The sequence below is a fragment of the Podarcis raffonei genome, chromosome 10 (genome assembly GCF_027172205.1).
Source record: "Podarcis raffonei isolate rPodRaf1 chromosome 10, rPodRaf1.pri, whole genome shotgun sequence".
NCBI lineage: Eukaryota > Metazoa > Chordata > Lepidosauria > Squamata > Lacertidae > Podarcis > Podarcis raffonei.
In genome coordinates, this window is record NC_070611.1 from 64,813,951 (window position 1) to 64,958,129 (window position 144,179).

The window sequence follows — 144,179 nt, forward strand, 5'->3', positions numbered from 1 at the left end:
GGAAAGGGTGACTGCCGTCGTATTGAATGAACATGACAGACTTGCTGCACTGGAAGAAAAGGACAGGGGGAGGGAGGAACGGAGTTCTAATTCCCCCGCAGATGAAGCTACTGGAGAGAAAGCTCTAGCTTTGAACGCTGTCCGATGTTACAATTGTGGACAGGCTGGGCATCTTCAGCGGAACTGCAAGAAGCCACGTCAGCCTAAAGGAGCGAAGGGCCGCTCAGCAAAGCCTGAGGCGTCAGGCAAAGGTCACACCAAGACTTCGGTGAAACCTGGAAAAGCTTTGATGGCGACAGGAACCACGCCAGACGTTGGGAACTCGTTTGTTATTGACACGGGAGCTACAGTTCATATGTCCCCACACAGAGGGCTCTTTTCATCGTTTAAGAAGCAAAGCTTCGCTGTGAAACAGGCCAACGGTCAGGAGCTGGAAGCGGCCGGCGTGGGGACTGTCTATCTTAAGAGTCTGGACTTGACAATAAACAATGTTTACTTGGTTCCTGAATTGAAGTTCAATCTGCTGAGTGTTTCGCAGATTGCAAAGAGAGGACTGAAACTGTCCTACGATGCTGAGAGCTGCAAGATCTACAAAGATGGAGAGTTATTTCTTTCAGCCAGGGAGAAGGATGGACTTTATTTGTTGACTTTTGCACACAGTGATTACATGGAATGTAATTCATCTGTGTCTAACCTAGTTTCTCTTGCAGGTGTGAGCAAGAAGAAGACCGGAGTCAACAGAGCATTTCAGCGGGTCTATGCTGATGTGATTGGTCCTCTAGAACCATCTAGAGGCAATGCAAGATATTATCTTGTGTGTGTGGATCATTTCTCTAACTATGTCTGGGTTTATACGTTGAGAAAGCCACAGGAAGCCTTGGAGAGGTTTCAGGAGTTTTGTGACAAAGTTAAGAGTATGCATGATGCTAACATTGATTGTCTATTCACAGATGAGAAGCAGATTTTTCTTTTACAGGATTTCCAAAGGTTCCTGCAGAAGAAGGGGATCAGACACAAGATTGCTGTTTCAGCGGAAGCGTGGAACAGGGGTGTCTGTGTACGGGTGAACAGAGAATTGCAAAAGGGGATGGAAGCGCAATTGCTTAGTTCACATCTGCCACATGAGTACTGGGCCGAGTCTCTAATGTCGTTCTGTTATACGAAAATGAGAAAGGTTTCAAAAGAGTTGGGAAGTTCTCCTTTTGAGAAACTGTTCCACAGAAAACCTTCTGTTGCCCATTTCAAGGTTTTCGGGTCTCATGTGAGAACAGAAGCTCCAGGTGGAGTAAAGAATGCCAGAGGCATTTTTGTGGAGTATGAAAAGGGTCTCTACAGAGTAATTTTGTCTGAATCTGGTCAGGTGATTCTCACAAAATTTCTAGAGAGTGCTCCTGAACAGGAGAGAGTGATAGTACACACATTTCCCACTGAGGACGATTCAGATGATGATGATTTCACTGATTTCAGCTGTACAGAAAGTGATGACACTGATAGCTCGGAGAGCTCAGTTGTCACAGTCATTGAGAGGAAGTCTCACACAGACTTCCGGGTTGGCGCCATTGTTTAATGGCGGATTCCCTCCGAGCTCCGGAGGGAATCGGCTCCGTAGCGTCTGGGTCTGGCCGCTGCGGCGAAGCGGGGACCCTTAAAATCACAGGCGCGGATGCCTGTGAACACAGAGACTCGGCGGGCACCATTTGCGCCCCCCCAATCCGCGACGGAGCCTTTCTAAAGGCTTCGGAACGGAGGCAGGGTGAGGCGTGGTGCTGAGAGTACTCCCTCGTCTACGGAGTGAAGCCGCAAGCCATTGACAGAGAGCGCCAACTTCTTCCAAGACCGATTGGACTCTAAAATATAAACCCGTGAGTAATACGGAGATTGGAACCTTAAAAATCTTTAATTTTGGATTTGGAACGAGCGGGAAGGGGCTAAAAAGGAAGTTCACCCCCCCTCTTTGTAAACAATTTAAAGCAAAGGACTGGGCAGCTAAGGTCGAGAGAATCTGTTTTTTGTTTTTTAATGAAAGATCCTGACTTCACGGTTTTGACACTATAAGAAGATTTACTGGAGGATAAAAAGAATCTTGGGAGCTGAAATTTCACCCCCCCCCCGAGACCCGGGAACGTCCTATGAGAAAGCCTGTTGCATTGAAGATTTTGACAGCTGTCAAGTGAGCTGCTAGTCAGCTAGTTGTCAGCTGGAAGGAGAGAACATTGTTTCTGCTGTTTTTGCTGGTTTACTTGGTATAACTTGTTGAAAATAAGGAGGGCTGATACAAAATAACTGGACTTTTGGTTTTGAGCTGAAGGGAACATTAAGGAACTAAAATCCCCCTAGAGGGGTAATAGGGACATTACATCACAAAAATGGCTGGAGTATGTAAAATCCAAGCAGAATTGGACAGAGCACTCGTTCTCTTGGGAAACTTGCAAGATGAGTACAATGTTTTGTCTACAAAGGTATCACTACTACACTGGACAGTAAACAACAGTTTTGAGCCTGATGGGGACTTGAAACAGGAAGCCCATTCAACTGAACAAATAAATGAAACTGAAAGTGTAGATACGATGGAGCAATATGTTGTTTTTGAGGAAAATGAAGGAGGAGCAGGAGATTTGCAGGAGTCAAAGGAGAGTTACAATATGAGGCCTGACATGATGATAAAAAAGGACAATAAAAACTGGATGTGGAAAGCCTGGTCTGAATGGGAGTCTGGAAAATGGAGAGATCCCTTTTGGAGGAGATCTGAAGACCTGAGGATTACAAATTTGTTGGTGAAAGCTGGAGCTTTGGGGACATCTGGATCTGGGGGAAATTTGAAACAAGAGTTGGAGCACCCCATAGGCTTTGCCTTTGAGTATGGAGGACTGGCTGGAAGCAACATGGATTCTGTTGGGCCGGAGCCCCTCCGAGACTTGGGGTTTAACATCAAGGACTATCAAAGAGACCGGCAGAAAGGAACTGAGAGAGATATAGGGGCCTCGGATGTGAGATCTCCAGGCTAAATAAATAACATAAAGACTGATGGATATTGGTTGGGGACTGGAACCGGGAAAAGGGTGGGTGGAGGTTGGGAATCCAAAGGGTACATAAGGATAATTTGCTTTTTATATTTTTTGTTAGTGGTAAGGAAATTGGGTAAATCGTGGAAGGGAAATTTTGGTCGACTTTAGGAAAGAGGTTTAGGAATGATTAATGAGGTATAAGTGTTGATGTGTAATTTTAATAAGGTAAAATTGGTTTCTTTTCTTTTTAAATTAATTGAAAATAAGGCTGTTAAAAATAAATTGAAGAAATGGAAAAAAGAAGTAAAGTAAAGCAATAGTATGTTAGAACAAATGTTTAAGCTAAGGTAAAGAAATAAGTTAAGGACTTGCTGAACTGACAATTTAAATTGGAATACAGGAGGGGGAGGTGTGGGGAAGTCTGAGAAATAAGGTTAAGAATAATAAGTATTAGAAACTTTATGTGTTTTTTTCTATTCTTTTTTTTTTGTTTAGTTTTGAATATTATGGATTTTTGTGTTTCTTGTTTTGTTTATTTTTTGTTTTTGTTTGTTCTGTGTTATTTGAAAATGCTAATAAATATTTAAAAAAAAAAAAAGAGAGGAAGTCTCACACAATGGATAGGCCTTCACAACTGAAGGATGAACCACTGTTTACCATTGGAACTAGTTCTCCAAAGAGTCCTGAGACTGGACCAGTAAGCAGAGAGGATCAGCACCTCATACGTAGGTCTGAGAGAGTTACAAAGGGTCAACCACCCAAGAGGTACTCAAAAGAGTTTGCTAACTTAGCTGTTGCATGTGTTGCTGTTGTAAACAACCGAGGACAGGTTGGAGCTGTGTCTAAGTCAGAGACAAAGACACAACAGAGAGTTGCTAGCCAAGGTAATGCAGATGCACTCATTCCTTGGAAACCAGACAACCAGAGAGGTACACTGGGGAAACCAGTGGCGGGGAGTTCCAAGGGTGGAACTGAAACAACAGGGGAGTGTTATGTGTATAACAACTGTTTGTTTTCTTCTCTGGATCATGCTTTGCTTGCTGCAACACGCATTGATTCTTTTGGGGGAGGATGTTACGAAAAAGGAGCAATGCAGAAGCAAGCACCAGGTGGCTGGAATGGTAAACAGGATGTGGGTGTTATTGGATTGTACCGTGGGAACCAGGGACAGTCTATTCACTGCTCTGAGCGCCGGATGTTAGCTCAGAGTGACACATGACCCTGTACTGGAAGTACATGGGTGGAGTTTATTCTCTCTCTGCAGTTGGGAATCAGAGTGTGCAGACATGTTTCTCTGTACTGCTGAAAGACAGAAATAAAGACATGTAAATATATTTCTGTCTGTCTCATTCCCCCCCTGGAGATGGGAGGGGGAGGAGTGGTGTGTTCTTTTCACGTTTGAAAAGGATCGCCGAAGAGACCTCCTTTGATCTTGCCGGCAGACGCTGGCAGGGGAGGTAAACAAGGATTCAAGCCGGGCACCTGGAGGGTGGCCAAATTCCTAAGAGCTGGAGGCTCTGCTCGCTTGAATTACGACAAATGATGCTTCCCGAGCCACACCTTGAGTGCTTTTTCCAGGCTGGACAGTGTTCTTGAATTTACCTGGTGTTTTCTGGAGAATAGAGGGTAAGAGGGTGTGTGTGTGTGTGTATAGAAACTAGCCTACTGCACCAAGGTAACACTTCCATCACATACATTCATTTGCACTTTAACGCCGCCCAGCGCTGGCATGCAACCCGCGGAAGGTCGCAGAGACGGGAATGTGGCCCTCGCTCTGAAGCGCCACCAGCAACCCTTCCTTTGTAGAAGGAGCAGGCATCTGATCCACCAGAAGGCTGCTAGGGTTCTCCAGCAGCGCTTTCACCTCGGCCAATATTTCCAGCTGCCCCGTTTCTCCTCTCAACCCCCCAAATCCTCAAGAAGGCGCGATCTTCTCGCCACACCTCCTCCTCGACGTTTCTTTATTGTTAGACATCAACTCGGCCTCCCCCCTGACCGCTTTATCTTTGGAAAACAATAGAAGCTTTTGATATCATGAACTCCATCCCCACCCCCTTAGAAATCCCCGTTTTCTTTCTTTAGGAATAATACCCATCGCTTCGCCTCTTTTCTTTTTCCTCTGCTGGCTGCTCCAAATCTTTCATTTTTACATTTTTTGCCTGCGGCAGAAAGCTCGAGAGCAACAAAAGAGAAAAGCGGAGAGACGAAGTGGCCAAGCCCACCCCTCTCCTGTTCCCTTTCTATGTGGGTGGGTGGGTGTGATTTGTGGGTGAATGCGCACGGGAAAGGAGATCATTCTTATTTTGGCTAGGGCGCGCTTGTGGCGCGCAGGAACCCGGCAGAGCCTCCGCGCGTCGTAGCCAGACGCCGCCACCGCCGCCACACCCCCTTCTGTCCCCCTCCCCCTTTTCCTTACGCCGCTTTCCAGCCTCGAGGATCCCAACCCCTCCCCTCTCTCCCCTCCCCTCCCCAGACTCGCAGCCGACAAGGAGAGGACCGGGCGGGTTGCCGCTCCGTCGGGGCGTCGCTGCGCTTTGCACAGCTTTTTGCAAAGCGAGCCGGGCAGCACATGCGAGCTGCGCTCTGCTTTCTCTCTCTCTCTCTCTCTCGGATCTCCCTCCCTCTTTAGAAATCGCGGAGGGAGGCGGCGGAGGCTTTGCAAGGCCGGACGAGCCATGGGGGGCCCCGTGGGCTTGCCCTCCCTCCCTCCTCCTTGCAGCCCCCACCCCTTTCCCCGGCGTCTTTAAGCAGCAGCGGCAGAAGGAGGAGGAGAAGGAACGGCGCGCCTGGGCGCATCGGCGAGGAAGAGGAACGCGCTGCTGCTGCTGCTGTTTTCGGCGGCGGCGCCCTGGCCATGGGGCGCTTCTTCGCCCCCGGAGGATGAGGTGGTGGTCGGGACTGCGGCTCCTGCGGCGCCGGGAGCTGCCCGCTGGCTCCCGATGAGCGACTGGAAGGCGGGGAAACGGCATCGGAGGATGGCGGCGGGTCTCCTGGCGTGCAAAGGCCCCCGCACCCGGCTGCCGGTGGGCGCCAGCGCCCTGGGCTTCTTTGTCCTCTGCTGGCTGTACATCTTCCCTGTCTACCGGCTGCCGGACGAGAAGGAGGTCGTGCAGGGAGTCCTGCTGCAGCAAGGCAGAGCCTGGCGGAGGAACCGCAGCGCCGTGGCCGGATTCAGGTGAGTGAGTGCCAGCCGGGCACCCCTGGCGGGCTGCGCAGCTGGGCACCCCAAGGGCACGCGGGGACACCCAGCAGCAGGGAAGGGCGCGCTTGCCTCTCCTTCGCAGGAGGCCGTGGCTAGTCCTCGGGATGAATCCTGCCTCCGCTTCATCACACTCCTTTATTGATAAGAAGAAATTAAAAACTTGATGAAGCATAGGACATTTCCCCCTGCAGAGCTTCCCTTCCAGCTTCCCTCCTGGATTCAGTAGATACTGATTTCCAAACAGGCAAGGGTGCGTCAATTTTTGGATAGGGTGGCTTTATTTTTACATCGCCATTATTGGAGACCCTCTTCCCCCCAAAACAGTAACCCCGAGCTAATTCGTCGGCATAAGAAGCGAAGTCAAGTTGTGACACTGCAGCTTTGCAGAACAAACTCCCGCAGGATGGCAGCCTGAGCGGATGGAAATGATGGGCTTATCTGTATCAGAGCGAGAGATAAAGCATGTGACCTTTTATAAATACTCTCCAGGCTGCAATCCTGGGCTGTGTGCGGGAGAGGTAGTTTTCAAGGCATTGAAAAGGACATGCCGGACAAGTTTGCTCCTTTGCTCCGGAAGCCTTGTGGAAGGATGCCGCTGGCTGCTAGAATGCTGTTATTTACAAAGCAAAGATATTAAAGCCATAAAGAGCAGAATGTGCTGCCATGCTGTCAATCAAAGGGTGCTGCAAGGGTGCCAGGAAGGCCACCTTGGCGGCACAGCACCCTTTGATTACACATCAGAGCAGCTGGAGAAGACAGGCCGAAATGTTTTGCAATCCCTCTCTTTTGTTTGCTGCTGTCATCTTCCTGTATTGCCCTTGTGCTAAGTCTGAATAATGGAGATACAAAGAGTACTATTGGAGATTTTGTTTTTTGCTGGGGGGTGCGTGGGTGGGCGCAAGAGGAAGGGAAAGCTGGTTGCAAGAATTTCCGATGTATTCTGTCTGGCCTACAAATTGTGTGGCCGGTTTCCGCCCGCCACGTGCTGCCTTCGCAAGCTGAATGCAAAGATTATTGCTGCCCTGTCCTTTATTTCCCTGACCTCTGGTTCATATTTATTGAATGCACGAACCCTGGACTCCCGAGTCGTAGTGCAACACTTGATAACGGCTATACCGCACTGGAGCTCGGATACGCCTTCTTCGATACACCTCCCTTCTTTTGTTCTCTCTCTCCCCCTCCTTTCTTGTCTGTGCCACTGTCTCTACATGTACATTTTCTTACTGGGGACCCACCTCTGAAGTTTGCCACATTCAGTACTGGCAAAACTGCAGGGATTATGTCCCTGTCTGCTGCCCCGGTTGTGTGAAAGTGGCAGAGAATTGCTGGGGAAGGGGGAGGTTGAAGTGTAATGGTCTTGCTTGGGTTGTGGGCAGAGCGTTTGGCCAGGGGACAGATGGGGTTTTGGAGTTTCACAATGCTGCCCTCCTTCACCTTTTTCAGTAATTCATAATATATACGTTGTTGGATTTATCACCCAGCCACCCCCACAACTCATGGTCCGTATAAACAATAGCACGTTGTCTATATCGAAATACATTTATCCCTATAAATGTATAGGGTGGCGCTGTAGTCTAAACCACTGAGCCTCTTGGGCTTGCTAATCGGAAGGTCGGAGGTTCGAATTCCTGCAACAGAGTGAGCTCCCGTTGCTCTGTCCCAGCTCCTCCCAACCTAGCAGTTCGAAAGCACGCTAGTGCAAGTAGATAAATAGGTACCACCGTGGCAGGAAGGTAGACGGCGTTTTTGCACGCTCTGGTTTCCGTCACGGTGTCCCGTTGCACCAGAAGTGGTTTAGTCCTGCTGTCCACATGACCTGGAAAGCTGTCTGTGGACAAACACCGGCTCCCTCGGCCTGAAAGCGAGATGAGCGCCGCAACCCCATAGTCGCCTTTGACTGGGCTTAAACCATCCAGGGGTCCTTTACCTTTTTACATTTATCCCTATGTCTAAATACATATCTGCATATATCATCCCATTTCTAATTCATTTATACCTATACCTATATCTTTTTTGATAATTATGGTTTTTTTATTATTATTATAAGTAATAAAAGTGCATTCAATGTCTCTCTTAACATCTCCCTTTACACTCCCTCCTGCTTCTCTCCACATCATTCACTCCCTCCTCCACAGAGAGTAGCCCTTCTCCCCCCGCAGCCCGGAGGAAATGACAGTCCTGAGCTGATTCAAGTCTACTTTGTTTTCCTTTCATTTCTGTTTCCTCTGCAATTCCCCTCCTCCAGATGTTTCTGGAAGATCTCTCTCCCCTGCTCCACATGCCTCCAACCCAACCTCAATACATCAGATTTATGATTTTTAATCTCCTGTGTTCAGACCTCACCTCTGCCACAGATTCTTCCTATTCAGCCTTTGGCCGTGCAGGATCACTCTATAAAAAGGGCACAAGAACAGCAGTGCAAACTATAAAGCAAATGTGCACAACTTATAAAGCAGGCAAAAAGGTAAAGGTAAAGGGACCCCTGACCATTAGGTCCAGTTGTGACCGACTCTGGGGTTGCAGTGCTCATCTTGCCAGCATGACTAAGCTGCTTCTGGCGAACCAGAGCAGTGCATAGAAATGCCGTTTACCTTCCCGCTGGAGTGGTACCTATTGATCTACTTGCACTTTGACATACTTTCGAACTGCTAGGTTGGCAGGAGCAGGGACCTAGCAACGGGAGCTCACCCTGCCGCAGGGATTCGAACCACCGACCTTCTGATCGGCAAGTCCAAGGCTCTGTGGTTTAACCCACCGCGCCACCCGCATCCCTATAAAGCAAGTACGTTGCATTAATTAGGAACGGACCCTCACCCCATGTGTTTTCAATTAAAGTGAAAGCCTGTCACAATCCGTTGAATAGAGGCACCAGGATTCCTGGCCCATCTTTGCCACAGAGTCATTCTGCTGCCTGAGGCGAGTCACATTCTCATTCCCACTCTCATCCTCAGTTCTCTTACCTGTAAAATGGGAGCAATAGAGAACACCATAGGATTCTTATGGGGTGGGCCCATTTCAAAACAACAACAAAGCAATGAAGTGCTTTGCAAGCAGTGTTTTACAAGAACATTCCATGTTCACACCCTGTAGTCCATCTGCAAGGCAGGCCCCCAAACATTCCCATTTTACAGATGAAAAACTGAGGCCGGCATAAAAATGTGTCTTGCCAGAGGTTGCGCAATTAGACAGCTGGGAAAGCTGAACCCTCTCCATGTGAATAAGAATGACTACATTGGCTGCGGCAGTATCTTTGTCAGAGTCACTGGGAAGAAAATCAACAATTTAGGGCTGAGCAAAACAGGCCCAAAGAACAGATCCAACTCTTTTTTTTCAAGGCCCTTGGAATTGGCTAAGCAAAACCATGAGCTCCTGATCAGTTCAAGGTTTGCCTTTCCCCCTTTTTAATTTAGAAAAACTCCTGGAGAAATGGGGAGATGCTTAATGTCAGTCATGGGGAAAGGCTGGAGGGGAGGACTGGGAAAAACATGTTCCCTGCTTGACGCACCGACCAGCGTGCTCTTGGAGCATGGCCAGCCAGCACCTGTCTCCCTGCTCCATGGAAACCTTGGCTTGGATGAATGTCCATGCAGTCTGCATCGCGTGGCCTGCCCTTTGCCGTTTACTCTATTGCTCGGAGCCGAGTCAAGGTTCCCTCCCTCCCTCCTGGGCCACCAGCCAATCCCACAGAGATGGGACGAGAGGATAGGCGAACCCTCACCCAGACCAAACTCTTTCATCTAAGGGTCAGAGAGCTGTGCTGAGAAATGGGCACAAACTGCCCCAAAGTCCAGGTTTCACACACGCACGATATTGTTAATACTGGAGGTCAAGGGATCACCGTTGGAGATGAGCGCAGATCCTAGTGCTGGGGCTTTATCGCCTCTCTCTGCTGGGACACACTTGGAGTCCGAAGGGTTTTCGTGGTCAAACCACGGCTGAGGAATGGATCCAGTACCAAGATACGTTAGGCATGGAGCTGGTCGTTGCTGGTGGTATTTGCACTCCTGCCTGACTACAAAGGCAAAAGGGTTGACACCCCCCCCCCCCCCGTAGCAGAAGGGTTTCACGCAAAACGGTCCTGGTTCAACCCACATCATCTCCTGGCAGGGCTGGGAAAGACTCTCTGGAGGGCTGCTGCCAGCCTGGGTAGACAGTACTGTGCTAGATGGACTAATGGTTTGACTTTATATAAAGCAACTTCCTATTTTCCTATGAGATAGACTGCTCGTGGCTATGGAGGGCCCATTTAGCTATCACTGCTAAAAACCACCGAGACTCTCTGTGAATGTGTTCAGTCGTTTTAAAAAAGCTAGTAAACTAGAATCTTCGGTAAAGAATTAATAAAATATTTCAATTTATTACCATGTATTCGTACTCTGAGCTAGTAAACTAGAGTCTTTAAAAAAAATCTTTTTTTTATTATGTACTCCAAGCTAGTAAACTAGAATCTTTTTAAAAATAATTAATAAAATCTTTTAATTTTTTTATTGTGTACTTATACTCCAAGCTAGTTAACTAGGATCCTTTAAAAAGAATTAATAAAACCTTTTAATTTTTTTTATTACGCACTCATACTCCAGGCTAGTAAACATGAATCTTTTTTAAAAAGAATTAATAAAATCTTTTAATTTTTCATTGCATACTTGCACTCCGTCTTTTCGCAAGCCCACTCTTCAGAGGGTATGTGATGCTGCTGCAAAGCTTTCCATAGGCAACTGTTGGACTCATTGGGACTTTGGGCTGATTCAGCAGGGCTCTTGGTATCTTCTTTTGCAATATTGGTACCAAATTTACACCTTAAATATACATGGAGAATTCACTTAAGCAACAGCACTAAGATCCTACTGACTTGAACAAACTCAAGCTTCCATCTATATGTGGCACAGAAGTTTCGCCTATATAAATCTGGCACTGTGTTAAACAGACTCAGGGTTTTTACCAAGGGCCTGCCGGCGATCAGTTTTACACTGTTATTCGCAAAAGGGACCGCACTAGTTTTTCGCCGGCTTTCTGTTGGAACATTGATATGTTCTGGTTTAAAACAATGGGAATAAGTGACCTGTTAAGATGAGACTTCTCAGACCAGAATCACAGCTTAGATTAACTTTGCAGTGTCTTGTAGTAGTGAATTCTGTATCTCAAGAGCGTTCAAAGAGACCTGCTGGATCAAAGCAGTCTCCCATCTCGCCCATCAGCCTATTCTCACAGTGGCTAGCTAGATGTTCCAGCCCACAAATTATAAATTGGTACCTTGGGAGTTTTTTAGGGGTCTTTATGTTTTCTTCCTGAAACCTTTTGCAACTCAGGTTTATTGGATAGTCCCTAAGACGTAGTTTTATGTGAGGGAGAGAGGCCTTCCACCTTCTGCATTCTCTCCATGATGACGCATTCCTCACCTGTCACATCCAATTTATGGAAAAACCTGGAGGTTTTCCAGAACCGCGACCATTTCTATTTGGACAGGCATTTTCTGTTAAGGAGAGAAAAACAGCTCAATGGAAGAACTTATGCCCTGCATGCAGAAGGCCCCAGGTGTCTCCAGGTAGGGTTGAGGAAAGCTATCTGAGACCCCAGAGAGTCAGTGATAGTTGGAGTAGATCAGAGGTATATATATGGACGTGGGTGGCACTGTGGGTTAAACCACAGAGCCTAGGACTTGCCAATCAGAAGGTCGGTGGTTCGAATCCCCGCAACGGGATGAGCTCCCGTTGCTCGGTCCCTGCTCCTGCCAACCTGGCAGTTTGAAAGCACATCAAAGTGCAAGTAGATAAATATCTCTGGCGAGAAGGTAAACGGCATTTCCATGCGCTGCTCTGGTTCGCCAGAAGCGGCTTAGTCATACTGGCCACATGACCCGGAAGCTATACGTCGGCCTATAGAGCGAGATGAGCGCCGCAACCCCAGAGTCAGTCACGACTGGACCTAATGGTCAGGGGTCCCTTTACACACACACACACACCTCTCATATCATTTTCAACAATTATTAAACATACTTTTATATCTTATACAGATTTTTTTTTTACTTCCATCAACCACATCTGAAAATTTTCCAATCTTTTCACTTAATTTACATTTTTTACTTTCACTGTTACATTTAAATATCATAACTAATGTCTCTCTTCTTTGCAATATTTCATATATTTCTCCTTACGAAACCTTGTAGTCCTACTCGCGTAATTTGTTGATTACAGTTGCTCTTCAAATAGTTCGTATATTTCTTCCAATCTTCTGTAAATCTCTGGTCCCACAGGTTTTGAATCCTTCCTGTCATTTTATCCAAGATCAGAGGTTTTCAATCTTTTTGAGTCCACGGCTCCCTTGACCAACTACATTCTTTCTGCGGCACCCCTGTGGGGCTCATTAGCCCAGTTAGGTCACACCTTGCCTGCAGAGCCGGCAGCCCCTCACCCTTTTTCGAACACCCTCCTCTTGTGGAGTGTTCCCCCAGCCTCCTCCCCTCTTCCTTCCCATTGGGAGTCCTCCAGGCAGCTGCTGCTGCCCCCCCGGTCTCTGAATTGCCTCCCCTGCCCCAAAGAGAGGTGTCCACAGGGGCCTGGGAAGCACTCCCTGGCCAGCCCCAGAGGACCATTCGCCTGAGGAGCTTATAGCAAGGGCTGCGGCAACAAGCAGCTGTGCAAGCCTCTGGGAGGTAGAGACATGAGAGGGCATCAGAGGAGGGAGCGAAGGGAAGAGAGGTAGAGACCAGGGTCACTCACGGCACCCCTGACCATCATTCAAGGCACCCAAGGGTGCCACCGCACACTGGTTGAAAACCACCGGAGTAGACAGTACTGAACTAGATGACCAGGGATTTAAATCTATGGCACTTGATCTTTGGCATGTTTTAATTATTGCATTGTTTTCCACTTGACCGTACAATTTGTCATTCGTACGCATGCAGAAAGGTGAGATTCCTAAGGGCTGTTTGCACTGAACGCCTCTTGGATGTGGGTACCAGTTTCTTGTAGGAACTTATGCATGTCCTATGTGCTTGCAAGAACACATGATGGACACGCACAGAACTGAGGAGTGGCTACCTCTTATATGCAGGTTGAGTCTGTCACAAAGGATGATGATTTATTAAACTTATTAGTTGCTTGTCACCCGAAGGTCTCCAAGCAACTTACAGTAAAAAAAATATACAATAGAGTACAATACAATACATAATACCATACATAATACCATAGTTCACCCTCCACAAAGCTACAATTCCCAGCACCCATTGCAAACTACAGTTCTGAGAATTCTCTTTATCTCTTTCTAACTTTTCTTTTTCACCTCTCCTCAACTGCCTTTTCTTCACACTCCTCCTTTAACAGAGAGAGAAAAGGATAATCTCCATAATTCTTCTTTTTGAAACTCTACTTTTAGAAAACATTAAGGGTTTCATCCAAGAAACAATGTATTTATATATAATCTTGGCTTCCAAACATTCAAGTCACAACTTGCTATAATGCATAAGATGTTATGATTATATGTTATGGCCATAATCACACCATATACTTAAAAGGGCTATGATACCATAAAAGCACATTGTATCACACATAGTATCACAAAAGTGCTTTAAATGTATGGTGCAACACACGGCCTGTGTTGGTGTGTTTTCTATGGCACCCTGTACTTTTGTTTCCAAATTCCCTCAGTCAGATCCCTCTGAACTCCTTCAAACCAGCCTCTGCCAACTGCGCACTTTATAGATGTTGCTCACATCTCACATTCGCCAGTGTTCAAAACTAGCCAGGCGTGTTTTGCTACTGGCACAGGTCCAGTTGCGATTACGTGGAGATTTCTGGCCACCAGCTTGGCAACCACAGTTTACAAACCTCTGACTTAGTCCATAGTTAATAGCATGTCCAATTCCCTTGTGTGTGTGTTTCTCCTTCTTGCGTACTGGGACGAGAGAATTGTTGTAAGAGCAAGCTACAGTCAAGCAATGTAGTTGAGATCATAGAATTGTAGGGTTGGAAAAGGACCCCAACCACCCTGGCAAATAGACATTCCATTGTTGGGACTGTAACGTATGATTAAGGTGCCATTTGGAGTCTAGCTTATATATCTCAGTTTCTAACACTGCCTTTAAACCATGCTTTAAACTTGCACAGTGGAGGGTGTTGGAGGATGGAAGGGGGGCTGAATGGTGAAAATTAAGTTCAAACTCACCCTCTTCTGAATGTGTTTGTTGTCATCGCCTTGGTTCTTTCTGATCTCCTCTCATTGGCTATGCTAAAGTTTTCTTTTGGGGAGACAATGTATGGGGCTGGGGGAACTTGTGGCCCTCCAGATTCTGGGGCTACAACTCCCACTAGCCCCAGGAAGCATGGCCAATGGTCAGGGTTGATGGGAGTTGTAGTCCAGCAACACTTGGAGTTTCCACACCCTGCATTCCCAAAGAATGACTGAGTCATCCCTTGTTGGCATCTGTCTGTCTCGAGAGACAGTGGAGTATGCCTCTGGGGGTGAAGTCAAACCATAGAATCATAGAATTGTAGAGTTGGAAGGGACCCTGAGGTCATCTAGGCAGGTGTGCTGGGCCCAGGGGTTAACCCGAGCAATGCGGTCCAGGTCCGGTCCCGAATCCAAGGCTTCCACGAGGAGTCAGTCCAACAGGGCCAAGGCAGTAAACCAGGCTAGGTCAGGCACAGGGTCTCAGGCAGGTTCTAGCAAACAGCAATGTTGCTCCTGCAACCTGGGGCGGGGTCCGACAGCCTTTTATCTCTGTCGGGGTAACGGCTGGTCCTGATCCCCTGGTGATTCACCTCCCTGTCTCGCCCAAAGGCAAGCACTCCTCCTGTGAGTACTCAGGTCTCTCCTTCTCTCCGTCCTTAGTCTCTCCAGCTCGGGAGACGTCGGTGGGTTACTAGACCCAGGGGCCACCTCAGCTTCTCCTGACCCAACTGGTAGTGGAGCAGCTGTGAGTGATGGCCCAGCTGAAGGCAACGAGGTCATCCCCGCATCTGGAGCCAGGGCAGGCTCAGGACCCTGACTTGGCCCAGCTGGTGCTTGTTGCAGGGGAACCTGTGCAGACTGGGACTCTTCAGGATCAGGCCCCAGACTTGGTTCAGATGATGCCTGAGGCAAGGGATCCGGTGCGGACTGAGACTCCTCTGGTTCCGAGTCCGAGCTCGAGTCCCAGGCCATCACAGCAGGAATCTCAGCTAAAGCATTCTTGACAGATAGCCCTCCAACCTCTGCTTAAAAACCTCAAAAGGAGAGCCCACCACCTCCTGAGGGAGACCATTCCACTGTCAAATAACCCTAACTGTCAGAAAGTTCTTCCTGATGTTGCGTTGGAATCTCCTTCCTTGTAACTTGAAGCCATTGGTTTGAGTGCTACCCTCCGAGCTGGAGAAAGCAAGCTTGATCCACCTTCCATGTGACAGCTGTGCCACATGATTCCTGTGTCTTAACCGCAGCTTCAGCTGCAAAGACCAGCTGATAACATGGATCTCTGTGCCCAGAAACTGGTGTTACCCAAACCGCTGTTGAAAGCCCAGCTAAAGAGTTAGCAACCCTGCCGTGACTGCTAGCATTTTGCAGTTACTGAGCACCCAACGGGCACCGGTCTTTGCTGTGCAGTGGGGTTGGCGGGAGAGATGTATGGCTGATTTGCCACTGTCCAGTTGCTGAATAACAACAACAGCAAAAACTTGCCCTTCCAAATGGCAATACAGTCATACCTCTTGTTACGTTTGCTTCGGGTTAAATCTTTTCAGGTTTTGTCCCGCGGTGATCCGGAAGTACCAGAAAGGGTTACTTCTGGGTTTTGCCGCTCGTGCATGTGCAGAAGCAGCGAATCGCGACCTGTGCACATGCAGACGTGGGTTGCTTTCTGCTCATGTTGCAAATGGGGCTCCGAAATGGATCCCGTTCGCAACCCAAGGTACCACTGTAATGCAGTAACATTGGGGAAGCATTGCTGAGAAGCTATTAAAGCAGAATGACGTGTTGTCAGTTCAGTACAAACCCACCACTAATGTGGTATTACTGCGTTGGTGACATGCTGAAGATGACATCTGCCAGGAAACTCCAATCTGGAGGGGTCCAGAGTTCCCCACCATCCCAGCGTCCCAGCTCTTCAAGGAGATTTAGCAGAAAAGAAAATTAGCAACCCTTGTGAGAAATAGTTTTCGACAGGAAGCCTTCAAACCTGTCTTGTCAAAGTGATGCTCTGTAATAGGGAGGAGATGCAAAGCCAAACTTTCAGACTCAGGGTGTTTGTGTTTGTGTGTGTAGATTTTAACCCATTCCTTCCCAGGTTGTGCTCCTGGGGAAATTCCTTTGAAGCCGGGTGTTTGCATGAAAAGAAATCCCCATTTCTTCCCAAAGCAAATGCCAGCTTCAGAGAACAGGATCTTTGTGAAGAACACAGCGGGAAAGTAAAGAGTTAAATCCTTCCCTGCTTTTCCCCCTCACCCCCATCCACACCTTCTGCATTTTTTCAGGCCCCTTGAGGCTGCATTAAAAAAAAAATACTTGCACATTTAAGGCAAAGATTCAATATCTAGATTGGCCCATGAGCTGCATCAATTGAATAGGAAGCAAACCTCTGCTCCAGAACAAGGAGCAAAATTGCCAGCCTCTGATGAGGTGTAAAAAGGCAGGCTCTGGTTAGCCTGCTTTAAAAGGAGACCTTGCACATTTCGATTCCTGTGCTTGAAAATTTAAGAAAAAATATGCCCGTCCAAGATAAGTAAGGGAAGCTTCCTGAAAATGTTTTCCAGCTCTGAGTGTCTCAGCCGTTTCGACTGGGCCTGCAAACAGTAATGAAAAGCTTATTTTTCCAATCTGCTTTGCTCAGGGTGCTTGCAAAATTGCACCCGTTCTGATTTCCTTCCTCGGGGCCTATGGAAGATTGCTTTATTTGTGGATTTTTAAACCAAAGCATGCGGCACCATCAGCTAAAACCACCCCATAGTCTTAGCCACTGAAAGACAGACTTAAATCATCTGTGAAAGCAGATGTATGGGAGCCATCGTTGCTACGCCCCATGCCAAGATGTGGCAGTAAGGTCCCAGGAAACATTGTGGTGGAGCATCAGAGTGTTGTAAACAAAAATTGCCCTTTTCCCTTATAGAGTCCTTACATAGTTTCCCTATTGGTAGGAGAGAATAACAGAGGCCAACCAGAGAATATTGAGAAGCAAATCAGCTAGTAAGCATGATCTTTACTGATCTGTTGCAACAGGGTGTTCCCCCACACGCAGGAGAGAGGAGGGACCCAGAAAAATGGCGTGCAAGGCCTTATAAAGACTTTTGAAATTGCCAGGTCAAGACCAGGGACGCGGGTGGCGCTGTGGGTAAAACCTCAGCGCCTAGGACTTGCCGATCGCATGGTCGGCGGTTCGAATCCCCGCAGCGGGGTGCGCTCCCGTCGTTCGGTCCCAGCGCCTGCCAACCTAGCAGTTCGAAAGCACCTCCGGGTGCAAGTAGATAAATAGGGACCGCTTACCAGCGGGAAGGTAAACGGCGTTCCGTGTGCTGCGCTGGCTTGCCAGATGCAGCTTTGTCACGCTGGCCACGTGACCCGGAAGTGTCTCCAGACAGCGCTGGCTCCCGGCCTATAGAGTGAGATGAGCGCACAACCCTAGAGTCTGGCAAGACTGGCCCGTACGGGCAGGGGTACCTTTACCTTTACCTAGATCAAGACCACCCCCAGAAACATCATACATACATCACAGAAGGGGTGTAACCTAAGACCACCCCTCAGATACATCACACCTACATCACAGAAAAGATGGTCTAAACAGAAATTTGAATGTTGTTTTTTCTCCTGTCCTTGTTTATCTCCTGTCTGGCAGGTTACTTGATTGGATTGCCTGGGGAGCCTGGCCAGTCTTTTGTAATGATAAATACTTAGTTCCTGGGCCAGGTCACAGGCTCACAACCCTATTCAAACACAGACATACCCTTAAGACGGGATTTGAGAAGGAAAAGACAATGGGAGGTTTCCCACTTTGACCTTGCAGAGAAAACATTGGCTCAGTTTAGGAATCAAAATGGTTCCAGGTTGGTCTTCCTGTGCTGATCTATGTACGTGCGGTTATGAACATTACCATATATCTAAGACCATAAAATTCCTATCACAAGAATGAGGCCAAACGTGCCAGGGACCACATCTAGGAATGCCAGGAGCCATGCCATGCTCTGAATGCTGCCCCTGGCAAGTTTGGGAAGGGGAGCAGAGGGCTCTTCATACCTCCTGCAGCAGAGCTTGCTGAACCTGGGCTCTGGGGTGCAGTAATGATCCATAGAAGCTTAGAATTGTAGAGTTGGAAGGGACCCCCAAGGAAGTCCAGTGTTTCCCAAGCGTGGGTCTCCAGCTGTTTTTGGACTACAACTCTCATCATCACTTGCTAGCAGTACCGCTGGTCCAGCGATAATGGGAACTGAAAGGGTCATGGGATTGCAGTTGCAAAGGCTCCTGGGATTGCTAGATGTTTTCCCACTCTCTTGTGAGCTATGTCACAAACAGATGTGCAAATATGGAGAACTGAACATAAGCTTGGAAAAATGAGAAATAGAAATACAGTGGTACCTCAGGTTACAGACGCTTCAGGTTACAGACTCCGCTAACCCAGAAATAGCACCTCGGGTTAAGAACTTTGCTTCAGGATGAGAACAGAAATCGTGCGGCGGTGGCAGCAGGAGGCCCCATTAGCTAAAGTGGTACCTCAGGTTAAGAACATTTTCAGGTTAAGAACGGACCTCTGGAACGAATTAAGTTCTTAACCCGAGCTACCACTGTAAGCAGATTGGTCCATTGCTATCTGTGGCTGTTCTGACCTGGTCCAGCTGTGCCTTGGCGCATCTCCATCTCCAAAAGGGAGGCGCATGTGAGGGAGCCCACATGCCTGCAGTAGTCATACAGATGTCTCTCTCATGCATCCTCTGCAGCGTAATGGCTAGACGTCTGAGTGTCCAGCTCCAGCCTTGCTTCAGACGCCATCTCCTTCACAAACGGCCTTCGAGAAGCAAGTTTCGCCTTCTGCCTCCCCACCCCAGAACTGCCTCTCTGTTTATTAAAGGCAAGGGCTTTGCAAGTAAAGGGGCAATTCAGCTCCGAAAGAAATTATACACTGGCGCTTTCTCATAATGCCTAATTCTCGTGGGAGAGTGGCATGTGAAACGAGAGCCAGGCATATAATATCTATATTATGAAGAAGCAGACCAAAATAAAGAGGCCTTTGTATGGATGCTGGGAGAACCCAACCAATTAATTGCCATTTTGTGGAGAGCTGACCAGAAGCTATCCAGATTCTTGGAGCGGAAAGCTTTCATCTGTCTGTGTTTCTTTCTTTCTGCCTCTATTCCTTCCTCCCTTCCTCCCTTCCCAAGGTGCAGTTTAAGGGGGTTTTAAATTTTAAAACTTGTCTCTTTTGGGGAGCTATGGGCCCGTCTAGAATTCGGAGACTGCTGTGGGCTCCCATCCCCTTTCAGCAGACAGAAAGAAAGAGAGTGTACACACACACACACACACACACACACACACACACACACACACTTTGCTTTTCTGTTTGGTGCAGCAGAATTAAAACAGATCCTCTGGAATTTGCATTACTTTACATAGAGTCTCCCCCAAAGCCACCATCAAATGAAAGCTGGCATTGGTAGTTGGTGTTAAATAGTGGGAAAGATGGACAAAGGACCCAGCTCAGTTAGATTCACAGCTCTTTATTACAGCAGTTAGAACTGCTCCTGGAGTCAGACACACTGCAGCCTAGCTGGCTGCTTTATAGAATACTAAGTAACTTGTAACAGTAAGGTAAAGGGACCACTGACCTTCTGATCGGCAAGGTTTAACCCACAGCGCCACCCGCGTCCCAACTTGTAGCAGTAACAACTCCCAACTATCTAACCAATCAGTGAGCGACAGTTCTCAATCCTTCATTTGCATACTGGTGGCCCTGAGTGAGAACTGCAGCTAATCTTAATACATAACAGTTGGCACAATTGGTTTTTTTTAAAAAAAAATCACAAATCTGGTGCTTTCCCACACAATGAGAACATTGAACCAGTGTGGTGTAGTGGTTAGAATTTCAGACTAGGACCTTGGAGACCAGGGTTCAAATCCCTGCCATGGAGCTCACTAGGTGACCTTGGGCCACTCGCTACCTCTCAGCCTAACCTACCTCACAGGATTGTTGTGGGGGATTAAACGAGGAGGGGGAATCTTGTACACTACCATGAGCTCCTTAAAGCATACTCTCCAACATTTCTCCAATGAAAATAGGGACAGCCTATTTAATAATAATAATAATAATAATAATAATAATAATAATAATATACCCCACCTATCTGACTGGGTTGCGCCAGGCACTCTGGCTTCCAACATGTATAAAAACATAATAAAATGTTAAACATAAAAAACTTCCCCATACAAGGGATGTCTTCAGATGTCTTCAAAGGGTTGCATAGTTACTTATTTCCATAGCTCTGAGGTCTCATAACTCCATACCCTCCAACATTTCTCCGATGAAAAGAAGGGCATCCTAAGGAAAAGCGGGACATTCTGGGATCAAATCAGAAACCAGGGCAGCTTCTGTAAATCCAGGAATGTCCCTGGAAAATAAGGACGTTCGGAAGGTCTGTTGGAGTAAAGGCAGGATGTAAATGAAATAAGTAATAATATTGATCCAAGGCTCGGATCTATGAGCTAAATATTGACTATGGAGAACTTTGGGCTCGGCTTTGTTCCTAAGGTAGCTCCTTCTCCCTCCCCAAGGCTTTTATGAGGCTGCTGAAGAAGAGCTGTCTTGCCCTGAGACTGCTAGAGAGATCAAATAACCTCATTGCCTGAGGAGAGAGGGTGAGGGCATCAATTTAAGCTGTCTGTCAGCCTGAGATGTGGATGGAAAGCAGCTCCTGCGAACAAAAACCAAGTCTAAATATATGCAACTCCAGTGTTTTTTTATCTTGTATTGCTTTGGGTCCCTTCCCCTTAACCTGGCCGCTCCTTCAAAGCAGATTTATTGTAACTGTTGAGTGGATTTCTCTTTAACTTTTATATGTTGATATTATTATTTTGTACTATTCTAATAATTGTTGAATGTTACTTTATTTGATGTAGGTTGCTTATTTTAAAGTTTTGTTTTATTATCACGTTTTTGTATTGCATTAGATTGTTATAAGACGTACATTTTTTGTTTCTTCGGCTTCTCAGGTATTGTAAGGTAGAAAGGCGGTGTACAAATAAAAAATTAAGGTGATGATGAAAAAGAGGAAAAGAAAAAGGAACAAGAGGGGAAAGTCTGATTCTTTCAGCTATATATAGAAAATTATTCAAAGTGTCCACTCCAGCATAACACCCAACACTTCCAATATTTTCTCAAACCCAGATGATCACAAGTTCATTTTCTTTTTCATGCAAAAAGGCCATAAGTGGTTTCCAATTTTTAGTAAATAGTGGCAGTGATTATTCTCTCATTAAACATGTCAACTTCACCATCTCATCTCAGTTCTCATAGAGCGGGGGTCAGCAAACTTTTTCAGCAGGGGGCCAGTCCTTTGTCCTGCAGACCTTGTGGGGGGCCAGACTATATTTTGAGAGAAAAAATGAACGAATTCCTATGCCCCACAAATAACCCAGAGATGCATTTTAAATAAAAGCACACATTTTACCCATGTAAAAACACCAGGCAGGCCCCACAAATAACCCAGAGATGCATTTTAAATAAAAGGGCACATTCTACTCATGTAAAAACATGCTGATTCCTGGACCGTCTGTGAGCCGGATTTAGAAGGCGATTGGGCTGGATGTGGCCCCCGGGCCTCAGTTTGCCTGCCCATGTCGTAGAGCATGCTTAGGGCTGGCCTTAGATCAACCCTGACCCTGACCTGAGTGTTGTCACTGGCACACCACCCCCTTGTCCGTCCGCTTAGGTTTTGAATACCATATTCTTGTGGGTTGCAATTGCACCCATTTCGCAGCTTTGATGCACAAGTCACAGAATTCCTTCTGAGGTCACCTAGCTCCCCTGCATTCTGCACAATGCAGGATGCAACTACCATGCTTTTCTGTGTATAAGACTAGGTTTTTCTACTCGAAAAGAATGTTCAAAAGGGGGGGGTAGTCTTATACACGGGTAGTGCAAATGGGGAACTATGCACTTGTCGGTGGCAATTGGTAGGGAAAATGGTGTCTGCTTCAAGGGTTGTTGTGGATTGACTGCTGCAGTGGCAATTGGGCGGGCTGGTGGCGGCTTGCTGGCAGATGCTTGGTTGCTTCTTTGACGTTTTTGATTTGTAGCGTTTGTTAGTCGAGTGAGTGATTTTCGGCATCCGCCCCTCCCCCCCAAGTACCTCAGTAACTCTGGGCATTTCCCCTAAAAAAAATCTCAGCAACTCTGGGCCACCTCCCCCCATTTCCTTAAATTCTAGTCTCCCAAAATAGGGGGCATGTTATACATGGAAAAATATGGCACATCCTCCCTGGAAGATGGCCGTCATAACCTCTGCTTAAATGTGCCAAGAGCAGCACCTAGACCAGGCTTCCTCAACCTCGGCCCTCAAGATGTTTTTTGAGACTACAGTTCCCATCATTCCTGACCACTGGTCCTGCTAGCTAGGGATCATGGGAGTTGTAGGCCAAAAACATCTGGAGGGCCGAGGTTGAGGAAGCCTGACCTAGAACTAAGCCTAGTGAGTATCCCTTGGGAACAGAAATAAGAAGGAAAGAGTTTGTTGTGCAGCAAAGTGGCGCTAAATTTACATGAGAAATCGAACTACAGTGGTACCTCGGGTTAAGAACTTAATTTGTTCTGGAGGTTCGTTCTTAAGCTGAAATTGTTCTTAACATGAGGTACCACTTTAGCTAATGGTGCCTCGTGCTGCGCCACTGGAGCATGATTTCTGTTCTCATCCTGAAGCAAAGTTCTTAACCTGAGGTAATATTTCTGGGTTAGCGGAGTCTGTAACCTGAAGCATCTGCAACCCGAGGTACCACTGTACTTGTTTCTGCCTTTGAGTAGATCGTTTAGTAGGCAGGCCCTGACAAGTGCTCACCGAGCTGCTATTGCCTCATTCCCCAAGTAGGGCTGGACAGTATATCGATATATCATCTAAAAGTCCATATCATGATACTGGTTTCATAATTTTTGACCTGGCAATATATTGCGCATCATGATACATGTGTGTGTACTATGCAAACATCACAGTGTGGGTCAAAACCGTGAAGCCAGCCAGTGCCTCTAAGATAGCTCCATCCTTATTTCAGACATGGTGATACAGTGGTACCTCGGGTTAAGAACTTAATTCGTTCTGGAGGTCTGTTCTTAACGTGAAACTGTTCTTAACCTGAGGTACCACTTTAGCTAATGGGGTCTCCCGCTTCCGCCGCGCGATTTCTGTTCTCATCCTGAAGCAAAGTTCCTTTTTTTAAAAAAATATTTTTTTATTAGGAATTTCAAAATAACAGTTTATCAAAAATGCATCATCCTCATTTCCCCCCTCCCCACTGAAGCAAAGTTCTTAACCCAAGGTACTATTTCTAGGTTAGCGGAGTCTGTAACCTGAAGCATCTGTAAGCTGAAGCGTCTATAACCTGAGGTACCACTGTGCATCAGTATATCGTGATGTTTGGTAGTCACTTGCTGAAGATCTTAGCCCCGTTGTATATTTCCGTGCGCTTGCAAACCAAATGCAAGTTCTGGCGCAGGATGTTGGCATCAGTGCACCCTCCACAGTTTGACTTTCTTTGGAAGCCAGTCCATTTTTAAAGCAGTTCTCCCTACAGAATATTAAGCCTTCTTCTCTTTCTCTCTCTCTCTCTCCTTCACACACACACACAGAGTGTTATGCAAGCAGATTTTGACTGCAGGCTTTGCTAAACATAGAGCATCCAGCAGACATCCTCTTTCAGAACTTGCTGTAACAATGTCAGTGGCAAGTGTCTCATAGAGAGAGAGAGAGAGAGGTTTTTCTGCATTCCCATCCGTAAGTTTCACTTTGGACTGATGCAGTCGCTGACAGTTACATAACAGAGACCTTTCCCGCAATGCATTTCAAGGTAAACTTGCGGCCGCACTGCAGATCACTTGGAAAGCTCAGAGCCGGTGCTGTTTTGATTCCCCAAGGACTGTCTTTTTTTGGGTTGTTTCCTCCTGCTCCTCCAGACCAGTAGTTTTGAGGGAAGATATTTGAGCAAACAAAATGTTTCTAAAGGCCAAATTGCAGAAGATATATTAGATTAGTTCAAGGAATTAACCTCAATTCTTTTTATTGCCCGTTCCTTTCAAAGATCTAAGACAGGGGTCAGCAACCTTTTTCAGCCGTGGGCCGGTGCACCGTCCCTCAAACCTTGTGGGGGGCCAGACTATATTTTGAAAAAAATATATGAATGAATTCCTATGCCCCACAAATAACCCAGAGATGCATTTGAAATAAAAGGACACATTCTACTCATGTAAAAACACGCTGATTCCTGGACCATCTGTGGGCCGGACTGAGAAGGCGATTGGGCCGGATCCGGCCCCCGGGCCTTAGGTTGCCTACCCCTGAACTAAGAAGAAGAAGAAGAGTTTGGATTTGATATCCCGCTTTATCACTACCCGAAAGAGTCTCAAAGCAGCTAACATTCTCCTTTCCCTTCCTCCCCCACAACAAAGACTCTGTGAGGTGAGTGGGGCTGAGAGACTTGAAAGAAGTGTGACTAGCCCAAGGTCACCCAGCAGCTGCATGTGGAGGAGTGGGGAATCGAACCCGGTTCACCAGATTGCGAGTCCACTGCTCTTAACCACTACACCACACTGGCTCCCACCAACTAAGATACCCTGCTGATTTGATATCAGGCAGGATCCTTCACTGTCCCCTTTTTGGCAGTCTGCTAAATACATCATTACTTAGGCAAACCTGCCCAGATATCTTAAATATTGCTGTGTGTTTTAATCTGTGTTTAGTTTATTGCTGATCTTAATGTTTTGAATCTTCACAACTTTTGTTTTTAGGTGTTTTACTGATAGTTGTATTGTTTTATTCTTTTGGGAAACTGCTTTGGGGTTCTTACAATCAAGCAGCGTATAAACTTTGTGAAATAGTAAACAAAATTCCCAGAGTTCACCGGAAAGAGAGATTAGTTGTTAAACCACTCTGGGAGTTGTTGCTCTGGGAGGAAAACAGGGGCCTCCTATTTCAGCGTGGTGAAAACTGTAGTGGTTAGAGTGTTGGATGCAGGAGTAGTAAAGGTAAAGGGACCCCTGACCATTAGGTCCAGTCGTGACCAACTCTGGGGTTGTGGCGCTCATCTCGCTTTATTGGCCGAGGAAGCCGGCGTACAGCTTCTGGGTCATGTGGCCAGCATGACTAAGCTGCTTCTGGCGAACCAGAGCAGCGCAGGGAAACGCCGTTTACCTTCCCGCCAGAGTGGTACCTATTTATCTACTGGCACTTTGACGTGCTTTCGAACTGCTAGGTGGGCAGGAGCTGGGACCGAGCAATGGGAGCTCACCCTGTCGCGGGGATTCAAACCGCCGACCTTCTGATCAGCAAGCCCTAGGCTCTGTGGTTTAACCCACAGTGCCACCCGTGTCCCAGGACGCAGGAGACCAGGGTTCAAATTCCCACTTGGCCATGCAGCTCACTAGGTGACCAGGTGCTGCCCCTCCACCCAACCTACCTCACAAGGTTGTTGTGGGGATTTGATGGGGAGGGAGAGAACCACGTATGCCACCCTGAGCAACTTGGAGAAAATGTGGGATAACAAATGCAATAAGTAAATAATAAAGAATAAATAAAGCACCCTGAACAAACTACAGTTCCCAGGATTCTTTGGGAGAGGGCTTGACTGTTAATGTGGTATCATAGTGCTTTAAGTGTAATGTGTGGATGTGGCCTAACTCTGGTTTTGTCCCATCCACCTTAGAGCGTAAGACTCTTAATCTCAGGTTCATGAGTTCGAGCCCCACATTGGGCAAAAAACAATAATCCTGCATTGCATGGGGTTGGACTAAATGACCCTCGTGGTCCCTTCCAACTCTACAATTCTGTGATTCTAGGACAGCACTGGGATGGAGGAAGAAGATGAGGAAGCTGACAGGAAGCCCCGCCCCCAGACTGGTTGTAAGAAGGGCAGGCAGGTGGGGGCTGGTTGAGGGCTTAACTGAGGTTGGTGGAACAGCTGCTCCATTCATCCTCATGGACCAACTATCACGGTGCAGATCCTTTGGTGGACTCGCATTGCATTCCTGTCTTCTTTTACCTGTCGAGAACCCTGAAGCTGGTGTAGATTTCTGGATCTCACCCCCCTCCCGAGAAATGTATTTCAAAACAGAGGCCATGATTCTCTGATTCTAACACAAGCCTCTTTTTTTTTTGCCCTGCTCCCAATGTTTATCCCCCTAAAACTGCGTGCCTGTGTGTTATAGATGAGCAGTTTGCATTCTGCTTGAAGTATTGATGATAATAATATTCTGCAGCAGACTGTTTCATAATCAAGAGTCGTGCCCAGGGTTTTCGTTTGCAAAAGCCGCTGTGTGGACTTGCTCTTCTATAGAGTTTTTGCTCTATAGGATGCACCGGACCATAGGACGCACCTTGTTTTAGAGGGGGAGAACAAGAAAAAAAAAATCTCCCCCTCTCTGCTCAGCGCCCCTTCAGTGAAGCGGCAGGAGAAATGGAGCCCCTTCCATTTCTCCTCCCGCTTGGCTGAAGGGGTGCTGCACAACTCTCCCTCTCTGCTAAAGCCAGGAGAGTCTTGCTCTCCCGGCTTCAGCAAAAGGAACCCGAAGCCTGCGGAGCACAGTGGGAACTCGCGCTGCGCTCTGAAGGCTTCAGGCGGCTAACCCTGAAGTCTGGAGAGCGAGAGGGGTAGGTGTGCACCGACCCCTCTCGTTCTCCAGCCTTCAGCAAAAGCAACGCAAAGCCTCCGGAGCACGGAGGGAGCGCTCCCTCTGCGCTTCGGGGGCTTCGCATTGCTATCACGGAAGCCAAGGAGCCTGCATTCGCTCCATAGGACGCACACACATTTCCCCTTAATTTTTGGAGGGGGAAAAGTGCGTCCTATAGAGCGAAAAATACGGTAGATGCAGAAGTTTTGAGCAAATCTTGCTGTTAGGAATCTCTGGCTCCAGTCTGCCTACCTAACCATACATTTAAAGCACATTCCCACCAACACTGAGAACCCTGGAAACTGCCTTTTATGGCGAACGGCACTGCAGTTCCCAGCACCCACAACAAACTGCAACTCCCAAGATTCTTTTGGGGGAGGTGGAAGTGTGCTTTAAATGCACAGCACATACAAAACTTGAGTGTCATCAGTCCAACACTGTGCACTGCTCTCCCATCAGAAGTTTGGCATGCTGTCTCGCTATTGGCTATCAGGCATATCTTGAAGATGTTTTTACGCCTGTAGTCCTGTGCAGCTGTTTAAACATTATAAGGATTGTTTTGCGCTGCCTTTATGGTGTCTTACGCATACTGCCTCCGATATTTCGTGTGAGGTGCTGGGCATTTCAAAAACTGGGTTTTCCTACCATTTCACTGCATCCCGAGAGGTGAAGTGAGGACATGAGCACTTGCTCGTGAGGAGTGTCGCCAAGAAGAATTGGCTTAGGGGTGATCAGTCTTAGCAGCTGCATTGTGTGAGTCATTGTGTGAGCGAATGACACAGGGTGTGAGGGTGTGGTTCATCCAGTTGGTCATCTGCATTGTGCTTGTGGGAGGGGGCATACAGTTCCCAACTTGCTAGATTGGTGCTATCCCCATCCAAACATATCATAAAGGTAAAGGGACCCCTGACCATTAGGTCCAGTCTGTAGGAATCAAGCCTAGACAGAGGAATTGGCCACTCTCCAGGCACCCGGCTTGAGTTCCTTGTTGACCTCCCTGTCTGCGACTCCCGGCAAGATCAGGCGAGATCTCAATCGGCGATCCTCCTCTAACGTGAGAAGAACACACCACTCCTCCCCTCCATCCCCAGGGAGGGGAGAGAGACAGACAGAAACGTATCTACATGCCTTTATTTCTGTCTTTCCAGCAGTACAGAGAAACGTGTCTGCACTCTCTTAACACCAACAGCAGAGAGAGAATAACTCCTCCCATGTACTTCCAGTACAGGTCAGGTGACACTCTGAGCTAACATCCGGTGCTCAGTACAGTGAATAGACTGTTCCTTTGTTCCCACGGAACAGTCCCAAACATCAACATCCTGTTTGGCTTTCCAGCCATCTGGAGCTCGCTGCTGCATTGCTCCTTTTTCGTAACACAGTCATGGCCGACTCTAGGGTTGCGGCGCTCATCTCGCTTTATTGGCCGAGGGAGCCGGCGTACAGCTTCCAGGTCATGTGGCCAGCATGACTAAGCCGCTTCTGGCGAACCAGAGCAGTGCACGGAAACGCCGTTAACCTTCCCGCTGGAGCGGTACCTATTTATCTACTTGCACTTTGACGTGCTTTTGAACTGCTAGGTTGGCAGGAGCAGGGACTGAGCAACAGGAGCTCACCCCGTCATGGGGATTCGAACCGCCAGCCTTCTGATTGGCAAGCCCTAGGCTCTGTAGTTTAACCCACAGTGCCACCCGCATCCCTAAACATACCATAGAATTGAGGAGTTGGAAAAGACCCCCAGGGGCATCTAGTTGCTCAGGGTGGCATACGTGGTTCTCTCCCTCCTCATCTAATCCACACAACAACCTTGTGAGGTAGGCCTCGGTCCAGTATACCTGAAGGAGTGTCTCTACCCCCATCGTTCAGCCTGGACACTGAGGTGCAGTGTCGAGGGCCTTCTGGCGGTTCCCTCGCTGCGAGAGGCCAAGTTACAGGGAACCAGGCAGAGGGCCTTCTCGGTAGTGGCACCTGCCCTCTGAAACGCCCTCCCACCAGATGTCAAAGAGAAAAACAACTACCAGACTTTTAGAAGACATGCGAAGGCAGCCCTGTTTAGGGAAGCTTTTAATGTTTAATAGGTTATTGTATTTTAATATTCTGTTGGAAGCCGCCCAGATGGGCGAGGTATAAATATATCATCATCATCATTATAGTCCAACCCCCTGTGATGCAGGAATCTCAACCAAAGCATCTATGGCAGGTGAAACCAACCTTGGCTTAGAAATCTCCAAAGAAGGAGAGTCTACAACCTCCCAAGGGAGATTGTTCCACTATCACAGCTCTTCCTGGTGTTTAGTTGGAATCTTTTATAACTTGAAGCCATTGGTTCGAGTCCTACCTCTCAGGAACAGGAGAAAACAATCTTGCTCCACTTTCCATGTGACAGCCCTTTAGATCTTTGACAATGGCTATCATATGAACATAGTGGCAGGGAACGCGATGGTTTGTTCTTTAAAAACTCCAGAACCTTATCAATGTTTTCAGCTGAGAGAAAACAGTGAAGCAGGTAAAGACAATTGACCACCCTGATGTCCCTTTAGATGTTTTGGATTTCAGTTCCCAGTGGCTGATGGGAGTTGTAGTCCAAAACCTCTGGAGGGCACCAGGCTAATAGGAGCTGCTGTGATATAACACCCAATGAATCCATATGCATCTCTGGGCAGAACCGAGTCACAAATCAGCGCTGACCATAGAGGGCGAGAAAAGCAAGCGAGAAGGGAGATAATACATGAAAGCACATCTAAGACTGCCAGAGAATCTGTTTTCCAGATGGGGAAATGTCAGGTGCAAAGAGAAAACGATGGTGTTGACAATTGGAGTGGTTCTCCTGCATTTTAACCCTGTGAATCTGCCAAGGCAACTTGTAAATTATTTTAACACCCAACACTTTAGACATGCGCTCCGTATGACTTGGGAACCCTGTTGGTTTCCGCGCTGAGCTCTTGCACATGTTTCCAGGCGCATAAGTACCGCTGCAGATCACTCTGGTCAAGGTGACTGGAAACCATTAAAGAATAGCTCGTTGTTGTCACGTGATCCTGAATCTGCATCCTGCAAGAAATTAATGAGGTGACCCCTAAACACCCAATCACTTAAGTGGGGAATGCATGGTGCTATCAGCAAAATCCTAGCTTCATGAAAATTAAAAGTCAGAGCGGCCAAAGAATAGAAGGAGAAACATCTCATTAATTACGACTTGCTGATTCGCACTTATAGAGCTGCAGTTCCCTCTCGGATAGATGCTGCTGTCTGCTCCCCTTCAGAAAATCGTAAATCTGTCATAACCAATCAAATATAGGTGCTCAGCTGTGATTGCAGAGCTTTCAACATTTCCCCAAAGCCATAGCTGCACTGCATCAAGAAGGTCCACCTCAAGTCCTATGATGTCACTGTGCTTGGAATCCGGTGTGTGGTTCTGTTTGAGACGAGACGCGTGTGGTTAGGGGTAGGCAACCCAGTACCCTCAAGATGTTGCAGGACTCCAGCTCCCATCAGCCTCAACCACTATGACCTAGTGGTCAGGAATGATGGGAGATGTAGTCCTGCAAAATATCTGGAGGGTACCAGGTTATTCCTCCCTGCATTAGATGCATAGCCAAACATTGGGCTTTGGTTTTATTCAATTTATTTATAATATATTTACAATATAATATATTGTCTTCTGGGTTTCTGGGGGTTTTCCTGTTGTTACTCTGTCTCTCACAGCTATAATAAACCTACCATTAAAATTATGGACTGGTCATTTCTTTGTCAGAGGGCAAATGGGCAAATTTAGCAGGGGATGAAATACTTTTCCCCCTCACTATACATAAACAGCTAAAAATTGGGGTTTTGGTTTTATTCAATTCATTTACAATAAATTTATATACATAGCTAAGTGTTGGAATTTTATTAAAGCATTTGCAAAAAGTGAACTTAACCTAGTACCAGTACTTAACTAGTAAAGGTAAAAAAAAAAAAAGGTAAAGAACCCCTGGATGGTTAAGTCCAGGCAAAGGAGACTATGGGGTTGTGGCGCTCATCTTGCTTTCTGGCCGAGGGAGCCGGCGTTTGTCCACAGACAGCTTTCTGGGTCATGTGGCCAGCATGACTAAACCGTTGTGGGTGCAACAGAACACTGTGACAGAAGCCAGATCGCATGGAAATGCCGTTTACCTTCCCACCACAGTGGTACCTGTGTATCTACTTGCACTGGTGTGCTTTCGAACTGCTAGGTTGGCAGGAGATGGGACAGAGCAATGGGAGCTCACCCCGTTGCAGGGATTCGAACTGCCAGCCTTCTGATCAGCAAGCCCAAAAGGCTCAGTGGTTCAAGGGCTCCTAACAACAAACAAACCAAGAACAAACCTTGGTTACAACCCATGGTTTGTCTGAAGTGAGACAACCCATCAGCTTGAGTTTGGGCAGAACACTAAGCTAATCCATTGCTTAGCTCTGGCTAGTGCAGCAGGAAGACGACAACCAGGGGAAGAGTGAAATAGATTTGATTTTCACTCCATACATTCCTCTTCTCTCGTTCACGCTTAGCCATGCTTTGGATTACCATTTTATGAGAAACAGCTCAATAGATCACTGTATCCAGATGTATATAAGGGCTTTTATTCTGCATTACATACTGCTCTACAATAACTATTTTGAGCGAAGGTACAGGTTAATATAATTTTGTACTGATGCCTTCGTTTTGAATTTAGCAGCATGGCACAAATCGCCACTGCTGTGTTAACCGGCAGGGTTTTGTTGGGGGTTTTAAAATCTCCAGGTGCTTTAAAAGAGATCCATTTATCTATATTTTTTCTGTCTCAGTACTAGGAAGTTGAGAACCAAGAATAGAAAGTGGGGTGGGGGGAATTATTTGTTGCATGATGAAGAAGTAATTCCATTATCTGCAGGAGGGCTGTTTCAAAGGGCAGGCTTTGTGACAAAGAGACGTATGGGAAGAACTGCAGGGAAGAGGGCAGGACAAAGGGCTTGTGTGGCAGTAGCAGCAGATGGCAGGAACTGGGAAAGTTCAGCAGCCAGCGGGCATCTCTGCAAGCTGGCTTTGGGGTTCCCGGCAGGTTACCATCAGGGCAGGTTTTAGACCAGAATAGAATCAAGCGGAAATGTCCTCTTGGGTTTTGTAAGTGGATGCAAGCACCTCCTGCCATATAGAACACTGTCGATTACAGTGGTACCTCAGGTTACAGATGCTTCAGGTTACATTCGCTTCAGGTTACAGACTCTGCTAACCCAGAAATAGTACCTCGGGTTAAGAACTTTGCTTCAGGATGAGAACAGAAATCGTGCTCCTGCGGCGCAGCAGCAGCAGGAGGCCCCATTAGCTAAAGTGGTGCTTCAGGTTAAGAACAGTTTCACGTTAAGAATGGGCCTCCGGAACGAATTAAGTACTTAACCCGAGGTACCACTGTATATACCAGGCACCAGGATCCTCAGAATACTCTCCTCTCCCTGTCGCAGCTGATGAGCAGGATATTTTTTTCTCTCTTCCCCAGGTGTTGGGAACCTTTGGTCCTCTGGGTGTTGCTGAGCTACAACTCCCACCTGCTTCAGCAAGCAGGGGCCATGGCCAGGGATGATGGGAGTTGTAGTTCAGAAGGGTCTGCACACCTGCTTTTCACCAAAAGGTTTTTTTTTGGGGGGAGTAGATTGCGGAGGGATGTGCCTCGAAACTGCATACCTGCTCCTTCAGAGGAACTGTAACCACACCCAGAGCAGGACACCCCCCGTCCATCTGGTTTAGGAAGCCGCCCATCTAATAGTTCCCTAGTCTTATCCAGATTGAACTTCAGATATTCTGGTGTCTGTAACCAGCAGCAGGCTAGTAAATGACAGTCTTGTGGCGGTCATATTATGAGTAAAGTTGGCAGGCATTTGAAACATGTTAGTGGATTGTACTGATTTATTTTTGTATAGATCCCGCGGCCCTCTGTTTGCTGGTGAACCAAAACACCCATCCTTTTTGCCCTGTGGCCATGTTGACTGTTCGCTGAGGGCCTGTAGTTCAGTCTTAGAGCACTGGCTTTGCAGGCCCTGGGTTCAAATCCTAGCATATCTTGGTTGGGCTCTCATCAATTGGTCTCCTTCAGTTGTCTTTTTTCTCTACTCAACTTTCTCCGTTAGGAAACTACTGAAAGACTGCTGTGACCCTGGGCGCTTCTTTGCCATGACTAAAGAGAACTCTCCGGTGGGGAAGAACCTGTGGTATGACGGGGAATTTCTGTACTCCTTCACCATCGACAACGAAACCTTCTCCCTTTTCCCAAAGGTCAGTGACCCTCTTGTTTATTTTGTTGTTTGCATTTATTCATTTCTTCTGGAACACCTTTGCTGATACGAAAAGACCCAGATGCTGAACAAACTACAATCCCCGGGATTCTGCAGGTGTAGCAGCGCCACAAACAGCAACAGACAGTGTGGTGCAGTGGTTAGAGTGTCAGGCTAAGGCCTGGGAGACCAGGGTTCGAATCACCACTCGGCCTTGAAGCTCACTGGGTGGCCTTGGGCCAGGCATCGCCTCTCAGCCTAACCCGCCTTGCAGGGTTTCTTGTGGGAATTAAATGAGGGGGCTAGAACCACATATACCACCTTGAGCTGCTTGGAGAACCATAAAATTGTAGAGTTGGAAGGGACCCTGAGGGCCACACAGGGTTGCCATATGTCCTCTTTTTCCAGGACATGTCCTCCTTTTCATATCTGGTTGCCATATGTCCTCTTTTCCCTGCTACATGTCCTCTTTTCAGGATTAAAACTTCTGTCGGGGTAGATTTTTAAAATTTGGCAAAATTTCTGGGGGGTTTTGTTTCCAGTAACCCAAGAAAATTTTTCTGGCGCGTTAGACTCTGATCTAAGATACCCGGCTAAGCTAGTCTGCATCAGAGAATCAGAGCAGCATCTTAAACTAGCTACATACTATATAAATCCCTTCGGTTGTGGCTGAACTAAAAGGACACTGGCTCAGCTACAAGATTTTGGAGAAGGAGTCTGGGAGGGCAAGAGTTAACATCCCCCTGTCCTTAAGGAGAGCCCAGTATGTACGTGTTAGGTTAAGGTAAAGGGACCCCTGACCATTAGGTCCAGTCATGACCAACTCTGGGGTTGCTGCGCTCATCTTGATTTACTGGCTGAGGGAGCTGGCATACAGTTTATGGGTCATGTGGCCAGCATGACTAAGCCGCTTCTGGAGAACCAGAGCAGCACACAGAAACGCCATTTACCTTCCCGCCGGAGTGGTACCCATTCATCTACTTGCACTTCATGCTTTCGAACTGCTAGGTTGGCAGGAGCAGGGACCAAGCAACGGGAGCTCACCCCTTGGCAGGGATTCGAACCGCCAACCTGATCAGCAAGCCCTAGGCTCTGTGGTTTAACCCACAGCGCCATCCACATCCCTATGTACATGTTAAAAACAGTTTAATAAATTGTTCTGTGCACACTTATGTTCACAAAGATGTGAACATGAGTCCAAATACTTAGATGTGGCAAGTGAGGGAGCAATATGTATTATTATTATTATTATTATTATTATTATTATTATTTTATTTTGAAAGTAAGGAACATTGCTATCAATATGTCACAGCTTCTATAGCCTATGTATAGTAGGGGCATTTGAAATGATAGTCTTCCTAGCGAACCGTAGTTAAAAGTAGGAGTTGGCAAATGTGTCCTCTTTTTTGCTTTTCAAAATATGCCAACACTATTTAGTCCAACCCTCTGCACTGTTGCCCCTGAATAGGTTTCAACCAACCACCAACCTTCTGGTTAACAGCCGTACGCACTGACCCATTGGAAAGGTGGGATATTCATACAATAAAACAGAACAAATGAATATGCTTTAAATATATGGTGCAGATGTAGCATGTTGCTTTTTAATTATTATTTTTAACAAGGAAATGAAAAAAGAAAATTGGAGAATAAATACACTCAAGCACACTAATAATAATAATAATAACATTAGACCACCAACAGTTCAATTTGCAGGCACAATGACCATCAACACACAGCAGACGTGGCCTGTGGAATAATATCACTAAAAGCTCCTTCGGGTCGAAAAAATTGGGGGGCTTTCGCTGCTGCTGTTGTTTTCTCCATTTAACAGCAATTGTTCTAGAACGTTCCTTGTGCAGACTTTGAGTGGCCCCTTCCCTGCTCTGCATCCTTTGCCTCTATATGTGTTAGTTATGAAAAAGGAAAGTCCTCCTTCATGTGGTGCACAGTTAAACTGTGGAACTCGCCGCTGATGGCTTTAAAAGAGGGTTAGACATCTAATGTGGTAGATGTTGAAAAATGATGTGGAAATAAACAAGTAGAATATGGGATTTAAATGGTTTGATATAATTTTTTTTGGAAGAAAATAAGAGTTTTTAGGTAAAGAGGAATGATATTAAGATTAGATTAGAATATGCAGAACGAGAAAATATTAGAAAGAACCGGAAGGGGAAGTTGAGGGAAGTCTATGGGTGGGGGGAAAAGGGATGTACAGTGGACGCTTGGGTTGCAAATGGGATCTGTGCAGGATGCATGTTCGCAACCTGCGTCTGCGCACGCGCGGGTTGCGATTCGGCGCTTCTGCGCAAAGCACGATTTAGCGCTTCTGTGTATGCACGGCCGCCGAAACCCAGAAGTAACCTGTTCTAGTACTTCCGGGTTTCGGCGGTCCGCAACCCGAAAAAACGCAACCTGAAGCGTCTGTAACCCGAGGTATGACTGTATGCTTATTTTCTTATGTGATTTGTGTGAATGGATTATGCTGATTAAATTGTAAAATTGAATTTAAAAAAATCTTTTTGAAAAAGAGGGTTAGACAAATTTGTGGGAAAGGGCTCTTGGTGGCCAAGCTGTGGTGACACAGTTGGACGCAGCCATGTTTCTGAACACCACTTGCTGGAATCTCACTTGCTGGTTTCCCACGGGTACCTGGTTGGCTACTGTTGAGATTCAGGAAGACCTTTTTGACAGCAAGAGCTGCTCAACAGTGGAATGGACTCCCTCAGAAGTTGATGGACTCTCCTTCATTGGAGGTTTCTAAGCAGAGGTTGGGTGGCCATCTGTCATGGATGCTGTAGCTGAGATTCCTGCATTGCCTGGGGTTGGACTAAATGATCCTTCGGTCCCTTCTAGCTCTACAGTCTGTGAGTCTATCACTGGCTGGGCCATTGGCCTGATCTGTCAGGTTCTATTTAATGTCCTTCCCAATGAAGGAAAAAACTGAATAATATTATAATTTTGGAATATCTAACTGTGAAGATACACAGAATGAAAGGGTTTAAGGTCAGTGAGAAAGAGGAGGATTGGTTTGAGAAGATATTGAATTATTTGGGTAGGTTTGAACAATTTGGGGCAATTAAAATGTTAAAAGTTAAATAAACCTTGTGGATGGAGGAGTGGTAACGTATATAAAATTGTACATATGGTTGATTTGAATATGTTATTATTGATTATGTATACCCAATGTATCAGCCGCCTGGGGGGGTTTCGCTGTTTGTGTTTGGTTGTTGGTAAAAAAATAAAAATCTAAATAAATTTAATGTTCTTCAAGCAGCGGCATCAATAAAATTTATACGCCGCTTGGTTGTAGAAAACCTCAAAGCGGTTGACAAAAAGGCGAGGCAATCAAAATCAAAATTTGCAGCCCTGCTTTAAAACATACAAAAGTCAAAATACTAAAAACAGATTAAAATTGCCTTAACAAAGGAAAGCTCTTTTAATTTCCGTTTGTTCTTCAGTTGGGGCAAAACAATGGGGACGTGCAGGCAAACCACACACATTTTATTCTGAATTAAGCCCCGAGTATGAAGAGTGAGGCTGGCTCTCAAATAAATTGCACGTAGGAGTGCAGCCCTGAGGCTTAGTCATGGCCTTTGTCATTCTCATTTTGTGACATCTCACGTTCAGCCACCGCCATTGTTACGTCTGCCTTCGGTTTAATGAATGAAGCTTGCAGTGTTGCAGATGCCTAAGGGAGAAGAGACGTGTCGAAACCCAAACAATCATTGCCAGGACTGTATTTTGATTCTTCTCCCTCACGCCCCCTCCAAAGGCTGCTGGCTAGCACCTGCAGACAAAGACATCTTTTATCAATGCACACATAAAGTGGCGCTATTGAGATTGATAGAGAGCCAGCGTGCCATACGGATCAGTGTCGGACTAGGACTTTGGAGAGAGCAGGGTTCACATCCTCACTTGGCCCCTTTGCTGGGTGACCTTGGGCCAGTCCCTCCCTCTCAGCCTGGCCTACTTCACAAGGTTGTTGTGGGGGTTGAAGGAAGAAGTAGGGAGGAACCATGTACACCATCTTGAGCCACCTTGGAGAAAAAGAAGCTGGGGTATAAATTCAGCAATAAATAGATGAATAAAAATATTGACACCAGGCAGGAGCCTCTACTGTATTCTTTTTGGCACTTGCTAAAAACATTTTTGCTTAGACAACCTTATCCAGATACCGCGAACTCTTTTCTCCCCCCCAAATAATTTTTATTAATTTTTTCCAAATATCTTAAACACAATACAGCTTAACAATATTGTTGTTGTTGTTTAGTTGTTTAGTCGTGTCCGACTCTTCGTGACCCCATGGACCAGAGCACGCCAGGCACTCCTGTCTTCCACTGCCTCCCGCAGCTTGGTCGAACTCATGCTGGTAGCTTCGAGAACACTGTCCAACCATCTCGTCCTCTGTTGTCCCCTTCTCCTTGTGCCCTCCATCTTTCCCAACATCAGGATCTTTTCCAGGGAGTCTTTTCTTCTCATGAGGTGGCCAAAGTATTGGAGCCTCAGCTTCACGATCTGTCCTTCCAGTGAGCACTCAGGGCTGATTTCCTTCAGAATGGATCGGTTTGATCTTCTTGCAGTCCATGGGACTCTCAAGAGTCTCCTCCAGCACCATAATTCAAAAGCATTAATTCTTCGGCCATCAGCCTTCTTTATGGTCCAGCTCTCACTTCCATACATCACTACTGGTAAAACCATAGCTTTAACTATATGGACCTTTGTTGGCAAGGTGATGTCTCTGCTTTTTAAGATGCTGTCTAGGTTTGTCATTATTCTCCTTTAAATCTATATCTTATCCTAATTAACTTCCCTCCACCCCTCTTCTGGCTTCTCTACATTGCTCTTGCTTAAGTGTGATTACTATATATACATTCTATAAGTGTCTATAATTCCTTAATAATTTTTTGTATTATACTTTAGACATACATTCCTTATCATAATACTTGCTAAAAACATTTTTGCTTAGACAACCTTACCCAGATACCTCGAACTCTGATATGCTTTCAGCCTGTTACTCATTTTATCTTTACCTTTTGAATGTTTAATTTTTTTTTAACCAAAAATTGTTATTGTTTCATTCTGGATAGCTCAGCTGGTTAGAGTGTGGTGCTGACAATGCCAAGGTTGCAGGTTCGATTCCCGTAAGGGACAGCTGCATATTTCTGCTTTGCCAGGGGGTTTGGACTAGATGATCCCCAGGTTCCCTTGCAATTCTATGATTCTATGGGAACTGTAGCCCCCTCTCCTATCTGACTTGGGGTGGAGACATTGCATTCTATTTGCATGCTGCTTGGAGGTTTTTTTGGTTTTACAGTTGAATTCTCTCTCTATATAAAATGAAATGCATAAATGAAAAAGAAACAGTGGGAACAGTATTAACAAATGTCGGCATAATTATGAACAAGACACATTTTAGGTTGCTGCTTTCTGTAACTGCTTTGGGGGAAGCACTGGGAGTGTGGACACTGTACATCTTCAGTTCCCAAGGCGCTGCAACTTTTGCCATCTTCAAGGGAGTGTTCAGATGGGGTGGAGGGAGAGGCTTGGGCAAAGAGCTCTGGGTGAATCTTTCTCTCCTCTAATTTCACCCTGAGGCAGAAAGGAGTGCAGATTCCCACATCATACTTTCCATTTGTCAGTTTCACTGCTCTCTTTCCCCCGTAACTTTTCCGTGACCTGTGCCTTCTGCTCCAGACCGCCCCCCCACCTCAGCGAAATTAAGGCAATTTTAATCTGTTCTAGTATTTTGACTTTTGTACGTTTCAAAGCAGGGTTGCAAATTTCCTTCAATTTTATTGCCTCTCCTTTTTGTCAACCGCTTGGAGGTTTTCTCCAACCAAGCAGCGTATAAATTTTATTGATGCTGCTGATTGAAGAACATTAGTTGTTCTTGTGTAGGGTTTCATTCTGAGCCTTTACCCACCCCCCAAAGATGTCCTGCAAGGCAGCAGAGATTTTGGATCAATTTTCCTTCTCCTAGATGAGCTCTCTTCCCAGGTGAACGAGCCCCATCTGCCGCTCACTTCCCTCTGCAGCACGTGCAGAAGCCCCAGTCTTGACCATTGGATCCACTATTTTGTCTAATCCTGTTGGATGCCCTCACCTGGTTTACCTGGCTAGTTGAAGCTGATTCCCAGGGTGTGGCTGCTGTCACATCCTGACACCCCCTAGAAGCCACAGATGAGAGTTGAGGGCAGGTTGGGGCCCAGATGGGACAAACTACCCTAGAAAGAGCATGATTTGTCTCCCACCAGTGGTACTACCCCCCCAAACACCCCATATGTAATCAGTTAAGTATTGTTTGAGGACTGAAAGCTATGGCAGCATCAAGGCTTGGTTTCTGTTCTGGTTGTGTGGCGGATAAGCAGCCAGGGGCAATTAGAAATTCAGGTTTCCAGCTTGAATGATTACCGTATATACTCGAGTATAAGCTGACTTTCTCAGCACATTTTTAAGCCCCCCTCGGCTTATACTCGAGTTAGGCGGTTGGGCTGCTTGTTCTTCCTCCGCCTCTGATGCCACCACCTGGTTTGTGGTGTGGTGAACCGGCTTATACTTGAGTCAATAAGTTTTCCCAGTTTCTTTGTGCTAAAATTAGGTGCCTCGGCTTATATTTCAGTCGGCTTATACTCGAGTATATACGGTATATGACATATGAGTATTCTGCAAAATTCAGATATTTCGCCTTACAGAGGGGGGCAAGATGGGGGGGGGGACTGACCTCAGAACTATTCCAATATCTTTTTCTGTCTCTGTGGAATGCCCTAATGTTTTTATCGGATAAAACCACCCTTGATCCGAAAGGCCTTGGAAAGTTTGTTGGCTCTGAATTCGTAACTTGAATTACTACGTTTTCTGTAGCTCCCTTATCATTTTTCAAAACATAAAATAATGTGGATTAAGGACTCTGAAGAATGGCACCTATTACTGCCACCTTCCCAGCAATAAGCGGAGAATTTGGGGGAAGATAAACACTCCTTTCAGCAAGTCTTCAAAAGTTTTGCAACTTCTTCTAAAAACAAGTCCTGCTTTGAAATGCTCAGAGGATGTGGCGAGGCTGCAGAAGGGGCTGTTGCTCTGCTGATTTAATCAGAGCAGTATTTCTTCAGCAGATAAATAATTTTTCTTCACCACCAGCTCGAGGCAGTGATGCATTCAGAGTTTGCTATTCTCCTACTTTTAAAGGACTGATTTATACCCAACTAGCAGCCTTGTATCCAAGGTTGCTTGGGAATTCTGAGAAAGAAAGAAAGAGAAAGAAAGAAAAGAAAAGAAACAGAAGAAGATTCAGTCCACCATCTTGATTCAAATTAGCACCTAAATGTATCTAGAATTAAAATAGTATCTTGAGATTATCTTGAATTTATGGTAGATAGATAGATAGATAGATAGACAGACAGACAGACAGACAGACACACACACACACACACACACACACACTCCATTTCTGTGATTGTAGTAACATTGAATAAGCAGATTGATGAAGTTAAATAATGGCATTCTGAAAACGTACAATAAATATGACCATTTTGCTTAAAATATATCAAAGCCTTATTGAACATTTGGAAGGCAAAAACTCCTTGGGGGGAAATTGGGTAATAGGGAGCTATATTTTTTCTAAATCTATCACTCTCCTGTTCTTTTCGCTCTTTAGCAAAAAATGTATTTATCTTCCATATTCCCAGTACTAAAATTTTCCATTTGTGGACAAACAACAGTTTTGCTGTTGCTGCTGTAATACAGGTGTCAGGGAACTGCCATCAAAGGAGCAGGAGGTGAAAGGGCTCACAGAGGCTGAGAGAGAGTATTCAGCGGAGGAGGGAACCAGCAGGGGGAGAGGTGGAGTTCCAAGGGAAAGTTGAGTCGGAGGGAGGGCTCAGAGACACTTCCAGCGAAAATAGTGGGGAGGTTTCAGGACCTCCCATAGGGACACCTACTCCTCGCCGGAAACTGTCACGCCGAGAGTCCAGAAGACGCGTTTCCGTTAAGGAGCTTTTATGCTGGAAGAAGTTCCGTAAACGCCCACTGTCCGATTCTACGAGCGACTGATGGAGCCATGCTTAAGGAGCTCCGTCACAGACAGAGGTTTGTGGACTTAGCCAAACTCTGAGGGACTAGGATTTTACGCACAAGCAGCTCACCATCCCATCACAGCAATCGGACAGTCCCTGAAAGCAGCTTGTGCAGAGAGGCATCATGAGCAACCCAGCCGGAGCCGGGGGAGCAGGAGGAGCTGGAGAGGGTCCAAGCCTGGAAGAAAGGTACAGGGTGTTGGAGGTCCAGCTAGTGCTGCAAACGGCGAGGCTAGAGGAAAGGAGGGCGCAGGATGCAGAAAAGGCAAAAGGCGCTACACTAGCAAGAAAGATGCCAGGATTGGTGCAGAAGTTTGGGGGGGACCCCAGGAACTATCAAGCCTTTAGGACAGAGATGCAGTATGCTCTAGAGCTGCAGTTTGACGACTTTCCCGACGAGGCATCGCGAGTGGCGTTTGTGGTGGGCCATCTCGAAGGGGGGGCGAGAGACTGGGTTAGACCCCTGATGGCAGGGAATAGTGAAATGCTGAAGGACACGAGGAAGTTTTTCCGCGCCATGGATTTGATGTTTTCCAGCGAGATTGAGCAGGGACTGGTGCGCAGACAATTGATGGCTTGTAAACAGGGGAGCCGATCGGTTCGGGAGTACTGGACTGAGTTTACAATGCTGATACATAAATTGGGATGGGACCTATCGGCGGAACCCATTCAAATGCTTTTTGAAGAGGGGCTTTCTTCGGCGGTGAAAGACGAACTTTCCCGGGCGCCCAGGGCGGAGTCTATGGACCAGCTGACCAAATCAGCGCTGACCATTGGAGCGCGCCAGGAGGCAAGAGCCTTGGAGAAGCGGGAAGGGAAAGGAGAGCGTTGGAGGGATTTCCGCATTCCAGAGATTCCGGAGCCAAATTTCCCGCCAGGAGAGCCGATGGAAATTGGAACAGCGCGCGCGCGCGCAGTTTCAAATCCCAGTGAAGGGCGGAAGAAGGAGGGGAAGGGCACCAAGAAATGTTATCTCTGCCAGCAGCCAGGTCACTTTGCCAGAGTCTGCCCGCAAAGAAAGGAATGGCAAGGGATGGCGGGAGCTGTTGGGGGGAAGGAGGAGGGAGTCCAGGAGCCAGTAAAAGCCAACGCCTGGCTGCCACCATCAGGGCACAGCAGCCAGGCCAAGGAGCAGTAAAAGTGCCCACTCCGGAACCTCCAAGACCAGCCCTAGTAATAGAGGTGTTGCTAGAGCTGGCAAACGGATACCCACTAAAGACAAAGGCGCTGTTGGACTCAGGCAGCTCCTGTAATTTTATGAGTAAGGAGTTTGCAGCTGAACACCAGATACAGATACTCCCTTTAAGCAACCCCCTGCAGGTGACCACGATCGATGGGAGGGAGCTGTTGGGAGGAGAAGTTAGCCTACAGACCGTCCCAATGGTTATGAGGGTGGCCAGGCACACCGAAAGGATAGCGTTCAATGTGGCCACCCTGGGAGGGGCTCCCGTTATTTTGGGAATGAGCTGGCTAGCGTTGCATGATCCGCTAGTGGGCTGGCATCAGAGAGTGGTCTCCTTTGGGTCAGCACATTGCCTGGAACACTGCAGAGAGGGAAAGGTGCCGGAAGGGGCAAAAGCCTTTCTAGCAGGGACGGAAGTGGCGGACAAAGGGAAGGTGCCCAAACAATACGCTGACCTGAGCAAGGTCTTCAGCGAAAGGGAAGCAGATAAACTACCACCGCATAGAGCCTTTGACTGCCAAATTAACCTGGTCCCTGGAGCCCAGCTCCCCGTGGGCAAGCTGTACGCCATGTCAGACAGGGAAATGCAGGAGTTAAGGGAGTTTATTGATAAAAACCTGAAGAGAGGTTTCATCAGAGAGTCCAGAGCGGTGGGGGGGAGCCCAGTGTTTTTTGTGGACAAAAAAAACACGGATAAACCGAGACTTGTAGTGGACTTTAGAGCCCTAAATGCAGTGTCAGAACCAGTGGCTTTCCCCATGCCCAGAATTGATGACATTTTGACCAGGGTGAGGAAGGGAAAGATATTCACTAAACTGGACCTGAGGGGGGCATACAACCTGATACGGATAAGGAAGGGGGATGAATGGAAAACCACCATGTTCACCCCTTTGGGGGCTTTTGAATATCTCGTTATGCCATTCGGATTACAAGGAGGCTCAGCATGTTTTCAATCGTTCATGAACCACGTCCTGGGACCTCTGCTCTACAAGAATTGCGTGGCCTTCCTCGATGACGTGTTGATATATTCAGAGAATGAGGAGCAGCATGTAAAGGATGTCAGGGAAGTGCTGAGCCAACTGCAAGCAAACCAGCTGTGGGTGAAATTGGAGAAGTGTCAGTTTCACACCAAGGAGGTGGAATTCCTGGGGTACCGCTTATCAGACAAGGGATTAGCCATGGATCCAGGCAAGGTCCAGGCGGTGCTGGAATGGAAGACACCGAAAACGAAAAAGGATGTGCAAAGGTTCTTAGGGTTTGGGAACTTTTACCGTAAGTTCATCAAGAACTTTGCCCACTTAACGGCTCCCATCACGGACTGTCTCAGCAGCAAGAAGAAATTTGTTTGGACGGCGGAGGCGGAGCAAGCATTTGAGGAATTGAAAAGGGCATTCGCTTCGGAAGAACAGCTCCTGCATGTGGATTTACAAAAACCAATGAGGGTGGAAACTGATGCCTCAGACCGGGCGGTGGGGGCGGTGCTGCTTCAGCCGGGGAAGAATAAGTCGGAGTGGAGACCGTGCGCCTTCTTTTCGCGTAAGCTGAACAAATCCGAGAGGAACTACACCGTATATGACCGAGAACTACTCGCCATTCACGAAGCGTTCCGGAGATGGAGACATTTACTAATTGGCGCACAGCATAAGGTGCAAGTGTGTACGGACCACAAGAATTTGGAGTATTGGAGAACGGCACGAGTGCTTAACCAACGACAAGTGAGGTGGGCCCAGGAGTTCTCCAAATTCCATTTTGAAATTTGCTATGTGCCAGGTCCAGAAAACATCAGAGCGGACGCTCTCTCACGCAAACCTGAATATTTGGAGGGGGAGGGAGCGCCTGAAGAGAGACATATCATCCCAGAGGACCGCTGGGTGTGTGGGGCGGCCTGGGTGGGGCAAAGGGAACTGGTAGAGGGAACGGTAAATGATGAGTACGCCCAGAATAAGCTCAGAGGTTTAAGGAGAGAGGGAGAAGACCCCGGAGGTTTTGAAGAAAGAAACGGGGCATTGTATTACAAAGGGGCACTATATATACCCGAAGGGGAATTGAGGGGGAGAGTACTCAAACAGCTGCACGACAACCCCACAGCGGGGCATTTTGTGCAACACAAGACCATGTGGTTGGTGACCAGGGAGTTTTGGTGGCCCAAGGTGAGGGAGGATGTACGGGAGTATGTAAGAGGGTGTGACCAATGCCAGAGAGCCAAAGGAGAAAGGCGGGCGCCAGCGGGGTTATTAGAACCGTTACCCACACCAGAACGACCGTGGGAGGCGGTATCGATAGATTTTATGACTGATCTGCCTAAATCCCAGGGGAAAACCGCCATACTAGTCGTAGTAGACCTGTTAACTAAGATGGGTCACTTTGTAGCTTGCTCACATGCAGTCACGGCGGAAGAGACAGCGAAATTGTTTGTAGAACATATTTTTAGGCTGCATGGCGCCCCCTTGAGGGTGATCTCCGACAGAGGGAAACAGTTCACGTCCAGGTTCTGGAGGAAACTTATGAGCTTGTTGCACGTAGAGGTCAACTTTTCGACTGCCAGGCACCCTGAAACCAATGGGCAGGCGGAGAGAGCAAACGGTATCCTCCAACAATACCTGAGGTGTTATGTTAATGACAGAGAGAACGATTGGGTCGAAAAGTTGGCGCTAGCGGAATTTGCCTACAATAATGCGGAGAATGTGTCCACCGGGATGAGCCCCTTTTTGGCTAATTATGGGTGCCACCCCAGGGCGTTTCCAGGGGGAGGAGGGGAGAGATGGAGTGTCCCGGCCGCCGAACATTTTGTAGAAGAAATGGAAGCGATCCATCGTCAACTCCAACTCAACTTAGAAAGGGCCAAAGAAGAATATAAGAGGCAGGCAGACAAGAGCAGAAGGGAAGGTGAAACCATTAGGGTGGGGAGTCAGGTCTGGCTGTCAACCCAAGGGTTGCCGTTCAAGGGGGGTTGCAAGAAATTGAGACCCAAAAGATTGGGACCATTTGAGGTCATCCAACAGGTCAACCCAGTGGCTTTCAGACTCCGGTTACCGAACCACATGAAACTGCACCCAGTATTCCACAGGTCATTACTGTCACCATATAGGGGGGAAGGTGAAGGTGTATCCACACGGGGGCCAGTCTTAGAAGAAAGGGAAAGCAGCAACCATGTGGCGGAGATCATCGACTCCAGGTGGAAGGGTAATCAGGTGGAGTATTTGGTCGCGTGGGAAGGGGAACCGGAGTCGGAAAACACCTGGGTGACGGCAGAGGAGGTCAGTGACGAGATCTTGATCGAAACGTTCCACCAAAGGTTCCCCAGGAAACCTCAGCCAGTAGCGAGGTTCCGGAGGGAGTACTTTGGCACCACCGACGATGAGGAGGAACTGGAAGGATTCAGGGAATCGGAGTTGGAAGAAGGAACAGACTCCGATGAGGAGGAGTACTTGGAAACCGGAAACAGCAACCGGTGGAGGGAAGTGTTCGAAACTTCGGAAGATGAGGGAGGTTCTTTCAGGGGTTTTGCTCCCTCGCCTCCCGCAGAGGAGGGGAGGGAAGGGGGTGAAGGGGGCCCTGGAGGGGAGGTGGATGTCAGGGAACTGCCATCGAAGGAGCAGGAGGTGAAAGGGCTCACAGAGGCTGAGAGAGAGTATTCAGCGGAGGAGGGAACCAGCAGGGGGAGAGGTGGAGTTCCAAGGGAAAGTGAGTCGGAGGGAGGGCTCAGAGACACTTCCAGCGAAAATAGTGGGGAGGTTTCAGGACCTCCCATAGGGACACCTACTCCTCGCCGGAAACTGTCACGCCGAGAGTCCAGAAGACGCGTTTCCGTTAAGGAGCTTTTATGCTGGAAGAAGTTCCGTAAACGCCCACTGTCCGATTCTACGAGCGACTGATGGAGCCATGCTTAAGGAGCTCCGTCACAGACAGAGGTTTGTGGACTTAGCCAAACTCTGAGGGACTAGGATTTTACGCACAAGCAGCTCACCATCCCATCACAACAGGAAATGTGTTCTATTGTCCCAGATGAGCAGCTGTTCAGAAGTTTTCACAGCTAACTTTGCTGCAGAAAAGGAAAACGATGCAGTAAGAATTGCTAGCCAGTGGCCCATCTAGTCCAGAAACCTGTTCTCACAATGGCCTGCCAGATGCCTGTGAGAAACCCCAAGCAGGACCCCGGCACAAGAGCAATCTCTCCTCTCGCGGTTTCCAGCAACTGGTACTTAGAAGCATAATGCCTCACATAGTGGAGGAATCACAGAATTGTAGAGTTGGAAAGGACCTCAAGGGTCATCTAGTCCAACCCCTTGCAATGCAGGAATCTCGTGTGTGTATGTGTATGTGTAAATTTTCCATTTAATATCATATATTCACATCATCATCATCCACTATACCGCCCTGGCTCTTAGAGCCTATCAACTTCCTTCCTTCCCTCCTGTCTCTCTCTCCCCCCACCCCTAATAATATTTATTGGATTTCATATAAACACAATACATACTATAAAATCAATAAAACAAAAGTAAGAAAAAGGAAAAAAACAAAAAAGGTACAACAAACAATAACCAAAGATACAACCACAACTACATATACAATAAAAAATAATTAATTAGTTAAACTTCCAACTTCATAAACATATTACTTGACTTCCTCTAATCTCTTCCGTCTGAATTTCCTTGTAACTGAATGTAGCAGTTTTCCAATATCATTATTCAAAAAACAATATTCCAAGCCTTCCCTCCCGTCTCATGGCTTTCAAAATTAACCTTTATACGTTTTCCGATTCTAATTGCACTCGTTACAGAATGACTCAAAATTTAAATAAACATAGAAAGATAGAAAATTTCTCATTACAAGTCATCAGACAACCCTGCTAGTGATGTTAATTGCTCACAATGAACTTTCAGATATCGCATAAATTCACTCCAGTCCTTTTGGAATACTTGATCGTGCTGGTTTTGGGTTTTTCCTGTCAGCTTCGCCAGTTCTGCAAAGTCCATCATCTTCATCTGCCACTCTTCTTTTGTTGGTATGCAAAGTCCGTCATCTTCAGTAGTTCTTCCTGATGTTTAGTCGGGATCGCCTTTCTTGCAGCTTGAAGCCATTGGTTTGAGTCCTGCCCTACGGAGCAGGAGAAAACAAGCTTGTTTCCTCTTGAACATACAGTGGTACCTCAGGTTAAGTACTTAATTCGTTCTGGAGGTCTGTTCTTAACGTGAAACTGTTCTTAACCTGAAGCACCACTTTAGCTAATGGGGCCTCCCACTGCAGCCACACAATTTCTGTTCTCATCCTGAAGCAAAGTTCTTAACCCAAGGTAGTATTTCTGAGGTAATATTTCTAGCTGAGTCTGTAACCTGAAGCGTATGTAATCTGAAGCGTCTGTAACTCAAGGTACCACTGTATAGTCATCATGGCTAGTAGCCATTGATAGCCCCATCTTCCATGAATTTGTCTAATCTTCTTTTAAAGCCATCCGAGTTGGTGGCCATCCATCAGTGCCTCTTGTGGAAGTGAGTTCCATAGTTGAACTACACTCTAGGGGAGAAGAAGTCTTTTTTTTGTCTGCCTTTCATCATTGTTTCCTTTCTGAACATTACTCCCCAGATTTTTTTGGGGGGGTCACGTGGGACATAATCCCAAGAGGCGAACTGTGTCCTGGGAAATACTGTACAGTGGTACCTCGGGTTACAGACACTTCAGGTTACAGATGCTTCAGGTTACAGACTCCGCTAACCCAGAAATAGTGCCTCGGGTTAAGAACTTTACCTCAGGATGAGAACAGAAATTGCGCCGCAGCGGCAGCAGGAGCCCCCATTAGCTAAAGTGGTACCTCAGATTAAGAACAGTTTCAGGTTAAGAACGGACTTCCAGAACGAATTAAGTTCTTAACCCAAGGTACCACTGTAATGGGAACAGAGGATTTAAAGAAGGGGAACAAGAGACTATAAAGCTTTCCCCCAGAAAATAAATGCCCAAACAGAGGGAAGTTATATTGAAGCTTGACAAGCAATCTCACAGCCAACAAGATAACACTCCAGCTGTTACTCACATCTTAGAATTGCCAGGGTGCTGCTTGTTCTAAAGTTCTGCCCATTGCAGCCCATATCTAAAAAGAGGGAGGCCTTCCGGTGAAACTGACCACTGGAAGATTCAGGGCAGATAAGAGAGAGTGCTTATACACATACAGTGGTACCTCGGGTTATAGACGCTTCAGGTTACAGACACTTCAGGTTACAGACTCCGCTAACCCAGAAATAGTACCTCGGGTTAAGAACTTTGCTTCAGGATGAGAACAGAAATCAGGCTCCGGCGGCGCAGCAGTAGCAGGAGGCCCCATTAGCAAAAGTGGTGTGTCAGGTTAAGAACAGTTTCAGGTTAAGAATGGACCTCCGGAACGAATTAAGTACTTAAACCGAGGTACCACTGTAGTTAAACTATGGAATCTGGATTTCAGGGAGGAGAAGGCTATCAATTTCTACTAGCTATGATGGCTGTTCTCTGCCTCTGCAGTTGGAGGCAACAGTGCTTCTCTTTTCGGGGAACCGCAGGAAGGGAGAACGCTCCTGTGCTCGAATCCTGCTTACTGGTTTCCAAAAGGCATCTGCCTGGCCACTGGGAAAACAGGATGCTGGACTAGTTGGGCTGTTGACCTGATCTAGCCGGCTCTTCCTGTGTTCTTACCCATCAGTGCTTCCACTGTTAAAAGACAGTTTTCTTCTGTCACAAGCGCAGATGAAGGAAGCCGTTTGACCCCCTTGAGCAAAGCTGGCCCTTTCCAGGCAGATTCCTGCCTCCTCCCCTTTCTCGGTTGAAGCCTCGTCACCCTTTGGTGGCATTTGGAAAGGTCAGCTGTCTGTTTTAAGTGTTTGCCTAACAGAAATAAATGCCACTTTGCAAGAGCATTGTTGCAGGGGAGGTTTGTCAGCGCATGTCCTCGAACGCAGCAGGGCCAAATGGGTTTATTGATGTCAGGTTCCGCTCTGAGTGATGGGTGTCACTCATGCCGTTGTAGCCTTGAGGCTAGACTACTGCTAATGCTGCACGTGGGGCTGCCCTTAGCGGCTCTTCGGCTTCGGAAAGTTCATTGTAAGGAGTAACTAGTTCATGTTCAGACACTGGTGGCGCTGTGGGGTAAACCACAGAGCCTAGGACTTGCCGATCAGAAGGTCAGCGGTTCAAATCCCCACGACGGGGTGAGCTTCTGTTGCTCGGTCCCAGCTCCTGCCAACCTAGCAGTTCGAAAGCATGAGGTGCAAGTAGATAAATAGGAACCGCTCTGGCGGGAAGGTAAACGGCGCTGCTCTGGTTTGCCAGAAGCGGCTTAGTCATGCTAGCCACATGACCCGGAAGCTGTACGCCGGCTCCCTTGGCCAATAAAGCAAGATGAGCGCTACAACCCCAGAGTCGGTCACGACTGGACCTAATGGTCAGGGGTCCCTTTACCTTAGTTCATGTTCAAGATGAACGAAAAGGAATTACAGTGGTACCTCCGGTTACAGACGCTTCAGGTTACAGATGCTTCAGGTTACAGACTCAGCTAACCCAGAAATAGTACCTCGGGTTAAGAACTTTGCTTCAGGATGAGAAAAGAAATCGCGCGTCGGTGGCAGGGTGAGAGGCCCCATTAGCTAAAGTGGTACCTCAGATTAAGAATGGTTTCAGGTTAAGAACGGAACTCCAGAACGAATTAAGTTCTTAACCTGAGGTACCACTGTACTGTCGTACCTTGGCTCCCAAATGCCTTGGGAGTCAGAATGCTCTAGCTCTCGAACGATCGAAAACCAGAAGTGAGTGTTCCAGTTTTCGAATCTTCTTTTGGAAGCCAAATGTCCGATGGAGCTTCCGCGGCTTCTGATTGGCTGCAGGAGCCGCACTTTGGTTTCCGAACTTCTCGGAAGTTGGACGGACTTCTGCGACAGATTCCGTTCGACTTCCTAGGTATGACTGTAATTGCAATTCGTAACGACTCCTATGGGAAATGGTTATTGGGGGAGGGTTAGTTTAGAGAAAAGACAAGTGATAGGGGACGTGATTCAGGTAGAATCCTGAATCTTCTGCTTCCTTGGATACCCCCACTAATGCTATATAGAGCACCAGGCCTCTACATGTGCTAGCATCCCAACTCCCATCAGCCCCAGTCAGCCTGGTCACTGCTCAAGGATGATGGGAGTTGTAGTCCAACCACATCTGGAGGACCACAGGTTCCTCCACCCCCAGGTTCCCCAAAACCATGAGCAAGTAGAGCAGCCTTGGCCAGCCTGATGTCCTCCAACATCTGGAGCAAATCAAGACGAATGCTCAATGAAGATTGGGCACAGTCAAACCTATGCATAATCTTTCTGTGAGCAAAGTAGGACAAATCAGTTACAAATATTTAGGGGCTTCCTGAAAGGGTTCTTGGGGAAAAAATCCGACTGAAAAACAGGGCTAGAAAATAAAAACATAAATAGGTGTACAAAGCAAAGAGCTTGGAGCAAATCCCAGCTTCTCAAGGAGTGCCATCTGCATGGTGTATTTTATTTGCACTCAGTTTTGTTCTTGCATTCACACTTTGGGTTTAGGTGTGCGTGTAAAAATAGAGTGTGTGAAGTGGTCCCAGGAGACACAGGTAAAATGGCTGTTAATCTAGCAACTATCCAGCATTTTCTCAGAGTTCAGGGATAGATAAAAATCTAGGATGGCACTGGAAAATCCAACAGACCTTTTTTTTCTTCTTCTTCTCGTGGGCCTCATTTCAGGGGATTTGGTAACCAGCCTTGGGAAGAATCACAAAAAAAAAATGAAATAGATAAATAACCTCATCGGTTGCAGCATTTGTGCTTTTGTTGCTAATACCACCAGGATCTTCAGCAAGATCAAAATCCAATTTTCGATGCTGTTACAAACCTCTCCTTGCAAATCTCCAGGGCTAATTAAAAAGCACTTGCAAGATTCCCACTGGCTGAATAATATTTTTTTTTTTTTAAAAAAGTCTTTTCAACCTCCTTGAAAACTGAGTCCTTTGACAACAACTAAAGTGAAGCGGTTGAATTAAATATGATTTAATTACGATCTTATGGGATTTTTCAAAAGGATTCCCCCCCCCCCCAATTTTTGCTGTATGATCCATCACTGAATGTTTGCTTATTTGATTGATTAAGTAACTGGATTGATATACCGCTTAATCAAAACCTCTAAGCAAGCAGTTTACGCAATAAACATAGACATAGTAAAGGTAAATGTAAAGGTACCCCTGCCCGTACGGGCCAGTCTTGCCAGACTCTAGGGTTGTGCGCTCATCTCACTCTAGAGGCCGGGCGCCAGCGCTGTCCGCAGACACTTCCGGGTCACGTGGCCAGCATGACGAAGCTGCTCTGGCGAACCGGCACCAGAGCAGCACACAGAACGCCGTTTACCTTCCCGCTATAAAGCGGTACCTATTTATCTACTTGCACTTAAGGGTGCTTTTGTTTTATGTTTTTTAAATAATTTTTTATTAAGATTTTACAAAACAAAAGATTCATCATTTCAAAATGTATCGTTTCCATGAATAAGATTCATATAAAAAGCAAAAACAGTATAAAAACAAAAATATATAGCAGAAAATAAAAAAGAAATAGAAAAAAGAAAAGAAAAATGAAAAACCCTTTTTCTTAAATTTCCAAAGTTCCATACCCCTCTGTCTTGACCTCCTCACATCCCCCTTTTTTGTGTTCCTCTTTATTCCAATCCAATTCAGCAAGTTCAAAACCTTATTTAAACCGTACTTAATTTTACATTCTTCTAATTATTATGTCCTTCTTTTTTTTTTTTTATCCATATCTCCTCTTATATACTATGACATAATAATGTTCTGTTCATAACCCCCTATCCTTTTTAACATTCTTCTTTTAAATTACCTTTAACCAAGTCACACAAACCCTGTTACCTTCACTTCCCGCATCATATTAACACTCCAAGATTTTACAATATTTCTGTAGATAGTCCTTAAACTTTTTCCAGTCCTGTTCAATCAAGTCTTCTCCCTGATCGCGGATTCTGCCAGTCATTTCAGCCATCTCCATGTAGTCGATCACTTGCGTCTGCCATTCCTCCACGGTGGGTAAATCTTGTGTCTTCCAGTACTTGGCGAGAAGTATTCTTGCTGCTGTTGTTGCATACATAAAAAATGTTCTATCTTTCTTTGGCACCCATTGGCCAACTATGCCCAAAAGAAAGGCCTCTGGTTTCTTAGGAAAGGTACTTTTGAATACCTTCTTGAGTTCATTATATATCATCTCCCAGTAAGCCTTGACCCTTGGGCATGTCCACCAAAGGTGAAAGAATGTTCCCTCAGCTTCTTTACATTTCCAACACTTGTTGTCAGGCAGGTGATAAATTTTTGCAAGCTTGACTGGGGTCATGTACCACCTATAAATCATTTTCATAATATTCTCCTTTAAGGCAATGCATGCCGTAAATTTCATACCGGTGGTCCACAACTGCTCCCAGTCAGCAAACATAATGTTATGACCTAAATCCTGCGCCCATTTAATCATTGCTGATTTAACCGTTTCATCCTGCGTGTTCCATTTCAACAGCAAGTTATACATTTTTGACAAAATCTTAGTTTTTGGTTCTAACAGTTCTGTTTCCAATTTTGATTTCTCCACCTGGAAGCCAATTTTTTTGTCCATATTATGGGCCTCTCTTATTTGATAATAATGAAGCCAATCTCGCACTTTGTCTTTTAATTTTTCAACACTTAAGGGTGCTTTTGAACTGCTAGGTGGGCAGGAACTGGGACCGAACGACGGGAGCTCACCCCGCCGCAGGGATTCGAACCGCCGACCATGCGATCGGCAAGTCCTAGGCGCTGAGGTTTTACCCACAGCGCCACCCGCGTCCCTCTAAACATAGACATAAAAAATACCAATAAAAGCAGATGTTCAAAACAAATGGAATAATTTTTTAAAAAAGAAAAGCATTCTAAAATAACACTCATGGCAAAGTTATGTATCCGGATAGGCTTGTCTAACCAAAATTAATTTTCATGTCCTAGCTTTATCCTGGAAGAAAAGAAAAGTGGATATGTACAGTGGTTATGGATTTAATTCGTTCTGGGGGTCCATGCGTACCAAAAAAAATCCGTAACCAGAGGCACCACTTTTGCACATGCGTGCGGCGCGATAGAGCACTTCTGTGCACGCACGCATGGCGAAACCCAGAATAATACATGTTGTGTGTGCCGGCGTGGTTGCTCGAGAGCGAACAGGCAAGACCCCCATTGATCTTTTCAAAGGCTTTGTTATCGGTGCAAAAACATTCACAGTGCAGAACGTCTCAATTCCATGTCTTGCTCAGTCACTAACAGAATCTGGGAGTGGGCGGTCCTTAAACTTTCCCCAGCAGAGTAGTTTCTTGACCCCCAGCCGACGCCTCCCCTCTCTGCGCGTAAACTGACTGCGCAGAGAGGGCGTGGGCAAAGGGGGACCTGCCTCCCCCCCCGCTTTGCTCATGCTTGGTGCTGTGGGTCTCCCTTGCATCCTCCGAGCCCTGCATCCCTTCCCCACTGGAGACGTGGCTTCCCTCCTCCACAGAGGAAGTGCTGCTTCTCACGATCTCTGGAGGCTCCCTGTAACCCAACTGCCCTTCCACCTCTCGCCTCTGAGCTGATGGCAGTTCCCTGACAATACACTTCCGGGTTTGCCGTGTTCGTAACTTGAAAGTTATGTATCCAGAGTTGTACGTAACCAGAGGGTCCACTGTACTATGTAAATTGGGAGTGATGGTAATTTGACTGCACCTCCATTGGAAATTGCTTTTGAAGATATGTCTTCACACCATCAGTTAGTTCCATGTGCTCTGTGTTTGGGGTTTGTTCTCGGCTTTCCTCCCAGCATGCCTCTTTCCATTCCGTCCACATACACCCCCCCACTGCTGTCTAGCATGGTGTGAGATGGATTGCACATTATCTCGCTCTTGGGGAAGGCTGTTCTGTCTCTGCTTCTTTCCATCACTGATTTGCAACAGACACCCGCTTTGACCTAGCAGTAGCAAGTGGCAAAGTGATTAGCAGCGAGGTCTATATACCGTATAATTTTCGGCTCAGGGGGCCCAAATCCAGCTTTCAGGTTGCTTCACTGCTGTGACGTGATATTCCTGCTCTCCCAAGTGTGTGCATGTGTGTGAGAGAGAGAGAGACAGAGAGGCTGAAATATTGGTACAGTGGTACCTTGGTTTTTGAACGTCTCAGAAGTTGAACATTTCGGTTTCTGAACACTGAAAACCTGGAAGGAACTGCTTTGGTTTTCAAACGCGCCTCGGAAGTTGAACAGGAAACGTGGCTTCTGTTTTGAGTTTTCTGGAAGTAAATGCTTTGGTTTTCGACCGTTTTGGGAGTCGAATGGTCTTCCAGAATGGATTGCGTTTGAAAACCGAGGTACCACTGTACCTTGGAAGAAGAAATCGTGACTTTCATTCCCTTTATATGAAACTCTTTGATGCTTTCAAGGGATTCATTGTAGTGGATAAATGAACGGAAACCAGCAAAAAGTTGCCCCTTTTGTCTCGAATGCACAGAAGCGTCGAACCTGAATTTATGCACAGCAGCTCAGCAGTAGAGCATTGCTTGCAGAAAGTCATAAATCCAATCTCCAAATGCCTGGAACCCTGAAGAACTGCTGTCAGCCAGTGTGGACAGTATTCAGATGGATGGCACAATGGCCTGACTCAGTGCAAGGCAGATTCCTATGTCCCTGATGTGGTGAAAATGATCCTAGACCAGGCATAGGTAAACTCCGACCCTCCAGATGTTTGGGACTACAATTCCCATCATCCCTGACCACCGGTCCTGTTAGTTAGGGATGATGGGAATTGTAGTCCCAAACATCTGGAGGGCTGGAGTTTGCCTATGCCTGTCCTAGACAGAACTACTTTGGCCTGTGGGGTGGGTGGCATGTTTCAGTACTCCCCCCCCCATAACAAAATTAACATTAAAAAAAAATAACCCAGCATCTTGCATTCATGTGTTTGGAGCACCATGGTGTGGAAGATTGGAGTACATAGTTTGGGTACCAGGATCTATAGCAGAGAACCTTTGAGTTGGGAAAGAGTTAAGCCCTCCCCAGTAGCTTCCCTGTTGCAAATTATGCCACTCCCCTTCTTCTTCTTCTTCTTCTTCTGCTGCTGCTGCCACCAATACTACTATTTATGAGTAGAATTGCCTGCTGGGAGTTTTTGATTGCATGCATTTGTGTGCACTGTGTGGTTAAACCCTAAGGAAGAAAGGTAGCTTAGCTGTCCTTGACACTATTTCTGTGGGGAAGTCTGAGGCCAAGGAGAGGATGTGGCAAACGCAACCCTCTCCGCTCGCCTGGGCCTTGCTGTAGTTTTCAGCACAGATGGCTTTAAGAGCGTAATAAAAGACTGCTGGGTCAAGCAAAGGACCCATCTAGTCCTCTTCTCAGAGTGGCCTCCCAGATGCCTGTGGAAAACCTGCAAGTAGGAGCCAAACACAAGAGCCCTCTCTCCGTCTGTGGTTTCCAGAAAATAGTGTTCAGAAGCATTGCTGCCTCCAAGGCTAACAGCCGTCGTCAAATTTATAGAGGTGCCAAATGGCTCCTTAAACCTGGGCTACAGTCGCCAAACCAGAATGTCTAGTCGCCATTTTTGGGCCAAACAGCTCGAAAGTCAATCTGGCTTTTAGGTTCCCGAAATTCATCACGATTGTGCAGATAAAACATCTTGGATAGATTTCTTTTTTCTTTTTTCAACATCTTCTTTTTTATATATACACATTTTTATTGATTTTTTAACATATCCATTCCAACAGTCATACAACATAATTCATGGGACTGAAACTGCCTTGGTCGCACTGGTTGATGATCTCCGGCGGGCTAGGGACAAAGGTGAGAGCTGTTTCCTAGTTCTGCTGGATCTCTCAGCGGCGTTTGATACCATTGACCATAACATCCTTCTGGACCGTCTTCAGGGGCTGGGAGCTGGAGGCACTGTCATACAGTGGTTCCGCTCCTCCTCCTGGGCCGTGTTCAGAAAGTGGTGGTGGGGGATGAGTGTTCAGACCCCTGGGCTCTCACTTGTGGGGTGCCTCAGGGTTCTGTCCTCTCCCCCATGCTTTTCAACATTTACATGCAGCCGCTGGGAGAGATCATCAGGAGGTTTGGGCTGGGTGTTCATCAGTATGCGGATGATACCCAGCTCTACCTCTCTTTTAAATCAGAACCAGTGAGGGCGGTGAAGGTCCTGTGTGAGTGTCTGGAGGCAGTTGGAGGATGGATGGCGGCTAACAGATTGAGGTTGAATCCTGACAAGACAGAAGTACTGTTTTTGGGGGACAGGAGGCGGGCAGGTGTGGAGGATTCCCTGGTCCTGAATGGGGTAACTGTGCCCCTGAAGGACCAGGTGTGCAGCCTGGGAGTCATTTTGGACTCACAGCTGTCCATGGAGGCACAGGTCAAATCTGTATCCAGGGCAGCTGTTTACCAGCTCCATCTGGTACGTAGGCTGAGACCCTATCTGCCTGCAGACTGTCTCACCAGAGTGGTACATGCTCTGGTTATCTCCCGCTTGGATTACTGCAATGCGCTCTATGTGGGGCTACCTTTGAAGGTGACCCGGAAACTACAACTAATCCAGAATGCAGCAGCTAGACTGGTGACTGGGAGCGGCCGCCGAGACCATATAACACCGGTCTTGAAAGACCTACATTGGCTCCCAGTACGTTTCCGAGCACAATTCAAAGTGTTGTTGCTGACCTTTAAAGCCCTAAACGGCCTCGGTCCAGTATATCTGAAGGAGCGTCTCCTCCCCCATCGTTCTGCCCGGACACTGAGGTCCAGCTCCGAGGGCCTTCTGGCGGTTCCCTCACTGCGAGAGGCCAAGTTACAGGGAACCAGGCAGAGGGCCTTCTCGGTAGTGGCGCCCGCCCTGTGGAACGCCCTCCCATCAGATGTCAAAGCGATAAACATCTACCTGACATTCAGAAGACATCTGAAGGCAGCCCTGTTCAGGGAAGTTTCTAATATGTGACATTTTAGTGTATCTTTCATCTTTGTTGGAAGCCGCTCAGAGTGGCTGGGGAAACCCAGCCAGATGGGCGGGGTACAAATAATAAATTATTATTATTGTTATTATTATTATTATTATTATTATTATTATTAATGTTTAACAGACCACTGTATTTTAATACTCTGTTGGAATCCGCCCAGAGTGGCTGGGGAAACCCAGCCAGATGGGCGGGGTATAAATAATAACTTCTATTCTGTTCTGTTCTATTCTATTCTATTCTTACTGTCAGAAAGTTCTTCCTGATGTTTAGTTGGAATCTCCTTCCTTGTAACTTGAATGAATACATTGGATCGAGTCCTATCCTCCAGAGCAGGAGAAAGCAAGCTTGCCCCATCTTCCATTGATAGCCATGTCTTCCATGAATTTGTCTGATCCTCTTTTCCAGCCTTCGAGACTAGATGGCTATTGGCCTGCTCTTATTCAAAACTACAGTGATATCTCTGGTTGTGAACGCGATCCATTCCGGAGGCCCGTTTGCAACATGAAAAGAGTGCAACCCGCAGCGGCGCGTCTGCGCATACACAGGTTGCGATTCGCCGATTCTGCGCATGCGTGTGATGTCAGTTTGCACTTCTGCGCATGCGCAAGCAGCGAAACCCGGAAGTAACCCTTCCCAGTACTTCCGGGTCGCCACGGGAAGTAACCTGAAAGAACGTAACATGAAGCGGACGTAACATGAGGTGTGACTGTACGCTTCAGGTTACATACGCTTCAGGTTACAGACTCCGCTAACCCAGAAATAGTACCTCGGGTTAAGAACTTTGCTTCAGGATGAGAACAGAAATCATGGGGCGGTGGCAGTGGGAGGCCCCATTAGCTAAAGTGGTGCTTCCGGTTAAGAACAGTTTCATGTTAAGATCGGACCTCCAAAACGAATTAAGTACGTAACCAGAGGTACCAATGTATTTCCATAACTCTGTGTGTTTTCAAAACACTCTCCATTTTGCTAGCACATATCGCTGGCTTCCAAAGCATGAGCATTGCGCTTTTAAGGTAGTCTTTAGAGTCTTCAGTCAGTCTTTAGAGACTCTTGTGTCTGTGCCTCACAACCACTTTCCTCCCGAAATGCAAACGCTTTGCTGGATTTAACATGGGCTAAGAAGGATGGTAGCTGAGGAATCCTGTGTATGGTGAATGAAACTTCATGCTAATGTATGAAACATTTTAATTTTAAAATGCTTCAAAGTTGAATGGTGTCCCTTTGTACCACTGATCTAGAAAGAAAGAAAACACCGTTTTTAAAGGTTGCAAACTGTGTGTCTGGTCTGACTCAGAGGTTGAGCAAGCCCTAAAAGATTTGGTTGTTTTTTTCCTGGGGCTGCAGTCACACAGAAGAGATAACATTTAATCAGATGTATCCCTGGATGCCGCTGAAAAATGTGTCGCTGTATTAATTGGCGCCAGGAAACAATGAGTGTATCCAGGGGTCTTTACAGCTTGCAGTGATCTCATGCAGCCTCATCCAGTCGCTGGTTTATTCACATAATGAAGTCAGCCTTCACAGTACTAAACCTCCAGACCTTGTCCCTGTCCCTCTTCTCCTCTGGCGTCCTTACTTTGTGGATCTGCCCAAGGTGGAGCGAGTGAAAGATCAGTCTTAATAATTACAGGCGGGAACTGCAACCATGTGTTGCAGTAGAGTCTCATCCTCGTAATAACAAGTGCTCCTGTTTAGGGCTGCAGCCAGCCAGCCAGGCCCTGTTGCAGAAGATTCCACCCTGCTTCCCAGTTTTTCTTGTCCAGTTGTCATTTCACATCCCATAGCTATTGAGCATTCTTAGTCCCCTCTGGGCTTCTGCCCCCACCTCCGTTTTTTGTTTGTTGAGCAGGGGAGCTCCCCTGCTGATCTGCTTGATCTTTCAGGTAATTGGACCCCAAGGCATTTAGGGCCTTTTATGCTATACAGGAAGGGATGGGTGGTGCTGTGGTCTAAACCACAGAACCTTGGGTTTGCTGATCAGAAGGTTGGTGGTTCAAATCCCCACGATGGGGTGAGCTCCCGTTGCTCGGTCCCTGCTCCTGCCCACCTAGCAGTTTGAAAGCACATCAAAGTGCAAGTAGATAAATAGGTACCACTCCGGCGGGAAGGTAAATAGCATTTCTGTGCGCTGCTCTGGTTTCCCAGAAGCGGCTTAGTCATGCTGGCCACATGACCCGGAAGCTGTACGCCGGCTCCCTCGGCAGGTAAAGCGAGATGAGTGCCGCAACCCCAGAGTCGTCCGTGACTGGACCTAATGGTCAGGGGTCCCTTTACCTTACTGTTACAAGTTATTTAGTATTCTATAAAGCAGCCAGCTAGGCTGCAGTTTGTCTGACTCCAGGAGCAGTTCCAACTGCTGTAATAAAGAGCTGTGAATCTAACAGAGCTGTGTCCTTTGTCCATCTTTCCCACTATTTAACACCAACTACCAATACTCTGGCCACCTCATGAGAAGCGAAGACTCCCTGGAAAAGACCCTGATGTTGGGAAAGATAAGAGGGCACAAGGAGAAGGGGACAACAGAGGACGAGATGGCTGGACAGTGTTCTCTAAGCTACCAGCATGAGTTTGACCAAACTGCGGGAGGCAGTGGAAGACAGGAGTGCCTGGCGTGCTCTGGTCCAGGGGGTCACGAAGAGTTGGACACGACTAAACGACTAAACAGCAACAACACCAATGTCAGCTTTCATTTGATGGTGGTTTTGGGGGAGATTCTATTCCCAACCACTCTGGGCGGCTTCCAACAAAACACTAAAATACAATAACCTATTAAACATTCAAAGCTTCCCTAAGCATGTCCAATTGACACGTGATTACTGACATGCGGGATCTGGAACAGGGTGAAACAGGTAAAATTGGGGTGGGGTGGGGTGGAAAGCGCTTACATGTGCTCTGCCAACATGCACTGGATTCAGGCATGGAACTAATACTTTGAATAGTGCCTAGTAGCTCACAGGCAACCCCTTTTTCTTTGCTACTCCTTTAGAAAGAACCCACCAGAGATCTGGTCAAAGATCAGCCTCCATCACCAAATTGTAGAATTTAGAGTTGGAAGGGACTATGAGGATCATTGCATTTGCAGTGGATTTTTAAGCTGTCCCATAATGGGGATCGAACCTGCAACCTTGGCGTTATCAGCACCACGCTGTAAGCAACGGAGCTATTCAAGACATGAATGACTAGCTGTGCCCTAAAAGTGCAGAGAGAATGTTGGGGCTCTGACTCTCATTCCCTCTGTTAGCAATGTCCAGTCCGAGGCTGATTGCAGATCGTTGCATAGACGAAAAGTCACCATCTACAGTCATACCTTGGGTTGAATGTGCTTCGGGATGAGCGCATTTGAGTTGCGCTCCGCGGCAACCCGGAAGTAACAGAGCACGTTACTTCTGGGTTTTGCCGCTTGCGCATGCGCAGACTCTCAAAAGGACGTCACACACATGCGCAGAAGCGACAAAAAGCGACGCGCATGTGCGCAGGCGTGCCATCGCTGGTTACGTCTGCTTCTAGATGCGAACGGGGCTCCGGAACGGATCCCGTTCGCATCTAGAGGTACCACTGTACATACAAAAGGAGGAGGAGCCCTAAGGTTGTGGAAGTGCAAAAAGCTTTAAGGAGGGAAACTGAACCGAACCAGAATAGCCCAAAGAGGACTAAAGGTTGCTCAGTGGTTAAGGAGTTCTGAGTTGGTGACAGAATGGAGAACTGGTGGGAAGGGGTGTGGAATGGAGTAGCCTGGAAATGGGCACCTTGAACCCTTAGCAGGAGCCACCCTACACTGTGACATTCCATTGCAAGTCCCAACTGCATGATAAATAGCCATTCATAACTTGCGCATGGAGCACCTGCAGATTTGTGGCTTTTCCAAGATATCTTCCGCTTTGCTCTCATAGTGTCAAGAAGCCCTCACCTTAGCCACCACTTCCTAAGATGTGTTACTGATGCGAAAAAAGAAAAGGAAAAATTCCACTCCCTCGAGCAGTTTCAGGATAAACATTGGAAAAACTATACATGGCAGAAAGAGCCCTTTTGGGCATTTAGCGGCAGCACATTTCTGGCCCGAAAGCTCATTTTTTAAAAATAAAAAATTGTCCAGTAGCACCTTATAGACAAACTAAGTTTGTTCTGGTATAAGCTTTCGTGTGCATGCACATTTCTTCAGATACACTCAGCTCATTTTTATAGAATTTTGGGAGTGCAGGAAAGCAGAATGGAATCCATTATTCTCTTGCTGTTGTAAAGCACCACTCCAACATCTTTTTGATTAGTCAGAGCCTGTAAGGTTTTATGGCCAACACCAGACACGTCTTTAATACAAAACGCCTTTTCCAAAGCATCCTTCTGATTTAAGGCTACGTCTTTTTGTGAATCACACAACAATAAACTGTGGAAGAGTACCTAAGATCTTGAGGTTTAACAAATGGTTTTATGAGTGCAGATAGAAAGCCTCTTTTTGTATCACTACTATCCAAGCGAGCTTCCTGTTCAAGGTTTGACACTTTCCATATTATTCTGGTGCTGCGGCCTGACATGTTCGTGTAAGCGAGGCAGACCACTTCATCAAAACTCATCATATTTCCAAGGCCATCTCTAGATCTGACGCCTTCTGTTGCATTATACACGGCCAGTGCTTCATTTGTGTTCCACTAGCTAAAAGGCTGTCATTATGATGCACAGGTTATTTTAAGAGGCAGATTGGACATACAAAGGTGCCTTGGTTCTCAAACTTAATCCGTTCCAGAACCAAAGCATTCCAAAACCAAGGCGTGCTTTCCCATAGAAAGTAATGCAAAATGGATTAATCTGTTCTAGATTTTTAAAAACAACCCCTAAAACAGCAATTTAACATGAATTTTACTATCTAACGAGACCATTGATCCATAAAATGAAAGCAGTGATCAATGTACTGTACTATAAAATAAATAAGACAGTATTGTAGATGATAAAAATTAAAATTAATTTTTTTTCTTACCTACACTGATAGTTGTTCTTTTGATGGAGGGCTTTTATCCATTTCCGCAGTAACACCATCAATAAGTCAATCAATCAATCAGTAGCTGAACTGGGTTCCATACAGTCACAAAAACAAATCAACCGAAAAAGCCTCAAAAACAAAAACGCAAAATAAATAGCAACAACAAAAGCGCCAAACTTAATCCGTTCTGGAAGTCCATTTGACCAAAATGTTGGAAAACCAAGGCGCAGCTTCTGATTGGTGCAGGTGCCCCGGAAACAATAGCCAACAGCTGCATCGGACGTTTGGCTTCCAAAAAATGTTCGAAAACCAGAACACTTACTTCCAGGTTTTCGGCGTTTGAGAACCAAGGTACCACTGTATAGCAGCAATATCTTGGTTTACTGGGACCAGTTGGTTTACTGGTGGTGACCTTTAAAGCTTTAACTGTTTGGCGGTCCAGGGTATTGAGAAATTAAGATGTCAAGGCTGCCTGCTTGCACATCTAAAGTACAACTGCATGCATTGTATATTATCACTGTCCAATGGGATGAAGTGTGCTATGTTGGGGAGACATGATTAAGGCTTCTCGCAAAAACCAGCAATTGAGTTCCCCTGGGACCATCTTTTATGTGAGCAAAGAGGAAGGGTTTGGAGTCACCAACCTCATCCAAGGAAATTCTTCAAAGGGAGATCCTGATCTGATAGTTACTGATTTATCCAGCGTGCTTTTAAGAAAGATGAAAAATACGTGGAGGTTTAAAAGGAGAAGCTCCCTCTTTCTCAGATTTTGAGTCCCAGGTGAAATATCAGGGGTAGATCACACGCTTTTGCATGCGGAAGGCCCTCGGTTCCCTACCTGATGTCAACTGGTTAAAAGAACAGGTGATGCAAAATAACCTCCTTTGCCTGAGACCCCAAAGAACCACAGTCAAAGTAGACAACACTGAGGTGAGCTAACCTACTATAAGGCATCTTGGAGTGCAGCATTGTTGAATGAGGACTTACCGATAAATTTGATCCACTTTATTCAGGCCTGAATCAAGACCAGAGGTCAGCAAACCTTTTCAGCAGGGGGCCGGTCCGCTGTCCCTCAGACCTTGTGGGGGGCCAGATTCATACCTGTCAACTTTTCCCTTTTCTTGCGAGGAATCCTATTCGGAATAAGGGAATTTCCCTTTAAAAAAGGGAAAAGTTGACTGCTATGGCCAGACTGTACAGTGGTACCTCTGGTTACGTACTTAATTCGTTCCAGAAGTCCGTTCTTAACCTGAAACGGTTCTTAACCTGAAGCTAATGGGGCCTGCTGCGCCGCTGCCACACAATTTCTGTTCTCATCCTGAAGCAAAGTTCTTAACCTGAGGTACTATTTCTGGGTTAGCGGAGTCTGTAACCTGAGGCGTATGTAACCTGAAGCGTAGGTAACCCGAGGTACCACTGTATTTTGAAAAAAAATATGAACAAATTCCTATGCCCCACAAATAACCCAGAGATGCATTTTAAATAAAAGCACACATTCTACTCATGTAAAAACATGCTGATTCCCGGACCGTCTGCGGGCCGGATTGAGAAGGTGATTGGGCCGGATCCGGCCCCTGGGCCTTAGTTTGCCTACCCATGATCAAGACAGTGGCTTTTTGGAGCAACCATAGAATCATAGAATTTGTAGAGTTGGAAGGAAGCACGAGGGTGATCTTGTCTAGCCCCTGCAATGCAGGAATCTTTTGCCCAACATGAGGCTCAAACCCACGACCCTGAGATTTTGAGTCTCATGCTGCACTGACTGAGCTAGTTTAGGGGTAGAGTTTTGTATGCGGAAAATCCCAGGGTTTTTAGGTGCTGGGGTGGGATAAGACCTTGTAGATAATATGGCAGGGGTGGATAATATGGCAGCCCCAGGTCCCATTCTCTTATGGTGAGCTTTTCGAGGGCCAGGGACCAGTGGCGATTGAGTCCAGATTCAGACTTTTACCTTTTGTTCAACAGGCTGTATTCCAGCCAGGCAGAAGTCGTGGTTTTAGCACGCACACACAAACACCCCTTTACCTTCCATTCAAGTAACCAAAAATGGTTAAATGGGACATTTCATAGAATTGTGGAGCTGGAAGGCCCATGAGGGTCATCTAGTCCAACCCCTGCAATATAGGAATCTTTTGCCCAAAGTGGGACTCGAACGCAAGACCCTGATTTTAAACGTCTCATGCTCTACCGACTGAGCTATCCAGTTTCAGCCATGCAAAAGCACTTTGATGGTATACAGAACAGCCAACTAGGAGTATATCTTGGGAAGAAGTGGTGTGGTCTTGGGAGGATAATGAGGGCCGGATAGTGAGGTCTGGAGGGCCACAAGCAACTCCCAGACCTGGGACTGCCCACCCCTGCTAAATAGACTCATGTCCTGGTTTAGCAGAAGACAGTTCCCTAGATTTGAGCCTGCACTCCTATAACTCTGCTAACAATAACATTCCATCTTTACTAAGGCACCCTATAACAATTACACTGCAGACATAATTATATTATGTTGATCATTTGCCAGGCTAGAAAGGATGATTTGTATGCTCAGGCCCCTGCATGGTGTTTCTTAGAAAGCAGCTTGCTGAAGAACCCAGGAGATATTTACATTCCTGGGCGCCAGGATTAATATCCAACTGCCTGAGGCACCGAAGCGCTTCAAATTTTGTTCAGCCTTGATTATAATAGTATAAATATTGTTTATATTTTTCATTCAATATTGTCGGTCTCTGTGGGAAATTGGCATAATTAACAACGGAGAATTGCTGCCGCGTAATAGGTATGAGCTTGAACTGAGGAATCTTCGACTCTCACCATAAGAGTCACAAACGCTCCTTTTTGCCCTCTCAGTTCCTTCTGCTGCAAATTCTTCTGCAGATTCCGACTAAACATCAGGAAGAACTTTCTGGTGGTAGGAGGTGTTTGACGCCCACGAGATGTAGTGGAATCTCCTTCCTTGGAGGTTCTCAAGCAGAAGTTGGATGGACAGCCATCTGTCATGTATGTTCTAGTCGAGATTCCTGCATTGCAGAAGGCTAGACTAGACCCTCAAGGTTCCTTCCAACTCTATGATTCTATGAGCTGCAGTCAAAACCACAATTATATAAGCAGAGAGACCATAATTTATGACTTTGTGAGGCAGTTCCCTGGTCAATCCTCTGAGTATTTCTCCTTGAGAGGTCTAATAAGTCCAATACCGAAGAGGTGGCAATGTATTCAAATGTAAAATCTCTTAGATCTGCTATGATGGTTAGCTCTTGTCCCGTTTGTTCCTCTGATTATATGTGATGTGTGTTTTTTCTGCCATAAAAAGTTGGAAACCTTCCCTTCTGCGACGGATAGCAAAACTGCAGTGGCAGGAAACTCATGTTCTTCCAGATGTTGTTGCCCTCTAAACTCTCCTCCGCCCTGGCCAACGTGGAGCATGGATAGGGCCCGATGGGAGTTGTAGTCCTACAATATCTGGAGGACTCCGCTTTTGGCTCCTAGCCTTGGCCTAACCTCTCCCTAAAACCCCTTCCTGCTTAGCTGGTCTGCACCTGAAGCTCCTGTGTGAAGTCGTCCATAAAAACGGGCCTTGTTTTCTGTTGCCAGGCAACGCCATTCCAGCTGCCATTGAAGAAATGCTCTGTGGTAGGAAATGGTGGGATTCTGAAGAACAGCGGCTGCGGCAGACAGATAGACCAAGCGGACTTTGTCATGCGGTAAGACAGTGGCCCCGCTGTGGCATGGCGTCCCTGCTCCCTCCATCCCCCTCGTTCGCACCCACAACCATCCAACGACATGGGTTTTTCCTTTTTCTTTGTGTTTAATTAACCGTAGACGGTCTCTCTTTCTCCCTCGGAGTGATTTATAGGGGTGGGGAAGAGCCATGGCAGATAGGGCTTTCCCCTCCCTTAACAATGCAGGCGCCTGTCACTCTTCAGAGGCATCAGGGGAAGATAGCTGAGTGAAGGTGCTTTAATCAAACGGAAAACTAAGAGAGATGGAAGAGCCTCAGGTCCCTTCTGGCTTCCTTGTACGGAAGAACTTTGGACTCTGTTTTCTCAGAAAGAGAAGAGTCTCAAGGCTCCATTTGCACCATGCATTGAAAGCTCCATGATACCACTTGAAACACTTGCGCACACCATGCATGGATCCTGGGAACTGTAATTTGTACAGCCTGCTGAGAGTGCTTAAAGGTAAAGGGACCCCTGACCATTAGGTCCAGTCGTGACCGACTCTGGGGTTGTGGCACTCATCTCGCTTTATTGGCCAAGGGAGCCGGCGTACAGCTTCCGGGTCATGTGGCCAGCATGACTAAGCCGCTTCTGGTGAACCAGAGCAGCCCATGGAAACGCCGTTTACCTTCCCTTCAGAGTGGTACCTATTTATCTACTTGCACTTTGATGTGCTTTCGAACTGCTAGGTTGGCAGGAGCTGGGACTGAACAACAGGAGCTCACCCCGTCGCGGGGATTCGAACTGCCGACCTTCTGATCGGTAAGCCCTAGACTCTGTGGTTTAACCCACAGTGCCACCCGCGTCCCATCACTGAGAGTGCTTTGGCGACCCCTATCCCCTTCACAGAGCTACAGCTCCGTGAGGTTAGAATTGTAGAGTTGGGACCATCTAGTCCAGCAAGGGATCTTTTCCCCAAGGTGAGGCTCAAACCCACATCCCTGAGATTAAGAGTCTCATGCTCTACCAAGTGGTCCTGCTAGCTAGGGATGATGGGAGTTGTAGTCCAGCAATAGATGGAGACCCACGTTTGGGAAAACCTGGTGTAGACAATGCTGCGTTAGATGAATCAGTAGTCAGACTTGGCATAAGTTCCTGGTGTCCCAAGGCTTTTACTATTTCTTTTTTGAAATACACTCCTAGGATAAAATCTGATAAAGATAATAAAAATTAAATGGAAAAGACTGAAGCTAAGGGGCATAGCATCTCCTTCCCATGTAGCAGGCCTCAGGTTCGTTCTTATGATGGCATCTCAAAATAGGGCTGGGAGACACCCCTGTCAGAAACCCCAGAGCGCTGCTACCAGTCAGTGTAGACAACAATGAGTTGAATGGACCAGTGGTCTGAACGCCATGAGGCCATTGCCTATGTAACCTGACCTCCCAGTTGCCAACTCAGGGGCAAAAACAACGGCGAAATCCGTGGCATGAGGAACTGTGAACAGGCCTTTGGTGGATGCCGTCAGGGGTCTTGGGAGTTCCTGCTCCGGCCTTGTTTTCAAAATGGCTTCCCAAGAAAGCTAGTTGCTGACCGTGGATGTTGACAAAAGGCTCCTTATCCCTAGAGCACTGGCTGCTTTCTCCTGGAGTATTCAATACAGTTTCTGGCCCTGTAATTCCTGCCAGCGTGATATATTGGAGCAACAGAGGACTGTTGCTCACTTAGGCATAAATGGAAGAGTTTAATAGCCCTCACAGATAGGAAGAAACTGGCGCTCACTTGGCCCCCAGCCCTCGCACCGCTAATGTCACTTTGAGGCTTTGAAAGGGTTTCAAAGGCGGTAGAGCAGGGACTTGCATTTTGCTTCTCTGTCAGTTCCCCACGCTGGAAAGGATATTGATGTGATGTGTGTAAAGGGGAGTACAAGCAAGCTGACAAGTTGTGGGTTCCACAGATCAAGGTGAAGTGAAATGTGAAATTTCACGGCACGTCTTAGCGGGAGGAGATCTGAGGGACGGGAGGGGAGATCTTTCTGAAAAGAAATGCTTTTTACAGGCCCATTTTATCTATGTCAGTCAAACACAGTCGGGTAGAGAAAGCGGGTGGGGAGACGCTTCCTCCTTCCTCTCAAAATATAGCAGTCATTTTGGTGAAGTTGGATGTTGGAAGGTTCATGACAGACAGAAGGAAAATCTCCTTCATTTGGCACACATTTAAACTATGGAATTGAGCATAAGAACATAAGAGAGGCTCTGTTGGGTCAGGCCAAAAGCCTATGTAGTCCTGCATAATTTGCAACCACAAGATGGCCACCAACTTGGACTACAACTTTCCCACCAGGTTTGGGAAAGACTGATCTGGTGTCTTATCCTTCCCTTGAACCCTGCAGAACATTCCTGCTAGGGCTGGGGAGCCTGGATAAGAATGACATTCTGCGTGCTTCTTGAAGAGTAGATTGTCTAATGCAGGGTTTCCCAAACTTGGGTCTCCGGCTGTTTTTTGGGTGGGTTTGGTCTCATTAAAATGCATGCAGCCAATCAGCATATTTCTCCTGTTCCATTGTCTAAAAGCCACAGGGTTTGGTCTGAATAGCTGGGTTCTTGCTGAGTTTCCATCTGGCTACTCAGCCACATCCTTCGTTTTCTGCAATATTGTCTGATGAAGCTATCCTGGTGAGAAAAACAAAACACAGCTCCTACTGGGATGGAGTAAACTTGAGTTCCCAAAGGAACAGTTTCCATGACTGATTTGAGCATATTTTGAATCTTTTGGCTGATCGGTAATGAGATAAAGTAATTATATCAAATCTGTGTAATTACTGGCCAGTTGCCAATCTCCCGTTCTTGGACACGGTTCTTGAGCGGGTGGCCGCGGATCAGATCTCAGTACTCTATGAGGAAACCGATTCTCTAGATCCATTTAAATCAGAATTTAGGCCCAGATTTGGCACAGAAACTGCATTGGTTGCCCTTTGTCAGGAGAGGCAGGGGAAATGTGTCCCTGTTCATTTCTCTTGACCTCTCAGTAGCTGTTGATACCATCAACCATGGTATCCTTCTGCAGCGGTGGTTCCAGTCCTACTTGGATGGTCTTTCCAGAGGGTGATGCTTGGGGAGTGCTCTTTGATCCTGTGGAGCCTTCAACGTGGAGTTCTTCAGGGTTCAATTTTATCCCCCATGCTGTTTTACATCTACATGTAAGCGCTGGGTGGGGTTATCTGTCGTCAGCAATATGCTGACGACACACAGCTCTACTTCTCCTTTACATCTGCAGGTGGCAGTGGATATGCTGGACTGCTATCTTGCCTTGGTAATGGGCCGCATGAGGGCCAACAAACTGATGCTCAGTCCAGATAAGAGTGAGACTGTTAGTGGGTGGTCCCCTAGACCGGATGGATGAGAGGTTGCCTGCTCTTGATAGGGTTGTACTCCCTCTGAAAAAGCAGGTACGCAGCTTCGAGGTTCTTCTGGGTCCATTGTTGCTTGAAGCTCAGATGACCTCAGTGGAGCAGAATACCTTCCATCAGCTTTGGTGGTCCAGCTTCGTCCCTATCAGGGATAGCTTAGCTTCTATTGTCTGTGCTCTGGTAACCTCTAGACTAGATTACTGCAGGGTGTTATACATGGGGCTGCCTCTGATGATGGTTCGGAAACTTCAGCTGGTGCAGGATTCAGCGGCCAGGTTGCTCATTGGGGCAAGATGGTTTGAGCATACATCACCAGTCCTGGTGGCCCAACTGCACTGGATGCCAATTTGTTTCTGGTCCCAATTCAAAGTGCTGGTTTTGACCTATAAAGCCTGAAATGGCTCAGGATCACAATATCTCAAGGACCGCCTCTTCCCATATGAACTAACCCCAGACCCTGTGATCATCATCCGAGGCCCTTCGTCATGAAGGGCAGAGGGTGGCAACACAAAAACAGCCTTTTCTGTGGTTTCTCCCCATTTGTGGAATGCTCTCCCTAGGGAAACTCGCCAGGTACCATTACATTCCTCTTCTCCCCGGCCTTTGGCTGATTATACAACCTATGGCTTACTACGCTGTAGAGGACTGCGTGTTTTGTTTGTTATTATGTTATGTATTTTTGTGTTTTTATACTGCAAGCCACCCTGTGATCTTCAGATGGAGGGCAGTATATAAATTTAATCCATCAATAAAATAATAAAATAAAGGGGAAGAACAGTCATTGGAACAATGAGTCAGAGAACGGTCAGAGAAGGCAGATGGCGCACTTCTACTGATGATGCCAAGACCTTGTTATATATTGCTGGGAAGGGAGAAAACATGGCAGGCTTAGATGAGGCACCTGCCAAGAATCTAAACAAAAACTTGATTGCCTCTGCGAAATGAACAGAAACAGATAGGCCAATCTGGACTCCACACAGATGCAACTAAGTCTACTGCCACCTAGTGACTATATGGTGACACCGTCTTCATGGGAGAGCACAGGAGAGCTAGCAACACCAAGTTTTTTGAACAAAGGCAGAGATTAAAGGTAAAGGGACCCCTGACCATTAGGTCCAGTTGTGGCCAACTCTGGGGTTGTGGCGTTCATCTCGCTTTATTGGCCGAGGGAGCCAGCGTACAGCTTCCGGGTCATGTGGCCAACATGACTAAGCCGCTTCTGGCGAACCAGAGCAGTGCACGGAAACGCCGTTTACCTTCCCGCCGGAGCAGTTCCTTTTTATCTACTTGCACTTTGACGTGCTTTCGAACTGCTAGGTTGGCAGGAGCAGGGACCGAGCGACGAGAGCTCACCTTGTTGCGGGGATTCAAACCGCCGACCTTCTGATCAGGCAGAGATACATGTGCATTTAATAACTGAAACAATGACAAGCGTTCATTGGTGCAACCCAGTAATCCTTAGAATGGTATCTCAGGGGGCCGGGGTACCCTGCAGACCCCTCACTCTTTGCAGGCAGGTAGGGACACTTTATTTATTATATGTTATTTATTTAAAGCATTTTACCCTGCTCTGGAGCCATAAGCTCCCAGACCAGGTTAAGAGCAAAGACAGGAGTGCTGACTCTGAAATGTCATCGAGAAAGCGGTCTATACCCTCAGCTTGACAATCCAAGAGGCATAAGAGGAAAGGGGACTGGGAGGGAGGAGGAAGGAAGGAAACTCAGTCACTCTTACTTAGTTCCAGAGTTCTTGTAATGACCACTTGGGGTGGAAAGATTTCAAAGGAGCCAAATTCTGCTGGCCTTTGAGGAAAGGCCCTGCAGTCTTGCCCACGTAGTTCCTCTTTAACTAGAGATGCCAAGAATTATACCTGAGAATAGATGACCATCGTGTGTCTCTTCCAACTCTACAATTCAGTGATTCTGCATGCAGTGAACCGTATTTTTCACTCTATAAGTCGCACCAGACCATAAGACGCACCTAGTTTTTGGAGGAGATAAACAAGAAAAAAATATTCTGAATCTCAGAAGCCAGAACAGCAAGAGGGATCACTGCGCAGCGAAAGCAGCAATCCCTCTTGCTGTTCTGGCTTTTGGGATAGCTGCGCAGCCTGCATTCACTCCATAAGATGCACACACTTCTCCTTACTTTTTAGGAGGGAAAAAGTGAGTCTTATAGAGCAAAAAATACGGTATTTGCTGTGACACTAGACTCCAGCCACTGCTTGGCCGTGCCAGTCTTTGGTGCTTGATGGGGTTTTTCTTTTCTTTCCAAATGGTGGAAAGAAAGAAAGAAGGAAGGAAGGAAGGAAGGAAGGAAGGAAGGAAGGAAGGAAGGAAGGAAAGAAAGAAAGAAAGAAAGAGAGGGGGGGGGAAACAGCAGAGAAGTTAAAATACATGGTGTGTTTCTGTTTCTTTCAGATGCAATCTTCCACCTCTCACCAGTGAATACAGCAAGGACGTTGGGTCCAAAACTCAGCTGGTAACTGCAAATCCCAGCATAATTAAGAAAAGGTAGGAAGCAGATTGTTTGTTTCTTCTGAAAGGAACTGGCACACCAAGCAAAGGGTGCTGGTGGGGAGAGGGTTGGCGTTTACGGTCACGGTGTTGGCAGTAGAATAATTATATTCCTCTGCAGGCAGCGCTGGAAGAGCTCGGCAGACTGAAGGCGAGAGCCATTTCTCATCTGATGAGTTAATAAATCTTAGCACGGCTGTGCCACACTCCAGCAAACATTAAATTGCTTTGCAGCAAAGTGTCTCAAAAAGTAGGCGGGCATGTTTATGGCACAAGGACAGAATGGTTAGGGTAGCATATACATTGCTGGATATCAAGGGTGCATCAGGTACAAGACAAATGAGTACCCGTATCTTAATTCCCCTAGAATCTCAGCTAGGGCTGGGTGGTATGTGGTTTTCAACATCATGATATATCACCATCCAAACATTGTGATATACCGATATATCACGATATCTGAAATAAGGATGGAGCTATGTTAGATGGCTGGCTTCATGGTTTTTCTTGCCTTGGGATTTTTGCCAGTGCCTGTTCTAATCCGTTTCCCTCTGCTGGGGGCAGGGGAGAGCTGAGCTGGCAGAGTTAACAGGGACTGCGGGAATCGAGAGAAGCATTAGCTGGATTCATGGTTTTTCCCACATTGTGATTTCTGCATAGCACACACACGGAAACACGCATCATGATTCGCAGTATATTGCCAGGTTAGAAATTATGAAACCAGTATCATGATATGGACTTCAAACCGGTTTTGGACGATATACAGTGATACTTGGGTTACATACGCTTCAGGTTACAGACGCTTCAGGTTACAGACTCCGCTAACCCAGAAATAGTACCGCGGGTTAAGAACTTTGCTTCAGGATGAGAACAGAAATCGTGCTGCGGTGGCACGGTGGCAGCGGGAGGCCCCATTAGCTCAGAAACCAAGAAGACCAAAGCTTCAATAAAGAATGGGGGAAATTTATAATTTACTTGAGAGACCACTGTAGGCAGATGAAAACACTATAACACTTGTAATGTAGAAGATACAGTGGTACCTCGGGTTACATATGCTTCAGTTTACAAACTCTGCTAACCCAGAAATATTACCTCGGGTTAAGAACTTTGCTTCAGGATGAGAACAGAAATCGTGCTCCGGCGACGCAGCAGCAGCAGGAGGCCCCATTAGCTCAAGTGGTACCTCAGATTAAGAACAGTTTCAGGTTAAGAACGGACCTCCAGAACAAATTAAGTTCTTAACCCGAGGTACCACTGTATCAACATACTGCCCAGCCCTAGTCTCAGCTTTTAAAAAAATATTATTTTCAAACAAGTTTCTAGACCGTATGGCTACAAATACCGTATTTTTCGCACCATAACACGCACCCGACCATAACACATACATAGTTTTTAGAGGAGGAAAACAAGAAAAAAAATATTCTAAATGAAACAGTGGATGTATGATTTTTGTGGTTCATGCTGTGGCCACAGACATGTGATCTGACGGTGAGTTTGGGGTAGCCCAATGCAAAAATCCTGAGGATCCATGTGGATCCATGCTTTGTAACCACGTTTTTGCACCACTGCGGCCCCAGGCAACAGTGGGTGCATGATTTTTTTTGGTGCAAGCTGTAGCCATGGACATGCTATGTGATCTGATGGTGAATTTGGGGTGACCCAGTGCAAAAATCCTGAGGATCCATGTGGATCCATGCTTTGTAACCACGTTTTAAGTGGGGAGGGAAAGAAAAGCACTCAAGGGACAAGGAGCACGCGTGGGGTGGGTGGAGAAGGATGCTGTTAATAATGCAGAAGAGGGGTATAAGAGGAGAAGGTTCCTCTCCCGCTTTGCTCCTTTAAAGGCTCTGCTTCTCTCCCTCCTCCCCGTCGCTGAAAAACTTTGCTACTATTTAGCCAGCTGAATGGGGAGGAGTGTTGGGATACTGCCAGGGAGATAAAGTCCATCTGAGCCCCCAAGCTCGGTGCCGGACGATCCATCGACCTCCCGTAGTCACGCAGTACCAGCAATTTAGCGACACTAAGCCTCAGGCTTAGTGCACACTCTGACAGCAGAATTCACACAGCAAAAAGTTGCACAGCATGAGAGCAGAACATGCATATTTACAGTTTTATTCAGCGTTGGTCAGAACAAAGAAGACATGACCGTCTGCTCCGACTGCTCAGGCAAAACAGCCGAAAACGAAAGGAACTTACAACATAAACATCCTGTGAGACAGGAAATTACGCAGGCTGTTATACAAACATCCTGCTCCCTTTTAAGGTGGAACGGAAATATCCTAACATCCTCCCCCTTTCCGTGTAACCTGTAGTACCTGTGGTTCAACCCAATTGCAACCTTTGTGCGTAAACCTTAAGTTGTTCTCTGTTAACAACCTTAGACAACAGATCAGCAGGAATTTCATTTCCTGGCATGTAGGACACCTGAATGAGTCCTTTCTGAATACACTCTCTTGCACGATGTAGCTTAATCTGCAAGTACTTGGTTCTTTGCTTGCAACTCTCCGAGTTCAGCAAAGCCAAACAAGATCTATTGTCTTGATACACTTGTATAGGACATTTCACAGAAACCCCAATGTCCTTAAACAGTTGCATCAACCATTCACAATCCATGAGTGAAAATGACAGAGCATTGAGTTCTGCTTCACAGGAACTTAGGCTAACAGTCGTCTGCTTTTTGCACAACCAGTCAAACAGGCAGTGGTTGTACATGTAGCATACTCCAGAAGTGCTTGTACCATCCGTGGTGTCACTTCCAAAACTTGCATCTGCAAAGATTTCAAGACCTCCAGTCTTCTGACTGGTGAACCTCAGCCTGTAGTGCATAGTCCCTTTCAAATACCGGGCTATGCGCTTCAGAGCTTTCCAATCCTGAACAGTAGGATTGTTAGCATGTCTGCTCAGCAGGTTAGTGCTTACAGCAATGTCAGGTCTCGAACATCTAGCAATGAAATTCAACTTGCCTAGAATGCATCTGTACAGCGTTGTGTCAGAAAACGCTTCAGCAGTACTATCTACCTGGTAACCTGTCACCATCGGTGTGTCTGCTGGGTTTGCATCAACCAAATTCAACCTGGTCAATACATCAATAATTTTCTGTGTTTGGTGTACCAGAAAATTACCTGCTTGGTCCCTCTCCACCTGCAGAGAAAGATAGTTGGATACCTCACCAAGATCCTTCATGTCAAAGTGCTCCTTCAGCTGAGCTAGGGTGCTTTGGTAAAAAGCCTGATTCTTCCAAAACATCAGAAGATCATCAACAAAACATAAACAATACAGTTTGTTTTGCCCCTCCTCCTTGACAAACACACACGGATCAGCTTTGCCCTGGTGAAAACCTAGAGAAAGCAACGTTTCAGTGAGTTTCGTGTTCCAACACCTGGCACTCTGCTTGAGACCATACAAGGATTTCCGCAGTTTACAGACCATTCCCTTCTGTATCTGCATCCCGTCAGGTGGAAGCATGTACAGCTCCTCCCCCAAAATCCCGTACAAAAAAGCTGTATTTATGTCATGATGGGAAACATGCAGTTTCTCCTCCGCAGCGATCTTGAGCATCAGCCGAATGCTCTCATATTTGACCGTGGGTGAGTAGGTCTCATGGTAATCCTGCCCTGGTACCTGTGAAAAACCTCTGGCAACCAATCTGGTTTTGTGTCTGACAACCTTGCCATTCTGGTCTGTCTTGGCCTTGAAGACCCATTTGCTGCCAACCAGTCTCATCCCTGGGACTACCGGTACCAGTTCCCAAGTTTGGTTCCTGTTCAAGGAATCAACTTCAGCCTTCATGGCATTAAGCCAAGGCTCAGCATCTTTAGAGGTTAACTCCTGAACCTCTTTGAAGCTTGAAGGTTCCCACACCTTCTCTGAGCTACTAAGAACAGCAGTTGCCGTCTTAGCAAACTCATCAGCAAATCTCTTTGGAGGTTTGCCTTTGGTCGCCCTTTCAGACCTGCGAACCAGACGCAAGTCTTCTGGACTCATCTCCTCCTTCTTAGGAGAATAGTGACCAATGGTGAACAGTGGTTCTTCCAGTTCATTGTCAGACTCATCAGATGGTCTGACTGAGGCCTTTGCGCTCTTGTAGTCTGCTGTGTCATCACTGTCACTGACAGCAGCAGCAGCGCCGCCCACTGAACTGGAATCCGAACTCTGATCATCATCATCATCATCATCCTCAGTTTCCTCAGCTTTCTCAGCATGATCTGCTTTCTTCACATCACCTTCATCCTCCTCTGGGTAACTCTGGAAAATTCCCACATTTTCCCCCCACTTAGGATTGTACTCAACACTCCTTGTGAACTTTATGGATTTAGAGTTAGTCATCCATACCCTGTATGCACCTTTTTCGTACCCCATGAACAAACCATGTGCCCCACGCTTCCCAAGCTTGTTGCTTTGTGGGGTGTGCACCCACATGTCAGAACCAAAGATTCTCAAGTGCTTGACATTAGGTTTCTTACCAAACATCTTCTCATAGGGAGTGCAGCCAATAGGTGATGACAGCCTCCTGTTAAAAGAATAAACAAAATTCGCCAAAGCCTCCCCCCAAAACTTCTCAGGGAGATTGGCATCATGCAACAAGGTTTTTATTCCTTGCAGCAACGTTTGATTTGCTCTCTCCGCAAGCCCATTCATCCATGGCGATCTAGGCGTTGACAAGTCATGCTGGATTCCCTTCTCAGTCAGGAAAGCTTCAAACTGCTGAGAAGTGAACTCCCTGCCTCGATCAGTAAACAGACAACCAATACGTTTACCGTGAGCATTCTCCAACCAAGCACAGAATGCCTTGAACTTAGGAAATGCTTGCGATTTCTGCTCGAGCATAAACACATGAATGTACCTGGAAAAAGAATCAATTAGAACCATGAAGTACCTTGCTCCTCCCAAAGAGGGCGCTAGAGGCCCTACCAGGTCTGCGTAAACTAGCTGGTAGGGTTTGGAAGCCTGCCTGCTAGACTCCTTGCCTTTTGGAGCAACCTTCACCTTGTTCTCTGCACAAGATACACATTTCATGTGAAACTTACAAGGTTTGATGTCCAAACCTTCAACCAACTCAGGCATCTTGGCTAGCGCTTGCCAAGAGAGGTGACAAAATCTGCGATGTGCATCGTGAATGCATCCTGCATGAAGAACCTTGTTAGTTTGTGCAACACAACAAGTATCAGCATTAGATATAACAGCATTGTCATCATAAGTTAGACAGAACAAACCATCCATCAACTTTGCATGCAAAATGTCCTCTTTGCCTTTTCTGATGACACAGACAGTCCTCTTGAAGGAAACCTCAAAACCACGCCCATTCAGCTGTGGTACACTAAGCAAATTGTCCGCAGCTCCTGGAACAAAAAGTACATTGCTGATGGTGGTATGCAGACTTGCAAGTTTCACAGTCCCAACTCCTGCAGCTTGCAAAGTCCTTCCATCAGCCAGCTGGACCTCTCCATCTTGAGGTGTGAAGGAGATAAACAGATGGCGGTCTTTGGTGAGATGGCGCGTGCACCCTGAGTCAATAACAAACCTGGCCTTGGCCTTGTTTCCCACCGGCGTGGGCTTTTGCAGCTTGCCTTTAGCCTTTGGTGAAGCTGTGCCAGCAAACATAGCCTTGTTTTCCACTGGCGAGGGCTTTTGCAACTTGCCCCCCTGCTCCTGGCCATCAGACGTGCCTTTAGCCTTTGGTGGAGCTGTGCCAGCAAACATAGCCTTGTTTTCCACTGGCGAGGGCTTTTGCAACTTGCCCCCCTGCTCCTGGCCATCAGACGTGCCTTTAGCCTTTGGTGGAGCTGTGCCAGCAAACATAGCTTTGTTTTCCACTGGCGTTCCACTCCCCTTCTGCTTCGGGCCATCTGCAGGCTTCTTGCTCTGTTTACATCTGGTCTTCCGGCCTCTGCATAGGCTCTGACCTTGGTTCTCACGAGAAACAGAGCTCTCAGCAGCCGACTCTTTGGCTCCCCCTGGAGGCTGGAATGCTGCCTGGGATGACGTGGCAGTCTTCTCCCCCTGCAGCTTGCAATCGGTGCCCTCAGCATCCCTGCATTCACTAGCATTCTGGGAAACAGCCAGGACCTCCGATGCATTCAAACTCTGGGCTGGGGTGATTGGCAGGTGGGCCTTTTTCAAAGCATCCCACATGTCACGTGCCGTGAGATTTCCAGCAAGCGTCTTTATTTCCTCCAGAGAGACGGATAAGACTATAATATCAATGGCCCTCGAATCCTGGGCCTGCCATTTCTCTGTCCGAGGAACTGGAGTGGCTTCTGATATAGTATGCCAGACTCCAAACTGACGCAGCAAACTCTCACACCATTTTGCCCAGGTCTGATAATTGTGCCGATTTAACTTAGGGCACTCAGTGGCCTCCGAAGCTTGGAAAAACTCCATTCCAGCGTTTTACGTGAGCCGTTATGCCTTCAAAGACTTCTTATCTCGGCAGCTCATAAATCATGATGCCTCTGGCTCGGCTCCCAGGCCAATTAGCTTTGCCGGACATCAAAGGCCTTTCCGCGGCATCCAGAATAGCCTCTGCTTTCACTTTTCCAGCACATACCTCTCAGCAGTCTGTCGCTGTCTTACTCTCCTGCAAGTGCCGTGAATCTGGGCCCGAAACCTGTTGTTGGGATACTGCCAGGGAGATAAAGTCCATCTGAGCCCCCAAGCTCGGTGCCGGACGATCCATCGACCTCCCGTAGTCACGCAGTACCAGCAATTTAGCGACACTAAGCCTCAGGCTTAGTGCACACTCTGACAGCAGAATTCACACAGCAAAAAGTTGCACAGCATGAGAGCAGAACATGCATATTTACAGTTTTATTCAGCGTTGGTCAGAACAAAGAAGACATGACCGTCTGCTCCGACTGCTCAGGCAAAACAGCCGAAAACGAAAGGAACTTACAACATAAACATCCTGTGAGACAGGAAATTACGCAGGCTGTTATACAAACATCCTGCTCCCTTTTAAGGTGGAACGGAAATATCCTAACAAGGAGAAGGGACAGAGAGCCTGCTTGCGAAAAACTTTGCTGCTATTTAGTGAGCTGTTCTCTCCCTCCTCCCCAGCTCGCTGAAAAAAACAGCTCTGGACTCGTGTAAGTGGCTCCTCTCCTCTCCCGCTTTGCTCCTTTAAAGAAGCAGGCTCCCTGTCCCTCTCTCCTCCCCACTCAGCGGCTCTTCTCCTGCTTTGCTGTTTCAAAGCGAGCCATGGAGGAGGGAAGGAAGGGGAACCATGGATCCTCTGCTCACGACAGCAGCAGATCCCCCCGCCATCCGTAGGCATTCGCTCCATAACACGCACAGACATTTCCCCTTACTTTCTAGGAGGGAAAAAGTGAGTGTTATGGTCAGAAAAATACGGTACATGTTTGACAGCAAATTGAAATTTCACAAGTCGTTGGGTGGCTTAATAGGTTGTCCATGAATTTGGGTTAGAGCTCAGTTCTCTGCAGAGATCCGTGCTTCTCCCAAGCCAGAACGAATTATTCCTTATTTCTTATTAGGAAGAATAATAATAATTACCTGGCGAGAACGTAGCGGGCAATTCAGCACAGCTTTAAATTCTGTGACATTAAAGAAGTGCAGCCCTTGTCTGGAAGAAGGCATGAAATGGATTCTCCACTCTGCTCCTTAAATAAATACTTAGCAATGTTGAAAAGGAACAGATGACCATAGAGCAGGAAGAAGACAGATTATTTCAGGCGTTAAGAAAGATGTTCCAGCTACTTACATTAAGAATAACGGTGTGTCTTTAAGCCTCCTCTTTGCTGAATGTCCATAAACCCATGAAAAACATATTTCTTTCAACTAAGTTTGGATAAGATCTGATTTCCTCTTCGGTATAACTGTGTGTCGTTTAACAACAATTAATAATACTTTGCTGAATCTGATCCGGAGGAAAAAACATTGTCTATTATTTGCTGGTTGAAACACTCACGCCTAGACACACTTATTTAATTTGATCAATGATAGCTTGGCTCAATTTAATCTCTTTGCAGTATTTGGTTTCAGTTAATCTCTGTGCCGTATCTCTCAGGCTCATCTTCAAACGATAGTTTAATTAAGCAATTGGTGGGTGTTCTCAATTAATAAACAAATATTATATCCTTGACCCTTGATGTTGATGCTAGACTTCGAACAAGGGATTGTGGTTCCATCAGACATTATTTTCCTTATGCTGTTCATTTCAAGGCTTGAGATTATACTCATTTGAGCATATCTACATGAAGGCGCTGGGAGAGATCATCAGGGGGTTTGGACTGGGTGTCTCCATCAATATGCAGATGATACCCAGCTCTACCTCTCTTTCAAATCAGAACCAGTGAAGGTGGTGAAGGTCCTGTGTGAGTGCCTGGAGGCAGTTGGAGGATGGATGGTGGCTAATGGATTGAGGTTGAATCCTGACAAGACAGAAGTACTGTTCTTGGGGGACAGGAGGCAGGCTGGTGTGGAGGACTCCCTGGTCCTGAATGGGGTAACTGTGCCCCCGAAGTACCAGGTGCGCAGCCTGGGAGTCATTTTGGCTCACAGCTGTCCATGGAGGCGCAGGTCAATTCTGTATCCAGGGCTCTCTCTGACCGCTCATCATCACCCTGCCACCAATCCCCTGGCTCCGAACCTTCTTCCCCTGGGTGTTCCCAGAGGGTTCCCCAGCAGCTGCCTCCAGCCACTCCTCTACATGCAGCCAGTCCATGGCATTGAGCATGGTGAGACAGTGCCCCATTTGTCCTAATGGACCATCTGCCATTGTCCTGCCTTTGGCCAGGGGGGATGATATTCTTGAGATATTTTGTTGCCATTTTATTTATTTGTGGACTACCTTAGGATTTCATTTTGAAACACAAAGTGGTATCTAAGCTGTGGGTTGCATTCAACCCACTGCATTCAATTGCATTCAATTACAGTATTTTTCGCTCTATAGGACACAATTTTTCTCCTCCAAAAATGAAGGGGAAATGTGTGTGCGTCCTATGGAGTGAATGCAGGCTTTTGCTGAAGCCTGGAGAGTGAGAGGGGTCGGTGCACACCGACCGCTCTTGCTCTCCAGGCTTCAGGCAGCTATCCGCAAGCCTTCGGAGCGTGGTGGGAGTTCCCGCCAGGTTCCAAAGGCTTGCGGATAGCAGCCTGCAGCCTGGGGCGTGCAGTGCCAACTCCCGCTGCGCACCCCAGGCTTCAGGCAGCTATCCGCAAGCCTTCGGAACCCGGCAGGAGAGGAAGCCAAGACAGCCAGCAGGATGGATCCCACTCACTGTCTTGGCTTCTTTGCTCTTTGGGGCTGGGGGGGGGGATAATTCCCCCCCTTTATTCCCCCCCCCTAAAAACTAGGTGCACCCTATGGTCTGGTGCGCCCTATGGAACGAAAAATATGGTAATGGTCCTCAGTTAACCATTCATTTAGTTCCAACGAATCTGAATAGAAATTAGTTGACTACAACTAGGTAGTTTGATGCAACCCTGTTAATTCATAAATTTAAAGGAAGAGATGGGCTTGTTTCCAGGTTCCCTCTCCCGTTTGTCTCACACATTTCCCTTCTTTGACAGCCTGGAGCTGAGAAAACAGCCTCCCAACCAAAACCCACTTCCTTCCTCTTCTCTCCCTCCTTGCATTTTTCATTTCCAAATTTCAGATTGCAGACTGGAAGAGAGAGGGAAAGAGATGAAAACCGAATAACTTGCAGCAAGCTGAAGATTTATTTACTTCCCAACATAATTTTGCTTCTTCCTTCTTATATTTAGCAGCAGCTAAATCTACTTGTCACCTGACCCCCTGACCCCCTAGTATATTTTCCCATCTGGTGATGATTCATCTGTGCTGCAGTTAGCATGTGCTGGAGCTGAAGGCAGATAAGGCATATCAGCACATAATAACATTTCCCAGCATTCAGAAGGGGGACTGCTTGCCCTAAGGGACCATAAAGCCTTGGGAGAAGGCGAAACTATGGCTGAATCCATTGGAACAGTAGTTCCCAGGTAGGGGTCCAAGGAATGCACCTGGGGCGTCCATGGCCCCATCCCTTGCCTCTCCCCAACTAAATGTTTGTCATTTTTGCACCACAAATTTTAGGGACTGTTCTAGCGCTGTGCTGTTTTTCAATTTATCAATCCAAATCACACTGCAATAACAATTTGATTTGGCAATACGCAGCAATATATCGCTCCTCACGTGAGGGAGAGCGGGGCAGCCAATTTCAAGGCACCAACCCCACCCTCCTGATCTCCATGACTGCTCCTTCCCACATCCCCACACCTGATTTCCAATTTCGGACATCCTGATATATTGGACTAGCAGTGGTGTCCAAACTTTTTTCAAAGAGGGCCAGATTTGATGAAGTGGCCGTGAGGGCCAACCACAGTTGTTGACCTTTTTTTAGGATTGAAGTTGTCGAGGTTTTTTTTTTTACCTCAGGAAATAAACTGCCACAGGGGCCAGATTAAACTGACCAATGGGTCGGATTAGGCCCCCAAAACTGACTTTGGACATGCCTGTTTGTGATGTTTAACTGCTGATATATCGCGATGTTGAAAACCAGATATCGCTCAGCCCTAGTCTGTTTTTTTTTTAGTATACCTAAAATCCTTTGCTTATTAGGGGCCACCCAATTTTTTTTAAAACAAATGCTTTGCAGAGGTAACTACCATAGAGAAATCAATGTTTTCAAAAGTAGGGGGTCTGTAGCTTGGCTTTTGAAAAATAGGGGGTCCTCAGTAATTAGCTAATTGGGAGCCACCACATTGGAGCGAAATGGCACCTAGACATTCTGTTGTGGCAACCCTAACCCAGGTTTAAGGTGCCATTTGGTGATTAGCTTATATATCTAAGTTTCTAACACTGTGACCCATATAGTTCAGACCTTCGAAATAATTTTGTTATGTACCCTGGGCCAGCAGGGAGATACTGTAGATAGTTATGCAAATGAAGGATTGAAAGTGACGTTCAGTGATTGGATAGTTTTAGAAAGTTGTTACAGTAACAAGGTACTGGAGCTCTATATAAGCAGGCTGACTGAGCCCTTCAGTTCAGTTCTGTTCTGGCATCTGAATAAAGAAGAGCTGTTTGAAGAATTGCTGTGTCGTCTGATATGTTCACCCACAACTTAACAAATTTGATGTCCAATATATTTTTCTTCTTCAGTTAACCTAGCATCCAGTTATGTGGCAGCTCTCCTAAAGCAGAGGGAGCCAAGTTGTGGGCCTTTGCTCTTATAATTTCTGACCAGGGGCCATGCTTGCTGGGGCTGTAGGAAGTTGCCGTCCACAAGGGCATCCTCCCAGGGGATGGCCATCTTATTTGTAAAGTCTCCACACGTATTCTGGATGACTAAGACGCAAGCCAGCTGCTCTGTCGAGTTAAGCTACCAGAGTGCAAGACATAGAAAACAGTTAGTGCATTTGTCCCTGCTTTATTTAATTAGCAGAGGATAATTTTAGACTGCCTGTACTTTTGACTGCTCGGAGGGCTAGTTGCTTGCTGTGATTTTCAGCTGGTGAACACGGTATTTGATCCCACCTGTCTGCCCTGTTCAAGGGCAGAACATCTCAAATCTTTTATCTTGCTAAGGTATAAGCACTGGGGTCCTAACTCCATGCAGGCTCCCCAGTTCCCCGTTTGACTCAAAAACTGGTGCCAATGTGGAGCATTTGGGGGGATGTTGAAGAAGGAGAGGAAGGATCAGATCATTGCTAAAAACCAAGCTTTGGGTTAGCTGTTGTTTCTCTCTCCCTTAACAATTCACTTTTACAAAATTTTGCAAGTGCTGTGTCCAAAATTAATACTGTGACAAGATAACCTGTGTACCTTCTCGGTCACCTGCCCCAGTGCTAACTGTTGATGGGCAATTCTTTTTTGGAAAAAAAATATTATTAAGCAATTTCAACATAACATAACAAACCATATAATCACATACATTATTTTCCCCTTTCCTGTCCTGCCTTCCATCCCTCCCCACCCCCCAACCAGGGACTTCCCTCAGCTCCTCTCTCTGATTTCTCTGCACATATTGTTCTCTCTGTGTTATAAAATTATACATATCCTTGCCTTGTCTATCTAGCATGTTATCAACCAATAAATTTGTATATGTTTATTCAAAACCTGCCAAGGAGTTCCAGTTCATTTTGTTGTCTTTTTAGATAATTTGTAAAAAGTTCCCATTCTTCCTTGAAGCCACAGTTGTCCTTGTCCCGCAGTTTGTATGTCAATTTAGCCAACTCTGCTTAGCTCATCCATTTTTCTCGCCACTGTTCTTTTGTTGGGATTTCCTCATTCTTCCACCCTTGTGCTATCAAGACTCTTGCCGCTGTTGTAGCATACATAAATAAATTATTTGATTTTCTTGGCAGGTCTTGTCCTACAATCCCTAACAAAAATGCTTCTGGGTTTTTTTACAAATGTCATTTTAAACATTTTTTTTCAATTCATTGTATATCATTTCCCAAAATTTTTTAACTTCTCTCTTTTTTAAAAAGATCTTTATTAAAGTTTCCAATTTTTATACAAACAAAAAACAAAGAAATTTAAAAAAAATATAGTTCATAAAACATACTTTTCAATAACAAATTTCTCTGACCTCCTCATACCTCCCCTTCTTGTATTCCATTTCAGATTATTTGTTCAGCAAATCCTTAACTTAAAGCATTACAGCTTATCATATCACCTTATTTTCTATCCAAACCCTTTTTTTTCATCCATGTTCCTTTATATCATTACAGCTAGAAACCACTCAATTTCAATCCAACATCATTCAGCATTCCTTAATTTTACAATATTTCTGTAGATAGTCCTTAATTTTTTTCCAATCTTCTTCTGCCGACTCTTCTCCCTGGTCACGGATTCTGTTAGTCATTTCTGCCAATCCCATACAGTCAATCAGTTTCATCTGCCATTCTTCCAGAGTGGGTAGATCTTGCGTCTTCCCCAAAATTTTTTAACTTCTCTACATTCCCACCACATGATAAAAAGTCCCTTCTTTTTCTTTACATTTCCAACATATGTTTGACCCAGTTTTATACATTTGTTGATGGGTAATTCTATGTGGCTTTGGGTCTCTCTTTTCACAGTACTTTGTATTTAAATAGGATGAACTGGACAGTCCTTCAAACAGAGGATTTGTAACGTAGGACAAATGACCACCCTATTCAGTTTCCCCATCCCCATGTTTAAATTCCCTCAAGATGCTAAGAGAACTAAGCATTGAAATAGCCAGGCCCATCAGTCTGTGAGGTTATGTCAGGCATGTCCAACTAGTCGTTTGCGGGTGTGCCGCTGGCCATTCACATGAAGATCGTTCCCCCCCCCAACAAACTAAAAACAACAACTGTGGTCACTCCCTCCTAAAAAACCTAAACTTTGGACACTGGCTCCCCAAAAATCTTGACAACTCTTGGCAATAACAATGGGTAGATTGCTGCCATTTTTTAAATACTGGGAGTAGATCGCAGTCGCTTGGGAGTTGGACGTGCCTGGGTTATCCAGTATATCTGAAGGAGCGTCTCCACCCCCATCATTCTGCCGGACACTGAGGTCCAGCGCTGAGGGCCTTCTGGTGGTTCCCTCACTGCGAGAAGCCAAGTTACAGGGAACCAGGCAGAGGGCCTTCTTGGTAGTGGCACCCGCCCTGTGCAACGCCCTCCCACCAGATGTCAAAGAGAACAACAACTACTAGATTTTTAGAAGATATCTGACGTCAGCCCTGTTTAGGGAAGCTTTTAATGTTAATGGATTAGTGTAGTTTAGTATTTTGTTGGAAGCTGCCCAGAGTGGCTAGGGAAGCCCAAGCCAGATGGGCGGGGTATAAATGATAAATTATTATTATTATTATTATTATTATTATTCCCATTTAATGATCCCCTTGAGAGTGAGGCATCGAGCAGACAGGCAGGAAAAATTAGTTTTGAGGCAGATGCTTCAAAGGGCCACCTCATCTTTATTCTCGCCGTCTGTTGGGAACAAATCTTTTGGAATGGTAGACAGAAAATTAGGGGTTTGTTTCTACTGCTCATCCCCTGGTCAACACAGAAATAAAACTGCATTATGGTCATACAACCCAAACAAAGATGTGCCTGTATACCTTGTTGTCTCCATTCTTGTGAACTGCTTCATCGTAGACAAAAATGGAGGGGTTTTTGTGCACCTTGTGCCAAGCTGAAGCAATATTGAATCAGTCTTAGGAAATCACGTTAACAGGTGCAGGTTTACCCTCCCACCCACAGTAAGAACACACACACACACACACACACAGAGAGAGAGAGAGAGAGAGAGAGAGAGAGAGAGAGAGAGAGAGACATTAGCAAATTGAATACACTAAGCAACACAGCAAACATGGACTGATTTTGACAATAACCATTTGTGTCACTTCAGGGCTGATTAGATTTTCTGGTAATTTGGGGAGATATAGGAAAGGAGGACTACGGTCTTTGGCCAGATTGCAAGCAGATTTCGAGTGGGCTAAGTTGATGGCTTTGCCTATTAGAAAGAGAAGGGAGAAATTGCCTTCGTGTCTGGAATCTTGAACAGGAATGCATCACACTGCAACATGGTTGTTTTTCAGCCACAAGGAGGCTTTCCAAAAGGCAATATAATCAGGGATGTGGGGAGGTGTTGATGACAGCCCCCTCAGTAGTCAGTGTAATTCAGATTCCAGCAACTGGAAGAGAGTTGGGTGAAACCGTAAATTTTGGTCTTCTCAGTTTGTCATTTTCTCCATCTCACATTCAGTTTTCCACTTTTCTGCAGCAGTTTGCAATTCTTGAAAATGCACCAGCATTCTAGTGTGAATTTCTCTTAATAAACACCTTTGGGTTAATATACACTTTTTGGAAACAGATTTCTCCCTGAGATAATGTATTCTAGCGTTCTTTTATTTTACAGTGGTGCCTCGCAAGACGAAATTAATTCGTTCCGCAAGTTTTTTCTTCTTGTGAGTTTTTCGTCTTGCGAAGCACGGTTTCCAATAGGAATGCATTGAAAATCAATCAATGCGTTCCTATGGAGACCGTCTGGGGACAGAGGGGAAGCGCCGCGCGCCTTCCCCTCTGTCCCCGGACCTGTTTTAAAGCAAGGGAAGGGGCAGCGTGGAGAATCGCTTCTCCCCGTTGCCGCCCCTTGGTTCAAAAGGGGTCCGGGGACAGAGGGGAAGGCGCGCACGCCTTCCCCTCTGTCCCCGGAGATTGCGGGGCTGGCAACGGGGAGAAGCGATCTTCTCCCCGCCGCCCCTTGCTTCAAAAGAGGTCTGGGGACAGCGGGGAAGACGCGCTGCGCTTCCCCGCTATCCCCGGAGCTTGCGGGCAAGCTTCGTTTTGCGAAGCAAGCCCATAGGGAAATGTGTCTTGCGAAGCGGCTAAGAAAACGAAAAACTCCTTTGTCTAGCGAGTTTTTCGTCTTCCGAGGCGTTCGTCTTGCGGGGTACCACTGTATTAACCTTGAAAAGGTTAATTGAGACACAGCGATTTATTGGATTTTCAGTAAAGATCAGTGTTCTTTGTAGTATCCTGTTCTGAAAATGCAAACTCCAGCCAGAAGCTTCACCTTTTAGAGGTCTATTTCCCTCACTGCGGAAGCAAAGGGTACTGCTAATTATTCTCCAATGTTTGCTAGCAAATGCAAAGTGAGATATTCTCTCTCTGAAGAATCCGCCTTAATTAGCTTAACCACACTGTTTTGCGAGGCCATTTGAATAATGACGGGGGCTGAGCACACGATCCATCCTTCAATTCATAGATTAAAAGGAGTGTGGGAAAGAATGCTGATTAAGGGAAGTCTGCGCATTTTGGTTCTCACATCCTTGGGGAATCAATGGGCCGGTTGACACATTGCCGGGTCCAAAAAAGAACACAACCGCTTCATAGCTCAGATATGGAACATGTGGTTTACAAGGAGAAGGTCAGTTTGCATCTCCAGTTCAAAGAAGAGTCAGGTAGCAGGTGGGGTGAAAGGACCCTGGATAGCCGCTGCCAGCCAGAGTAGACAATACTGAGCAAAATGGACCTCACATATGAAGAAGAAGAAGAGTTTGGATTTGATATCCCGCCTTTCACTCCCCTTCAGGAGTCTCAAAGCGGCTAACATTTTCCTTTCCCTTCCTCCCCCACAACAAACACTCTGTGAGGTGAGTGGGGCTGAGAGACTTCAAAGAAGTGTGACTGGCCCAAGGTCACCCAGCAGCTGCAGGTGGAGGAGCGGAGACGCGAACCCGGTTCCCCAGATTACGAGACTACCGCTCTTAACCACTACACCACACTGGCTCTCTAAGTAAAAGAATATAAGTTTTACCACTCATCTCCCCTTTTTCTTCTTCCCAGTTTTATTTTGTATATCGGGTCCTCCCTCAAAGAGGGCCCGTTTTGTGGTGAGACCTGGCAACCAAACCCTGTGTAGGTAGGTTTGAATGGATAGCCACAACACCCGATTGGTAGGTCCCTTGATGCAGGGTTCAATCAGGCCAATGGGATGCAGGCTAAACAGATCAAGGGACCTATTTATGCCCATGCACGTGACCCAGACCTTCCTCTTTCAGTGCGTGCATCGGAACACCTGCCCACCTCTCCCTACTTGCCTTATACTAAGCCAGACCACTAAACCATGGCCAGTGTTGTCTACTATTCTGACTGGAAGTGGCTCCAAACAGAGCTGAGTCAAAATTATTTTGCAGATGATGATGATGATGATAATAATAATAATAATAATAATTTATTTATTTATTTATACCCCACCCATCTGGCTGGGGAAACCCTGGGCAGTTTCCAACAGAATATTAAAATACAATAACTTATTAAACATTAAAAGCTTCCCTAAAGAGGGCTGCCTTCAGATGTCTTCTAAAAGTTTGGTAGTTGTTTATCTCTTTGACATCTGACGGGAGGGCGTTCCACAGGGCGGGTGCCACTATCGAGAAGGCCCTTTGCCTGGTTCCATGTAACTTGGCTTCTCACAGTGAGGGAACCGCCAGAAGGCCCTCGGCGTTGGAGGTTGTTTTTTCCCCCTCTTGAGAAGATGTCACTGGTGGAATCCATCAGAAGGGTTCCTCCAAGTTCTCCGTGCACAAACTGAGTACATTTCCAAGCACAATTCAAAGTGTCGGTGCTGACCTAAAGCCCTAAACAGCCTTGGTCCAGTATACCTGAAGGAGCGTCTCCACCCCCATTGTTCAGCCCGGACACGGGGGTCCAGCGCTGAGGGCCTTCTGGCGGTTCCCTCACTGAAAGAAGTGAAGTTACAGGGAACCAGGCAGAGGGCCTTCTCAGTGGTGGCACCCGCCCTGTGGAACACCCTCCCATCAGATGTCAAGGAAATAAACAACTACCTGACTTCTAGAAGACATCTGAAGGCAGCCCTGTATTTTAATGTTTTGATGTTATTTTATTTTATTGATTATTTTATTTTAATGTTTGATGTTTTATTATGTTTCTATATCTGTTGGAAGCTGCCTAGAGTGGCCCAGTCAGATGGACAGGGTACAATTATTATTATTATTATTATTAAACAGGCTAGAGAATTTCAAGAGGCACAGCTACTGTTTCAGATAACCACCTTCCTCAGCCCTGTTAGGAGATGCTTAAGATTGAGACTTTATATGTACAAATGCAAGTGCTCTACCACTAAGCTATGACCCCTGTTCCTAGTTTTTGGTGTGCAAGGAAGATCATAGCATTTGAACCCATGCCTTATATTGAATCAGACCATTGGTCCATCCAGCATTGGTCCATCCAGCATTGTCCACTGTGGTTTGCCACTGCCTGGAACTCATGAAAGAGGCCACTCCACCCCTAAGATTTTGTTCCAGCTGGAGATGCAGGAGACCAAAGACCAGAGACTTGGTGCAAGCAAAAGGGTTAGCGTTCTGCCACTTGGTCTATCCCACCACCCCACCCCCAATTTCCAATAGCTCCTCTTTCTTTAAAATTATTCGGGGAAATGTGTTCGTTTCGGAATTTCCAATTCGGCGCCTCCACTACAGTGCTGTGATAGATTGTTATTTTGCGTGCACGATAATTACTATTTCCACTGGTGCTGACAAGCCTTCCCTATGAATAAAATTATGCATCTCAGCAGGAGCTGCATTTCAAATCAATAGCGGTGATGAAACACGTACAGTTTGTTCCATCTGAAAACATGCCAGCCCACCTGTATAAATTGAGCGCTTTGTAATCTGCTGGATACATGGGTGGCTTTTTCGAAAGGGCAGCTCAGGGCTGTTGATGAAGAAACCTTTTCGTCCACATCTTGCAGGAAAGGCCGTTACTGAGATTATGATTCCTTGTGAGAGAAGGGGCTGATTCCTGAGATCAGTGGAGGGCAATCCAAGTTATTAGGAATCTCATACTTAGCAATTACAGAAAGGTAGCCGTGTTGGTCTGCCATAGTCAAAACAAAAAAAAAAATTCCCTTCCAGTAGCACCTTAAAGACCAACTAAGTTAGTTCTTGGTATGAGCTTTCGTGTGCATGCACACTTCTTCAGATACACTTGAAACAGAAGTTGCCAGATCCCTCTATATAGTGAGAAGGTGGGGAGGGGTATTACTCAGAAGGGTGGTGGGAATGGGTGATTGGCAGATAGCTGTGATGAGCCTGTTGATGACTCATGTATAATGAGATAAGAATCCAATGTCTTTGTTCAGACCAGGTCTCTTTAAAACCATGGAGAGACCTGGTCTGAACAAAGACATTGGATTCTTATCTCATTATACATGACAAAGCCATTTTTCACCTTCTCACCCCTTGCTTTTTCCTGTAAGACCTATTGCAGTCGTTGAGAGTCGTCAACAGGCTCATCACAGCTATCTGCCAATCACCCATTCCCACCACCCTTCTGAGTAATACCCCTCCCCACCTTCTCACTATATAGAGGGATCTGGCAGCTTCTGTTTCAAGTGTATCTGAAGAAGTGTGCATGCACACGAAAGCTCATACCAAGAACTAACTTAGTTGGTCTTTAAGGTGCTACTGGAAGGAAAAAAAAAATTTGTTTCATACTTACCAACTGAGCTTTCCTTTCATTGGATTCTGCTGCTCGGCAGGTTTCATGGAAGCAGAAATAGGAGGGCTTAGGCAGGGGCGGAGCTACCTGCCCCAGCACCTGTGGTGTCGCAGGGGCGGGGCTAGCCGCCCGCACAGCAACCGTGGGGGGGCGCCACTAGCCGCTCGCATGGTGAGTGGGCGGGGGGCGCTGATAGCCTCCCGCATGGTGAGTGTCCCTAGCTGCCTGCCGTCTGCCCGCAGAGCGTCAGGAAGGGCGCTGCTAGCTGCCCATGCGACGAGCGCTGGGGGGCGCCACTAGCCGCCCACCGCAGCATTGTCCCTAGCCGCCTGCCACCTGCGCAGTGAGCATCCGGGGGCGCTGCCCACTCAGCGAGTGGGGGTGGGGGTGGCACAGGGGTGTCACCTGCCCTCACGGCTGACACCCGGTGCTCACCGCACCCGCCTTCCTCCGCCAGTGAGTTTAGGAAGGCTGATTTTGACCTTTGTTGCCCAGAAGTGGAAGAAGAAGGAGAGGAGGAGTTTGGATTTGATATCCCGCTTTATCACTACCCGAAGGAGTCTCAAAGCGGCTATTCTCCTTTCCCTTCCTCCCCCACAACAAACAATCTGTGAGGTGAGTGTGGCTGAGAGACTTCAGAAAAGTGTGGCTGGCCCAAGGTCACCCAGCAGCTGCATGTGGAGGAGCGGGGAAGCGAACCCAGTTCCCCAGATTATAAGTCTACTGCTCTTAACCACTACATCACACTGGCTCTCGTGCCTAAGTGGATTAGGCAACAGACCACCAGCATCCGCTGAATGGGGGAGAATGCTTAAGAAAGGGACCCTGAAATCAGCATCATGGGGCCCCGCTTTCACACTGTTCATATATTTTATTTATCGATTGCAGTTACATCCCACCTTTTCTCGAAGGAGCTCAAGGTGACGTACATAGTTCTCTTGCACCCCATTTTATCCTCACAGCAACCCTGTGACGTAGGCTAGGCTGAGAGGCAGTGACTGAGTCAAGGTCACCCTACTGAGCTTCATGGCCGAGTGGAAGACTTGAACCCTGGTCTCCCAGGTCCTAGTCCGATGCGCTAACCACGCCAGCCATCCCCACCCCAGACGCATGTTTTGGTTTGGGAGCTGCATCAGAAAATTCTGAGAAGTGCAAATTTTTGAAGGGCAGCGGCTTTTCAGCTCATGCCTTGTTTTTGGAAGCAGAAATTAGGAAGGTTTGCATTAAGCTGCGGCCCAAAATAGATTTCTTCCCCCATCTTCACTACTCAGGGCTTAACTTGTAGACCTGAATTGTGCTGAGGTAACCCAAGGTTTGTCCAAGTGAAATTACCACGTAGAAACAAAGCTGACTTCAGTCAGTAATCACACAGCTCAAAGATGGAGTTAACTCTTTATTAGCAAAAACATGAGCTCCTCAGAATGAGCAGGGCAACTCATTCCCGGCGGTCTTCCTCCATGAAAACCAGTTGTTGTCTCCCTACCAGGGCTTTTCCCAAGCAATCAGAGACTGCGCCTGTGTGCAGCCAACCTCTCCTCCTTCCCTTTCATGCCTCTTCTTGTTCTGGGACCGGGAAGAGGAGCTTGTTGCAGCAGGAGGGGGCAACACCTGTGACTCTTCATCTGCCTGTCTCATCTCTTCCTCTTGGGCTCCCACATCCCATTCTCCCGCTTCAGCTTCTGCCTCTGATTCTGGAATTCTCTCTGCCACAGACTCTTGTAGCTCACTACGTTTTGCTACCTCTTCAGCTTCTGACCCCTCCTCTTCCCTGTCCTCTCCCTCTTCTCCCTTTGCCTACTGTTTGTCATTCCACCACCAGTCCCCTGGCTCTGAGCCTTCTTCCCATTGCTCACAGGAGATGCAGTTTCTGTAATGACTCCTATCACCAGCAGACTGATCCCCAGCTGATTCCTCCCGCCATTCCTCTGTGTCCAACCAGTCCATGACAGCTGCCTTATATTGATTCAGATCATTGATCCACCTAGCTCAGTACTGCCTTCTGGCAGTGGCCCTCCAGAATGTCAGGCAGAGGTCTCTTCCATCCCTACTTGGAGATGCCAGGGATCAAACCGGGGACCTTCTGCAGGCAAGGCAGGTGCTCTAGCACTGAGCCACAAAGCTTGTGTGGCTTTAAACCTGTCCCTGAGTTGACCCTGTTGGGTTCTGAAATTCAGAGAGTGGTAAGAGCCGGCTGATGCAATGCTTATTATAAGCTTCCAGGAGCTGCTCTCTCCTCCTCTCTTCTTCCACATAATAACAGTAATCAAACACAGCTTAGCTCATCACGACAAATTCCGCCATTGCTCACAGGAGATGCAGAGTTTCTGTAATGACTCCAACACCAGCAGACTGATCCAAATGATTAACGACGGAGTCATAGCAGGGTTTCCATTCAAAAGGAAGGATTTCCAGGAATTTTATTTTTTCTAAAAGCAAAAGGGGAGACTTTAGATGTATTGAATACCATGCAGGATCCTAGGCATTGCACTGTGACATTGGAACAGACAGGGTGGATGCCTGCAAACAGGAACATTTACCTCTTCCCCAGGGAGTCTTTCCCCCCATGCAAATGTGTTGTTGATATTGCAAGCCGGTTGTTGGCAACAGGCTCCCCCCCCTATTTTATTACTTATTTACTAAATTTATATAGGGTCGTAGAATTCTAGAGGAGTAGTGAGAGGCATCAACTGAGGAACGCCCATGGGACGAAGGCTCAGAGCCCAGGGAGTGATGGTGGGACAATGATGTGTGGTCAGAAGGAGGAGACTAGGAGGAGGAGGAGGAGGTGTCTGCAGCTGAAGAGGTTACAGGGTATAGTGAGCAGGGAGACTCTGTGGCAGAGAGAAGTTCAGAAACAGAAGCAGGAGAGGAGGGGACCAAGAGGCAGCGATGGTGAAGAAGCCAGGGGGTCTCCCCCTCCTGCTCCCCTCCCTGCCAGTCCTCTCCCTCTGACCATCCATTGTCATTGTAATTCTGTGTCCAGGGTGGCTATCTACCAGTTTCACCTGGTACGCAGGCTAAGACCCTACCTGCCCGCAGACTGACTCGCAAGAGTGGAGCATGCTCTAGTTATCTCCCGCTTGGACTACTGCAATGCGCTCTACGTGGGGCTACCTTTGAAGGTGACCCGGAAACTGCAATTAATCCAGAATGTGGCAGCTAGACTGGTGACTGGGAATGGCTGCCGAGACCACATAACACCGGTCCTGAGAGATCTGCATTGGCTCCCAGTACGTTTCCGAGCACAATTCAAAGTGTTGGTGCTGACCTTTAAAGCCCTAAACATTCTCGGTCCTGTATACCTGAAGGAGCGTCTCCACCCCCATTGTTCAGCCCGGACACTGAGATCCAGTGCCGAGGGCCTTCTGGCGGTTCCCTCGCTGCGAGAAGTGAGGTTACAGGGAACCAGACAGAGGGCCTTCTCGGTAGTGGCGCCAGCCCTGTTTAGGGAAGTTTTTAATATTTAATGTTGTCTTGTTTTTAACACTTGATTGGAAGCTGCCCAGAGTGGCTGGGGAAACTCAGCCAGATGGGCGGGGTATAAATAATAAATTATTATTATTTATTATCCCACCACCTCTCCTCGGGCTCTGAGCCTTCTTCCCTTGGGGGTTCCCCAGCTGGTGCCAACCACCATTCCTGTGCCTGCAGCCAGTCCCATGAAACCAACAGAGATTGCTGTGGCATCAAAACCTTCCTCCTCCATTGGCATGGTACGGATCCAGGCACTCTCTGTGCCCCCTCTGCTTGTTGATGTTTTTAAAGGCAAGGCTAAAGATGTGGATCTTGTCAGAAGTCGTTTTGCCCTTATTGTGGATGCAGCATTTCTCAGGGGGTAATTAAAGGGGAAAGGGATTAATGTTGATAATGCAATAGCCAAGTTGCCTGCATATCTTTTGGAGCTGTTTGCTGGTGCAAATGCACTGGTCTGCTGTTCAAAATTTTGTTTTGGAAATGATTGGATATCTGTTGCCAAATGATACAATTATATTATCACTGAATTGTTTCCAATGAATAGTTCCAGAGCTAGGTTTGGAAGTGGTTTAAAATTTATTGACAGCAACAACAATAATAATTGCTAAAGCATTGTAGAAAAACTCAATACAGTACCATCAATTTTAAATCAATTTAAAAGGATCTGGAAGATATTTTAGGTAGCTTGCTGTCCTTTAAATATTCTTCCATCATTGTAACATCACCTTTCCTTGATATAGCTCTGTATAATAGCTTACAAATTGGTTTCTTATCTCTTTTGGATTATCTATAATTTTACCATTAATGTTTAATTTATTTATGCTGCTCTCTTCTTCCTTCTTCTTTAACTGCCATGCCAACAATCTTCCAGGTTTATTAGCAAACTAAAAAAAAAAGAAGGCTTGAATTTGTTTTAATCTTCCATTCTGTTTCTTGATTCATTATCATCGAAAGTTGAGTTTGAATCAGTTTAATATTATGCTTTATCGATTCCTTCCCAGGGTTTTTGACAAGTTTTTTCTCGTTTTTAATCAGTTCCCCTAGCAATTCCCGTGGAATTTTTTAAATTACATTTTGGAATGAATAACATGCAGGACGATGTATATCAATATAATTTCTTGTAATACAGTAGTTTGATTATGCTATATATCTTTATCTACACACACATTTCTTTACTACATGCATTATTTATTATTCATTGTTGTTATTATTCTGATAAAATAAAAAGAGACGATTAAAAAAGTGAGAAGGGGAAGGAAGCGATGTTGTTAAGAGTAGCAGCTTCCCAGATGGAAAAATGGAAGACAGAGCTGTCAAGTGAGTGATGAACAAGAGGAAGTAGCTATCAGCAATTGTCCGAGATAACAATGGACCTTATAAACATATGACCAAAAGTGGTAAGGCCAAAGAATACCAATTTAGGGAGGAAATCAAACAGCAGCCGGGAAATAGAGTTAGGACCTTTTGGCAGGAAATTCCTAAAAGATCTGAGTGTCTCTTTGGTCCCTAGACTGAAAGAGAAACAAAAGCAGGAACTGAGAGGAATCCATCCAATTCCCATGTCAGTGTGGCATTCCATGTTTTGTTTAGCATGTTCATTTATAGCAGGGATGGCCAGCTCCCAAGAGACTGCGATCTACTCACAGAATTAATCAATCAATCTTTATTATGGTCCAGAGACCCAACTAATCGTTACAAAGCAATGCACAATTCAGACAGCCTACCTCCAGGTTCAACAAGCATTTTGTTCAGAATATAGGGATCGTTGGTTCTTGCAACCGCTGATAAAAACTTTGCCACTGCTAATGTTCTAGCGTTTGTCCGGTCTTCCAATAGGAACCTGACATAGTGAGCCTCTGATTTTCCTGGGAAAGGTACCAGCAAGGGTAATATCAGTTCAGCCCTGGCTTGCTCATATTTTGCACAGCGCAGCAAAATATGTTTTATGGAATCGATGTCTTGAGCACACGAGCAAAGTCTGTCCTGGTAGGGGACTCCTCTCAACCTGCCATCCAACACTGCAGAAGGAAAGACGTTTAGTCTGGCTTTGGTGAAAAGCCTTCGATAATTCAGTACTGTCAGGTTTTTAATGTAAGATGTTAACTTAAAGACATGCCCATATTGTACTCCTACTGCTGCAGAATTAAAAATGGCAGTAATCCACCCCCATTTTGGGAGTTCAGGGCAAAGTTGTTGAGAGCTTTTTTAGAGAGAAAGGGGAACAAACACTCACCAACAGATAGCTGGGGAAACTAACAGCCTCTCTGAGTAAACCCCATCTTCCGTTCTGGAGGGCAGGGTGAGGGGCCGGATTCTATTTTACCAAGGGACTCAGCGATCGACCGCGATCTACCAATCGTGATCGACTTGTTGGACATCCCTAATTTATAACAAGGGGTGACGAACCTGTGGCCCAACAGGTGTTGCTGCATTGGCCATGTTGGCCGTGGCTGTTGGGAGTTGGAGTTCAACAACATCTGGAGGGTCACAGCTTCCAGGCCTTCTGTAAGGAGGGAGGAGAAGCAAAGAAGCCTTGAAACCCACCAGAGAGCTGCTTTCATTTTTCATTGAAGCAGAAACCACTCGCAAAGAACTTTAGAAAATCTGTTTTTTGCTGTGCTTAACGATGCCCAAAGGAACGGAGGCAGGCTAGAACAGTGAGGAGGTGGTTCTGGTGGAAGAGTTCCTCCTCTCAGACAAAACAAGTAGAAACTGAACCCACATAACCGCAGCGTTATCCGTTTTTTGTAGTAAATAAGTGTTCTGGGATAATAGCCTGAGACAGAGCAACTGGGAGAGGCAGGAGCCTAGATGTGGGTGGATAAACGGATAAACTACTGTTTGTGCTTACTTGGATAAATTAGTTTACAGTGAGGAAAAGAGAGAGGATCGTAACGATGAACTGCGTGGGGAAGACTGAATGCACTGTAAATGTTTTCCAAGGAAAGGGGTTGCCTTATTCTATATTAGACCATTGGCCCACCTAGGCCAACACAGTTGGCGGCTGTCAAGCAGAGGCCATTGTGGATTTGATGAGGAAAGCCCTGTAGCTCATGCTTTGCATGCAGGTTTAATCCCAGGTTTAATCCCCAGCATCTCCAGGTAGAGCGGCTGGCAGGGAACTGTGTGCGAGGTCTGGCAAGCTGCTGCCAGCTAGTGTCAGGTAGTGAGGTATATGGTCCAACAGAATAAGGCAGCATCCTAGGTTTCTGTGCCAACCTTGCTGACTGGTATCTTTCTTTCTTATAGATGCCAAGGGTCAAACTCAGCCTGCAAGGTCTATATTTGATGGCCTGGCTTGAACACCATGGTCAACCATCGTTTAGCATGACCTGAACAGCCTGCCATAAGCCTTGGGCTCACAAACCCTCCATCTTCCTCCAGCGCAGCTTCAGGGAGGAGTATGGCACCATTTATTTCCAGTTTAGATTAACTGTAGCCGGTTGTGTCATCCGAACCCAGCCAACTGGCTAATGTTAATTATGGAGCTTATTTGGAAATTTAAATTCAAACCTTGGCCTATTAGCCTGCCTTGTTTAAGGAAAATATAGTTAATACCAGGCACCCCCAAACACGGCCCTCCAGATGATTTGGGACTACAACTCCCATCATCCCTAGCTAATAGGACCCAGTGGGCAGGGATGATGGGAATTGTAGTCCCAAAACATCTGGAGGGCCAAGTTTGGGGATGCCTGGTTAATACTAACCACAGTTTAGAGTTGGGAGATGACAGCATGCTAAACTGTGGTTACTCAGAAGCAGATGTTTTCAATCTTTGTGGCTGCAAAAGAGGAGGGCAAGGGGTGTGTGCACAGGCCAGTGGTTTGCTGTGGCTCATCCTCATCGTGCTAAACTATGGTTTAGTGTGGTGTCTGAGCGCAGCCCACAGAGGAGGCCCAAATGGGTTGCTTCTATGAATGTACGGTCAACAGCAACCTGAGTCTCCTCCAGTGGATGCCTGGTAAAGGAGACATGCGATACGATATAATGGTGTTCCACCTTCCTTTCCACCCATTTAATAAGAAAAGCAGCAACCAATGAATTGAAGTTGCAGTGAAGAAATGTGGGGAACCAATCCAAGAGATCTGGAGGGCGCCCCATTGGCTGGCTCTGGTCTATACCCTGAGTATTACAACAACCTCAGCCTCACGTGCATATATAGCACTGGAAGTCAGAACTAAATAAACAGACTTCCCTGAAATGTGTTGCATTTGAGGTAAGATACGAAATGCCTGTTGATATTGGCCCAATCTCACATCCCCAACTGAACGACACGTGTGCCCATCGCAGACACCACTTCTTGATTTTGAAATCCGTAGGCATGGCAATTAAACCCATGGAAGGGGAGAAATAAGGCATACGCACACATTACAGTGGTACCTCGGGTTAAGTACTTAATGCGTTCTGGAAGTCCGTTCTTAACCTGAAACTGTTCTTAACCTGAAGCACCACTTTAGCTAATGGGGCCTCCTGCTGCCGCCGCGCCGCCAGAGCACGATTTCTGTTCTCATTCTGAAGCAAAGTTCTTAACCCGAGGTACTATTTCTGGGTTAGCGGAGTCTGTAACCTGAAGCGTATGTAACCTGAAGCGTATGTAACCCGAGGTACCACTGTACTTGCTTGTATGGGATCCAAAAGATTGGATAACTACTGGAGCATGCCAGAAACTGGGTTTGGTGAAGGGTCCACCAGTGGCTATTAGCCATGGCGACTTAGCACAGCCTCCACATCCAGAAGGTGTTCATTGTGGGTGCCATTGTGGGTGGTTTGATTTTTGAACCCACGGGTATCTAGCCAGATACTACACTAGATTGGATTTACCATTAGTCCCCACCCCCCGCCAAAAAATGCTAATTAGAGATGAAACTGTAAAATAAGCAACATGTAAAATGGGAAGAAATGGAAATGCCTGAGAGAGTGACAGCCAGGTTTTTCTTTTTTGGGTTTGTGTGTATTAAATTAGTTTTAATTGGAGTTGTCGTGTTATAAATTTGAAAAATGAATAAAAATTAATTGGCAAAAAAAGGATTTACCATTAGTCCAATCCCACTTCATATGTGTTAAACCCAGCTATTCCGAGAATATGACATTTGCATTTAAATAGAAGCAAGAAATGCACCCTCCCGAGCCAGATGTGTTTCTAATTCTGGTTCGCTTTTTTTGGATAATAGTAGCAATGTTTTCTTATTAAGCTCAGCTTCTCTTTTATCTTCCTCGCATAATGTTTATGTCAGGGCTTATGATGTCTCCTCAGACTGATGGCGCACATGACCCGCAAAGTCGCTATTTCAGCATTTCATATAGTTAATTACAGGATGAGTTGATGTAGGAGGGAAAGGGTAACTATGAGCAGCCTCAAAGCAAACCACAGCTGGTTTTGTTGAAACCTAAATGAATATTTGGAAAGCGCCCAACTTTCTATTGCTTATAGCAGGGATAGCCGGCGGGACACCCTCCAGATGTTAATAGACTACAACTTCCATCATCCCTCACTATTGACCATGCTGTCTGCAGCTGATGGAAGTAGGTGTTCAGTATCTGGAAGCTGCCACATTGGCTACCACTGGCTTACACAGAGGAGATGTCAGGTCCATAGATTTGCTGCCAGTTATTATCTCTTGCAAAGCCTGTACAGTGGTACCTCAGGTTACAAACACCTTGGGTTACAAACACTTCGGGTTACAGACTCCGCTAACCCAGAAGTAGCACCTCGAGTTAAGAACTTTACCTCAGGATGAGAACAGAAATCGCTCGCCGGTACCTCAGGTTAAGAACGGTTTCAGGTTAAGAACAGACCTCCAGAACGAATTAAGTCCGGAACCAGAGGTACCACTGTATTGAGCTGCCCCACATTACTTTGTGACAAAACTGCCAACTCAACTGCCATCTTCCTCTCTATTCAGATTTAAATCTTCTACTGGGTGAATCGTGGAGACAACCATTGGTCTACGTGTTACAACGTGGAGCAAAACTGGAAAGACAGGGCTATCAGCAAGAGCAGAAGTCAAACTGTGTCTCCTCCTCCCCTCTCCCTAGTTGTTGTTTAGTCATTTAGTCGTGTCCGACTCTTCGTGACCCCCTGGACCAGAGCACGCCAGGCACTCCTGTTTTCTACTGCCTCCCGCAGTTTGGTCAAACTCATGCTGGTAGCTTCAAGAACACTATCCAACCATCTCATCCTCTGTCGTCCCCTTCTCCTTGTGCCCTCCATCTTTCCCAACATCAGGGTCTTTCCCAGGGAGTCTTCTCTTATCTTGAGGTGGCCAAAGTACTGGAGCCTTAGCTTCAGGATCTGTCCTTCCAGTGAGCACTCAGGGCTGATTTCCTTAAGAATGGATAGGTTTGATCTTCTTGCACTCCATGGGACTCTCAAGAGTCTCTCCTTAGTAAGGCGTTGTAAAAACAACAACACCCTCATGTTATATGAAGTTTCCTTGATCCAGGGGTGGGGAACTACAGGAACTGATACTGACTTAAGGAACTCTTTGAGGAATTCCATGGCCATGCATGCTCTACTGTTGGCATACCTACGGCATTACTAAGTAGTTCTTTATCATATTTAACACCATGATTTTTTTATATCAGAGGGATGAAGTGGAAAGGCCTATTATTATTATTATTAGTAGTAGTAGTAGTTGTAGTTGTAGTTGTAGTATAATGCCCTTCATTCGAAGTTCCCAGGGCGGTTCACAACAGAAAAATACAAAACTAGAATACCGGGTGACTTCTAATATTTCCTTGTTTGCATGGCTTTTTAGTTTCTGATGGCCCATAGCCCTGGGGCCTCTTGGCTGCCTGTATTTCTTCCCATCTGCCGAACTGGGCCCTGCGCCTGTTGAAAAGTTGGCTCCCAGCGTTGTTGTCTAAGATAATTGCGAACGCCCCTTCTGTGTGGCATTGCTGACCTGCTGGCGCTTTGCTCTTGGTTGCATCTGTTGCAATTCCTCTGCCAGGATGGCAAATGATGTGAAGAGACGAGGACAAGAATCCGTGGTAATCCACTGGGCATTCAGCTCATGCCAAAGCCTGTCACACTGAAAGTCAGTACGCAAAGCCCAATGCCAGGGGAAGAAAGAGAACAAAGGGATCGGCTTCCTGTGTTAACTTATAGAATTTGCTCCCTCGGGAGCCAGTGATGGCTACCAACTTGGATGGCTTTAGAAGAAGTTTAGAGGCATGCACAGGGCTTATGTTATCAGTGGCTCCTGGCCACAGTAGTGATGTTCTGCCTCCACTGTTGGTGGCAGCATGTGTCTAAATACCAGGAGGAGAGGTGAAAGTGCTCTTTTGCAGACTTCCCACAGGGATCTGGTTGGCCGCTGTGAGAATGGGATGCTGGACCTGTTGGGCTGCTGGCCTGAACCAGCAGGGCTCTGCTTGTGTGCTCACATTCTCCATTTCTGCAAAGGGTAAACATTAGGGTGGGGCGATGTCTGCTTTTCAGCATCGTCATATATCACTGGCTAAACATTGCAATACAGTGGTACCTTAGGTTAAGAACTTAATTTGTTCTGGAGGTCCGTTCTTAAACTGAAACTGTTCTTAACCTGAAGTACCACTTTAGCTAATGGGGCCTCCCACCACTGCCGTGAGATTTCTGTTCTCATCCTGAGGTAAAGTTCTTAACCTGAGGTACTATTTCTGGGTTAGCGGAGTCTGTAACCTGAAGCGTCTGTAACCCGAGGTACCACTGTATACTGATATCGGAATGGAGCTTTGTATAGGCATTGGCTGGCTTCACGGTTTTACCCACATTGTGATTTTTGCATAGCTCGCACACGCACATGCGCACACTCAGACATACACATCATTATTCACGATATATTGCCAGCTCAGGAATTATGAAACTGATATCACAATATGGATTTCAATCTGGTTTTGGATGAAACATTGATACATCTTGCCCAGCCCTAGTAAACATGATGAAATGGGAAAACAGAAACACCAGGGGAGGGGAGAGAACGGGGAGGTCTACATTGTATTTTTTGAAGAGTATTGAATTTATAAAATACTGTGATTATAAAATTTGAAAAAGGAAAATAGAAACACCAACCAGTTTGATAGAGCAGAACTATTTCAGTCATAGCTATCAGTACATGCAATTTCTTTCCAAATCAGCATTTGAATCTAAGGTGTAAACCATTTGCTTCTTTGAAAGTATTATATATTTTTGTCCAAAATCTTGTTTGGTCTCAAAAAGCCTTCGCCATCAGTACTCGCAAGGCCTTTTCAAACTGTTTTGAATTGATTTTAAGGCACTGACTTGTTATTCCTCTCTCCCCACCCTTGCCCTTGCTGTTTTTGAACAGGTTCCAGAACCTTCTTTGGTCCCGAAAAGCCTTTGTGGACAGTGTTAAAGTCTACAACCAGAGCTACATCTATATGCCGGCCTTCTCCATGAAAGCGGGAACAGAGCCCTCTCTCAGGGTCTACTACACCCTAGCAGATGTTGGCGCCAGGCAAAAGGTGATTTTCGCCAACCCAAACTTCTTGCGCAACATCGGAAAGTTCTGGAAGAACAAAGGAATCCATGGAAAGCGGCTGTCGACGGGCCTCTTCCTGGTCAGTGCAGCCCTGGGTTTGTGTGAAGAAGTAACGATTTATGGGTTCTGGCCCTTTTCGATGGACCTGCATGGGAAGTTTATCAGTCACCACTACTACGACAACATCTTGCCGGATTCGTGGTTTCACGCTATGCCGGAGGAATTCCTACAGCTGTGGTTTCTCCACAAAAGTGGCGTGTTGCGAATGCAGCTGGAACATTGCGAAGCCTGAGAACCTGGGTCTGAGGGAGTTGGTGTGTCTCGCTAAATGAACAAACTGGGGAAAGGCTGTGGGGACTCAAAACCCAACCTTAAAATGGGATTTGCATGGAATGCTACAATAACAATTGCTCCATTGATAACTTGAAGACGGACAGAGGAGTCAGAGTCCTCACGTGCAGTGTTTCATGAGGTGATTGGTGGTTATCTCAGCAAAATGGCGTAATTTGACTGGGTGTTGCCAACGTTGTGACTCAAGAGCATCAAGCAGTTTGAAGAGGGGTAGGGGGTTACAAAGGGCTTTTGCTGAGTATTTCATATTGCTCAGATTTAAGACTGGCAACCCATTCAATTGGGGATATGGTTTCCTTTTGGTTTCCTTTTTTTGTTTCCAAAGCTGGATTTTGAAAGGTGCCTGGAGTCAACCATTCCTGTTTCTTTCAGGGAGTATTGAACAAGTCATAGGACAGTGCCAATTTTTCTCTCCTTTTGTTTTGTTTTTGTTTTGTTTTTAAAGAAAATGACAGGTTACTCCTTTCAATAGCAGTATTCTCCAGTCCTTGTAGCATAAACTGGGAAACCTTTTTTTTAAAAGAAATGTGAATGTTTTTTAAGCAAAATATTTATTTTTTGATGAAACAAATTGCCCGGTCTTTCCACACAGGCCTATTGCTGTAAGGTAATAGATGCTGTTGAGCAGTCCAGATTGCTCTTGGTCATAAAACCCAAACCTATTTGATCCCACGGTGCAGAACTGGGCACAATTCTGAGCTGGCCTCGCATTGTCAAAATGCCGAGTAGCTGCACATTTGAGAAGCAAGAATCTGGCCTGGTTGATAGACCCTGGGCAGTCAGTTCCTGTTTTTGTAGACACTTAACTGGAAGCCAATTTTGCAATGCCTGAAAGTTGCGTGCTGGGTTTCCAGTATGGGCTTCATCCTACATTCCTTTGCGTTCCAGGCCCACCAAGAAGGTGGTGCATTGTACTTAAGAATCAGAACTGCTGTTCAGACTTTGGGGAGGAACCACAGGTTCAATCTCCCAGGATCAATCTTTCCGAAATAGAGGGTCCTAGGTCACAGTAGGAAAGGACCTTCTTGCGTGAAACCCGCAATGGTGGCCTGGCCATGTATAATGCAAACTTCACTTTTGCAATTGTAACTTTCTTTGATTCATGTCAATGCTGTCTTATTTTGACCACGGTTTGTGTTTAACCCAAACATTAGCCATCTCATTCCTTCTCCCTGGCCACCCCCAGCAAAAGGACGGAGCTGATCGATTGAGTTTATTATGTGAACTTTGTAGCTGCAGTGAGAAGCCGTAAGCCAAGACTGATGGTTTTCTCATTGCAACACTTTGCCTAAGTGTCAGGTGGGCGCAAGCTGCCAATGATGATGTCACCTGCATATTTCCAGCCCTTGAATACCTGCCATTCATTTCAGCGGTGCTTGCAAAGGGGGAAGCGTTTCTGTGATTTCTTCATACTGGAAAACAGCCACGTCTAGGGTTCGTCAAACTAATAAGACCCTGAGCGTGAACGGACGGTTAGACAAAGCTAAGGGCTTATTCCCAGAAACGCATGTAAGTCAGGTGCACAGCAGGGCAAGAAAACTGCTCCCCAAAATTCCCAGTTTTGCGCCTGCAAATTATGGTGTTGGATACTTTCCAATATTCTCTGGATGCTTGCATATTTTCCGAATCTCCACTGAATATTATTTAGGGATTCAGCCTCTGATGAAGAAAAACAAAGAGCATATGCTTCCCCGCCCTCACAGTAAAAAAAAAAGCTTTATTCATGTGCAGAATTAAACAACCATTTATTTAGTTTTACTTGATCCAAATCTGCATATGAATAAAGCATTACTTTTGGATGAAAGGGTGTATTTTAAGATGGCATATGCTACAGTAGGTGCCACCTTAGAAGTGATGTTTTTATTCTTTGATTTTCTTACTACATTCCGCCAAGGAGCTCGAGGTGGCATACGTGGTTCTACTTTTCCCAACTTTTATCCTCGCGACAACCCTGTGAGGTAGGTTAAGCTGAAAGTCTGTGACTGGACCAAGGTCACGCAGCGAGCTTTAAGGCTGAGTGGAGCTTTGAGCCCTGCTCTCCCAGGTCCTACTCTGACACTCTTTCTAGTGTGCATGGTCCTCTGTGTTCAAGTGACAGAGGCATGTCTCTCCTAAGTAGTTATAACAAAAATAATTAACTTTTTAAAAAAAATTAGTGTTGACCAATTAACCAGGGATGCCTTTTTAGTCAGTTTAGCCTAGCCAGTTCTTCAGTTAAAAGCTTGTGACTCTTATCACATATCTGCACTTGACTTTCCATGATAGTTGATTTGAACATTTGATATTTTTCAGAGTTTGATAGTTGACATGTTCAGAATGGTTGGTGGGGTGTCTTTTAAGCGCTTCAGGCACTTTTAAGTGCTTGGCAGCATATGAGATTTCACAGAAGGTGCTGCTTGCCAAAATATGATACTTGAGGAGCACTCATGTTTCAGATGTGGAGGTAGAAACTTCTTACATACAGAATGTGGATTCAGTTTTCAGATGTGAGATTTTTATGTTCAGGATTTGAAAGAGAAATTGGGAAATTGTGAGTTCAAAATGTTTACATTCATTCCAGTTTGAGGAACATCGCTTTTTAATTACATTTCTAGTTGCAGTGGCCAACATATGACAGGATAAACCTTTTCCCCACCCCAAGTGTGGCTCCCACTTTGGAGTAATTTTCTAATGTGAGAAGCAACAACGTATTTGGTTTTGTGTTAATCGATATTGCGCATATCTGGTGATAACGAGCTTATCTGTAGTGCTACATGGTCAATAACTACTTGCTGAAATTATTCATATGAGAACACCAGAATAATGCTGAGCCAAAATTGGGGAAATCTTAGGGGCATTTTCCCTCCATGAAGGAGGCCTCTCTCCTTTCAGTGATTTTCAGGGAAGCTTCAAAAAGAGTTTGGATCATGGCTTTCCCTCCAGCACCTACTAACAGCGAGGATGATGCTGTCTACAGTTTCCTCGGAACGGGCTTATTTCACATCATCGGATAACTGAATCTGATTGGCTGGGTGGCCACCACCACAAAGCCATTTCAGAGAGAGGACAAGATGGATCACACCTCCTCTCAATTGGCTTTGTTTGCCACGTGACATGTTGATAGCAATGTGAATCCTGATTGGTTGGAATTTCAGTCCCAAGGAGTAAGCGCTGCAGCAACAGCCGAGAGGCGTTTTGAATATCAGTGATCAGGTGTGAAAAGGTTAACTTGGGAGTGGGGAAATTTTGGTTCCCAGAACCTCCCCCCTTTTTTGTGTGTGTGCAAAAAAGTCCACTGGGGAATTTTCAGTACAGTATTACACTCCAATCTATTCCATGGCTTGCTGACTTATCTAAACATTTCTTTTTTAAAATGAGGGGTGGGTAAAAAAATGAGCAGGCCATTGGGGGACCTTTTCACTCAAACCACCTTGACAGCATTGTTAATAATGATAAATTTTTATTTATACCCCACCCTTCCCGGTTCAGAAAACCGGGCTCAGGGTGGCTAACAACAAATTTAAAACACTTACTTGATGCAACAAAACCAGCATAAAATACAGTGTAAAACATGAATAACAATAAATTCAGAATTCAAAAATCAATTTGTGGAAAAATCCATCCAATAAACATTAGATGATCACCAGGGCTAGCTGGCTAAATTAGTCCTATTTGGGCCAGCGAGGAGACCAGGGGAGAATTAGCTGTGGGAACCCAGAGCAGGTAATCTTCATAAAAAGGGAAGGGGGAGGGAAGGAAGGGGAATAAAAGATCAGGCTAAGTTCAAATTGAAAGCCAGGAGGAATAGCTCTGTCTTACAGGCCCTGCCAAAGGAAGTTAAATCCTGCAGGGCCCTGGTCTCATGGGACAGAGCATTCCACCAGGTCGGAGCCATCACTGAGAAGGCCCTGGCCCTGGTGGAGGATAATCTGACTTCCTTAGGGCCTGGGACCTCTAAACTATGATTATTCATGGACCATATACCTAAAGACACAAAACGTCTAGAGGACAAATAGGTGTTTGGAAAAGTCTCTATCCTATAGGCACACTTGCTAGGGACCTGGGTTTGGATGCAGGTCCTGTTGAGTGAGCAGTAAGTTGCAAGCCAGGGTTTGTTACCATTGCGTGTGAAATGATCCTGACTATACACATATTGTGGTGGAATGGTCAGCATCTAAATGAAGTGGCAACGCCTAGCTTTCTTATTCCTAAATTTCACTTACTGTTCATCTGCATGCTTGAGAAGATACTCCGTGCCAATCTACAGCTTCAGAGAAAGGACACGATACAATCTCCTCATATTGTTCTGCTTCAGAATGCAGGGGAATAGTTGCCCCAATGTCTCACTGTAATACATACAGCAGATGTATTAGAGGTATTAGAACATCTTGGTCTGCTAGCTTTCTAGGAATAGGGAGTTTTGTGGAGGGAGGAACTGCGTCATGCTACACTATCCACACACAACAGTTAGCCAAACCAAAGATTGCATCCGGCAGGTAGTGCCCCGGTTCTGCTAATGCTATCAGTGGCTTAGCATTATGCTCAAACCTTGGCTTATGGCTTGTCTTGCTCCAGACAACCCACTTGTTGTAAGCAAGGCTTACAAAACCCCCTTTTTTTCTGGGGGAGGCGATCCACGAGGCTGGATCAGCACATCATGCTAAGCACTGGGTAGCACAACAGCAGGCTTCCTCAAACTCGGCCCTCCAGATGTTTTTTGGCCTACAACTCCCATGATCCCTAGCTAGCAGGACCAGTGGTCAGGGATGATGGGAATTGTAGTCCGGAGGGCCGAGTTTGAGGAAGCCTGCACAACAGCAGCCAGAACTCAGATAATTGCTGCGTTCATGATCTCTGCTCTGGGAACTTGAGATTCTTCAAAAAATATATATAAAAATATTTGAAAGTGACATTTGCTCCGGGAACTTGTACATTTGCTCATCCACACTAAACCATGGTTTGGCTCTGCATTCCTTGTGAGCTGGATGATGCATTCTAAGGTAGCACAGTCTCTGAAGGGCTGAGCTTTTTTTGGGGGGGGGCAACTCTAATTGGTAAAGTGCCAATTAAGCCTAGAAGTGTAGAGGACCTTTCTTTTCTTTTACTTTTTTGTGGTTGGGTTTGCGCACACAAAAAACATGGCTGGTGTACACATGTAGGAACAAACGTATCTCCAAATGTCAAATAAAACAGTAAGGGCACTGAGAATTGTTAAGAGACCCTTATTCCCCGTAAAGGTAAAGGACCCCTGACCGTTAAGTCCAGTCGCGAACGACTCTGGGGTTGCGGCGCTCATCTCGCTTTACTGGCCGAGGGAGCCGGCGTTTGTCCGCAGACAGTTTTTCCGGGTCATGTGGCCAGCATGACTAAGCCGCTTCTGGTGAAACCAGAGCAGCTCACGGAAACACCGTTTACCTTCCCGCCAGAGCAGTACCTATTTATCTACTTGCACTGGTGTGCTTTCAAACTGCTAGGTTGGCAGGAGCAGGGACCGAGCAACAGGAGCTCACCTCGTCGTGGGGATTTGAACTGCCAACCTTCTGATTGGCAAGCCTTAGGCTCTGTGCTTTAGACAACAGTGCCACCCGCATCCCCTTATTCCCCTTGCAAAGCTACAATTCCCAGAGTTTACTGGGAAGAAGGATTATTGTTAAACAACTCTGGGAATGGTAGTTCTTTGAGGGGAGCACCCTTAACACATTACAGGTCCCAAGATCCTTTGGAGGAAGCCATGACAAAGTGCCATCATAGTAATTTAAAGGTGTTGTGCAGGTGTGGCCCTAGTTATTGTTTTGCGTACATACTGTGGAAGCAAAGGCTTCAGGCTTCAACCAGTTGGGGATGGGTCATGCTTGGAGGTTGCATCTAAAGGTCCCCTCCTTCCAGCAGAAGGAGCACATCTGTCCACGAAAAGTGAGATGTTCTCTGAGAAGGGCTCCTGTTGGAGGAAGCCTCCTTCCACCAGAGGAAGGGAGTCTTTGGATCTCGCCCATAATTTGCACACATCCCTAAGATCACAGCTCACCATACCGTTGGATGATCTTGTTGAGTCTGGAAGTAGGGAATTGCAAATGGGAGGTGCTGGTGTATGAAAGCAGGATGAGGCCACAAAAGGCTGAGAATGGTTTAGGATCAGCCTTGGGTGGTTTATCAGGAGAGAACTGGGTCAGATTTTCCAGAGCTGTACATAGCTGTGTTGTTGAATGTAGCTAATGCCACGATGCAACACAAGAGACGATGTAGTGTGCTAACTGGTGACCAAATGCTCCCCCCCTTGTTTCTGATGTTCCAAGCCAAGAAGATTTTTATTCTCTTCTCTCACTTGGGAACACCCCCCCTTTTTTTGCTTTCATTTACTGCGATCTTTGTAGACTGCCATCCTTGGCTTTCCTCTCTTTGATCATCCTCAGCCCAAACTGTATTAGAGAAATAAAGCAGCCCTTAAGGGCTGCTTTTTTAAGGGGGGGGGGGGAGAGGAATAATTACAAGTCAAGTGAAATGTAAAAAATAAAGTAGAAATGAAATGTTGGCAGCTTACATAATGTTAGCCCTTCACTTTGCAATCAACAAATTATATAAGGAACCCCGTTCCGTGGCTGCTCTGATGTTCGTGTTGCCTAGAGGGCTGCTTTCTTTTTGACTCTTACACAGGCACAGAATAGTCCCAGGACACTAATAAATGAAAGCTTTTGCAGAGGAATCTCTGAGCCTTGGGACGCTGTCCTGGCTACACACTTCTGGCTGTCTCTGCTTCACCACGTCAAGCTTTTTAGGCCTGGCTGGAATGCGTCCTTGAGCTCTTGGCAATGCCTGTTGCTTGCTTGGATGAAGCGCAGAGAGGTGTCCTTGTTTGTGTGAATGGACGTAGAAAGCCGTCTACTGTACAAGGGTGATATTTGCTCCTGGTGACCCGTGCCTCTATTCCTGCCTGCCACTGCCATGTGGCTCCCTGGAAGGCTAGCCAGAAAGCAACGCGACCCTTGGCTTGGAAAAGTGCCGCGCACTGGGAATGGGGTGCGACTGAACTGGTAGGCAGCCTTCATTACCCTTGACAGTTAAGAGTGCTTGAATGTTCACTGCGGTACGAGGGACTGCTGCTGGGAAGGGGGAATTTGCACTCCTCCGCCGCATGCGCAAAAGCGCTTGAGCATGCTTGCACAGACCAAACCTAGGAGCCTCCCACTAGTTCTTTTGATAACTTGCGCCCAGCTTCTAAGCATTTTGTGGGTGTTGTCCCCAGTGGCAATGCTAAGCTAGAATCAGCCCACAATGAACATTCTGGTGGCCAATAATTTCTTGATCTACAGCGAGAGGGGGTTCGATGGTCATGTGGAAAAAAATTGGGGGACGAAGTAAGGAGTATTAATGCTCACCATGCCATTGAGCCATCTTGTCTTTATGGTTCTCCACACGCACACTGTTCTGTCCCCACTCAGTCTAATGGAGGAGCTGGTTTGTTGAGACAACGCTTCGCGTACCTGTGTCGATCCCTCCCATAACTAGAGGCCACTCCATTCGTCCAGGTGAAACAACTCAGGGGAGCCCACTACGGTGTCTGGGCTAGCAGATCGTGCGCATGGATCCTCGCTGCTTGTGTGCATGTATCCTAGTGTGCATGGAGCTCCCCCATAAAGATGACCGAGAGAACCCTGGTAAGTTGAAGAGCTCCGCATGGGCATCAGAGCTCCTCGCCTGCAGGGAATTGCTGGAACAGACCATGGGAGCGTAAAACAAAAATTATATCAGAATTGATTGTAGGTCCCTTTCTATAAGCAAGTTGCATTGCAGGGGGCTGGACTTAGATTGCCCTTGGGGTCCCAACTCTTATCATTCTAAGTGATAACTTCCATCTTAACGAAGGATACACAATAGTGTCTTTTGCCGAGCCAATTTGTTGTCAGTGTAAGAGTCTTCCTTGGTTGATTTCATTCTGTCTGGATGTACCTTTGTTCAATATGAATTTATCACTCAACTGTCCCTTAGGAGAAATTTCTGGAACAAAAAACTTTGAGCCTGCCAGGGGCCATTGAGTATCATTATTAATAAAATAATACTTCTTTTACACAGTGGTTTTTTTTATTGTGCAAAGCCTGTCCAAATTCCTCTTGGTTCCATTTCACAAAAGGGGAAGTGAGGATGAGTGAACTGACTGGGTGTGAGTCCTATTGAATTCTGTTTCGTAGTAGACATTAGGATTTCTCTGTAAACCCTAAAAAGTGTCCAGTGTGAGGAAATGATTATATCTCCCGTTAGCTCTGATATATAAGCAGATAGGTGAACATTCAATATAGTTCACCCGAAAAATAAATCTATCAAATGTGCACAAGGAAACAATTTGCAGTTATCTGAATTTTGCAATGCCATTCTCCAACCAATGTATTTGGGGGAAATGTGCCTAAAAAGGAACCTGTTCCTGGAAATAACATACAGAAAATAGCATTCTGTAGGGCAAACTGCTTGCAAAAATGTGTACATTGCTCAAAACGGCATACAAAAATGTGTTAATTGGGGGAAATTCACAGTAGTGTCCTGTTGTTAATTTATCAACCTTCACCTGTGGTCCAAGGACAGGTTGCAACAACTGAAACACATCATTCAAAACAGTTTGAAGCAACACACAAATTGTGTAAGAAACTGTTAAGTTGTGGGTGAACATATCAGACGACACAGCGATTCTTCAAACAGCTCTTGTTTATTCACAGGCCAGAACAGAACTGAACTGAAGGGTTCAGTCAGCCTGCTTATATAGAGCTCCAGTACAATGTAACTGTAACAATTTTCTAAAACTATCCAATCATGGAACGTCACTTTCAATCCCTTATTTGCATAACTATCTACAGTATCCCCCTGCTGGCCCAGGGTGAGAACTTCAGTACATAACAGAAACAACTTACTTCCAAATTGCTGCAGAAATGTAGAGAACTGAATGTAGGATTGGAATGATGAAGAACTTAGGTAACTGAAATGGACTCCTATTTCCATCCCTTTTCCTCAGGCCCTCAGTATATGGCAATATTCAAGTAGAGGGCATATTGGAGAAGGTGAACCTGTCTTGTCATCTACCTTTTGGCTTTCATTTTCCTAAAACTGCCTGCTTTTCTCTCTGCCTACCTTTTAAAAGGTAGTTTCCCAGTAGTGATGTATGGAAGTGAGAGCTGGACCATAAAGAAGGCTGATCACCAGAGAATGAATGCTTTTGAATTATGGTGCTGGAGGAGACTCTTGAGAGTCCCATGGACTGCAAGAAGATCAAACGCATCCATTCTTAAGGAAATCAGCCCTGAGTGCTCACTGGAAGGACAGATCCTGAAGCTGAGACTCTAATACTCTGGCCACCTCATGAGAAGAGAAGACTCCCTGGACAAGACCCTGATGTTGGGAAAGATGGAGGGCACTAGGAGAAGGGGACGACAAAGGACGAGATGGTTGGACAGTGTTCTTGAAGCTACCAGCATGAGTTTGACCAAACTGTGGGAGGCAGTGGAAGACAGGAGTGCCTGGTGTGCTCTGGTCCATGGGGTCACGAAGAGTCAGACACGACTAAACGACTAAACAACAACCTTTTGCAAAGCCAATTCCTTATTTCTGAATTCAGAAGTGTTTGCTTTAAAATGTGCACCTGTGTGCATTTTTATCTGCACACACGCATACTTTGGGCTTCCCTCAAAATTCTTCAGAGGTTCTGCTGTGGGAGGAACTTCCCCATTTTGCTTCCTGTTCCAATTTAGGCAAACAGTTATGACAGCCAGTGACCCCAGGGGAAATGCCACATTGTTCTTCTAGAGTCTCTGCTTGGCTGCCCTTGAACTCCCACAGATTTTTCACTTGAGGAGGAGTCAGGAAACTTTGCTTCCAATTTTTCTTTAATGTGAGAATTCTGAGACATGCAAACATTTTTGCTTCCTCTCTACTCAAACAGGCACAATATTTTTGTCCAGCCTTCTCATTAAAAGGCAGTGCTTGAAAACTAATCAATGCATGAAACCCAGGAATTAATAGTAAGGGTAATAGTAATAGTAAAAAACAATTTGGCTGCCTTTTAAAATTCATTGGATCTTTCACTTGAGGAGGAAGCACCAAGTTTGCGTCTCCTTCTCTTTTTCTCTCTGTCTCTCCCTATCCCTATAAATCAGCAATAAACAAACATGATAACTTCCCACAATCCTATGTATCTGTAAGGGGGAAAACACTCTCTGAAGCCTACCCATAGTTAACATTTTGATCAGGGCCAACTGAAAAGATCCCACCAAATGTGGCAAGCTTTGCAGTTCTCCCGAACTCATCATAAGTTGTTACCAAAAGTTAGGGGGTAGCTGGACGAGGAACAAAAAATGACCAGCAAAGAAAAGAAAAATTAGGCTCTTAATAGTTGTTATTTATTTGTGTCATTTGTAAATTGCTTCCTGATGTAAGCCTCTTGATGTAATTATCACACTGGAATAAAAACCACATGCAAGACAAATGTCTATATAACAACAGTTAAAATCATTGCACATGTAAATATAATTAAAAGAATCTCATAGATGTATTTTTAACACAGGTAGGTAGCCGTGTTGGTCTGCTGTAGTCGAAACAAAATTAAAAAATTCCTTTCAGTAGCACCTTAGAGACTAAGTTTGTTATAAGGTGCTCCTAGAAGGAATTTTTTAATTGTATTTTTAACAGCCATGATCTATCTATATGTATATACACAAACAGTGTGTGTGTGTGTGTGTGTGTGTGTGTGTGTGTGTGTGTTCGTTCGTTCTAATTACGTGCCCACTAAATATAAAAGAATATTCCTCTCAATCCCAATCTAAGCATATGGGATATTGACCAGACTATTGAGATAAACCAGGTGAATGCCTGTTATTTTTTGCTCTTTCATTAACGGGCAACCAGTTCTACCCTCATGACACACTGAAATTCTGAGGATTCCATTCTTCTCCCATTTAACATTTGCTGCATCATTCATGATGCTTGCAGACTTTACAGACACAATGTGTCAGACTGATGTGAATGCTTGATGGGATCAGACCATGACTCAGCTACCCTTTCGGCATGCTGAGGTATGTCTGCGGCTTGTTTGGTAAGTGTGCACAAAATCTCGCTAACCAAAATTATGGCTCAGTGAGATGTAAATATAGAGCAGGCATAGGCAAACTCGGCCCTCCAGATGTTTGGGGACTACAACTCCCATCATCCCTAGCTAAGAGGATCAGTGGTCAGGGATGATGGGAGTTGTACTCCCAAAACATCTGGAGGGCCGAGTTTGCCTATGCCTGATATAGAGGCTCCTCCCTCTTCCTATTTGCTGTTGCACTGAGCTAAGCCAAGATTTGGCTTAGCGTGCCGTCCAAACCAAGTGTCCTGGTTTTATCTCCCTCTTCGCTTAACCACAAGCTGTAATCAAGGTTTGTTCAGTTTGTGGTTAGTGAAGACAGAGCTTAACCGCAAGTCCCGGTTCAGATGGCATGCCTTGGCTTAAGAAGAAGAAGAAGAAGAAGAGGAGGAGGAGGAGTTTGGATTTGATATCCCACTTTATCACTACCCTAAGGAGTCTCAAAGCGGCTAACATTCTCCTTTCCCTTCCTCCCCCACAACAAACACTCTGTGAGGTGAGTGAGGCTGGGAGACTTCAGAGAAGTGTGACTGGCCCAAGGTCACCCAGCAGCTGCATGTAGAGGAGCGGGGAAGCGAACCCGGTTCACCAGATTATGAGTCCACTGCTCTTAACCACCACACCACACTGGCCCTCTTAGCTTAGCTCAGCGTAGCAGCAGAAAGGATCTGGGAGGAGTCTCTAGATTGACAAGGCATGGTACCAACAATTCTCAGATCCTGCCCCTTTGCATGGTCAACGGAGCGATGACGCTTACGCAAGAAAGAGGGCACATATTTGAATTAAATTTGCACATGGCCATGTACTGTATGGATGCATGTTTGGAAATAATTGCTGTAATTAAAATAGAAATCTATCTCGCCACCAAAGTGTGTCCAGGTGTGTCCGCTTAGCAGGGCCAGCCCAAGTCATTTTGGCACCTGAGGCAGACCAAAAAATGGCTCCCCTCTCGCCACTAGGGAAGAAGGGGCAAGGGAAGATCTATATCAGGAACAAGGGTAGAAGTAAGATTGATATTGTGATCTGTTGCCCCAGTGGATTCTGCTGCCTAAGGCAGCCGGCTCACCTTGTTTCCTGGGTGGGCCGGCCCTGCTGCTCAGTCTGCTGTCCAGGTGTTCAGTTGATGGGAGACTTCTGGACCACTTCTACTCTCCCTTCCTGGGGTCCTTTTGCTCTTTATTCTTAAGGTTCTTGACCTTTAAAAGAGACTTGGCCTGGACAGCCCATCAAATACAAGACTAGAGGATTCCTTCAAACCACAGTCAGTTCTGGACACATGGCCTTCCAAGACAGGGATCCCAGCGGCCCTGAACCTGAAAGTACAAAATTGTGGCTCTGACATTGCCTCTGAACATCTGCAGAGTGTCTTCATCAAACCTGTAAGAAACCACAGCATACCTCCCCAACATTTCTCTGATGAAAATAAGGACATCCTATTCCATCATCATCGGTATTATTATTATTATTATTATTATTATACCCCATCCATCTGACTGGGTTGCCCCAGCCACTCTGGGCTGCTTCCAACATAGGTACCCCTGACCATTAGGTCCAGTCACGGATGTCTCTGGGATTGCGGTGCTCATCTCGCTCTATAGGCCGAGGGAGCCAGTGTACAGCTTCCGAGTCATGTGGCTAGCATGACTAAGCTGCTTCTGGCGAACCAGAGCAGCGCACGGAAACGCCGTTTACCTTCCCGCCGGAGTGGTACCTATTTATCTACTTGCACTTTGATGTGCTTTCAAACTCCTAGGTTGGCAGGAGCAGGGAGCGAGCAACGGGAGCTCACTCCATCGCAGGGATTTGAACCGCCGACCTTCCAATCGGCAAGCCCTAGGCTCTGTGGTTTAGACCATAGCGCCACCCGCATCCCGTTTCCAACATATATAAAGACAATTAAACAAACTTTAAAAAAAAATCTTCCCTATAGAAGGTTGCCTTCAGATGTCTTCTAAAGGTTGTATTTGCTTGGTTCAAGAGTCATATAACTCCATCCCCTCCAACATTTCTCCAATGAAAATAGGGACATCCTAAGGAAAAGCAGGATATTCTGGAATCAAATCAGAAACTGGGATGGCTTCTGTAAATCCAGGACTGTCCCTGGAAAATAGGGACACTTGGAGAGTCTGTCACAGTTCACATGTCTGAAATTTGAAGAGATGTGTTAGGCTTGGGCCTTGCCGTTAAAAATATGGGGACCCTGGCATTCCTGAAGCCACGAAGTTTGACCTCAAACCTTTCAAACTAAAACTTTGTAACCTTCACCTAACTGATTATGAGTAAAAACTGCCAAAAGCCAGTCATTCTATGGTGCACCAAATGCCCATCCTGAAATATTAATGGGCCCATGAGGTAATATGACATGACACCTGAGGAGGAAAGTCAAACATTGCGGTTGTATTCCTTGCCCTCCGCCCTCCCTGCAGTTCCCGATAAGCAACAGATCAGTAGCCTCTTGGGCAGGAAGCAAATTAGACTTGTCAGCAAACTGGCTGGTTGTTCGGGGTTATGCGGTAACTTTATCAATCCACATTTATTTTTAGACATAATGTTAATCGAGAATCTCCTTCAGCTCAAAGGTTTCTTCCGCATTCCTGGTATAAAAATAGCTTGCTGTGGTGTTTCCCCGCCCCCTGCTTTAAGGAAAGATTTTTTTTCCCTTTAATTTTTTTTGGGGGGGAAAGTTTTTTTTTTTAATTATTATTATTATTATTATTATTATTATTATTATTATTATTATTATTTTACTCCAACCACTGAGCAAAGGTTGATGTCAACAACACCAGAACTTGGACAAGGGTCTTCACAGCCCACAACCAGGTTCTAGGGACCCGTTTGTGCTATAAATTTTTATAGCAGTATCATATTATTTTCAACAGACTTGGCCACTCTCAAAGAATCCTGGGAACTGTGATTTGTAAAGGGTGTCAGGAGTTGTCGGGGAACCCCCAAGTCCCTCAGATAGCTGCAATTCCCAGAATTGCCCAGGAAAAGGAATGGTTTTGTGTGTGTGTGTGTGTGTGTGTGTGTTTAACTCTGTTTTTCAGCTTCTGAAAATACATGAAAGAAACAATTCCAATACACTTCCACTACCTAGCAATCATTCCTTGCATATACATTCTTTTGAACCCTCATCCTTGCCAGCCCATCACCCGATGTCATATATACTGCATCAGGAGTGGCTTTCCCAAAATGGCCTTGCAGGCCAAATCGGAAGGTCTGGTCAGTTAAATCTGGCCTGTGGTTTGAAGGTTCCCCATCCCTGCTGTAGGAATAGCAAGTTTACAACTGGGGCACAACTAGGGAAAAGTCCCTACTCTAAGGTAAAAAGCTAAAGGTAAAGGACCCCTGGACGGTTAACTCCACTCAAAGGCGACTCTGGGGTTGTGGTGCTCATCTCGCTTTCAGGCTGAGGGAGCCGGCGTTTGTCCACAGACAGCTTTCTGGGTCATGTGGCTAGCAGGACTAAACCACTTCTGGCGCAATGGAACACTGTGACAGAAACCAGAGCGCACGGAAACACTGATTACCTTCCCACCACAGTGGTACCTATTTATCTACTTGTGTTGGTATGCTTTCAAACTGCTAGGTTGGCAGGAGCTGGGACAGAGCAATGGGAGCTCACCCCGTTGTGGGGATTCGAACCACCGACCTTCTGATTGGCAAGCCCAAGAGACTCAGTGGTTTAGACCACAGCACCTCCTCTAGATGGCTGTCCGCTGTGAGAACAGGATGCTGGAGCAGTTTGGGCCTGTGGCCTGATTTAGCAGGGCTCTTCTTAGGCTCCTATAGCTTTGGCCAGCCTGAACATTAGTGACATAAGCATTTACTCATGAAATGAGCAACACAGATTGAAATGACTCTTGCTGTTTTCCAGCTGGAAACGGAACTGGAAATTCCAATCCTCCCCTCCGCGTTTTGATTACAAGCTCACATTTTCTGCCTTGGAAAGCCCCCAGAACACCATTTGGTTTGGATTCATAGGGATGAGTGAGCAGGATTTTGCAAAATAAATAAATGAAACAAAATTGTACAGCTTAAGAAAAAGCAACTTTTGGGTTCTTGGAGAGTTGAAAGAAAACCTGAAGGGAAATATACTGCAATATCTGTGATAATTCAATGTGAAAGTACAGCAGAGCTGTATGGATAGTGCCCCTAATTCCTTCATTGTGAAAAGGGAGTAACGTTTTGATTGTAAGAGCAAGTGGGTCTCTCTAATGGAAATTCCAGCTATGTTTTTGTTTTGTTTTTCAAAAAAAGAAAACGAGTCTGTCTCTATGATTAATTGCTTCCAGAGCCTGCAAGTGCCTTTCCTTGCATTCCATTGTCAATTTCTCCAGAACGCTCATAAAAGACAAATGGTTGCGAAGTAAATCTGTTTCCTGCTCCAACCAGCACCCGTGTTGCTCTTTGAGAGCCCAACTCAGGCACCTGATGATGATGATGATGATAATTTATTTATACCCCACCCATCTGTCTGGGTTTCCCCAGCCACTCTGGGCAGCTTCCAACAAAACACTAAAATACAATAACCTATTAAACATTAAAAGCTTCCCTAAACAGGGCTGCCTTCAGATGTCTTCTGAAAGTTTGGTAGTTGTTTTTCTCTTTGACATCTGATGGGAGGGCATTCCACAGGGTGGGCGCTACTACCGAGAAGGCCCTCTGCCTGGTTCCCTGTAACTTGGCTTCTTGCAGCGAGGGAACAGTCAGAAGGCCCTCAGCACTGGACCTTCAGGTATACCGGACCAAGGCCATTTAGGACTTTAAAGGTCAGCACCAACACTTTGAATTGTGCTCAGAAACGTACTGGGAGCCAGTGTAGGTCTTTCAAGACCGGTGTTATATGGTCTCGGCGGCCGCCCCCAGTCACCAGTCTAGCTGCCGCATTCTTAATTAGTTTTAGTTTCCGCGTCACCTTCAAAGGTAGCCCCACATAGAGCCCCACATCTCTACTGGGAAAGCACAATCCTTGCCTCTAAAACACAAACGTGCCATATAATTTTCAACATTTTGTTTCTGGCTGGTGGGGTAATCTTTTCCAGTCAGAGAGCTGCGTTTGAACTTGGCCAAAACTAACAAAATGAATTCCAACAGGGACACTTAGGCAGGAAGAAACCCCTTGCTCTGTTTTAGGTCATTGGGTACCCCGCCGTCCTCCTTCATTTTCCCTTCTCCTCTCCTGAGCTGCTTTTCTGACAGCGATGAGAAACATCTCAAAAAAAGTCCATAGGCTCATATGCCTCGTCTGTTTCTTGCGCGTTTAAGTGGCGAGCGTTAACACTTTGATCTCATTCCTGCCCTTTTTCCGCAAGGGCAGGTGGTCTCCACTGCCAGCTGTCATGCAGAAAGCGTGATCTTAATGCAGAAGTGTTAGCGGGGACAATTTTGCAGTCGTCATCTTTCCTTTCCATGGTGACAGCAGATTAGAGGTGAGCAACAGGAAGGCGCTCCCTCTACTAACGCTGCTATTGCGTGGTGCGGAGTCCGAAAACAATCTGTTCCCAAACTTCTTGTTGAGCAACATTGGTTTACTTGGCAATCTATCTCAGGGGGTTGGGAACCTCAAAGGCTGCATTTGCTTCTGGTGAATCTTCTGGGGCCCACATGTCAGTGGTGTGCATGACAGAGGCAAAAGTGGACAGAGTAATGGAGGTTCAATTTCACTGTTATTCTGTAGGCTAGTTTATATACACCCAAATCCACACCCCTTCTCCATTGTCCTTCCAGGGAAGCAAGAAGCATTTTCAGAACTGAAGGGACATTCCAGCCAGGCTCTCGAGGTGCAAAGGAGGGCCAGTGAAGGTCCTAAGAAGAAGCTCAAGGCCCGGAATGGCACCCCCACCAACACATGGTACATATTGTTGTTGTTGTTTAGTCGCTTAGTCGTGTCCGACTTTTCGTGACCCCATGGAGCACGCCAGGCACTCCTGTCTTCCACTGCCTCCCGCAGTTTGGTCAAACTCATGCTGGTAGCTTTGAGAACACTGTCCAACCATCTCGTCCTCTGTCGTCCCCTTCTCCTTGTGCCCTCCATCTTTCCCAACATCAGGGTCTTTTCCAGGGAGTCTTCTCTTCTCATGAAGTGGCCAAAGTACTGGAGCCTCAGCTTCAGGATCTGTCCTTCCAGTGAGCACTCAGGGCTGATTTCCTTCAGAATGGAGAGGTTTGATCTTCTTGCAGTCCATGGGACTCTCAAGAGTCTCCTCCAGCACCATAATTCAAAAGCATCCACTTTTCAGCGATCAGCCTTCTTTATGGTCTCACTTCCATACATCACTACTGGGAAAACCATAGCTTTTACCAAACGGACCTTTGTTGGCAAGGTAATGTCTCTACTTTTTAAGATGCTGTCTAGGTTTGTCATTGCTCTGGTACATATAGATGACCATTTTCTGGGAGTAAGGTACCCTTTGAGAATAACTTCAGGTGAGATCTCCCTATCACTTGCAGAGCTGTTTTTGAAGGGTTGCTTGTTCCATCAAAGATCCCAGTCTTCTGGATCTACTATAATGTCAAGCTCTCGCTCCCACAAAGTTCTGAGATCATCGCTTGACCCAGATACTGCCTTCAAAATCCATTTCTAAATCTGGGATACTTGCCCCCTGAAGGGACCAGCACTATGCAGGACCTCTGCTGAAGTAGGTCAGTTGCTGTACTGTGACTGTACTTTATGTTGTTTTGCTTTCTTTACAGAGAAGAAAAGGCTCAGGAGTGGACCCTACACAAATCCAGAATGGAGTCCCTAAGACAGTTGGATGGCACCTTGTATGCCTCCCGCCAGCAACTCCCACGGCCAAGCTGGTGCTAAATGTATCACTCTGCTTTTTTTGGACCACATTAGTGGAGCCAAGAGAGGGGTCTTGTCAGCTGGGCAGCCCAGGACTTCCATACACACTGCCCAGGCTTGCACCCTGGGAGGGTCACTTCTGTGCTGCTAACTCAGCAGTTTGACATCACTCCTAGTGGTGCACTTCATCATCTCTCAAGACAGGTGGATGCCAACAACTTTCTCTCTATATATAAATGATCTATTAAAGCATACAGATAATTACAACAAAAACAGCATGGCATCAGCCCCTTCATTAAAAGCAGCAAGTTCCCCAAAGCCTGTTGCATTAAGAAAGTCTTCATTTAACTCATTGTCTCAAAGGCTTGTTCAGACAGGAAGAAAATGTTCCTGAAGCCCCAAAGAGCAGCTTCCAGCCTGTGTAGAGTAGATGTGCTGGGCCTGGGGGTAGCCCAAGAACCGTGGTCCAGGTCCGGTCCAGAATCCGAAGGTTCCGCTAGGAGTCAGTCCGACAGGGTCAAGGCAAGAAACAAGGCAAGGACAAGTACAAGATCTCAGGCAGGAACTGGCATACAGCAATATTGCTCCCACAACCTGGGGCGGGGTCAGACAGCCTTTTATCTTTGTTGGGGTAATGGCTGGTCCTGATTCCCCGGCGACTCACCTCCCTGTCTCGCCCAAAGGCAAGCACTCCTCCTGCGAGTACTCAGGTCTCTCCTTCTCTCAGACCTTAGTCTCTGCAGCTTGGGAGACATCGGTGGGTTACTAGACCCAGGGGCCACCTCAGCCTCCCCTGACCCAACTGGTAGTGGAGCAGCTGTAAGTGATGGCCCAGCTGAAGGCAAGGAGGTCATCCCCGCATCTGGAGCCAGGGCAGGCTCAGACCCCTGACTCAGCCCAGCTGGTGCTTGTTGCAGGGGAACCTGTGCAGACTGGGACTCTTCAGGATCAGGCCCCAGACTTGGTTCAGATGATGCCTGAGGCAAAGGATCCGGTGTGGACTGAGACTCCTCTGGTTCCGAGCCCGAGTCCCAGGCCATCACAGTAGAGCTCAGGCTGGCAGCAGCTCTTCAGAGCTTTAGACAGGGTTACTGCCTCCTTCCCACGCCCAGTGCTATCTGGAAATGCAGAAGATTGAACCTGGAACTATTTGTAGTGACATTATGTGCCACTGGCCTGCAGCCCTCCCACAGCCTAGAGAGTCTCATTGGGGAGATAACTTTTTTTTAAAGGGGCACTGTGGTTAAAGGGGTGTGAGCCAAGCACCTAATGGGGCAGGGGCAAAGCAATGTAAATGCAACCATTCTGATTTGCACACTTGAGGCAACCTTCGTGCAAACCCGGCAGAGAATTGCAAATGAGACCAGCTACACGTACACATCGATCCGATACTCTTAATCGCCGCAATTTTGTCATCTCTTTGAAAACACGTGTTGCCGTGTGCTGCTTGGAGAACAAAAAGAAGCTGCATATTAGAAACCGATCGTAAGAGGGGAGATGGCAACGTGAATGTCAAGGCAAGGATGTCATACCGAGACAAAGGCAGATTGGATGTTGTGTTGTTATTAGTTGGTAAATCATGAATAAAACAAGGGAGATGGTGGGTTGCTATCCTTGGTCCTGAATCACCTGGAATGCTTAAGTGCAATCTGTAAGCTTGGATTCTTTTTGAGGCAGGAGAGAGCACAGAGAATGGGAAGATAATTAGCAAATAAAACATAATCTGTACAACATGGGTTCCCTCGAGGGAGTAGAAAAACCCATTCCCTGTGACCTGAATTGCGACAGGGGCAAGCATAAGCTTTTTCCAAAACCCAAAACCAGTGCTGTATGGAGAACAAGGACCAATTATTTTCTCTTGCAAAGGGAACAGGAGGGAGGGATGCACTGCTATAATTCTCTTCCCTTGGGCTGAGAGAAATAGCACATACAATTCCATTAATGTGGGCTGCTTGAAGGATCTGATGGTTGAAAATCCCTCAGTGACATGGTCTGATCCTGCAGCCGACTCCTGGATCCTGTGCTTCATATGTTACGATCCAGTTCTCAGCAGTTTTGATTGATCGAAAACATTAAACCAAATATGTATCTTGAAAGGAAACTCACATTTCAATTGAATTTAGAGAGAAAACACACTAAAATAATAATTTGTGTACAAAAATCCCACAGTTAATGTGGAAACGGAATGGAAGCACTTGGTGTGCAAAAACGTCTGGAATGACATGGGCCAGAAAAATAGATTCACTCATCCCTGGCTACAAGTTTCCTTCCACAGCCTTGTGGAAGGGCATCACAGGCCTGTTAGAATTGATTGGGTACAAAATTATTTTACTTTGGTGATGTTCCAGGCATGGGAAAACAGAGTGTGGTTCTTGTTCCTGCATTATCACCAGTGGTCCCAATGGCATTTTATTTTCCTTTTGGGGCAGACTTGGGCCATCAGATATTGAGATTTGTGGGTTTCTAGAAGGATAATCTACTATATATTTTGGAAAAGGGGTTTGTCTGTCTGTTTGTCCATTTGTCCTCTATAGCACCCTACTCACAGAAGAATGAGATCCCTCACCCTCTCATGAAATGGCATGTGACAAGTATCAAGATCCCTAAGAATTCATGTTCATTTCTCTTGAAAGTCTGGTTTTTCTAATTTGATTTTCTCAGCATGGGTGGCTTGCAATTCTGTGCTAAGCAACCATCATTTTCTTCCTTTATTAATTTATTCCATAGAATTTATATGTTGCTTGATTGTTTAAAAGAAAACCCTGAAGCAGTTTAGAGAAAGAATGAAATTATCTGTAAAAATGCTTATAAACAACTGAAAAAGTAATTGAAATGAGCAATAAACTAAACACAGATTAAAACACACCAACATTCTACGTTTCTGTTACAGATGCTTTGACATAATTGCCTTTCATACTCTAGTTCTTTCCTGTCTAATCTTCTTTACTCATAATTCCCTCACTGGCTTCTTCCCACTTTATTCATACCCTACCCCTTTCTGACACTTCTGAACTATGCTTGCTGTTGTTTGAACGTTCTGCATATTGTATTGAATGTGTTCTGAACAAATGTATTGAATGAATGAATGGAGCTGATTTGGCTGTGTCTCTAAGGACCTAGAAATTCATGCCTCTCTCCCTCCCTGCTATTTCCTCTGCAGCTTTTTCTTTTGTCTTGTAGCCCTTTCTGATTTTATTGTCTTGTTTGCTGAACAATTAAGTTATATATGCCCTGCATGGTTTCAACAGCAGTTATGGGTTTACTCTAATGCGACAATCAATTTATTCTTCCCACAAGGGAAATGTTTGCACCATGCAGCAGATTCAACAGAAGCCCTTTCTGCTATTAGCCAGGTAAGAATAAGCAATCACATAGTGCATTTAATTGCTAACAGCATCGCCAATGGATTTTTCTGCATGGTCTCTATGGCACTTGTGATGTTGGTGACGACGATGCCTCTGCTGCTGATTGGCCGAACTGCTGTGAAGCCATGGAATGTTCACCAAAACAAAAGGAAGAACGATGAGTTCTGTTATTAGCCCTGTCTGCTGTGTCAGATTTGGATTCCTTTATTCATTCATTATATTTTGGTGTTTTTATGCTGGTTTTCCAGACAAAGGTCTGCAAACCACTTTACTTTTTTATATATAATAAGTTTTTATTGTTAAAATAATTCAGCATTAATACACACATATTGCGAATATACAAACATACATTTCATACATATATACAAACATACCTACATTCAGTCCCACAGATAATTCCTTTTCCCATCACCATCCACCACCCCTCACCCCACCTTTGTGTTAGACTTCCAATCTACTCAATTGCAATTTCTTTCCACTTCTATTACTTTCTTTCACACACTTTTAACCTAATTTCATGCTTCTTTTTCTATTACACATTGTTATCCACCTTATTTAGTATTTCAGTATTTAAAACGGAACTTGTTTATTCTAACAGGAGTTCTGATTTTTCAATATGGTTTTGCAAGTATCCTTTAAACACCTTCCAATCCCTGTCTATCTTCTCTTTTGAGATCCTACCAATTTCTCCTGGAAATCACTTTACAACTGAAAAAGAAAAAGATAAGAACAACGGCTCTGTTAAAACATCATACAAAGCTAAAGGAAGAAAGCATGGAGAAGAAAATGACTTGAAACCAATGCTATAGAGCCACTGAAAAATCTTCTCCAAACAAGGCTGCTCCGGCAACTGTGTACATGATTGGTACTGACACCTTAGGCTTCGTTATGTTCCATCAGCTAAATAGGACCTCACAGAATGCCAAAACCTACATTTGCAAGAGCCTTCTGTCTGTCCGGACAGAAGAAAGAGATGGTAAATACACCGCAAGGAGATGTAACAATCTGTTGTGTCAAATCCCTTTGTCGCCAACGAGACAATGTGAAACATCTTGCTGCCACACACATTTCCTGATGACAAAACAGCCTAACAGACATTGGGAACAATCAGGGGGGAGGAATGGGGAACACTTTTAGCCTCTCACAATGTTGTTCTGTTTTTCCAGTTATTTAAGAGGCCGGGAAGAATGTTTTGTGTGGAAAAACCAAATATCCCATGAATTTTGCAACAAAGTAAAGGATTCTGTGGGGGTTCATAGTGGCAGAACCTCAGGCAGTGATTGGCTGAGCTGCTGTGATGTCACAGAGGAGCAGAGCATGCAGGAGGATCTCAGGCTGTCACTGGTTAAAGTTTTGTGGTCCTAGAGAGGCAGGGAAGCCGGTGTGGGGTTGTGGAAGAAGGGGTAGAAGGTTAAGAAAGGGTTTCAGATCCTGGCTTGTTCTCACCAACTGTGGTTTAAGCAAATCACAGTAAGGTGCCATTTAAATAGAAATGCAATACATCTAACTACTGTGGGGAAGACCATGACCAGGTAGCTTGTCTCGTTGCATGGTTTTCTGTCCAGGTGGGCAATATCAAGGACCCTGTTCTGTATTCTTAGGGTCTTCAAAGGGAGGTCTCCTTCAAACAGAAGACCATCCTCTGTAAAGTAGGACACATGAACACCTTAGCCTTCTGTCTCAAGACACTGGCCCTGAGCCCTGAGCTGGGGGGGTATGAACTTCCACTTGCCTTCTTACGATCCTTTATCTAAAAACTGGGTTGGACCAGACAGCCCATCGCATAGAAGACTGCGCTCTGTAAAGAAGAGAAGCTTAAGCCACAGTTCCCTGAGTTACGATATCACAGGGAACTGTGGTTAGTTTGCAAGAAGAAAGTGAGAGCGTTCAGTCTTCTCCTAATGGGAAAATATGAAGAATGGGGAATGGATGAGTCTGATGCTCATTCACGTAGTTTCCTGTTGCATCTGGCCAGGGCTTACGGAATCGTCCTTGGTGCATACATCCTACCTCCCTCCAATTTAAGGGAACCACCTGGAGGTTCCTCAAGGGCCTCAAAATCCCAGAGCCAGCATTGTGACGGCTGGCAAAAACAACCATAAATCACTGGTTATTGTGCATATTGAAATTATGCATTTGCTGCCTGCTGAGAGGCAACTTGTTTTGCTGAAGTGTAAATCGGTGCGGATTTTGATGCTGCGATTCCTACCGTGACGTTTTGCAAGCATTAATTCTTCCTCTGAAACAGACAGTTAAAAGAGCCAGAAGTGAGTAATTTTCAGCTTGCAGTTTATCATATTGTCTTGTGAAACCAGCCCCCCACCCACCAGAACACAAAAGGGATTGGTTCTATGCTGAGAAGCAGGCAGAATGTTGAGGCTGAGTAGCTCCTTTGGTAGAGTGTGTGAGAATCTTAATCCTAGGGCTGGTCATTGGCCATACTGGCTGGGGCTTCTGGGAGTTGCGTCTCGAGGCCTCAAGACCCACCCCCAAAATAAATACACATGGACACTTATATTAAAGTTTTTGGGCAAAATTTTTGGCCACAACTTTATTGAAATACAATCACGTGAGCGGTATTGGCTTAGGCATTGACTCCCCACTATAACTGGCTCCACCTCTCAGGGTGATCGTCAAATGGGGTAAACCAAATGAGGGAGCTAGGTTGATGAGGACCAACCTAAGCTCACCCCGGGGTTCCTGTGGTCCTGGCATGGCCCTACCCCCTCAAGCGGACTTCAGACGAGATCCAGTACCCCCAGATTCCTTTATTTTTTTTATAAGATATTTATTAAGATTTTACAAAAAGCAAAAGTTAACAGAATAAAAAGAAGACTAGAAAAAAGAAACAATACAAAAAATACAAAAAATCATAAAAAAGAAGAAAATACAAAATACAAAAAAGAAATAAATAGAAAAAGTTAAAAACAAATCCATTTTTTAAATATCTTTACACTCGTTTGCCTGTTTCCTTGACCTCCTCACACCTCCCTTTTTTGTATTCCCGTTCACATAGTCAGTTCAGCAAATCCTTACCCTCTTTCATTTATCTTAACTCTATATCTTAACATATTATAACTGTACATTTTCATCCATTATCAGTCTATTTTTACATAGTCTTATTGGCCTTGTTGCTAACACCACATAATTTCAATCCAACATCATTTTAACATTCATTAATTTTACAGTATTTCTGCAGATAGTCTTTAAATTTCTTCCAATCTTCTTCCACCAACTCTTCTCCCTGGTCTCGGATTCTGCCAGTCATTTCCGCCAGTTCCATATAGTCCATCACCTTCGTCTGCCACTCTTCCAGGGTGGGTAAATCTTGTGTCTTCCAATACTTTGCAATGAGAATTCTTGCTGCTGTTGTAGCATACATAAAGAAAGTTCTATCCTTCTTTGGCACCAATTGGCCGACTATGCCCAGGAGAAAGGCCTCTGGTTTCTTCAGGAAGGTATGTTTAAATACCTTTTTCATTTCATTATAGATCATCTCCCAGAAAGCCTTAATCTTTGGGCACATCCACCAAAGGTGAAAGAATGTACCTTCATTATCTTTATATTTCCAACATTTATTATCGGGCAAATGATAGATTTTTGCAAGCTTGACTGGTGTCATGTACCACCTGTATATCATTTTCATAATATTCTCTCTTAGGGCATTACATGCCGTAAATTTCATACCTGTGGTCCACAACTGTTCCCAGTCAGCAAACATAATGTTATGTCCAACATCTTGTGCCCATTTAATCATAGCAGATTTAACCGTTTCATCCTGCGTATTCCATTTCAACAGCAAGTTATACATTCTTGAAAGTATCTTAGTTTTGGGATCTAACAGCTCTGTTTCCAATTTTGATTTTTCCACCTGGAAGCCAGTTTTTTTGTCCAAATTATAAACCTCCCTTATTTGATAATGGTGAAGCCAGTCTCGCACTTTGTCTTTTAATTTCTCAAAACTCTGCAATTTCAATTTGTCTCCTTCTTGCTCCAAAATTTTCTAATATTTCGGCCATTTGGCCTCCATATTGAGCTTTTTCTGAGCCTTTGCTTCCATCGATGACAACCACCTTGGGGTTTTATTTTCAAGTAAGTCTTTATATCTTATCCAGACATTAAACAATGCTTTCCTGACAATGTTGTAATCCATATAGTCTAACAATGTCTCATGCAACTTCTTAAAAAATTCAGATTTCCCCTCATTCGGTGCATATACTCCTACTATCAAAAATTTTTCTCCTTGTGTCTGAATTTCGATTGCCACAAATCTTCCTTGATCATCTTTAAAAACAAATTTCGGTGATAGGCTCTCTTTTGCATAAATAACTACTCCTCTCTTTTTAACCTTGTCCGATGAGATAAACTCTTGGCCCAATCTTTTATTAATCAATACTTTCCTATGTAGCCTTATCACATGTGTTTCCTGTAAACAAATCAAGTCCAATTGTTCCTTTTTCAATAAATGAAAGACTTTCTTCCTTTTCTCCGGGGAGTTAAATCCATGAATGTTCCAACTTAATAGTTGCAGAGACATGGTGTATTTATTTTGCTTCTCCTCCGACTGCTCCCAATAATTGTTCTTGATCTGACGGTGGTATCACTTTCTCTAGCTTGTCCAATCCCAAAGGTAGTGGTACTATATTTTGTATTCCTGGTTTTAAAGCTCTTGGCTCTTCTTCAGCTTCTTTTTGCAGGTCTTCTTCGTGTTCTCTCAGAAATTTTTCTTTATCTTCCACTGATCTTATTTTAAACTTTTTCCCTTTAAAGGTAAAAGATAGGCCTTGGGGGAATTCCCACCTAAAAATGGTTCTGTTTCCTCTCAACAGGGCCACCAAATCTCCGTAGTTAGACCTAAGGTCCAAGAGATGTTTCGGAATGTCCTTAAATATCTCCACTCTTGATTCGTTAATTTCCAAGGTATTCTGGAAGTGCAGACTCAGTATTTTGTCTCTCTCCTCTTTTGATCGGAGGGTAATCAAACAGTCTCTCACCCTGTTTTTTCTCCCTCCTCTTCCAAGTCTAAAAGCACTTACTATCTTGAAGTCTTGTTTATCATCGAGGTTCCAAAAGTCTGCAAATTCCTGTGTAAGAAAATCACTTAGGCTGTCTTTTTCAAGTTCAGGTACCGCCCTGATCCTCAGATTAGTCTGTTTCTCCTTCAGTTCAATCATAGACAAAAGCGACTGGTGGTCCCCAAGCTGTTTACATATCGGTGTTATCTTTTCTGCTGCAGCCGCTGCTTTTTCCTTTGCTTCCTCAGCTGTCTTTCGATTCAAAGTAGATTCTTGCAGCAGTTTTTCAATGGATTCTGTATTTGAATTCACCTTCTGCCCCAAGTTGTTGATGCTAGTAGTATTTTGGTCAATTTTAGTTGTTGCTTCAGTCACTTGTTAGCTTAATTTTTCCAAGGTTTCCATAAATTTTACTGAAGTAAATCCCTCTTCAGATGCCATTCCTTTTGACCCAGCTTGTACAGGATCTTCCCCTTGTGGTGCAGAAGGGCCGGATGCAGATGCTCTGCGCTGCTGCAATGCTGCACTGGTCTGCTGCAGTCTGACCTTGCCCAATCTTGTTGTTTTTTCCTGAGTCAAATTCTTTTCCTGAGGCAGGTTTGCCATAACACTTTATCTGAGGATCAAGGTCAGTCCCACGACCAAAGCTTGTTTTGCAGTGGAAATTTCCCTGGCTAGTTAGAAGTGGAAAATTCCCCAACTAGTTGTAACAATTTCAGTGTTCCTCTAGGGGGACACAGTAACAGTCGGTGATATTGCAATAAGGTAACTTTTCCAACTTTCCAAAGTCCCCCCTTCAAGAAAATAAGCAACAGTCTCAAGTCCAAAGAAGCCCTTTGCAGAGTTAACTGTCAAAAAGTTACATTGTCCATAAATAGTGCGACTCTCAGTACAGCAATTCTATTGATCCTGGCAATCCGTTCCCAAGGATTAAGTGGTGGTCTTTGTTCCCTTTTCTCTCCTTCTTTTCTTTTTGCAGGCAAAAAATGCTTTCCCCTCTTCCCTCCCCTCTCCTGCAGTTCAGGGAGGGAATTCTTTTGATTTGACGTTAGGATTTAAGTCTTTTTAACGCAACTCTCCAGGTCTTAGCTTAGACGATCTTTGCTTTGAATTCACCTGTATACAGAAAACGGAAGGCAGACTTCCTGTTTACGCCTTCCCGCTTCAGTGCCAAATTAATCCTCTTTTTTCTTAAATTCCCCAATCTTTAAACTTGACCTACTCACAGGTAGTTGTTTAGTAGCCGAATTGTCACAGGAAAAAGGAGGACCCCCAGATTCCTTTAACAGAATACCCAGTTCCTGGAGGGGCAGGTGATGGCCGCATCTCCCCTCCCCACAATCCAACTGAGCCAATGCCTAACCGCCACCTTACAAGTTGTGACGATTTGCTAAGGAGTAGGCGAAAACCAAATGGCTAAAGCCAATCTGCCAAATGGAAAATTTCCTACCCAGCCCCTGTTCCAAAACAGGCGACCCAAACCAAAGCAAGGCCAAGCTACTCTACCTAAACTAGGGAGGGTGGGCGGGGGTTCAACAGTGTGAAGCAAGCGCCTCTCCTTGTGTCACACTGCTGTTTTTAAAGCCCCTGTGATCACGCCACCCCAGTGGCTATTGGCTAAAATCGCCTGGTGTGATCCCAGGGGAATGGCCAGGACTTCTTGCTCCTCGCACCCCATTTTAGCCCTATCAGGTGAGCTCTTGGGTCCCGCGCGCAACCAGGACCCTCTGTTATGAGGATCCCATATGTAGCCCAACAATGCATGGAAGTCACCCCATTGGCATATGTCTTCAGCTTCTCCATCTTGATCCCTTGCTGAACTCGCAGAGCTAGTGAAAAACCGAACGTGATCCAATGTTTTTGGGGAAAACTTTACTTTTTAATAACCTCCTGCTATTGAGTCTCTGTTACCTGCAATGCCGTTCAGAAATGTATTACTAAACAAATTACCAAGGGGAACAAAGCTAATTATAGCAACCGATCAATAGTGTTCGTGGCTGTTCTTTTGAGCGTTAATGTTGGCAAATGATTAAACTATGAGAGAACGGGCTGCACTCTCAAATTGCCACAAACTGCCTTCGCAAAGGCAATCAACTAGCAAATTTGCGGGGCCTCTGTTTGTATTCCCTCATCCACATGACAGAGTGGAGTGGATTTATCTCCAAGGAACTGGTCTCTTAAGCTCAGGGCTTTATACTTGAATGAATGGGAATGACCGCCTTGTGGGTGAGACCTTGGGGGCCACTCCATCTTCTAGGCCACCGATAAATACTACACAAGTGAGATGCAGGTAAGGTCATTTATTACATTCACAAGTTGGGGTGTGTCTTCTCCTTTTCTATATGAAGGAGGGGAGGAAATGGCCACTGACAGCTAGCTAACGCCATCTACCCAGGGCTGAGAACTTCATCGCCCAGTGACTCCTCCAAGCTTTATGTGCCTGGTTCATAAGTCCTTCTAGAAAAGCCAGCTGAACTACAAAAGTTTCCTCCTGCTTGGCCTACTAATTTTCAATCTCTTGGTAGCTGCCTTTTTCACACCATTCCCTTATCACACACAATCCCTGGGTCCCATGACCCTCCTGTTCCCACCCCTCTTATTTCTGTTAGTTTCTGTGTGTTGCCACTGTGCAGTGCTCTTGGAGTCACAAGACTCTGTTTTGCATTCCAGAGATTCCAGGCTATTGGAAGTTTCACGGAAGACAGGAGACGGATGTGATGTTACTGTTCCTTTGTTTTTCAGTTGCTCTCTGCTCTCACAGAGAGAGCATGTATGTTTCTTTTCTGTCTGCGTAGTTAGGAATAAAATGCTCTTTAGCCATGTAGCTCAAACTTCTCGTCTCTTCCCTGTGCTGGATACTCTGTGGAATGGGGAACGTGCTCGGAGTCTTATCAAAGGCTCAGATCATTAATCACATCGGAGGCGATTCCGGAGGAGTCGCTTAGTCGAACGCAATTCCGACATTTTTTCCTCTTGACTATATGAATCAAGGAGTTCAGACCACAGGGCAGTGGCGTATCGTGGGTTGCCAGTGCCCAGAACTGCGCAGAGGGATGGGTGGAAGGGAGGGAAACGGATGGAGTACACATGTGCATTCAGCTCCTAAAGGTGTCCATGTCACCCGCGAGATTGCACCCAAAGAGATAAGAAAAGAAGAGTCGTTTCCTTGTCTGGAGAGGTCACTTCCTGGTTCACATGGAGAAGCCAATTTCAAAGGAGCCCAGCAACGGAAGCATGCAGCTGTATTGAGGCAGGAAGCATGCAGCTGTATTGAGGGTGATTTTTTTGCACCCATGGCAACTGCCCCCGTGCCCCCCTTGTTACAACACTACCCCAGGAAGCTGTTTTATACTGACTCTGACCATTGGGCTATCTAGCTCAGTTCTGTGACACACCATCCCAGTCTCCGAGCAGCAAGAGATTCTAGGGGTTGCAGCTCTTACTCAGGTTCAGTTTCCTTGGAATGAAGGTCAATGTATTTGCAATGTATTTAGGATACACAGTGTTATTCACACATATATACAACCAGAGCGTAAGGCAGAAGGGCTGACAGCATTCACACTCCGAAAGATATTGCTTCTCCATTAGTCTCAGCTTTGGATCCAGCACAGAGCAAGCAGGTCTCTGGGTCTCCAGCTTCCAGCCTGCTTCCAACTCACACACAAGCTCCTCTCCGGCTATTGTCCTTCTACTTAGCTGCTAGGTGGTGGGTGGGTGGAGGAACGGCCCACACATGAGCCTGGGAGGGGGGCAGTTTGGAGATACCAGGAATTGCATTTCTCTTGGTGCTCCAGAGCTTGCCCTGTTATTGACTGCTTCCATTACCCTTTGCAGGGACGCAGGTGGCGCTGTGGGTTAAACCACAGAGCCTAGGACTTGCCGATCAGAAGGTCAGCGGTTCGAATCCCCGCGACGGGGTGAGCTCCCGTTGCTCTGTCCCAGCTCCTGCCAACCTAGCAGTTCGAAAGCATGTCAAAGTGCAAGTAGATAAATAGGTACCACTCCGGCGGGAAGGTAAACACTGTTTTTGTGTGCTGCTCTGGTTCGCCAGAAGCAGCTTAGTCATGCTGGCCACATGACCTGAAAGCTGTACGCAGGCTCCCTCTGCCAATAAAGCGAGATGAGCGCCGCAACCCCAGAGTCGGCCACGACTGGACCTAATGGTCAGGGGTCCCTTTACCTTTACCTTTATTACCCTTTGCCTGATTCTTTCTCTCTCTCTCTCTCTCTCTCTCTCTCTCTCTCTCTCTCCTGCCATCTAGGGGCCACGATCTGAAGCAGCACCGCGCTGACCCAGGAGCATTGTCCAACATTTTTTATGCATTTTCTTTTTGTTTTTTATATTGTCATTTTATGTTGTGAACGGCCCTGAGATCTATGGATGAAGGGTGGTATACAAACAAAACAAAACAAAACAAAACAAAACAATTGTAGCTGAAGTCGCTGTATGGTGGAGCACAAATGCTCCCTCTTCCTCTTTCTCTCGCCCTCTCCCTTCCATGTGCTCAAGATCGTCAGCATTTTAAATCTGAAATACTTCATGCATAAAAAGGCAGCTTCAATCACAGCCGTTTCATTGTGTGCATAAAATTAATTAGAATTCAGGGCAGCACGCCTTTGGAACATTTCAAGGTGTGAAACAGTATGCAATGTGCAGAATGTGACTTTTGGGGCTGTTGTTTGCACACAATAGCGGGAGCCGATGACATGCCTCCTCTTTTCATCTGTACTGTACGTGAAATTATAGTTTCTCCACCGTAATGATAGCTTTTTCTAGCGCAGCTGCCCCTTTGCTCCGACTCTTCAAGAACTTAATAGAGCGCTCGCTAGTGGCAGCAAGAATGGTGGCGGCACATTATTGGAAGGAGCTCCAGGGTGCTAACTTGGATTATTCCTGTGCGAAACTGCTTTCAAGCAAAAAGCCCACCCCAAAGCTTTGAAAGGACAGAAATGAATGCTTTCACTGTGGACTGGTACAGCTTTACTGAATACAGCAAGTCAAGCAATAACACGAAGCATCTGTAAGGATTTGGACTGTATGATTGCAAAAGGACTGCTTCATCAGAATGTGACTTAATGATAGCCACGTTTCCGCTATGTTCACCTGGAAGATGAAGGCAATGTCAGCAAAGCCAATAATCCATTGCAATTTTTAATGCAATCGTACTTTTGTTTATGGCTCAAGATTTGAAAATTTGAATACGTCTTAATTATTTTTTAAAATAAATGTATATTTAAAAGGTTTATATTATGTACAGTGTGATGGCTAGGAATCCGATTCAGAGGCTGAACCTGAGGAATCCCAGCCTGCACAGGAGTCCCCGCCTCCAGGGCTGGCTGAGCTAGGGCAGGAGCTTGAACCTGAAGGGCCCCCACCTGTGCTGGATCCTCAGTCACAGACACCAGCTGAATCCGCTCTGGCTCTGGAGGTGATCGAGGACCCATTGCCTGCAGGTGCTCCTCTCCCGGCCCTGTCAGGGGAAGGTGAGGTTGCCTCTGGGTCCAGTAACCCTCCAGAAGCTCAGGGCAGAGAAGCGGAGGGAACTAAGTTCTCACAGGAGGAGTGCTCGCCTTAAGGCCAGGAGAGGTGAGTCACCTGTGGGCCGGGACCGCCCCTGGCCTCAGAGAAGATAAAGGCCAGTCAGCCCAGTCCCAGGTTGCGGGAGCAACATCCTTGGTAACCTGTTCCTGCCAGCACCCTGACCTGCTCTTCTGGAGTTCCTGACCACACCCGGCTCCTTGCCTTGGACCCCGCTTCGCCCTTGACGGACAGTCTCCATACCCTCGACCTAGGACCGGACTCAGACCACGCCGCACGGTCACCACCCCCTGGGACCAGCACATAAAGTTAACTTACAGCATAGAAAAGAAACAAGTGAGATCTGTAACCAAATAATTCATTGCGGAGCTCTCCTTTCCAGTTGACAGCCAGCCAGCCAGCCAGCCATGCCCCTTTTGCAGGACACTCCATTCCATCCCCTCTGTTTCCCATTCACCTAAGTGTCCATCTGCATTCCAGGCCCACTGAGCATGCTCAGTCCTCCTTAGGCAGTTTCCAAGTTGGGTCCCCCTTCTGTCCCTCCATTATAATTTTTTATGACGACAGATCATTGCTATTTATGTCGCAGCCGTAAATAACAGGAAATTTAGGAACTGCATCTTTAGGCATAAGAAAACATAAAATTACATCTGATTATGCAAAAAGGCATGAAGACAATTATCAAGGCAAGCTAATGACTTTCTTAAATCAATAAAGAAGAAAATTAATGACACTGGGTGATCTCCAACTAAGTTATACTCAGAGCAGCCCAATTGAAATGTATGAACATTTGATTTCTGTGGGTTTACCCTGCACATGGCTAACATTGAATATAAACCCCAGTGTTTACACCACAAATCCTTTTGTTTCTACATTAAACATTTCAAATACTAAACACATATACATTCGCCCACATTATGTGTATACATGGACACGTACCCGTGCGCATGCGCTCACATACTTTAAAATTACCTCTGTAATTATATCTATTCATTCGAGGGTGATATAGTCAAGATAACTCCACAATTAATTGGTAGTTTTTGCAGCAACGAGCTCATATATATTTATATACACTTGCTTCGATATGGCTTGATTTGCTGCTATCCTTACCTGGGGACTTGGGGCACTGGACTCTGAGCCCAGAGAGAGGAACTCTCTGTAAGACTTGGGCATTTGCCACCTATGCCGTCATCTGGGCAGGTGAAGCAATGCCAAATTCTGGCCAAATTGACTGTACTGCGTTGTTTGCAAAGAACGTATGAACTTTTGCTTGGGTGTGGACAAGTCATCTCGTTGCTAGGGTGTCTGTCCCTCGCCTTTAGAATCATAGAATCATAGAATCATAGAATCATAGAATCATAGAGTTGGAAGAGACCACAAGGGCCATCGAGTCCAACCCCCTGCCAAGCAGGAAACACCATCAGAGCACTCCTGACATATGGTTGTCAAGCCTCTGCTTAAAGACCTCCAAAGAAGGAGACTCCACCACACTCCTTGGCAGCAAATTCCACTGTCGAACAGCTCTTACTGTCAGGAAGTTCTTCCTAATGTTTAGGTGGAATCTTCTTTCTTGTAGTTTGTATCCATTGCTCCGTGTCCGCTTCTCTGGAGCAGCAGAAAACAACCTTTCTCCCTCCTCTATGTGACATCCTTTTATATATTTGAACATGGCTATCATATCACCCCTTAACCTCCTCTTCTCCAGGCTAAACATGCCCAGCTCCCTTAGCCGTTCCTCATAAGGCATCGTTTCCAGGCCTTTGACCATTTTGGTTGCCCTCCTCTGGACACGTTCCAGTTTGTCAATGTCCTTCTTGAACTGTGGTGCCCAGAACTGGACACAGTACTCCAGGTGAGGTCTGACCAGAGCAGAATACAGTGGCACTATTACTTCCCTTGATCTAGATGCTATACTCCTATTGATGCAGCCCAGAATTGCATTGGCTTTTTTAGCTGCCGCGTCACACTGTTGGCTCATGTCAAGTTTGTGGTCAACCAAGACTCCTAGATCCTTTTCACATGTAGTGCTCTCAAGCCAGGTGTCACCCATCTTGTATTTGTGCCTCTCATTTTTTTTGCCCAAGTGCAATACTTTACATTTCTCCCTGTTAAAATTCATCTTGTTTGTTTTGGCCCAGTTCTCTAATCTGTCAAGGTCGTTTTGAAGTGTGTTCCTGTCCTCTGGGGTGTTAGCCACCCCTCCCAGTTTGGTGTCATCTGCAAATTTGATCAGGATGCCCTTGAGTCCATCATCCAAGTCGTTGATAAAGATGTTGAATAAGACCGGGCCCAAGACAGAACCCTGTGGCACCCCACTAGTCACTCTTCTCCAGGATGAAGAGGAACCATTGATGAGCACCCTTTGGGTTCGGTCAGTCAGCCAGTTACAAATCCACTGAGTGGTAGCATAGTCAAGACCGCATTTTACCAGCTTCTTTACAAGAATATCATGGGGCACCTTGTCAAATGCCTTGCTGAAATCAAGGTAGGCTACATCCACTGCGTTCCCTTCATCTACCAGGCTTGTAATTCTGTCAAAAAACGAGATCAGGTTAGTCTGACATGACTTATTTTTCAGAAATCCATGCTGACTATTGGTGATCACAGCATTCCTTTCCAGGTGCTCACAGACTGTTTGCTTAATGATCTGCTCCAGAATCTTCCCTGGTATTGATGTCAGACTGACTGGGCGGTAATTATTTGGGTCCTCTCTTTTCCCCTTTTTGAAAATAGGGACAACATTTGCCTTCCTCCAGTCTGCCGGGACTTCGCCTGTTCTCCAGGAATTCTCAAAGATGACTGCCAGTGGTTCTGAAATCACATCTGCCAGTTCTTTTAATACTCTTGGATGCAGTTCATCTGGCCCTGGAGACTTGAATACATCTAGACTAGCCAAGTATTCTTGTACTATCTCCTTAGTTATTCTGGGCTGTGTTTCCTCTGCTGAATCATTTGCTCCAAATTCTTCAGGTCGGGCATTGTTTTCTTTATCGGAGAAGACTGAGGCAAAGAAGGCATTGAGGAGTTCAGCCCTTTCTGTGTCCCCTGTTTGCATTTCACCATCTTCTCCTCTGAGTGACCCCACTGTTTCTTTGTTCTTCCTTTTGCTACGAACATACCCATAAAAGCCTTTTTTGTTGCTTTTAACCTCTCTAGCAAGCCTGAGTTCATTCTGTGCTTTAGCTTTTCTGACTTTGTGTCTATACGTGCTGGCTATTTGTTTGAATTCCTCTTTGGTGGTTTCCCCCCTTTTCCATTTTTTGTACACATCCTTTTTTAATCTTAACTCAGTTAAAAGTTCTTTAGATAGCCACCCTGGCTTCTTTAGGCACCTTCCATGTTTCCGTCTCATTGGTATTGCCTGAAGTTGTGCTTTTACTATCTCCCTCTTAACAAACTCCCAGCCATCATGAACTCCCTTTCCTTTTAGTATTACTGTCCATGGGATCTCACCCAGCACTTCCCTAAGTTTTATGAAGTCGGCTTTCTTAAAGTCGAGAAATTGAGTCCTAGTATGCTTGGGGACCTGGCAGGCTGATCTACAAGGCTTGATCTACATTGATCTTTTAAACGTCATTAGAACAATATTAGATGTATCGTTCTATAACGTCACCTTGCCTTTAACATGCAGTTTCCCTATTGCCAAGGGCTCATTGCTCTGCAGCGCCCCCTGGTGTCACATTTTAATAATGCCTTATTGACGTTATAAACCACGAGTGCATATCCACCCTAAGTCTACCACTTTCTTTAATAAAGCACTAGAACTGATCGCTGGTGGTTTTTTGACATCCTTCTTTGGGATCCCTGCACCCAACCGCTTCTCTGAGCTCTCCTTTGGGCCTGCGGTTCAAAACAGCCCCTTCCACAACCGGCAATAAATGCATTCAACTTTCCTCCTTAAAATTACCTTCCTCTTCTCTTCCTTCCTTCCGTTCCTCTAATAAATGGTGTCTGTTTTCCCATTTAGGCAGAACGCATTCCATTCTTCCATCACTGAGACCCCTGGCGGTGGCTGTTCAATTGCATATAGATGATCAGTCAAGAGAGAGAAGGCTAAAGGAAGCGATGGGAGGGTTGCTCTCTCCACTGGTGCCCACTGCCCTGTTGGGACTGGCAGGGTAAAAAGAAGGTCAACAGTAGGGCGAGCCAGAGTCAATGATAGGCAGAGCCAATAAATTCTTGTTTCGTTCCCATCTTCCACCCTGCAGAGCTCTACAAGGGCAGGAAGGTGGAGCGAGGTGGCAGTCAGTTCCACCCCCTAAAGGTAAAGGTAAAGGGACCCCTGACCATTAGGTCCAGTCATGGACGACTCTGGGGTTGCGGCGCTCATCTCGCTTTATTGGCCAAGGGAGCCGGCGTACAACTTCCGGGTCATGTGGCCAGCACGACTAAGCCACTTCTGGCAAACCAGAGCAGCACACGGAAACACCGTATACCTTCCCGCTGGAGTGGTACCTATTTATCTACTTGCACTTTGACGTGCTTTCGAACTGCTAGGTTGGCAGGAGCAGGGAACTCACCCCGTCGCAGGGATTTGAACCGCCGACCTTCTGATCCCCAGTGCCACCTAGGCTGGATGTAAATAAGAAGGAGAGCAAGCAAGGGCTGACTAGGACACAATGGATTGCTGAGACAGTGCCCCATTTGCCCTAACTGAATATTATCCACTGGCTGTCTTTGGGATGAATTGCTTGTGGATCCTACCTGAAGGCTCCCATCTCTCCCTTCTCTGAGTCTTTTCTTTCCTGGGGAACAGGTATTGAGCCGATCACCTCCAGAAAATCTGGACCTGACGCTGTGGGTCAATTGCTATGGGTCATCCATGAGGGGAGGATTTTCCATCACACCAACAATGTATAGTTAGAAGCAAATGATTGAAGTGTCTGTCAAGCCGGGATTCTCGTTGTTTCTCATTCTTCTGGCCTTAAGTTCCCTTCTCCACATTTCCACCTCAGTTAGTGGGGTTTATTTGTCGTTGTTGTTTTTAAACGACCTCACGATAAGTCATCAGCATTTTAGTGCAAATTTCTCCTCGGGGAAAATTTGTAAGCAATTTCTCCCAATAGCCACATTTTTGCCAATCATCTTTCCTTTTAAATGTGTTTATGGGAAAGGGATTATTGGTTTGTTCTTGCTTATATTATCTATTTTGTGTTCTCATTTTGTATTTTTATGTTTCGAACCGCCCTGTGATCTTCAGGTGAAGGGCAGTAGGCAAATTTAATAAATATTAAAATAATCAAAATTTATTATTTTCACCAACTTATGCATTTTTATGCACACTTCACATGCGTTTTTGTACACATTGCTTGACTGGAGAACACTCCAAAAATTATAGAAATGTGAATTTCAAGGGACGGAGGGCTTGTGTGCTTTTCTGGAAAGTGAAAATTAGGTAGAGTCGCCTTTAGAAGTGAACTCATTCGGTTTTGTCCCCCAGCCCTGCTGCTGTCAGACTGCAGTCTGAAAAGGCTGCTTTGCTGGAGCCCCGTGACAAATAAACTTACGTAGCTCTACGGACTGTCACTGCTAACCTTTCAGCTCTGTGGCTTCCAATTAGCTTGCTGTCCAAGCCAATTAACTGTGATATAACACACATGCTGGTGCTGTGAATTAGAAGGGAGATGGTTTGGGGGAAATGGTTAGGAAGACTGAACACTGCAGGGAGATGGCAGGGGGTGAGAGAGGATAGAGAACAGCTTTTCTCCCTCTCTCATAACACTAGAAGTCGTGGACATTTAAGGAAGCCACACGGCAGACAGATCATGGTGCCCCCTACTGGAGCACCGTGGTCGCGGGGAGGCCGGGCGCTGCACTGGGTGCTGGAATGTCCCATGCCCTGTGCCCTACACGTGGAGGCAGCTCAGCCCCCATGAGCTCCTGCTTCCACAAGAGGTAAAAAAAGGACCCCTGGATAGTTAAGTCCATTCAAAGGTGACTATGGGATGCAGCGCTCATCTCGCTTTCAGGCCAAGGGAGCTGGCGTTTGTCCACAAGACAGCTTTCCGTGTCTTGTGGCCAGCATGACTAAACCGCTACTGGTGCAACAGAATACTGTGACGGAAACCAGAGTGCACAGAAACACTGTTTACCTTCCTGCCAGAGCGGTACCTATTTATCTACTTGCACTGGCGTGCTTTTGAACTCCTAGGTTGGCAGGAGCTGGGACAGAGCAATGGGAGCTCACTCTGTTGTGGGGATTAGAACTTTCTGATCGACCTTTGCCGCATCAAGCAGTTGGTCCCTTACCTTTCCCGCCCCGACCTGGCCTCAGTGATCCATGCAATGGTCACCTCCAGGCTTGACTACTGTAATTCGCTCTACACGGGGCTGCCCTTGAAGCTGTCCCAGAAACTCCAGCGGGTGCAGAATGCTGCAGCGAGGCTCCTCACGGGGTCCCTGCCATGGGAGCATATTCACCCAGTGCTTTTCCAGCTGCACTGGCCCCCGGTGGAGTACAGGGTCAGGTTTAAGGTGTTGGTTTTGACCTTTAAAGCCCTTCACGGCCTAGGACCCTCGTACCTACAGGACTGCCTCTCCTGGTATGCCCTACGGAGAGCCTCAAGCAAATAGCAACACCCTAGAGGTCCCGGGCCCTAAGGAAGTTAGATTAGCTTCAACCAGAGCCAGGGCTTTTTCAACTCTGGCTCCGGCCTGGTGGAACGCTCTGCCTCATGAGACCAGGGCCCTCTGGGATCTGATTTCTTTCCACAGGGCCTGTAAGACAGTTGTTCCGCCTGTCCTTTGGCTTGGAGTCAATTTGATTCCCTCCCCCTCTTTCATTTTCCCTTTCTCCTCCTGTGATGAGGCTGCATTTTAATGTTTTTAATGTTTTAATGTATTTTAATCTTGTTTTTAAGTTGTATTCATTCAACTTGTTTTATTATTGGTTGTTTACCGCCCTGAGCCCGGCCTTGGCTGGGGAGGGTGGGGTATAAATAAAATTTATTATTATTATTATTATTATGATAGGCAAGCCGAAGAGGCTCAGGGGTTTAGACCACAGCGCCACCCGCACATGGAGGAGCCTATCAGTGCCTATGATCCATAGTCTGCTATGATGCTTCTGAATTCTAGTTTCTGGAAACCGCAGGAGGGAAGAAGGCTCTTGTGCTCTTGTGCTTGCAGGCGTCCCACAGGCATCTTGACTGACCACTGGCTTGACCCAGCAGAGCTCTTCTGATGTTCCTGTTCCAATACGCATGTAACTCTGGGAACTGCAGATTAGATCAGCTTGATTTAGAATGCAGGCCAAAAGAAATTACCCTCTGTTATCCTCCCTTCCTCCCTTGGACCACGTAGAAATAGTTCCTTTGCATATATTGCCCATGGAAAAGCACAACACATAAGTACCCCTATTCCATAAGGGCCTGAATCTTGTCCTATGATGGAGACACTTTCTTTGCACACTGGAAATGGGCACAGTATATTGAGTGGCAAGTGCCAAGATAAAAAATATAAGCCCACTTCATTCTGAAGCTAAGCCAAGGAAGTTTCCCTATCGGATGCCTCATTGTGTATAATGCAAGGTGGCAGAATAGAAGCACTGAACAGATTCCAAGAAAGTACTTTTATTCATTGGGGAAAGAAAGGAAGGAAGGAAGGAAGGAAGGAAGGAAGGAAGGAAGGAAGGAAGGAAGGAAGGAATCCTTCAGTATAATAACATAGCATAAGAAGAGCTTGCAATAATAATAATAATAATAATAATAATAATAATAATAATAATAATAATACCCCGCCCATCTGGCTGGGTTTCCCCAGCCACACTGGGCGGCTTCCAACAGAATATTAAAATACAATAGTCTATTAAACATTAAAAGCTTCCTTAAGCAGGGCTGCCTTCAGAAGCCTTCTAAAAGTCTGGTAGTTGTTTTACTCTTTGACATCTGGTGGGAGGGTGTTCCACAGGGCGGGCATCACCACCGATAAGGCCCTCTGCCTGCTTCCCTGTAACTTGGCTTCTCACAGCGAGGGAACTGCCAGAAGGCCCTCGGTGCTGGACCTCAGTGTCCGGGTAAGATCAGGCCAGAGACCTCAGTGGGATCCCACAAATAGATCCTGAGTACAACAAATCTCTCCATGCTTGTGATTCCTGGCAACTGGCATGCTCCATCCGATCACTGTGATCGGTGATCGGCTCCCTCTCAGTTCAACAACACTTACATCTTGCACCAGATCCTGGGTGCCATTTAAATTCAGGATTGCTTCCTTGCTGGTCAGTTCCATGACCAGCAGTTCTAAGGGCAGTCACTTATATTGCAGATATCAATATTGTGCAGCTTGAAGCAACGGGATGCATAGAAATCAACTCCTTTTGAAGCATGGCTCAGACCCATAAATATTGTTCAAAGCTTTAGGAACCAGAAATTCTTCAAACACAGGTACAATAAAATCATTGATGGAATCATAGAATTGTAGAGTTGAGACCATGAGTGTCATCTAGTCCAACCTCCTGAAGTTCAGAACACACAATCCTGAGATTAAGAGTCTCATGCTCTCCCAACTGAGCTATCTCGCTCTAAACATTCATGTAATTCCATATGACATATGCTTGTCCATGGCATAGGTTCATCTTCTTCGAAAATAACTTTTGACTAGAACTGACAAACAGAGCTCTCTCTCTCTCACACACACAGACTTCATTGGCCTGCATTCTAGCCCAAGGCTATGAGCTCCTCGGAGTGAGTTATTTGCACATCCTTCTCACAAAGACGGTGAATTTGCAAGCGAATGCCTTATTCCCATGATCTAAAGTTAAACACTCAGTTTAAGGGCAGAGAACATCACAGTTAATTACCAACCAGTTAGAGCTTAGAGAGCTCTCGGTATGGTGCCATGGAAAACCCCCCATGTTAGCAACACACATTCGGGAATTCTCCATTTCAGTGCCAATTGAACCATTATATTTAAGGGTAGCTAGAAACCTTACTTTATAAATTTTACAAGGACCATTAGACTTCTGACAACTCCTGTGTGGATCCCCAGTCAGTGGGCGATGGAGGAGGGGTGATGGGTGGCATCTGATGGGCTGTC

The 144,179-nt window shown here is 46.0% G+C and overlaps 1 protein-coding gene across 1 annotated transcript; it reads left to right on the plus strand.

Annotated features, from left to right (window-relative positions):
* The first annotated feature begins 5,438 nt into the window (after window positions 1–5,438).
* Window positions 5,439–104,460, plus strand: ST8SIA1 (ST8 alpha-N-acetyl-neuraminide alpha-2,8-sialyltransferase 1). The gene is made up of 5 exons (XM_053405650.1): window positions 5,439–6,180; window positions 33,143–33,287; window positions 66,106–66,215; window positions 71,997–72,089; window positions 102,833–104,460. Exons 1-5 carry the CDS (start codon window positions 5,945–5,947, stop codon window positions 103,296–103,298), a joined length of 1,050 nt encoding a protein of 349 aa, XP_053261625.1. The 5' UTR covers window positions 5,439–5,944; the 3' UTR covers window positions 103,299–104,460.
* Window positions 104,461–144,179: the final 39,719 nt, after the last annotated feature.

Coding starts and splice junctions, on each gene's coding strand:
- ST8SIA1 (XM_053405650.1), top strand. CDS start 5,945: ATGAGCGACTGGAAGGCGGGGAAACGGCATCGGAGGATGGCGGCGGGT. Junction 33,288..66,105: donor CCTTCTCCCTTTTCCCAAAG/GTCAGTGACCCT, acceptor TTCTGTTGCCAG/GCAACGCCATTCCAGCTGCC. Junction 66,216..71,996: donor CAAGCGGACTTTGTCATGCG/GTAAGACAGTGG, acceptor TGTTTCTTTCAG/ATGCAATCTTCCACCTCTCA.